We start from the raw sequence: 121896 nt of genomic DNA, 5'->3' as shown, positions 1-121896 counted from the left end.
TTAGGTTTAGAGATATGCTATCTTTCTCATTATGTTGAGCTTTTTTCTAATCATTGAATCATTTGATTACTACACATTTTCACTTTATTTCATCTCACATGTCAGAAACTGACTCAATTTATGCCTATTAAATTACCAAGTTCAACTAGCAAATACAACCTTAAAATTTATGTAAATTGATTTCATTGCACAGAAAATGATTAATATGTTTCAAAAGAACCCGATCAATCAGTTTTTGTAGTACAAGACTTTCCCCACACCACTTAGATTAGACTTTTTTTTTTGTTGAACAAATTTAGATTAGACCTTAGAAAAATCTATTTATATTTTCAGTAGCAAACATTTATTTATTTTAATTTCTTTTCCTGTCAATATCTAATGAATTGTCTTTCAATGGAAAATAATAAAAAGTAAAAGATAGAGAAAGAGACAATAATCATGTGAGTAATGAGAAATTGTGAATTTATTAGGACATCTAACTCCCTTCTTTCTCTCTACAACTGTTCCCTGCCTAGTGAGGGGGTGAGTAGTCCAAAAGCAACTTGGAAACTACCAACTTTCTCTCTCCAGACTAATCAAACATGTTACATCTCTTGTATTATAATTCACTAGATGAGAAGTAAGTAATAGGATCATATAATTAATTGATATGACTCACAAAGACCATGCACCAACTCACTCAACAAAAATAAAGAAAATAAACAAGGGTGAGTTGTAACCTCCTAATCTTCTACCATTTCACTTTTCACTACACACTTCGATAGTAATCAATAGTAACACATCAAGAATGACACTCGAAATTTAGCGGAAACAACATTTAAGTTATCAGATTATCTAGATTTACCAGATCGATAGTGCTTAGATGTAACAAGCTCAACTTATGAGTAGAAATTTCTACAAAAAGAAAAAGACAACTTGTAACTGGAAAAATTGTCACATCACATGTTGTATTTCATTATAAAGGTATTTGGTTTTACTTACAATCAAAGGAAAAACAATTTGAAATTTTGTAAAAGTTAATTAGTACAACATAAGATTTGTTGGATCAGTTTGGGTAAGTTTAACATTACCTAAAAGAAAGTTTTGCAAACTTTTTTCTTTTATGTTTGATGATTCTCAAAATACCTTTTGATGGTGCCTTAATCTTAAAGACAAATTGTCTCTCTTCCTTTTTTTTTTTCTTTTCTCTTTGGCTTGCCAAACAATCAAACCTAAACTATTCTCATACTTTTTCTCCTTTACATTGTTAACATTGGTTGTAACATGGCAGGCTCCTCTTTTTTCTTTTCTTTTTTTGGTCTTAAAGCAAGATTTTTGAGATAACATTATCTACTTCACAAATTAGCTAAAGAGTTTCTCAAGAGGCTCATCTCTCTTGAGTAAATCCGTCTCAAAAGAAAGAAGTGCAAATTTGATTCCAAAGTAGCTCTTAGAGCCCTTAAGAGACTTGAACGAATGCATAAACTCTTGACCTGTAATGATTTTGTTAGACTTTTACGCGCCACGGAGGAAGAGATCTTGAAAGGGCGAGATAATATCATTTAGGATCTGCTTTAACCTATCTACCATGATTTTTGTTATGATCTTATAGGTGGTATGCAGGAGATTAATGGGACGAAAATTATTTCATTAAATGAAGGTTAAACACAATATACCCCCTCTTAGGAACAACTAAATGGACGAATATAACTGTATCAGACACAAGTACCAAATTGTGGTAAGAACACATAAATAAACAAAATTCAGGATACATTGTCAAACAATGACACTAATATGACAAAGGGTGAATTTTCCATTTCACAATTGTCCTTGATCAGTGCTTCGTGAATTTCTTCAGAACTTCAAAGTAATCAGGGAAAGTCTTACGGGTGCAGCCTGGATCTTTAATGGTGACGGGAACATCTGCACAAGCAGCAAGAGAGAATGCCATTGCCATTCTGTGATCATCGTATGTGTCGATTGCTGTTACGTTTAATCTTTCTGGTGGAGTTATAACACAGTAATCTGGTCCTTCCACTACCGTTGCACCAAGCTACGAAAATACAACATGACGAAGAAGAAACCTCATGAAGTGATGAAGACTAATAAAAAAGCATAAAAACACCTATAAGGAAGCATAAAATGACGTTCAGTTGGTAATGGGAAACTAACCTTCCTTAGTTCAGTGCATATTGCGATCATCCTTTCAGTCTCCTTCACTCTCCAACTTGCCACTGAGAAACGAGATTAATCGGTAAGGATCTACGGGAATGGTATAAAAACCAACATTATGAAATCTGACTCAAGTCAATTCAGATCTCGAGTCAGATTTGAATCTCAATTTGAAAAGATACTGAACACCAGTGCAGTCTGCAAAGGCCTATTATCTACACTTCTAAGTAAATGTCAAAAATCTTAATCGCCAGAAACATATCTTACCATCTCTTATGGTAGTCGGGCCATCGGCAAAAAGCGCAACTACAGCAAGAGTCATGGCAACATCAGGCATTTTGTTCATGTTGACATCAACTGCACGCAAGTGTTTCCTTCTGGAGGGATCTCTAGGTGGACCAGTGACGGTAACACTATTTTCAGTCCAAGTAACTTTTGCTCCCATTTTTTCGAGAACCTCTGCAAACTTCACATCTCCCTAAAGTAGGAGGAAGAGAAAAAGAAAATAGTGAGAAGGCTGCTTCACAGGGAAAGAAAGTAGATGAACGCGGGTACCGATATCAGATGCATACAAAGCACAATTAGTACCTGCAAACTGCTAGTTCCACAGCCTTCGACTGTGATGGTACCACCAGTGACAGCTGCACCTGCCAGAAAGTAACTAGCACTTGATGCATCTCCTTCAACATAGGCCTTTCCTGGAGATCTGTTGCATATTTTTGGATTTCATCACTTCAAACTAACTATGGATGCACAAAAGGTTGCAATGCTTTCATAAGACCAAACTTACTTGTACTTTTGACCTCCTTTGACCAAAAATCTATCCCAGCTATCATTGTGTTCTACACTCACTCCAAAGCGTTCCATTAGTTTCAAAGTCATTTCAACATAAGGGACAGAAATCAATTTATCAATAATCTCAATCTCCACGTCTCCTAGCGCCAAAGGAGCTGCCATCAGCAAGGCAGTCAAGTATTGACTACTAATAGATCCAGAGAGTTTCACCTGTAAATGGAAGCACGGAAAACTTAGCAACCGATGGTATCGATAAATTTATATTAATGCAAAGTTTGAACTTCAAGGCTATACAGTATGAGTAACCAATGAGCACAAAGAAACCATTAGAAAAACTAAAATCATCTCAACATAATCAAGATATAAAAAGCAACCTAGATGTAAAATGAGAACAGTAGTAGATGGGAACCAAACTATCTCTTAGTGAAGTAAAAGCTTTAATTATTCACATTACAAGAAATAAACGAATCTTCGAAAGGAATAGATTATGGGAACCAAAAGCAAAATCACTACATTAAAGATTCTAATGAAAAGTTCAGAGGAAGTACTCAGGCAAACCACTAGTGTTTGAAAAGTTAATCCGGCATGGTGGTGATCGAATGGTGCGAGAAATGGTGGTCATGGGATGGTTCTTCTAATGATGGTTGTAATGAGGCAATTGTGGTCGTTACGTGGGCCCATTCAACTCAGATATGTGTTTAGTACAAATTTTCAAACATAATAATGTTTACATCTTTTCAAACTGGCACGTCGGTCACATACAAATTATGCAATGGGGTAAGAGATACGAAATTGAGACCATCTTATTTTGTGGCTTACTTTGTAAGAGATAAAAATTAGTGAACATAAACCTCACCTTTCCTCCAGGGAGCCCTCCATTTGCATTTATGCGAACAGGAGGACAATTAGTGCCTAGAAAACAGTCAGCATCTGCACCAAGTTGTTTTAGACCAACAACCAAGTCCATAATTGGTCTCTCTCTCATTCTCGGGACTCCATCAAGTACGTAACTGTATTAATCAATTGTCAGAGATCCATCAGCCTCAAACTTGATCAAAAGAATTCATATTTGATATTATTGTAGTTTGTAAAAAATTTCATCTCTCTTCCTCCTTACCCGCCCACACCGACCTGAGAAAGGGTAGGGCTGTACATTGAGAAATGAAAACCTCACTACTCAATCCGCAGCTGGAAGTTTACATTCGGTAAAAGTGTAGTCAATCACATTCTTTTGAATAATGGTCGAAAGACTGACATACCCCTTTTCTCCTCCAAAAACTTAACAACTATCTCTGTTTACATGTTATAAAGTATATAGATAGAAACCTGGCATTTCCACCAGCAACTGTAACTGCAGCAGTCAATGGACGCATTGCTGTCCCAGCATTTCCCAAGAAAAGCTGAACTTCATCTTTTGACTCTTTCGCAACAGGAAACTGTCCACTACAACCTTCTACAGTAGCTCGTTTATTTTCTTTGTCTTCTTCTACTCGTAAACCAAGTACCTCCAAGGCACGAAGCATATAATGAATATCCTCACTGTCTAACAAGTTATCCACCACAGTTGTTCCCTAACAAAAAAAATAGGAAAACAGAACCTAAGGTCTATGAGAACTCAAACAGAGATAGAGTTGTGCAAATTCAGAGCTACAACTATAATAAAATGTCGATTATAACTAGAGTAATAAATTATGCACAGTATGAGAATTTCGTAAAAAGATAAAGCGGTAGAACCAAGAGAAAATATGATCATATACAAGGCTACTACATAGATTCAAAAGTTACTACTTGAAATTCGGTGATCCTAATTCCTACATATTGATTAGTTTGAACTAAAAATTTAAGTGGAATGTTCACATTATGTATGATAGTTTGATTTTTGACAAGAAATATTTACACACGGGTCTATTTAACGTAGAAAAGTAAGACCCATGTGTCGTGGTACTCGCTTGTGGGAATAAACCATAATAAGTAAAACGGTTCCGTAATTGACATAATCGAATGTCGGCAAAACAAAACGATGATAAACTAATATCAAATTCATAACCCAACAAAACTCGCCAAGAAAATACATTTCGTATAAATGTAACTCAAAGATAACCGGACTCTAACTTCCCCAACACGCGTGATATGTAGAATCTTTAACAAGCTTCTAAGAGAAATAACATAAAGAAGCCCACAAAAAATCTTCCATCTTTTATGTATCAAAGTAATTATTTAACACGAAAACTATAACAACATAGAAAAGAATGAACATAAATCCCAATCTGAATTGATAGACCGAATTGATTACCCTAACTAAGTGAATTATAATAAACATAAATCCCAATCTGATCACAAAATGATTAAAAGAATTAAAATTTTAAATTATGTAAAATTCACAAACATAAAAACAATCAAATAAAGTAACTCAAATTCGAATCAAACTCTTTTGATCTACTCAACTCATTCATTCGCACAATTTTAAATCCAGATCAAAACCCGGATCAAATAAAAGATTTCAAATTGATTAAAAAGTGAAACTTTAGAGAGAGAGAATTAACCTCTGATAGAGCAGCAAGAAGTAAGATCCGATTCGACAAAGATTTCGAACCAGGGAGCTTAACAGTACCAGAGATTTCATTAATTGGTTGTAACAAGATCTCGGGTACACTTGAAGACTTCTCTTTCGTGGCAACAGAAGCTGAAATTCTAAGAACAGGAGAAACCCTAACTGGAAAACCTGAATCTCCAAGGACTCTTTCATATTTCAAACCACAAAAACCCACATTCTTTTTCAATTCAGATCCTAACCAAACAGAAGAAAAAGCTTTGGGTTTCTGGGTTTTAGGTAAATCGGTACAGAAATTGGTGCTACTATGGAAACCCTTACAGATGTTGCTAACTTGCGCCATTTCTGTTAATTTCTTCTCTTTAGATAGAGAGAGAGAAAAGATGATGAGAGAGAAATGGGGTTTTTGATGATTTTTGTTTTGGAGTTCTTCTTCTTCTTCAATTTCAAAGATTTGAAAGTTTACCTACCAACAACTCCCACTGAAAAGGAGTGTTAGAAAGAGGGGATGCGCACGTTAACCAGAGAGCAGCCTTTGTTGTTTGTCTGGTTGCTCTGTCTCACCTACCCCATGGATCTCGTGGGAACCCGTTTGCCCGGGAAACTACGGGTTTCCGCTTATTCCACTGTACTACCAAAGAAGCCTAGGCCTCATTTGTGTACACACGTGGCTTATATTGTGAGCTTTTCTATAAGCCCATAAATAAAAACGCTTTTTAAAAATCTGTCTGAATCGTTTGGTACGTTACATAAAAAGTGTTTTTATATCTTAAAATGCTAGGTATGACGTTTGGTAAAAAAATGTAATCTTCGTATTGTAGTTATCAAACAATATGCTTATATCATTATATTAATAAAAAAAATTATAAACATTAAATACTAAAATATAATAATAGAATTTTTTTAATTTTCATAAACGCATAAAGATCAAAATTTGAACCTAATGCGGTGGTGATAGTGCTCAATGGTGGTGGACGTGTTATGGTGGTGCTCAATGATGGCAGAGTTATGGTAGTGATGGTGGTTGTAGAATGGAGGGGGTGTTGGCGGTTAGGGGGTAAAGTTGCAACGACGGTAGTGAAATGGGGTTGGTGGAGGTGGTATAGTGTGATGGTGGAGTGGTCGATTTGTGGCGATGGAGGTGAAGTGGTTGTGGTAGTGGTGGAGTTGCACCGAAGGTGAAGCTACGTCGGAGGTTGTGGAGTTGCGGGGGAAATGGTGAAGCGTTCGGTGATGGTGGTAGAGTGGTGACGAAGGTGGCGGAGTGGTTGTAAAAAAATTTGATGGTTGTAGAATAGTTGTGATGGTGGTGGAGTTGCGGCGAAAGTGGTGGAGTGGTGGTGATGGAGTTGCGCCGGAGGTGGTATGGAAGTGGTGGAATGGTGGCATAGGTGGTGGGGTGATTGTCAGAGGTGGTGGAGTGATTGTGGTGGCAGAGGTGGTGGAGTGATTGTGGTGGCAGAGGTGGTGGAGTGGTTGTGATGGTGGTGGATGTTTATTGATGGTGACAAAAAAAATTATTATTTTATTTTCATAGCTAGCTTTTAATAAGCAGCTATAAAAAAGCCACAAAATCGTGGCTTCTGCTTTTTAGAGAAAATGGGCTTTTCTAGCTTAAAATAAGCGACAACTTTTTTGAACCAAACGCGTAAAGTTTTCAATAAGCGCTTAAAATATGCTAAAAGCTGGCTTTTAGCTTTTTTTTAGCGGAACCAAACGAGGCCCTAATGTCGCAAACAATTAGGTTGACCCGGCATAATTTTCAAAACGCACCGGCCGGAGTAGAGAACTTGAAATTCTAATAACCAATCTTCGGGAGCAGTCGTGACCTTCAAGTCATTATGGCCTTGACAATAGGTGACACGATACCTTATAGTGTCCCAACATACGAGCTAATGCGCTCATGCTTTCCCATACGAAGGTTCCTTAAGTCATAGACTCTCGCTAATCATAAAGGATACCAACCACTATGCCAAGCACATTAAGTCACATCATGGAATCTTGTCATCCAGTCATAAACTTCTGGCTTATACGCATCTCGGCTACCATCCGGACATTGTGCATAGGAACATCCTATATTGTATAAGTTATCTTAGGTCTGAGTCTGACCCCTTGAAGGTGCCCGAAAGTCTACTCTCTTAATTTGTTAATTTGTGAGTGCCTGATATTTGGAGGAGGGAGGGGTGGGAATTTTAAGTGCACTCACCATCTTCGTTATACATATATACACTCCATCAAAGATTTTCGTTAGTCAATTAAAGGAGCGCCTTTAGCCGAAGGAGACCCCTTAAGAAACTGATCTGCTGTGCCCAAATGGTGTTGCCTATAGAATAATGTTTGGAAGTAAGAATTGCTAAATGTTACCAAGGCAGCAAATTTGAGGTGTCTTCCAAGTTAAACTAGAAGATTCATATACTGCTCCAAAATATAGTTTGGAAATTCTAATAGAATCATCTACAAGCACTAAACTAGAAGATTCATATACTATCTCACTATTCACTTATCACATAAAGATATGGGTATGAATTTCAACATTTTCTAGAGTATTCAAAGTTTAAGCTTAGAAGTCAAATAGGGAGCATTTGACTTTTATGTTATTCACAAATATATTAAAATATGGAATTTAGATTTTTTTTTTTTTTTTTGTTGAAACAATATGGAATTTAGATGCCAAAAAGATATTCTAGATACTTGTTTTTAAAATGGGTCCCTATCACCATAACCATCACTAAAGTAGTAACCATTCTAATTGAAGGTTTTATAACAAGATGACAATGTGGATAAAAGCCACCAAAAAAAATAACTTAAGCCATCCTCTATATAGATAGCCATTTATGGGTCCCACTAATCTTTAACTTGAATGGCTTTAGGCCTTTGGGTGACCTAACCAGGTAACCTCAAATATGCACAGATATCTTTAACCTTACCCTAACTGAATGGCTTCAATTCATCACTACTACCAAATCCTACCCATCCCTTGTAAATATCATCAACTATCTCTATTATCCGAATCTTCTTCTTAGAGGATAAACTGAAAAATCCCTTTGGGAACATAAGATATTTGTGTCATTTGAACATCATTCAAAGTTCAAACTAAACAGAGAGGAAAGACCAAAAGGGGGGAACTTTACTAGCTAGTATGAATAATTTAATGATTCGTTTATCGATCATTGATAGATTTGAGAACATATACTGATACCCATTATCCCACTCATACTTATAACAAACAATAACGACTAATCGGAAAAAAAAAAAAAAAGAGTAGCAATTCATCTATGAAGAACCATATATATTGGTAGACATGATTGAAATAGAATTAGTTCTCTGGTTCTTTATTCAAATTTGAAGATACAAGGTCTGCTATTCATGAAACAAAATATTATTACTTTTACTTATAATTCAAAGAGTCTGTTGTTTACTCAAACACTTTCTTAAGACAGGTCTCTTTTCTGATTTCAAGCAGGAACCCAATTTCCAAATGACAAATACGCGGAAAATGAGAAAGAAATTAAACAAATCCAATACTAAAGAAGCCTAAGAAACTGATTTAGCCGCTTCGATAACAGCTTCTGCTGTAATGCCGTATTCCTTGTATATCTTTCCTGCAGGTGCACTTGCTCCAAATCGGTCAATTCCGATTGCCTTTCCTTTGCTTCCTACGATCTTACCCCACCCGAAAGTTGAAGCTGCTTCAATACTAACCCTAGCAGTGACTGAAGCTGGAAGAACGCTCTCCTTGTATTCATCAGATTGGTCTTCAAACAATTCCCAAGAAACGAATGAGACGACTCGAACTGCTTTTCCTTCCTTCCTGAGTTCATCGGCAGCTTTGGCGGCTATTTCTAATTCTGACCCAGTACCAATCAAGATAACATCTGGTTTGTTACCAGAGGAGTTGTCTGATATGGTGTATCCTCCTTTCTCTACTCCTTCAATAGAAGTTCCGGGAAGATTTGGAAGCTTTTGACGAGAAAGGGCAAGAATTGAGGGTCTCTTCCTGTTAACAACAGCAACCTTGTACGCACCGGCTGTCTCATTTCCATCAGCAGGTCGGAACATTAGAATGTTGGGCATGGCTCTAAAACTTGCTAAATGCTCAATGGGCTGATGGGTTGGGCCATCTTCTCCAAGCCCGATTGAGTCGTGGGTCATCACGTAAATAACTCCGGCTTCTGATAAAGCTGAGATTCTCATAGCACCTCTCATGTAATCAGTGAAAACAAAGAAGGTTGCACAGTATGGAACAAATCCAGGGCTGTGGAGAGCAATTCCATTACAGATAGCACCCATTCCGTGTTCTCTGACACCAAATCTAACGTTTCTCTCTTCTGGGGTGTTCTTCTGGAAGTCTCCAAACATTTTCATCAAGGTCATGTTCGATGAAGCAAGATCTGCACTTCCACCGATAAGACCAGGGATCACCTTGGCAAGAGCATTTAGGCATGTTTGAGATAGGTTTCTGGTGGCATCAGCTGGGATCTCAGGGGTGTAAGTCTGGAAATTTGAAAAGTAAATCATCATTATATCACTGATTTCACCATTTTATTAATCATAGAAAACATAAACACGAATATTCACGATCAACTAGACTAAGCAGATCGCCACTTACTGGAAGAGCCTTCTCCCAGCCAGCGGGGAATTCACCAGTAATGATAGACTTCAATTCTGCAGCTTCTTCTGCGTATTTCTTTTCATACTCTGCAAACTTGGTGTTCCATTCGGCCTCAAGGGCTGCACCTTCTGCATCATGACGGCTCCAGTGCCTGCATACACATTCAGATATTTTGAAAATGGATCCTGAAGAAGTAAACCTTTATGAGATATTCTTTATACTAAGTCGCTTACTTCTTCACATCTTCTGGAACGTGGAATGGCTCAAATGACCAATCGAGGTTCTTCCTAGTGGCATCAACTTCTTTAGCACCCAATGCACTTCCGTGTACACTGTATGAGTTCGCCTTGTTTGGGGACCCAAAACCAATGGTAGTTGTCACCTGAAAAGACACAACAATTCATTAAAAACTATCATTAAGTGTAAAGTAAACACTATAATGACTCAAATATCTTATAATTCTCGGATTGTATATTTAAGGAAAACTATACCTTGATCAAAGTGGGTTTGTCTGTAACGGCCTTAGCTTCCTTAATGGCATCACGGATTTCATCATACCCGGTGTTACCATTTTTAACCCAAATAACGTGCCACCCAAGAGCTTCAAAACGAGTATCGACATTCTCAGTGAAAGCAATCTCTGTGTCACCATCAATAGAGATGTGGTTGTCATCGTAGAAAGCAATCAGTTTTCCAAGACCCCAATGTCCAGCAAGAGAACAAGCTTCATTTGAAATGCCCTCCATTTGACATCCATCCCCGACGATACAATATCTAGATACATCCCAATTTAATAAGTAAAACCCAAATTTTGTTGTAATAATCAAGCAAAAAAGAGAAAGTAAAAGCTAAAAAGAGGTGATTACGTGTAATGGTCGACAATCTCGCTATCGGGCTTGTTGAAACGGGCAGCCAAGTGCTTTTCCGCAAGGGCCAATCCAACAGCATTAGCAATTCCCTGTCCAAGAGGGCCTAAAAATAAATTGAATCAAAAGTAGTTCTAAGCTCCGTCTCCGCTAATCCAAGATAACAAACAAACAAACAAGAATATAACAAATAGGATCAATAGGAGTTGAAGAACAGAAACAAACCAGTAGTGACTTCAACACCAGGGGTTTCGAAGTTCTCGGGGTGACCTGGAATTCTGCTTCCCCATTGACGGAAAGTCTTCAAATCTTCTTCCTAGAAGTTCAATTTGGAGCAAGTAGATGTTCAATACCAAGAGAATAATAACATAAAGAAAACCTAACATATGGCACATAGCTATACATTTTTGTTTCCTTTTTAGCTGATTTTCTCATCTCTTCTTCTCTTATGTGTATATGATAAAATGAAAACAAACATAATTCATCAAACTTTTAGCATAAACCCACATTCAAAATTAGCAGAAATTTACAAATTACAATCATCTAATAAGAACAGTTCTTGCCCAAGAAATTGAACATCAAGTGTGTTCTAAAACTCCAAAATGAAATTATTTACTCACCGTTACACTGTCATAGCCAGCAAGATGAAGCAAAGCGTATTGCAACATACAACCATGACCAGCAGAAAGAACAAACCTATCACGGTTAAACCAGTAAGGGTTTTTAGGGTTATATCTCATAATTTCATCATACAAGATATGACCCATTGGAGCACAACCCATTGGCAAACCAGGGTGACCTGAATTAGCTTTTTCAACAGCATCAATAGCTAAAAAACGAATTGTATTAACAGATTTATCAACCAAAGCTGTATCAGTCTTTTCCAAAGTCTCAATAGCTGACGAACGAATTGAAGAACGAGAAGAAGAGGTAAGACGATGATTTCGAGTGGAAATAATTTTAGATGAAAATGGGGTTTTGATGTTTCGGCCACCAGATAGTGTGCTGAGACTGAATCCTGGAAGGGATAGACGATCAGAGTGAGAAGTGGAGCCATGGTGGTGGGTAATTTTACGGGCAACTAGGGCTTGTGAAACAGTTAGAGATGAAGAAGCTGCCATGGTTGGTTGGTGGTGGTGGTGGTGGTGTTTTAGAGAGAGAGAGAGAGAGAGAGAGAGAGAGAGAGAGAAAGACTACACTCTCTTTCGTCAAGCTTATTTTGGGTTGTTAAGAGGAGCTAGACGAGAGAGAGAGAGAGAGAGTGAAGCAGAGCCAATCAAGTAAATCCTTTTATCTTTGACGTTACCAACGAAGAGTAGGAGAGAGAGAGTTGCTGAAGAAGCATAGCCAACCAACAAAAATCCTTTTATCTTTGCGGTTGGTTACTCGTGTGATTTCTAGAGAGAGAAGAGTTCCAAAATCAAACCATTTCTTTTAAAATGAAAAAAATCGGTCTTGGTAGTTAATTAACACGATAGGGTGGTAAGAGGAGATGATATGCCTATAATTTGAATAATTAAAGAATGATTTGTCACTAGATTGTACTGGTCAAAAGTTAGAAATTTGGTAGAAGTAAAATGGCTATGTAGATAAAGTAAATGTACAAGAAATAGGATGGTTTTGACCCTTTTTTTATTGGATTTTTAAGGTCTAAAATATCTTAGTGGTAGCTATATATCTTATTCCATTTATGATGTATTTTCATATTATATATTCATAATTTTTATAATAACTTACGTAAAAAAGTTGTAGTGGTGTATTCTGATTATCTATTTATCTTAATTTTGACAAAGGATTCCAAAGGTCTTTACATGAAATCAATAGAAATTTTCTTTCGTCTTGACTTTTTGACTTTTAAGCCAATCTCTAGTGGCTCACTTCGGACCTATTATGAGCTAACATAGAGATGGTCCTCATTAAACTCTTTCAAATTCATCGAGATAAAACTTGCTTCTCGGATATGTTCCATTCTAAATCCTTGTTTGCCTTTTGATCGGGACGGGTTATGTTTATAGTTGAGAGGTTTAGCCTCTTTACAGAAATCCTTCAGGATGCATGAATACACGTCTTCTTCCAAATTTCTTTTAAGGAAGACGAATTTGACATTCATTTGTCGAATCTCAAATTTTCCAAAAAAGTGGTAGGAAGACCAACTAGAATTAATCGAATCATGTCTAACAATGTTCGACTTCTCCTTTCGGGCACACCATTCATTTGAGGTGTTCCAGGTTGAGTGAGTTGGCAACACAACTCCACAACTTCTTAAATAGTAATCAAATTCTTGATTCAAATACTGACCACCTCGACCAGATCGGATGACTTTTATTTTCTTGTTAAACTGATTATCTACTTCATTCTTGAATTGTTTGAATATTTCAAATGATTCTGACTTATGCTTCATAGGATACATGTACCCCTCAAATGTCTTTACTTGGTTATTGAGTTTATGCAACTCCCAAATTTTTATCATTGGTCATCATGAATAGCGGAGAATTGAAAATCTTACATCAATGTGAAAAATAAAAGAACAAGAAACTAAAAACAACATGAAAAAAACTAGATTTTTTTTTCCAGAGTATGGACCTAACCTACCAGTCTGCTAAACCCAAAAATATCTTTTTGGGTTCTTGGTCTATTTGTTTTGGCTTGGGAAATTCTATCTTCACCATTGATTAACCCATGGGAAAAGAATGTTTATAAAATATTTAATAGGCACCCTTGCCTCAATTTTGGGTGAGGTGCTTTTAGCTTCGGGAGGAGAGATGGTAAAAACGGGTCCCCATGGTACTTCCCTAACAAAAAAGAAGGCCAAATAAATGCGCTAGGGCCTAAATGTGGATTGGGCTCTTTAAACTTGGTGTGTCCATATAACTTTCATTTTTGGTAAAAGTTACACAATTGTCATCTACTTTAAGAAGCAACCTCTTCTCTCTTATCTTGAGGCTTTAAGGTCATCTTTGATTCACATGATTTCTAGTAATCGCAATACATATTTTCATTGTTTGGTTGATCAAGGAAGAATTGTTAAAGATGAATTTTGTTTGTATTTATTTGGTTAAAGATACTGGGAGGAAAAGAATTGCAAACTCCCTCAAGCACTATATAAATATTACAATGATGGTTGATTAATGATAGCACTGATATTTACCATGATTATGTTAGTAATAATTACCAATAACAATGATTATCTCAACCAATAACAGTATATTTAGCTGTAAAATTAAGAATAATCATCATTAATATTGACAAATTATTGCAAGTGGAAAGAGAACTAGTCTTGCTAAGGGAACTTTTGTAGGCACCACTTGGACCATAATTTGTAAGTCTAACCTCTAAGTTAACCATTTATGTGGTGCACGTAGATCTTCATATTTTCTCTAAAGAAATAAAAGTAATCAAAAAAGAGGCGAACACTAAACCTGAAAAGCGATTAAGATCCAGTAGGGACTCAACTAACAAAAGAACAATCAAAATTGATAGTTTTAAAAAGAGATTCCGTTAGTATTTTTGGACAGGCAGAAAATTATTTTGGTTTTCATATTTTGAGAAGGACAATATTTACTATTTTTATAATTAATTTCTGAACTCTTAAACATTAGTTATAGTAACCCCATTTTGAAATAATCTAAAATTCTTAAAAGTCAACAAAATGTTGGACCTTAAACTTATTTGAAGTTATAAATGGATGAAAAACTCATTAAGACTCAACAAGGACCTTTAACCCATGAATCAAAAATTTGTTATGACTCTAATGTTATATTCCAAGTTCTAATCCATTTGCAAATTCATAAAATAGAAAAGTTACAAAACAAATTCAAAAAACTAACAAAGTAGGTGAGAGTATATGAATGATATCATGAAATGGACTGTTCTGGTCCAAAGGCCTTTCCGATGGGTCACTCAATACCAACACAGAGTTTGTCTTCTGTTTTTTTTTTACTGTCATTAGTACTACCCAATACTGCATACTTTACTCACCAGTAACTGGCGTGCATAAATAATGTTCCTCCTTCCTACCTCCTTTCAACTGTTTATTAGGATGTGGTTTTGACCAATGTTTAGAGAGAGAGAGAGAGAGAGAGATGGTTCTTTCCCTTGGCCCATATTTTGGCTAATTGGCTAAATGTGATTAATTAGAATAACAATCTTGTTGGCTAATTGGCTAATCGGATTTCTAGTGTTGTACCCTATTCGTATTTTCCTTTGATTGTGTATATTTGGGTTGAGCCCAAGAGCTCGCCCATTCAGGCTACGACTCTTTGTCTCGCTCGCATGACTCCTCCTTTTCGACTTGGTTCCCTGCTTACTCTGAAAATCTCAGCCTGACCATTAGGGAAGGAGTAAACCCTACCTACATCCAAATCGATTCGGAGCCCTAGTCCACACCAATAGAGAGGGGTTGTGTTGAGTGTCTTTATCATAGGAATTGCCTTTGATGAGAAAATTTGAGAAGGGTCCCACAAGTTACCCTTAAAGGGGATTAACCTTAAATAGTCACGCGAGGTTTGTCTAAATTTACTATCAATCTTCACTTTTAATGGGCCCACAACACTTTCAAACAGAGTCCTCTCCATATCCAGCTGTTCCGATTGATACTTACCTCCCTAGCTATACAGTAGTAGTAGTAGTAATCCCTCACTCCCATATCTTCTACTGTATATCTTTCTCTCTCCTTTCTCTCTCCTTTCTCTCTCTTGTGTTGGATATTGATGTTATCATTATAATAGATTATTATTATTACTAGCTCCGCAATTTACTCCACCATTACGCTCACCACCACACGCCCCTCTTTACCTCTCCAACAGTCCAATTCCACTCTACCTTCTTTCTACGCTCCTCTTTCACTCTCGCTTGTGAAATGGAGTAACTACTAATGCATCAAAGATGACTTCAACTAACTATACACATTTTATTCTCTCATATCGAGTAAAATGAAACCCAAACAAACCCTGGGTTTAGTTTTGTTTGTCCCTTTTATGACAAACTCCTAGTTGTTCAACACTTATTTTTTTGTCGTTGTTTTGGACATCCGAAATAGTCTTCACGATATGAAGACTTAATCAATCAAGATGAATTTAGGTGATATCTTTAATTTTAATTCGAAATTTTAGTTGATTGAGTTATTTCCCCCTAATTTTCATCTTCACTCCACCTCACTCATCGTAATTTCCGGCCATAACTGCCATTTTCGATCATCACTAGCTACAAATTTATGTTTCTCTCTCGATCTTATTTCATCTTCTCCTTTCTCTTTTTCTTCTTCAGAGATACAGAACTATAACCAGAAATTTAAACCTTAAACGTGCAACTACAATTCCAATGCCTCTTTTGTATTCAAACTACCCATTTCTATCAAAACTGGCTTCACTCGCTTATATTTCTCCTAACTTAAATTCATCTTCCCCATATTTCTCTCCTTATCTTCACTTCCTCGATTCTTCTAACCTCATGGATTTTCTTGCACAGGTAGGGAAGAGAGATATAGGAGAAGAAGAACAAAATGGTGGTGAGTGGTGATCGGATGGTGGCCAGAAGTTGTGGCGGTGGAGTTGAGGTGAATATGAAGGTTATGTGCAAAACTTAATCGACGAAATATTTGGATTGGAAAATAAATATGTCCTATAAGTCAATCTTGATTGACCAAGTCTTTATGACATTTAGATTGTTTTGGATGCCCCAAAGTCGCGACCTTTTTTTTTGTACCTCTTAAATATTACTTTTTCTCAACTTTATCTTTATTTTCTTAAACTTTTTGCTCTATTCCTCTCTCACCAATCCAATATGTTATTCTTCATTCTCTTTCTCTATTCCAGGTAACCTCTTGAACTTCTGTAACCGGAAGAAAATGGAACAAAAATGTCAAATATGTTGTCCTTTTCTCCTCACTCTCTCTCTTCTAATTTCCAAAGCCCGAAGAAGGAGACTTCCCCCCTTCTCAGAATAGCTCTTGAGGACTTCAACTAGTGAGGTCCTTAAGTGCAGGGGATAAAAATAAAAAAGAAGCCAAAAACAATAGAAATCGAGAAGAGGGAAATTAGAAACAAACAATAGATATTTTAATTAATTGCAAAGGTGAACACCGGTAAATTTTAGAACACTCTTTGTTCAATATAACTGATTTTGTTCGATTGATTGGTACAAGAAATGTAAAAGATTTAGTTATTTTAATATGCAAAATTCTATATAAATTAACGAAGCTTCGGTAAAAATTAACTAATTTACCTATTTCAAGTTTTATTTTAAAGGAAACTGGCATTAAAACAATAATATAACCAGTAGACGACTTAATTTTATTTCAAATTTTCAAATTTTGATTTCGTGTAAACATATTTATAAACTACAAGCTTTAAATGTTCGAGCCCAAGCCAAACGAACTGAATTTAGATGATCTGAAAGTCAAACGTTGTTATTCCGTTTGGATTTTGCTAAGTAATGGGCTAAAAAGACGTGTTAGACAATATGAAGGTTTAAAATAGTGATTTGGCCACATTTGAGAATCGAAAGAGAATTAACCCAAAAACCAAAAATACATCTCAGCAGATTTCCCGCTCTCTACTAAAGTCTAGTGAGACAAAAAGCGTTTCAGTTTCTGAAATCCCCAGTGGCCCCCACTGACAGCTAGATTTTATCTACCTGTTTTCCATTACACCGGAAATCAATGGCTCTGCTCCTTCTCCTGCAAGATATTAACTTAATCAAACCCACACCATATCATTCTCTCCCTCCTCTTTTCCCGTATATATAAAGGCCAACTCTCTACTTCACTCTTCAAATTTCAAACTCAAACACAGAACCCTCTCTGTGTTTTAGCGAGAGAAAGATAAGAGAGGAGAGAGAAAGTGTAGAGAGAGAGAAGTCTTCCGGAAACATGAGCGGTGTCTACGTTGGCCGGTTTCCGGCAGCGGCTTTACCTGTTACAGTGTTTCTCGTCCTCACCATTTTCTCTACCCTCCTCTTAATCCAACCAGTCATTTCTTCATCTCCATGGCCACACGATTCTCATCACAAAAAAATCAACGGCTCAAATGATCTCAACTTCGGTAGTTCAAAAAAATTTGAAGGTTCATCTGAGTTTGTTCACCTTCGTTATCATATGGGACCAGTACTCACTTCAAGTATAACAGTTCATCCAATCTGGTACGGCACGTGGCAAAAATCACAAAAAAAAATCATCAGAGAATTTCTAAACTCAATCTCAGCCGTTGATTCAAAACATCCTTCAGTTTCAAGTTGGTGGAAAACTGTACAACTCTACACAGATCAAACCGGCGCTAACATTTCACGATCAGTTCACGTGGGTGAAGAAAAAAACGACCGATTCTACTCACACGGTAAATCGTTAACTCGGCTTTCAATTCAGTCAGTGATAAAAAGCGCCGTTACGTCCACTACGCGTCCTCTTCCTGTAAACCCTAAAAGTGGAGTCTACTTACTCCTCACATCAGATGATGTACACGTGCAAGATTTCTGTAACCAAGTATGTGGATTTCATTATTTTACATTTCCTTCAATAGTTGGGTATACGTTACCCTACGCTTGGGTGGGTAACTCAGCTAAACAATGCCCAGGTTATTGTGCGTACCCATTTGCGGTACCGAATTACATACCGAATATAAAACCGATGAAATCACCAAATGATGACGTGGGAGTAGATGGTATGATAAGTGTGATTGGACATGAGATTGCTGAGCTGGCAACAAATCCATTAGTCAACGCTTGGTATGCTGGTCCTGATCCTAGTTTTCCAACGGAAATAGCTGATCTTTGTGAGGGTATTTATGGAACTGGTGGTGGTGGGTCCTATACTGGTCAAATGTTGAAGGGTAAAGATGGTGCCACGTATAATATGAATGGAATCAGACGGAGGTTCTTGGTTCAATGGGTTTGGAACCCTAGTGTAAGTTATTGTTCTGGTCCTAATGCACTGGATCAGTAAAATTAGAAAATTGTTGTTTATTTTTACTTTTTTTTCTTTTAATGGTTTAATCTTTAAACCTGGTTTTTTTTGTTCAGTGATACTTACTACATAGTTGTATTGTTCTATGATTTTTGATGAATGAATAGATCTTTTGTTGGTCACTTGATATTTTTCAGCTAATATTTTTTTTTAGGGAACCCATCATTGATATACAATTTGGGTTTGGAAGGGTTGGAGATTTTAACCCAAGGAAGTTCAAATTTCAAATGTGGGTGTGAGAATTAGGTTCCAAATTTTAGTCCTTTTGACTGCTTGTAGGAGAGTGTTTTGCTTGATTATGCAACCAAAAAATGTGTCTAATTTGCCCTAGGCAGGTGGTACTTATAAAGTTGGACATATAGTTTTTTTTTTAAGATTGTTCAGCGTGTCTCGTACCCTTGACCTCTAACGTGGAAGACTATACCTCTTACCACTCCAATCAAGAATTGTTGGCAGTTGGACATATAAGTTGGTTTGTCCTAGATTTGCCCACTCTTTATTGCATAAGTGTGGAACAAGCACAAAATGATAGTGCCCTAATCACCAATCACAAAAGTGTTTGTAGTATTTGGTGACATAAACATAATTTTTTGTCTTAATCGATACAGAGCTCTCTTGAGTCTTAAATTCTCGGGTTTAATATATACATTATGTTTAAAACCTTTTGACAAACTATAAATGTTGCTAAGAGTTAATATTTCGAAGTTTCTTTAGTTACCAACCAATTGCAACAAAAATAAAACCAATAATCTTTTGATTTAGTATTGGAAAAATTGGATCCTTGTTGCCTCAATAGAAACAATCTGGCCTCCTCAAATGTGACTACTTATTTGTTAGTGATTTATGATGTTTGACAATTAATTGAAAATTCAAGTTCCAAACAACAAATTCTTCATCACAAAAAGGGCAAACTAATTTGGCCCTAGATTTTTGACCAATTGAAAATTTTGGTCTTTATATTTGTCTGGCGTTCTAATTCAGATTTTAAGAGTATCATTCCGTTAATCAATCCTTAACAGTCAATACATTCGTTTCTTTTTCTTTATTCTTCTTTTAAAATGACGTCCACACTGTAATAAAAAAGAAAATTAGAAGAAGCCAGAAAAGATTTTCTTTTTTTCCAGATGAAGGTTACTAGCGAAGAGAAATAACAGAAACGGGAACCTTTTGAAAGGAATTGGTACGATGGAAAAAATATTCACACTTAATTTTGCTTTCTCATTAATTTGTCTCTTTATTAATCAACAATTTGAAAATACTCCAAATTTAATGTATAAAAGTACAACCACTACCACCACCATCCAAACCTTCTAAAAAGTGAGCCTTTGGTAATGGGGATAGAAGAAATTGGAGAGGACTTTGGTCGGTAGTTGGCCGGTGAGACAATACAAAACTACAAAATTTTTAAATACCTTCCCCACTCTGCCAAGGTGTCCCACTAGGCATAAACAACCAATTTTAAGGTGCCCTACACTTGGGGCTGTTGAAAATCTAGTGAGAGATAGAGACGACATTTTTGAAAATTGATAAAGGACATAACTCCTTGAATAAGGAGAATTACATAATCAAGAAAAAATGTTTTATAATCTCCATATTTTCAAAGGACATGAGTTATATGGGTCCTACTATTATTGACAACCCATACTTATTATGATCTTTCTTTGTGGAGAAGACTCTATGAGCCTTCGAATCAATCCAAGAATTGATATCAAAAGAAGATAGGTAAAGAGACGAATCAACTATCATTCTCTCGAGTTGACTCAGAGGTCTTTGATTTTTTGAACTTGAATTTTGTTTGACGTATAAATATAGGGCCGGTAATTATAAGGCCCAAAATGGGGAAGTTAAAAAGAATCAGGCCCAATACTAAATAATAATGAGGAAAAAACCTAGTAGGTAAAAATACAATTTTACCCTCCAAAATGAAATTTTCCGCCCAAATCAGCGTTCTGAACATTTCTGAACAATTCTTGGTTTGCTCTCGACAATTTTGTAAATTTCTGAACAAATCTTAGTTTGTCTCAACAATTTGTAAATTTTTGAACAAATTCGTTTTTGCTTATACATTGTTTTGCCAAAATATTTCGCATTTTTTTCTTTTGCATTTTACATAGACAAACAAACACAAACATTTTGGCTACAACATTTTTCGATTTGTCTTGTGAAAAAATAAATGGTTTTCGCATTTTCTGTTTTGCTTTCGACATAAATATAAAGACTAAAGCATTTTTTATTTGTCCTTTACGAAAATTAAAATGTTATGCATATTATCCTTTGTATTTAACAAATCCGTTAACGAACAAATAATATTTTGACTAATACATTATATATGTTGTTAAGAACATAATTATATATGACGCCAACATTTTATAATAAGTCGGGACATTATTATAGATATTGTCAACATTTTATAACAACACAATGATATATGTTGTCAACGTATAAGGGTAAAAATGGAATTATGAAAAAAATATGTTGCCTTGTTAGCAACATAATTACATATGTTGTGAACATTTTGAAAAATGTTAAAAAAATTGGTTTTTTTGACATTATTATTTTTGAGTAGGTTTTTTTCTTATTAGGGTCTAGATTTTTGGGTTTTTCACTCATTTTTTCTATAAATATATGCAATTCCATCTCTAAGTGAAACCACTCGTTCGATGTCATCTATTTGAAAGTGCGTCTAAAAGCAGTAACAATCCCAAACCATTTGTTTAGACTTTAGAAGTTGTCTCTGAGACCTTTTACCCCCGACTTATTTGGGGCTAAAATATTGAACTAGAACCCTACCAATATAAAGACTTAATTATAGTTTTTTTTTATTGCAAGAAATGATAGTTTTTCATCCATTAAAACAAAGCAAAAGCATAAATCATAATTAAAAGTCGATTTATTGTTTATATTTTTCTTCTTTATTTTACACTTTTGCACTTTTTTTGACTTGGTATGGTTTGAAACTTGGTGAACACTTCGCCGTGTTCTTGGGTTATTATTTTTTAGTTGTAGAGCACTTTGGGGTGCATTAGCGGCGAGTAAAACCATGTTTTATGGGCTAAATATGTATTATTAATTGCTTGGATCAGATTCTTTCCACAATAGCCACGCTTACAATATTGATTTCTAAAAGCAAAAAAGAAACTATTTTAAGATAAAAAAGCATCTCTCTTTTTTCCATCCTTCAAGAAGCAATGCTTTTCCCTCTGCTCATAAACCAAAGACCTTATTTCTATACTTCGAATCTCTTGGAAATTTCGAAAAAAAGAAGAGGCAACCCCTAGACTTATACCCAAGCTCTTAAAATTTCAATACTTGGTTTTCATGCCTTTCCATCTCTTCTCATACATAGGAAAAATTACAATAGTCTTTAAGTCAATTGTTGCACAGAGAAGATGTAAAATTACAAGATTGAAGGAAAGAAATGAAGAATGGTTTTCAGAGGAAAATAAAGACTTTCGGTATTACAAATTTCTAAGCCGAAGGTGGGTTTCAGTTTCGCCTCTTTTCTTGAAAAGTTGATCATGCGACTAAGTTCCCTCGAAAAAAAATTAGAACACATAAAATTACGATCTTAGAAAAAATGTCAAGCAAACACAACATACAAGGCTTAAAATCAAAGAATAGATAAAAATTCTCATGCATATAATGTCTTGTTTCATTAAAAGGTAAAATAAAATGGGGACCTTGTGTCTTCTTAAAAAACAAAGAGAAAAGAACAAAATTAACAACTAAAGCTGAGATCACTGAACTGAGTAAAGAGAGAAATACCTTTTACTTTCTGGAATCTGGATAAAGTTGTAGAAATATGGATCCCTGCAACATATTTGAAAGTTAAAGCTAATCATTCACTGCCAATTGATATCGATATGAAACAACAGATTAAGAAAGTTTGATGTTCCCCTCTGCGAGCCTCTTACTAGTCTTGTTTTTCTCAGAATCTGAAATCTAACTCAAGAGTCGAGATACGATTTGATGTGAGTGGGATTTCATAATATTTATTTTTCATCTGGCTTGTGCATCACACTCATCTGAATGACTGTCTCGGTCTAACTTAGGTTCCATTTGGGTCGAACACAAAAGAAGCCTACATAAAGATCCCAGTGGTGCCAACAACCCTTGGTTGGAGTGGTAAGAGGTACGAGGTCAAGGGTTCGCGGCACGCTAACAAGTGACAAATTCAAGAAAAAAGAAATATCTCACTGGTTGAGATAACCTAAAGTGACTATTGGGTCCACTGACAAAAACAAGTTGGACTCAGATGCCTTAGATTCAGACAACAGAAAAACAAAGCACAAGCCTAAGTAGTTGAGTTAATTGCTCTGTTTTGAGTAACAGCTTTGACCTCTACAACATTGTCACGTATATTATAATAAAGTTGTGGTCGTCAAACGACTTCATATAGATCCCTAAAACATGACATTAAAGTATCAAACTCAATCTCTGAGCTTGTATGTCAGTTGAGACTCTTTATGTTTTCACAACGAGTTCCTATAATCCACTAATTGGATCGACACATATCATGAAACATAGCATAAAATCTTATACATACCATGATAAAATGAATACAAGGTGAAAGAATAGGTTACACCAATGAATATAAACTTCACTCACCAATCTTCCAATATAAATTAGATTTCGGTAGAACTGGTAGCCTGTTGTTGTTGATGTTGAATCGAAGCTTGGATGATGGAAGTAAGGGATGGATGCATACGCGCTTTCCTCATGGAACGTGCTTCACTTCTTCCTTCTGCATATTCTTCCCCCAATGGCCATCTTGGACGTAAATCGAACTGCAAAAAACCTATTATATTCACCTCATCTTGTAATTCTTTTGAAAATTTTGTTAGATTTATCAACATTTCTACTAAATGATGAAATCAACAAATTTGACACAATCAGAAACATCCATTCATCACAATCTCATATTCGTATTATAAGTGAGTTCTGATAAAATAGAATCTGCAAAATCTAATAGTAAGGAAAAGCAAATTCATTTATCAAAAGGTCCGTAAGGGAAGTAGCAAATACACACCACAGCATCTTCTGGTTCATCAGCAGGTGGTGGTGGATCAAATCTTCCCTTACGGAAGTGCTCGATCCCAGTCCAAGCGACCATAACACCTGTAAAGGAGACTAACAAAAATTAAATATACAATACAATAACATAAATAAAATGATCGATCGGGAAAAGCTCAACATGGAAACTAAATGAAAGCTGTTCCATATAATGAATCAAACAAATGTGATACTGAATCTGAAAGATTGATTGTGAATATAAAAAGTCTATGATAGATATATAGCTGGGGTCAAAACACTTGAGAAAAAGTATACTATCGGGTTTCAGAATTATGAAGAATATAGGCCATGTTCCCAATTCTCCATGCAGGAAAAGTATGTATACAAGTTGCAAGTGGTAAATATTATTTGGATTGTGCGCAAAAGCTCAACCAAAAACTCAACAATGATAACAAAATTGCGTATACTAAAATATTTCGTAAACTATAGACACTTCATATATAAAACAGAAAACATGGTAAATATTTGTGTAAAATATTTAAAATTGCAAATAATACGACATCTCACTTATAATCTCTGACTTCTATTGCAGCTTGTGAAATACTGGTTGCTTAATAGAATGCAGAAGAAAAGGTAAATCTTATTTGTTAACAAAAAATATTCATCTATTTGACAGAAATAAAAGAAAGAAAAAGCTACAATACCATTGTCTGTACAAAGCTTGGGAGGGGGACAAACAAGTTGTAAGCCTTTCTGCTTCACAACCTGATCAAGGCGACTCCTCACATATTGATTTGATGCCACTCCTCCTGAAACTACCTGCATATGTGGAATCAAATATATGATTAACTTACAATTTTGACCTAGAAAGAGGCAAAACTGGGAAAGAACTGGTTTATATTAATGAAGAGGAGAACAGTAAACTTGTGCAGGTTTCATGGAAACATGAGACCCCAGTTCCAACATATGTTGCTTAAAATTACCATTGAAGCTCAAGTAGTTTAAGAATCAATCAGATGTTATCAAATGATAGTGTTCAAATAACTTAGGAGTTTATAAGTACATACCCACCGATAGTGGATATCAAATAGTATAAGGATCTAAATTACCAAAAATTTAATGGAGGGTTCAAGCTTCAACGCCCATTCAATTGCTCGCTCACACCTTTCCTCTAGATGTAAAACTGCAACTCGCTGCACAAGACAAACACCAAGGAAAAAGGGTAGCCAAGTTAGTTCAATCAAGAGATTAAATGTAAGCGTTTATAATAGAGTTAGAACCTAGGCTAAAATCAAAACTTTATCTTAAACCTGGAAAGAAGCAGCAATATCTGCTCTCGCCCTTCTGTCTTCGCTAGTAGTTGATGAGATTGAAGTTTCCGGGTTGCTGCACACAGCCTATAGACACATTAATAGTTGGGAAACTATATACACGAAAAAAGGAACATGATAGCTATTTGTGCAGATAAGCATTCAAAATAGTTTAAAGAAAGCTAGCTACAGAAGGACTCTGATGGAATTCTGCTTTAGAGCTTCTGTAAGAATATCTATTTTCGAGATCATGACATCTTCGAGCCACCAAATTAGAAGGATGTGCAATATAAATTTTCTTTAGTGATTTCACTGGATTACCAACAGAAAAGGGCTTTGGCTTACCCACTTGTTGATCTATCATCAAAATATCAATCTGTGGTCATTGGCTCATATAGTTATTGTTATTTGCTATTTTTGTAAAAATTAGTAACGAGAATAACATGAATACGACCCTCACAGGAAGAGATAAAAGAGGAGATCAATCTTCGGTTGACCTTTTAAATGAAGCAGTTACCTACATGTTCTGGGACGCAATTGCCAACCGTACTTGAGTCTTCAATCCAGCATATGAGAAATTGCAGTCTTTATGTTGTTTCATTGGTACCTAAGGAAGTAAGGAACAACAACAATTTTGAGTTCCGCAAGAGAAGACAAAAACTTCATATTTCTTGTGAACTATTTAAAATTTACCGAATTTAAATTCAAAGAGAACTTACTCTAAGTCTTATTGAATCTGGATTGCCTTCTCGAGCGAGCTCCTCCAGAGCTGGACCACCTCTTCTCATATCAAGGCCAAGCCATCTTGCCGTCTTGTCATATGCTTCACCAATTGCATCATCTATTGTGGTTCCAAGCTGTACGTATTGGCCAAGATCACGTGCAAGAACAAGGAGATTATGTCCCCCTGAAAGATTGAAATGCATATTAAGAACTTTATAATATATTGCTACGGCTAGGTCCTTTTGATGCAAGAGAAATAAAGAATCAAGACATTCACACTGATGTTTGTTGAGTATTTGAACTTCAAATATGTATTCTTTTTTTAAAAGATAACTTCAAATATGTAGTGAACTAGTGTTTATGAGAATAATTTCTACAAAGATGGAGCAAACATTCACAGACAAAAACAATTTAAGATCGTCGCCAATATGAACCGTTCAAAGCCATGTTCTAAAGATCTGGTTATGTTCGGGAGCATGAACTGATGTTACTGCCCTTTTAACAAAAACTAAATCTGAACTTGACTTGGCCTACAGAAGGACGAAAGGCGTACAATGATGTACCACTTGAACAATTATAACTGTGTCACTTGAGTTATCCAGAAAACGTACGTCAAAGTTGGACACAATATGCTAGTCCAAATGCAAGTTACTCGCCAAAGTAAACGTACACACACATTACCTTACACGTTTCCTCCAAATCAATGCCATAAATAATACTAGGCTGAGTTCAACCTAAGAAGTACAACTGTGAAACTCAAATTCCTTACCTGAAATAAGAAGGGTTAAGAATGGAAACTGCAACTCCTTCTCAGATACCCTGAAAGAAAGAGGTCATAATCCTTCATAAACAATTTATTTAACCATCCCACTCCATTGCAATTAAAGAAACTTCAAACTAAGTCTCCTTTTGGTATCTAGGAGTTCACCGAAGTTGTATCACAAACAAATTTGTAGTTACTTACGTGAACTTATGTATTCAACAAGGTAGGGTGTGAAGATTTATATGAATGTTATCTTAATACTTTGTAAATTTCATGTCCCACTTATCCCTCTGTGGTGTTTACTTAGGTTATATCTAACATAAACTCATTGATAGAGAGTACAAGAAAAAATGTAGGAATTCTAGCCCTACCCACATTCTTGGCTTATTATAAATAATATATATATTATATAACAAATAGGGAACACCACCAATATGTTAAAATAAATAAAAATATATGCCTTGATCGCCTAAGAGGGCCTCTTTGTTAGCGAACTAGCCCCTAGGGACCCAGTTTACATCCTGACACCTAGGGCACACATGCGACGCCTTTGACAACACATTGTACAAAACCCTTTGAAATGTACAAGATATAAATAAAGTAGAAGGTCTGAACTACTAGACACCTGGCAACTAGAGCATGAGCTTCCATGTGATGAACACCAACTATAGGCAAACTGAATCTCCCTGCAATTCTTCGAGCTTTCTGCACACCCACTAACAGAATAGTCAACAACCAAAAATTAATTAGAAACTGTTAACCTAGATTGCTTCAGGAGAAGAAAAGATGAATTTTATGTTTTTAAGGAAATGCAGTAATCTTTAGACTGCAGTTCAGCAATACGACTACTCCAGCAGTTCAAATGTTTATTTAGACACGAAAATGTAACACGAAGGCAGTGAATTAACCATATTACCACGTAAGCAAAGGCTTAAACCAGGACCTATGGTGACAGCAACTGCAGAAAGATCTTTCTCGGACAAATTTGCTTCATCAAGTGCTTGTTGGACTACCTGGTAAGAAGAACAGGTAATAGCCGTATTCAGTTCCAAAATACAAAACAAATGCAAATAAAAAATTGAATGCCCTTCATCTTCTTATCCATGACTAACCTGGTCAATTACTTGTGAATGTGCTTCCTCAGCCATTTTAGGAGCAACACCTCCATACCGTGCAAGTAAATCTGCCTTGATGATGGGAAAGATAACAAAGTCAATTCTCATGAAACCGAGACTAGCGAAAGAGGAATGACATGGCATAAATAAAACTTCGAAACTTTTAAGCTGAACAGGAGTACAACAGTACACCCATACCAGTAGTAGTGAAATGAATCATAAAACAACCAAATAGCATTCCTTTTTCTGGCCAGAGGTCTATGCGAACTCAAAAACGTTGTACTTTTCTGTGTAGTCAGTTATCAGGTCAAGGTTAGGCCTTAAAGAATACTCCTAGTTGTATCAACAGATCTCTCATCAACTAATCTTGATTGTGAAGCTAACATGTACTGACCTTACTATCTTTACTATTAAGATGAGACTCTCTATTGGCTTAGAATACACTGACACCTTGTCGTTAAGTTGCTAGGAGTCCAACATTGTGTGCAACACAAAACATATGGGACTTGTTAGAATTAGAAGTTACAACAACTGCTTCTGCTATGTGAAATCACCCATCCTTATTTTCTCCCATGTCAGATACAAATGACCGTGTCTCAAATAATTGTCAAATACTCAGATACTGGCAATTACTTCAATGGATGTCAGGTAAGATTTTGAACGAAAATCCTACCCGGACTTGCATAGAATCATAGCAAGTCCATAATTTTAATTTCATGTTAATGGCATCTATTAAGGTTGTCGGGTCTGAGACCTCATACAGGTTAGATTAAAAAAAAAATCCCCTACAGAATCCATGTTAAGCTTCTTGGCTTCTTAAGCTTCTTTCTCTTATTTCCAAATACACTTTTATGAACATATGTATGTTGAAAAGGCAAAGAAAGACGATGCCAGTTCATGAAACTTATTGACACATTTTACCAAATTGCTCTATGGTATTAACTCCGCGTTTTCATTTCACAGTAACCTATTACTAGGAAAGGAACAAACAATATCATTTTCCTAAAAACATATCATTAAGAATGACACAAAACTTTGACTAAATTCTCAATACTAAAGGGGAGTTTTAGTCAAATGGAGTGGAATGTAGAGCTCATTCAATCTCAGGAAGACAAGTTATGATTCCTCACCTAAACATGAACTCAAATAAATTTTTATTGGTGTCCCAAACCAAGTAAATCACTAAAGCAAACTAGACTGAATTTGAAACCCTAAAACTCAAATTAAAACTCAAAACACAATGGTGATTCTATTACACCCCTAATCACCAAATACTTCTACAAAGTTGTCATCTTTATCATAGAAACCAATCCAAAATATGACAAATTAAACCATACCCATGACTGTAAACACATAAATAGAAATACCTGAGAGGAAATAACTTGGCTAAGAATTTCTCCATTACTTCGAACCTAAAAAAACATCAAACCAAATAAAAACCAGCAGAAGAAATTTCAACAACCCACATAGACAATGAAACTAGAAATTACAATAGCAGCGGCCGTGTCATCACAACTCGTCTCAATTCCAAGAACAACCAAGTCGTCAGTAGTTGATGAAATTCTGGTATGGGTTTTTGGGGAAACTAAATTTGAGGTAGTAGAAACAGTAGTTGTGATGGAATTAAATGGGAGATTCACAAAAGATAGAGTTGGTAGTTGCTTCAAATGGGTTCCAAGTGTTCTTAGAGTGTTGGGTAATGGTGGTTTTGGGAATAGATTAAAGCGCGAAAGTGTTGAAGAGAGAGAAATTGTAAAACTCACCATTTTTCTCTCCTCACACTGCTAAGGGAACAACAGTTAAGACAGGATTGGCGAGTGTCGCATGACTCCCAATCCCAAACCAGGTAGTGTTGCTTATCGGGCCCGGGATTAATTTGGGCCCGGCCCATATGATAGACGGGGCCTGTGTCATATCCCGGTCCTAGGTACTTAGGAGTTAGGATCCGTTTGATTTTGAATCCAGCTAGCCAGTCTGGCCCGCCTGGCAATGAGCCTAGGTTGGGGCAAAGAGCGGGTTATATCTCGGTCCTAGGCTGGCTAGATTTCGAACCCGGCGGGCCAGTGCGGCGTCGCCTGACATTGAGTCTAGGTTAGACCCGCTCGTCTCAAAAAAATTTGCAGCCATTTATAACCATTTATAACAAGTCTGATCATTTATACGTTCTAAACGTATTCATGTCACTTAGTTTTTCATAGACAATAATATATGCACTCGTTAGTAGTTATATTTCTTTGTGTTTCTTGGACCCACCTGATAAACACCACTATAAGTATTTAATGTCTATTTTGTTTTTTTTTTTCTCTTCCTATAACAAAATATAACAATGTTTCTAGAGGAAGAATGTCTGAGAAGCTCTAAGATTAGGGCACAAATAGGAATAAACCTCACCCATAAAAATTAACGTAAAAAAACCTCATTTTTTAACACTTTTTAGACGGTTGACAACACATATAATTAAGTTGTTAACAAAACAGTCCTATTTTGCCAACAACCATTGGTTGGAGTGGTAAGAGAAAGTATAATCTTCCACCTAGAGATCAAGGGTCCGAGGCACACGCTTAACAATTCAACAAAGAAAAAAACAGTCCTATTTATTTATAACTTCTTTTTTATACTTCTATGTTGACAACATATATAAATATGTTGTTATAAACTGTTGACAACATATATAATTGTGTTGTTATAAATTGTTGACAACATATACAATAATGTCATGACTTGTTATAAAATGTTGACGACATATATAACTAACTCCTTTGACTTGTTAAAAAATATTTACGACATATATAATTATGTTCTTAACAACATATATGATGCATTAGGCAAAATATTATTTTTTCGTTACTGGAGTTGTCAAATAAAAAGGATAATGTGATAACATTTTAACTTTTGCAAAACATAAATTAAAAAATGCATTAGTCTAAATGTTTACGTCAAAAGCATAACAAATATTGAGGAAACTATTTCTGTTTTCACAAGATAAATTGCAAAATGTTTTAGCCAAAATATTAGTGCTAGTCAGAGTGTTTGTCAGATGAAAAGAAAGAAAATGCAAAACATTTTTGCAAACACAATTTTGGAGCAAAGACAAATTTGTTCAGAAATTTACAAAATTGTTGAGAGCAAACTAAGATTTATTCAGAAATTTTAAAAAATATTTTTCACTTTTAATTGGGGCGGGAAATTTCATTTCGGGGGAAATTGTACTTCACGAAATGGGTTCTTTTTACAATGTTATTCAGGTTGTTTAATTTCTTATTATCTCTCAAACTTTGAGTTTTACAATTATCCTCTCGTCTCTAAATCTAGACCTAAATTACTAATTTAGAATAGAGGAAAAAGTAGGAGTTTACTATATATAAAAATAGTTTTTGTATAAACTTAGAAAAAAAATTGTTGAAAATAATTTAACAAATTAAAAACAATTAACTAAAAACATGTATCTAAAACATCAAATATGGGTTTCATCATCAACCCTAAATGAAGAATTAAAAACCCATTAATACAAGAATCGTGCTCATAATTTGAATAATCTAATTACAAATAATAAAGTGAAATAAAAGAGAAACGAGGAAAAACTAACAAATTCGATGAAGATTCCGTCCTCGGATCGCAATTATTTCTTCTTTCAAAATCTGCTTCAAAATATGTCCAAGAACCTCTCAAGGATGATACCCAAATTCCCAATTAATAGCCCACCAATACCTTCAAGCTCTTCCCCTGTGATGTCCGATGCCCCCAAGACTCGAATAGTACAATGTGCTATTTGATTTTATAAGCTTTTGTACCTGGTCAAATTTACAAAATCGTTGAGAGTAAACTGAGATTTGTTCATAAATTTTCAAAAATCCACAGTGATTGGGGCGGGAAATTTCATTTCGGGGGTAGAATTGTACTTCACGAAAGTCTAATTTCCTATTATCTCTCAAATTTTGAGTTTTACAACTATCCTCCCGTCTCTAAATCTTTCCCTCAATTACTAATTTAGAATAGAAGAAAAAGTGGGAGTTTACTATATATAAAAATAGTTTTGTATAAACTTAGAAAAAAAAATTGTTGAAAACAATTTAACAAATTAAAAACAATTTAACAATTAAAAGCACTTCAAACATTAAAACACAACCAAGAAATCTAATTAACTAAAAACATGTATCTAAAATATCAAATATGAGTTTCATCGTCAACCCTAAATGGAGAATTAAAACCCCATTAATACAAGAATCATGCTCAGTTTGAATAATCAAATTACAAATAATAAAGTGAAATAAAAGATAAACGAGGAAAAAATGACAAATTCGATGATCTCAAATCTTCTTTCAAAATTTGCTTCAAATATGTCCAAGAATCTCTCGAGGATGATACCCAAATTCCCCCTTTGATGCCCAGTGCCCCCCAAGACTCGAATAGTCCAATGTGGTATTTGATTTTATAAGCTTTTGTAGCCCATCAAATTCCCAATTCTTCTTTCAAAATTTGCTTCAAAATATGCCCAAGAATATCTCAAGGATGATACCCATATTCCCAGTTAATAGCCCACCAATATCTTCAATCTCTCCCCCTTTGATGCCCGGTGCCCCCAAGACTCCATTAGTCTAATGTGCTATTTGATTTTGTAAGCTTTTGTAGCCGGTCAAATTTACAAAGTTGTTTGCATGCATCCCTTATTAGTTTTACGAAACTTTCCCTTCCTTGACCAACAATATTTAGTTGGAGTAGCAAGTAGTTTAGTCTTCTACTCTAGAGGTCAAAAGTTCGAGGCACCCTTACAATTCGAAAAAAAACTTTCACTTTTTGATTTACTACAAAAATAAGGGTATAAGGGTTCATTCTGTTTTAGTTTTCAATTAGTGACCAACTCGCTATTTTTTTTTTTTTTTTTTTTTGGGAATCAAACTTCATTTATAGGCCAAAAGGCTAATGAAAATTACATCATGAAGTTGAAAAATCAAAGACACAGCAAAAAAAGGACAAACAAGACAAGTTATGTCCACATGAGGTGCCTTTAGAGCTGCCTGATCTAACTGGTGGTCTACTTCTGGTGTAGTCACCACTAACCATCTGTGGGTAGTGTTATAACCGTTGCTTCTTCCACGTTCTTCTCTTCTCGCCGTCAACCGTCGGCGTCCAGATCCCCAATCTGCGCCTCTTCTACTTCAGCCGGAGGGATGAACTTTGAATTCTGACTGATATCGGTACATCGGTAGAGAGAGTTGTAAGTTGTTGGAGAAACTCCCAATGGTTTTCCATGATCAAACATTCGATCCTGACTAAAAAGAAAACAAACAAAAGGTCCTAAAGACCAACAAAACAGGCCTCAAAGACCAACAAAGAAACATAACAATTATTTAGAATCAAAGAAAGGCATCCGGAGAAGGGAAATCATGAACCACCACCACCATCACCACTTAGTCGCATGTTGCTTTGAGTAAAGACGACCATTTCAATTTCTATTTGAAGCCGATCGATAAACCACTGTCTTCATTGCTTTGAGTAAACTCGCTGTTTTGACCTCCATATATGTATGGCAGTTTGATTTGACCTCCAAAACACCAACTTTTTTTTTCATCCAAATCAACCCAAAACATCCTTCATCAAAAAAAAAAAAAAAAACCCAAAACATTAAAGTGAAGTAGTGAACCCAACATATCATAAAGAAGTCCTTTAAAAAATTAGGTAACTGTTCATCTGAAAAAAAAATATTAGGTAACTCCCACGTGTTTTTTTTTTTTTTTTTTTGTTGAACTAACTCCCACGTGATTTAGTAATGGAAACCAATCAATGGCTCTCACATTTCAACAAAAAAAAAAAAAAATCAATGGCTCTCACCTTTCAACAAAAAAAAAAATTAATGGCTCTCACCAATTTCAGAGTTTGTGATCATGACGTCAGCTAGCTTGTTGTGGTGCTTTTAGTATTAAGCCCCTACATATCGTCCTACTACAAAACACCCCTCCAACCAACTTTAGTTTCAACTTATCTTCTTGGATAGCACATGGCTTTCCCTTTTTTTTTTGGCCAGCGCTTTGGGGAAAGCTGAATAGTTTCCGGGGTGTGAAATTTTAAAGGGAATATGTAGAATTTTAGAAATTTTCCGGGGAAATAAATTTGAAGGGGAAATAAAAAAAAACACTCCACCTCACCTCACTCTCTCTCCACCTCACCTCTGTCTTCTCCGATTAGGTCGCCGACCGGAAAATTTTTCGGCTGGCGACATGAAAAAAAAAAAATTCACTCTCTCTCTAGAAACTCCGGCGAACGAAGGGGTTTCCCTTCGCCGGAGTTTCTAGAGAGAGAGAGTGAATTATTTTTTTTCCATGGTCGCCGGCCGGAAAATTTTCCGGCCGGCGACCTAATCGGAGAAGATAAAGAGGTGAGGTGGAGAGAGAGTGAGGTGAGGTGGAGAGAGAGTGAGGTGAGGTGGAGAGAGAGAGAGCTGAGGTGGAGAAGTATTTTGCTTTCCCCCTAAACAAAATTGTCAAACAAAATTGACCAATTTTTGACCAAGTCTTCACACCCCGGAAACTATTTAGCTTTCCCCAAAGCGCTGGCCTTTTTTTTTTATGAAGACATGGCTTTCCCTTACTATTTACTCTTTCACATTTCGAGTTATTCCTAAAAAAAGATTTAACTTAATTAACTTCATCAAACTTTAGCGACTAACACACATAAATTAATGGCAACTAATTAAGTTCTAACGAAGTCATCACCAAGTCCAAGAGTTTGCTTGTTTGGCCGAACCTGGATTCTGTGTATTTGGAAAGTATTTGGCTTTAAGGAGTCTAGCCCATATTGCGCCAGACTCATATTTTAGACGTCCGGCTAATTTACTTAAGAGAGCTTGATTGTCAAGGTGAGGAATTTTCATGTCTAGCTTACCTTGTTGTTTGGGTCGACATACAGTGACAAGATTTTAGTGTAGATTCTTTTTGTTTTTCTCCACCAAAAAGACCTCTGAGAAGCCTCGATGCTTCTGCATACGCCTTTAGGGATAACAAAACATTGCATCTGATATTGAGGAACAACCTCACAATTACCGGACAATTACATTACGACGACTTTAGAGAAGATTATTATCTGTTTGTTAAGTTTGACATTAATTTGATCGATAAAAAACAGATAAATTTACATAGTGTTCATCCCAAACATATGAACCAAACAACAACTAAGTAAAAAAAAAGGGTTATTTCTCAAATAGCCCCCAACTTTATGACCGATTTCCTGCCCAACCCCTTACTTTGTCAAAAACACCCAGATGCCCCCCTTTTCAGTTAACGTTATAACACTGGTAACTAGTCATCACCTTCTCTCCTCCATAACGATGAGGTGGCAGAGAGAGGTGATGAGATGGAGGAGAGAAGGTGATGATTAATTAACGGTGTTATAACGGTAACTGAAAAAGTCGCCCATCTGGATATTTTTGATAAAATAGGAAGCTAGGCAGGAAACCGGTCACAAAGTTGGGAATTATTTGAAAAAAAAAAGAGATATTTAGATGAAGTGCCAAAAGACAAATAAAACCTCCTCCCACTCCTCCCACATTGTGGGATGTGCAAAGATTCCAACTTATGATGGTGTAACAAAGTTGTCCAAGATTCCAAGCAACTCAAACTTCAAACAACAGCTGGATCATCGAGCGGTCCACAATGAACTAATAACACATCAACATGGAGATAATGGAAAAGGCCCCTTTATTTATAGTACTCAACTTCACTCATTCACTCGTTCATAATTTCTCTCTCACTCTCCTCCTTGATTAGGTCAATTATCAACTATGGAAACTACATCACTTGGTCACTGTTGTTTCCTTCTATTATCTTCTCTCCTTTTGTTAATCTTCATAAACTCATGGTTTCCATTAAACAAACCAGATTTCCTTCTTGATTGTTCAAAATACTCATCATGGTGTACTTCTAAGAACAGAATTCAATCAAAATCCGGGTTTCTATTCGAAACTACCCATAACCCGAAACCCGCCATTGATCACTTAAATAAGATCCCAAACCATCCATTAGACCCACTTACCATACAAGAAATCAACCAAGTTCAATCTATTATCTCTGTTTACCCACAATTTAATTCATCTTTACCTTCAATTCACACTTTATCGCTCCACGAACCCGATAAAATGGTGGTTATGAATTGGGAAAAAGGTGATACTCTTCCTCCTAGGAAGGCTTTTGTTATTGCATTTTTGAACGATCAATCTCATATACTTATAGTAGATTTGGGTTTGGATCAAGTTGTTAGTCACCGGGTCGACCCGTTTTCAGGATATCCGATATTGTCAGCTGAAGATTTTGCTTTAGCTCCTAGCATACCACTAAAAAACAAAGAATTCGTCCAAATTATCGCCTCTAGAGGCGTAAAAATGGCAGATTTGGCTTGTATTGCACTATCAACTGGTTGGTATGGGCCTAATGAAGAAGGGAAAAGGCTTATTAAAGTCCAATGTTTTTCAAAACAGGGCACGGCAAATTTCTACATGAGACCCATCGAGGGTTTAACTGTTACAGTCGATATCGATAAGAAAGAAGTGGTGAAAATATCAAACACAGGTGAAAATATCCCCGTCCCTAAAGCGACAAACACCGACTATCGGTACTTGGCTCAGAATAAGCCATTAAACATGAAACCAATCAATCCAATATCCATGGAACAACCACTTGGGCCTAGTTTTAGTGTAGAAGATGGGCACATGGTTAAGTGGGCTAATTGGGAGTTCCATGTAAGACCTGACCCACGAGCCGGTCTCATTGTTTCTCAAGCTAAGGTCCTTGACCCGGATACGGGTAAGCTTAGGACTGTCATGTACAAAGGGTTCCCATCGGAGCTTTTTGTACCGTATATGGACCCAACAGACAGTTGGTATTTTAAGACGTATTTGGATGCTGGTGAATACGGTATGGGTTTAACCGCAATGTCGTTAGTTCCACTTAATGACTGCCCTCGTAATGCATACTACATGGATGGTGTTTTTGCATCTCCTGATGGAAAACCCTATGTTAGATCCAATATGATTTGTATTTTTGAACGTTATGCTGGTGAGATTGCATGGCGACACTCAGAGATGTCAGACTCAGACGAAGCAAAGGTATAATTTGAAATTCCAGGGAATTCCAGGGAGCAACACTACTGCAAAAGTTTTTTCACATAAATACATATATAACTATTTTACATAAATATTATTTTCTTTTGGTAGAGAATATTTATTTCTTATTCTATTTTTCAGTGTTTTGAAGGGAAAAAAAAAGTCATTTTCCGGCCGGCGACCTAATCGGAGAAGATAAAGAGGTGAGGTGGAGAGAGAGTGAGGTGAGGTGGAGAGAGAGTGAGGTGAGGTGGAGAGAGAGAGAGCTGAGGTGGAGAAGTATTTTGCTTTCCCCCTAAACAAAATTGTCAAACAAAATTGACCAATTTTTGACCAAGTCTTCACACCCCGGAAACTATTTAGCTTTCCCCAAAGCGCTGGCCTTTTTTTTTTATGAAGACATGGCTTTCCCTTACTATTTACTCTTTCACATTTCGAGTTATTCCTAAAAAAAGATTTAACTTAATTAACTTCATCAAACTTTAGCGACTAACACACATAAATTAATGGCAACTAATTAAGTTCTAACGAAGTCATCACCAAGTCCAAGAGTTTGCTTGTTTGGCCGAACCTGGATTCTGTGTATTTGGAAAGTATTTGGCTTTAAGGAGTCTAGCCCATATTGCGCCAGACTCATATTTTAGACGTCCGGCTAATTTACTTAAGAGAGCTTGATTGTCAAGGTGAGGAATTTTCATGTCTAGCTTACCTTGTTGTTTGGGTCGACATACAGTGACAAGATTTTAGTGTAGATTCTTTTTGTTTTTCTCCACCAAAAAGACCTCTGAGAAGCCTCGATGCTTCTGCATACGCCTTTAGGGATAACAAAACATTGCATCTGATATTGAGGAACAACCTCACAATTACCGGACAATTACATTACGACGACTTTAGAGAAGATTATTATCTGTTTGTTAAGTTTGACATTAATTTGATCGATAAAAAACAGATAAATTTACATAGTGTTCATCCCAAACATATGAACCAAACAACAACTAAGTAAAAAAAAAGGGTTATTTCTCAAATAGCCCCCAACTTTATGACCGATTTCCTGCCCAACCCCTTACTTTGTCAAAAACACCCAGATGCCCCCCTTTTCAGTTAACGTTATAACACTGGTAACTAGTCATCACCTTCTCTCCTCCATAACGATGAGGTGGCAGAGAGAGGTGATGAGATGGAGGAGAGAAGGTGATGATTAATTAACGGTGTTATAACGGTAACTGAAAAAGTCGCCCATCTGGATATTTTTGATAAAATAGGAAGCTAGGCAGGAAACCGGTCACAAAGTTGGGAATTATTTGAAAAAAAAAAGAGATATTTAGATGAAGTGCCAAAAGACAAATAAAACCTCCTCCCACTCCTCCCACATTGTGGGATGTGCAAAGATTCCAACTTATGATGGTGTAACAAAGTTGTCCAAGATTCCAAGCAACTCAAACTTCAAACAACAGCTGGATCATCGAGCGGTCCACAATGAACTAATAACACATCAACATGGAGATAATGGAAAAGGCCCCTTTATTTATAGTACTCAACTTCACTCATTCACTCGTTCATAATTTCTCTCTCACTCTCCTCCTTGATTAGGTCAATTATCAACTATGGAAACTACATCACTTGGTCACTGTTGTTTCCTTCTATTATCTTCTCTCCTTTTGTTAATCTTCATAAACTCATGGTTTCCATTAAACAAACCAGATTTCCTTCTTGATTGTTCAAAATACTCATCATGGTGTACTTCTAAGAACAGAATTCAATCAAAATCCGGGTTTCTATTCGAAACTACCCATAACCCGAAACCCGCCATTGATCACTTAAATAAGATCCCAAACCATCCATTAGACCCACTTACCATACAAGAAATCAACCAAGTTCAATCTATTATCTCTGTTTACCCACAATTTAATTCATCTTTACCTTCAATTCACACTTTATCGCTCCACGAACCCGATAAAATGGTGGTTATGAATTGGGAAAAAGGTGATACTCTTCCTCCTAGGAAGGCTTTTGTTATTGCATTTTTGAACGATCAATCTCATATACTTATAGTAGATTTGGGTTTGGATCAAGTTGTTAGTCACCGGGTCGACCCGTTTTCAGGATATCCGATATTGTCAGCTGAAGATTTTGCTTTAGCTCCTAGCATACCACTAAAAAACAAAGAATTCGTCCAAATTATCGCCTCTAGAGGCGTAAAAATGGCAGATTTGGCTTGTATTGCACTATCAACTGGTTGGTATGGGCCTAATGAAGAAGGGAAAAGGCTTATTAAAGTCCAATGTTTTTCAAAACAGGGCACGGCAAATTTCTACATGAGACCCATCGAGGGTTTAACTGTTACAGTCGATATCGATAAGAAAGAAGTGGTGAAAATATCAAACACAGGTGAAAATATCCCCGTCCCTAAAGCGACAAACACCGACTATCGGTACTTGGCTCAGAATAAGCCATTAAACATGAAACCAATCAATCCAATATCCATGGAACAACCACTTGGGCCTAGTTTTAGTGTAGAAGATGGGCACATGGTTAAGTGGGCTAATTGGGAGTTCCATGTAAGACCTGACCCACGAGCCGGTCTCATTGTTTCTCAAGCTAAGGTCCTTGACCCGGATACGGGTAAGCTTAGGACTGTCATGTACAAAGGGTTCCCATCGGAGCTTTTTGTACCGTATATGGACCCAACAGACAGTTGGTATTTTAAGACGTATTTGGATGCTGGTGAATACGGTATGGGTTTAACCGCAATGTCGTTAGTTCCACTTAATGACTGCCCTCGTAATGCATACTACATGGATGGTGTTTTTGCATCTCCTGATGGAAAACCCTATGTTAGATCCAATATGATTTGTATTTTTGAACGTTATGCTGGTGAGATTGCATGGCGACACTCAGAGATGTCAGACTCAGACGAAGCAAAGGTATAATTTGAAATTCCAGGGAATTCCAGGGAGCAACACTACTGCAAAAGTTTTTTCACATAAATACATATATAACTATTTTACATAAATATTATTTTCTTTTGGTAGAGAATATTTATTTCTTATTCTATTTTTCAGTGTTTTGAAGGGAAAAAAAAAGTCATTTTTACGCTATGTCTTTTGATTCTTGTTATTTTGAATAATAACTTTAAATTTTGTCGTTTATATATTTATTTCATAAAACTTAATTAAATACTGAGTGCTTATTCTTTAAATTTGACAAACAGATACGAGAAGCCAGATCAAAGGTTACTCTAGTGGTTAGGAGTGCTTCATCAGTGGGTAATTATGATTATATCATAGATTGGGAGTTTCAAAATGATGGTCTCATTCGCGTAAAGGTTGTTTACTCCTTACCTTTTTTTTTTTTTTTTTTTTTGAAATAAGGTGTTTACTCCATACTTATTACCTCTATTTAGTTAACTTTATTTACTAATTTAATGTAAAGAAGAAAAGATAATTAAAAAACCTAAAATTTGTGGGATAATAGCAAACCAATCTCAATCTAGAATAGTAATTGAGAAGAAGTCATTAGTAAAAGTATAACTTTACTCTCGCAATAAAATTTGCGGCCGAGTTCTTTCATACTACAATTCCTGCCTAAATTAACGTGAAAATCATTTTTGAAAATTTCTGAACAAATCTTAGTTAGCTCTCAATAATTTATAAATTTTTGAACAAATTCGTTTTGCTCAAAAAAAATGTTTTGCATTTGACAAACACATTAACTGACAGTAACATATTTCAATTTGTCTTGTGAAGAAAAAAATAGTTTCCGCATTTTTTGTTTTGCTTTCGATACATTTAGACTAATGCCCTTTTTAATTTGTCTTTTGCAAAAATTAAAATGTTACGATGGTCAAAAATATTTCGGTTAATGCATAATATATATATATATATATATATATATATATATATGTTGATAACAACATAATTATATGAGCTGTTCCGTTTTGACCCCTAATTTGTGACCAACTTACCATTTTTGGCCCCCATAAGTGTCAAACAGTTTGATTGGCCTCAAAGACAAAAAAGATTTCAACTTTTTCGAACTACCCTTGGGGGCAAAATGGAATTAATTCCGAATTTTTAACAACATAAACACCACCTCATCTCTCCTCTCTTTCTCTCATCGACTTCATCTCTCTCCACCTCATCGTCTTCACCGGCGAAGGTCGCCGACGACTTTCAAACATAATTTTTTTTTCTCTCTTCTTCCTCTCATTTCTCTCTCTTCTCATTCTCTCTATTTTTTGGCTAGTGAAGGGAAAGGGAGAGGAGGAGAGAGAAAAAATGCATTTTATTTTTTTATGTTTGAATGTCGCCAACTTGAAAATTAGTCGGTCGACAACCTTCGCGAGTAAAGACGATGAGATGGCGAGAGAGATGAAGTGGAGGAGAGAGGTGATGAAATGGAAGAGATACGGAGAGATGAGGTGACGTTTATGTTTTTTAAAAGTTTTGGAATCAATTCCAATTTGCCCCCTAGGGTAGTTCCATAATAAGTTTGTATTTTTTTTTGTCATTGGGAGCCAAATCGAACTGTGAGACACTCACGGGGTCTAGAACAGTGACTTGGTCACAAATTGGGGGGCATCACGGAATTAACCCTAATTACATATGTCGTCAACATTTTATAACAAATCAAGACATAATTATATATGTTGTCAACAGTTTATAACAAAACAACAAAATAGAAGGGTATAAAGGGGATTAAGGAAAAACAATATTGGTTCGAGATGGGAAAAACAACACAAAGCTCCGTATTTGCGCTTGATCTGAAGTAACTTTGAAAAGTGGGGGTTTTCTAGAAAAAAAGAAGACCATGGTGGGGGGTTTTCCCATTCGGATCTATTTTTGGACTATCCATTAGAAAATCTCGAAACTAAAGGGGTAAAAAAGAAAGAGAGACAAGGCCATTCATTATGATTTGATTGGTAGAACTACACGACCTACTATTACTAATGAGAGAGAAGTGGACTTGTGAAACTTATCTTTTTTTTTTTTTTTGTTGAACTGGACTTGTGAAACTTATCAGCTAAGAGAAAATGTATTTTTTCCCCTTGCACAAATTGTATATGGACGAAATTTTGTAAGTTTGATGATCATTTAATGACTCCCTAATTGTCTCTTCATTTCCCTAAAACATCCCTTTCATTTCCTTTTCCATCACAACAAACACTCGCTCGTCACTACCACTACTACCACCATCTCTCTCTCTCCGGCATAGGCATCAACTCTCAACATTCTTAGTATTCCTATTAAACTTGTAATAGTTGTTTCTAGACTGATGAAGTACAAGTCTATTTTAACTAAAAATGATATTAAATCCTTTTTTTTACCATCGGGAAGGTTTCTATTTTGAGAAATTGTAAGATATAGTTAAGGTCTCTCTAGTGGAGAAACATACATGTCAGTATGTCACCGCTCAATCAAAATAAACTTCATAGTTTGTACCTTTTTTGTTGAAATTTCAGAGTTTGTACTTGTTTTAATAAAATAATTGAAGCTAATAAATTCTCCTACATTTTTGTTCAATTTTTTTTAACAGGTAGGATTGAGTGGAATGTTAATGGTCAAAGGAACTTCGTTTCAAAATCTTGATCAAGTACCAGAACAAGAAGAAGATAAAATGTCCGGCACATTAGTATCTGAGAACTTGATCGGGGTCATACACGATCATTTCGTGACGTTTTATCTTGATATGGATATTGATGAACCCGACAATACGTTTATTAAAGTGCATTTAGTTAAGGAAGAAACTTCCCCTGGTGAATCGCCTCGAAGAAGTTACTTAAAAGCAAAAAGACACGTTGTGAAGTCGGAGAAAGATGCACAAATTAAGCTCAAACTCTATGATCCATACGAATTTCATATCGTTAACCCGAACAAGAAGTCTAAAGTGGGAAACCCAACGGGCTATAAAATTGTACCAACTGGGACTGCAGCTAGCTTGCTCGATCACGATGACCCTCCACAACGTAGAGGCGCTTTTACTAATAACCAGGTATGTTTTATTCGAAATTCCCTACTTTATGCAATAGTTATGACACAATGCATCATTTAGACCCAGTGTCACATCTATTTCTAAAATATCTTTGGCCTTTTCAAACATCACTAATTAATTTTGTTAGTTTTAGACTTCATTGTTTTCAAAAGTGTGAGAATTATTGCTTACACAAAAGGTATTTGCATTTATATGGTGGAAATATATCTTAAGTGTGGCCACAACTGCCATGAATAGATTGATAAGGGCAAGCACGATGAAAAAACATCTTTATGTAACTATCAAAATTAAAACCCATCAATGACTTACTGTAATTTTTAAACGATGTAAATAAATAAGATAACTTCTTCCTCGTAAAAACACCTTTTAATATTGCGACGATAGATATGGGTGACACCTTACAACAGGAGCGAAGAATGGGCCGGTGGGCTTCTTGTCTACCAGGGCAAAGGGGAAGATACACTTGCTATTTGGTCTGAAAGGTAAAAGTTCTCAACTCTAAACTCGTTTAAGTTTATTACTATGACTTAATTGATTTGTAATACCGGTCTAATATTTCTCGGTTAATTATGAAAATATCAGGGACAGATCGATCGAAAACAAAGACATAGTAGTGTGGTACACACTAGGGTTTCATCACATACCATGTCAAGAGGATTTTCCAATCATGCCGACAGTGTCATCAAGCTTCGACCTAAAGCCTGTAAATTTTTTCAACAACAATCCCATTCTTCATGCGCCCCCCATTGTTGAGAAGGACCTTCCTACTTGTACAACCACTACTGCTTCTGCTTGACCATTGATATCCTTGTACTGCCACTATCACTTGGAGGAGTCTCAATCAATGCTTTTATTATAATTTGTATCTTTTTCAACAAACAGTTGAAAATATGTTGTCAAGGAAAAACCACTTGCAACAAACAAAAAAAAGGGCAAACCACATCAACTTCTAAGTCTTTCATAAAAAAAAAAAAACTTCTAAGTCCACATTCTCAAAAGAAGCATTCTTATGTAATATATTGTCAATGTTTCTATTGTTGTAGTTTATATGTCGAAATGTACAGTTTATATGCGCTTTCGCCTGAAATAAAAAGAAGTTAATTTTGTAAAACGGGAGTGCTACATGTACAAAGTCTTTGACAAAATTCTTGACTTAATGACTCATTTTCACTAAAAGACAAAAGTTGATCAAAATTTTTCAAAGTTTGACTTTGATCGGGACCGTTCACTTTGCATTTTGTCAAGAATCTTGTCAAAGATGATCACTTCATCAGATATAATATTTCCATATGGTTGTAAACCACTTGGCGGGTACAATGATATAACAAAAATGGAGAAGACGATATTTTCCGTGGGTAATTTTTTCTCATAATTTTATTTATTGTTTACTTTAAGTTAAAATTCATTGCTAATAATCAAGATGGAACAAATTATATTTTTTTTATAAGGCTATTGTAAGTTTGGTGTCATGGTATGTATCCATGAAATGAGTTGGATTGGTATTATTCTAGATACGACAAAATAATTCTATTAAATCACAATGGTTAAATTCTATCGGCTCCTTGTGTGTTGGAAATATTCATTGTTGATATTGATATACAGCTTTTCCGTTCAACCAAAAAAGAAATATATAAACTTGCAGGACATGATTAGTACTAGAAAAAAATACCGATCAATTGAGCCTTGATGTTGGGCAGTTGGTATGGTCTTCGACAGTTCAGCCTTTTGTTTTCTCTCCCTCGAAGTACTTCAAAACTCCATAAACAACTGTTCCAGCCACGAAAAAGAAGACAGTTGGAGTGAAGACTGGGTACAAGTACTTAACCAAGAATTTATCCCACTCCTCCGGCAAGAATCCTGCAACATTACACATTATCATATGAAAATTTTATTATTTGAACATGATCAATGGCAGGATAATAGGATTTAACAATCAAAAGGTCTTCCGGAAGACAAAGAAGACCTTTTCCCACTGTCCTCAAGTTCATTTCGTAAAATATACATGCGTATCTGTGTATATAACTTAGGTTATCATATAACACATTATCTATGCCTTCCGGGTGGGCTTAGTGTCTAGATTGGTCAAGTTCAGAAGCCTAGGTTATAATATATCAAGTAGGTGCATGTATGTCCATGCCTATTTTTGTAGGAAATCAACCAATTTTGATTCATAATCCATGAGTAATCTCAATGTTAAATCTAAACCTTCTTGGTGTCAAATACAACAAACAATTTATGTATATTATATAACACTTAATTCATTTAACTACGAAAGTATAAAAAGAGATAACAATGGCGCATTGAAGGTGAATGTTTTGAGTTCCTCTAAGCAACTTCATGCTTCTTACATTACGGCATCACGCCATCACTCAACAGTCAACAACGAAGATGGTACAAAAGATATCATCTTGATTCTTGCATGCTTCTTTCGCAACAAATCGAATCTTAGATTCTTCTTCATATTTGATAATTATATAAAGACAGACTCTTGGTCGTAGACCATGCTAATCGAATGGTAATCCTTTGTGCCCTTTGATTGCAGATAGCAACTTACTATATAATCTTATCTATACGATACATAACACCACAGTTAAAGCGACACTACGTTTACATCTTCTCATGCATAGCCCCGTTAGACCCAACTCCTAAAGAAGGAAATCTCGTCTATTTCTAAAGTTTCCACAATGGCTGTCTGCATTTTTATAGGGCCTTAAGAACTTGAACCCCCAAATGAGAAAGATACTCAATTTGATTTCCAACTTCCCTTGAACCATCTGAGATGTCTTCAAGGAAGTTCCATGACAATATGCTGACTTATGAACATGTTATATATGTGAGAATAGTCCCACATGGGAGAAGTGTGATCTAATAACCAAAATGTAATTGGTTTTGAGTTGGATAACCACAAACTTAACAATATATAGCACTTTGTAATGCTAAGTTTGATAATAAGTAATGGTTAGGATTCCCTTTTCTCAATTTATGGATACCTTCAAATTACACCATAAAACCACAAAGTCTAGCCAAGTGAAATGATCAAGTTTTCTCTTCCTTCATCTGTCTTTAATACTCTAAACTAATGAGTATGTGTTAATACTCTAAACTAATATGTGTTAATGCTCTAAAATAATCTGTCTACTCACAATAAAAAAAAAAATTCAGATTAACATTCTGAACCTCATTGATGATTTCTCACTCAAATAATAATAACTTGGCAAAATTGAAGAAAAGGGATTTCAAGAAATTACCTGATGCAGAGAGAGCAAGACCCTCAATAATAATGACAGCCCCAAGTCCAAACCAGGTGAGAAGAAAAGCACTTTCAACACTCCCCTGTTCTTGTGTTTGGGTTTCTTTCTTATTTGAACTGAGACTAGGTTTCTGTAGAGGTGATCTACGAATTACTGATGCCCTTTCTCTACCTTTCTGTTTCTTCTTTTTATCTTTTGTTTCAACTGAAGATGATGATGAAGAAGAAGAAGAAGATGGACCAAACCCAACACCTGTTTTGTTGGTGGTGTTCTGAGGTGGTGTTAGAACTGTAGAAGTATCTCCATTTGTGGGTTTTGGGTCTTGTGATGAAGAATCAATTGCTCTTAAAGTGAATCTTGATTTTGTGGGGAAGATGAAGGTAGAAGTTGGTAGAAGATGATAAGAGGGTAATGATCGTTTCAGATGAAAAGAAGATTGGAAAGATAGAGCCATTTTTATCAGTTTAACAAGTGATTGGTTGGCACTGCCAGTGTCTCCTCTCTCTCTCTATTAGACTTCGGGTTGGGAGTGGTTTAAGTTGGGTCGGTTCTAGCGGATTTGGTCCATACAATTGGACCTAGTCCATAAAAGTGAGCCTATCAGCCTATGAGTGTAACAAGGCGCATGCAATTGGATCTGAGCCATAAAAGTGAGCCTATCAGTGTAACAAGGCCCGTGTAATTGGATCTGGGTCCATAAGATTTTTTTTTTTTTTGCATTAGGGTCCATAAGATTAGGTTTGCTTTATATCTCCGATTGGACGAAGTGGAGGACATGGTCCGTAAAAGTGAATTTGTCACTGTTGCATTTTTTTTTTGAGAAATCGACTACGACATACGTTAGTCGTTCCAAGGGCAACAACCATGAATTCTACCTGCCGTGGGAATCGAACCTAGGACCTCAAGGGTTTTGGAGTTTATGTCAACACTTTGAACCACTTGGACAACCAAGTGTAGACCTGTTGTATTGTCTTTCAATCTTAGCTTCCAAACCAAGAAATACAAGAAGTGTTGAGAAACATTAAAGGTACCAAAAAGATACATAGGGATGATCAATATCCAACTAATATCTACATTTTCATTCTAACAAAGTTTTAACTATCTTTCAACAAAAAAACAAAGTTTTAACTACCAAACCATTTTTATTCTAATGACTTCAAAATGATATCACTTATTGTAAGAAATCGAATAAGAACTAATCTTCTTCCATATAGAGAGTCGGTAAGGAAACCCTTGGAGTAGCAAGGGCTAAAAGAGGTGTTGCCTTCTTCAAAACAATTCCAAACTTCTCCTTAAGATTGAGCTTTTCCCCTTCGGGTACTTGCCACTCAAACAAATGCAACAATGTTGCTAATTCATACATTACCATCCTCTCTGCCATTGCAATTCCTGCACATATTCTCCGACCGGACCCAAATGGGAAATAGTTGAAGTCGTTCCCACTAAAATCCCCACGGCCATCTAAAAATCTTTCTGGGTCGAACTCTAATGGCTCGACCCATATAGAAGGATCCCTATGAATAGCCCACATGTTAACAAAAACCCTAGCACCTTTAGGGACCATATAACCACCTATGGCACAAGATATACTAGGACAGTGAGGAACCATGAGTGGGAGGGCCGGGTGCAAACGTAACACCTCTTTCATCACAGCCATCAAGTAAGGAAGGTGAGGGATGTGAGATTCTTGTACATTTTTATCTTTACCAACAACTCTGTCTAATTCTTCTTGGGCTTTTTGCATTGTTTCTGGCTTGTTCATCATATGTGCAATGGCCCATTCAATTGTATTCGACGTTGTTTCGGTGCCACCGACCACCATGTTCTGTCAAGCACAATTAAAATCACTAATTAGTTGAATCATTCATAGATTGACAGTAGACTCTTTAGGTGAAATTTTTCAGAAGTTACGTAGGCGCCTCCCGTAAGAGTTTAAGGTGCCTCCTTCCTTTACAAAATCTCCCTCAAATTTGCCTTGATAGAGACGCCTTTAACACCTATAGAGGCGTCTTTTAGAACTTCCCCATTTGTGTTCCCACATACATAGGCAAGACCTTTACTTGAGTGTACGATATGGGACTAAACCTACTTCAATGCAACTACATTTGTACATGTTCACTATATTCGAAATTTTACACTAAGACTTACAATGAGCAAGGCCTTGAGGTGTTCCATGGTGAAAGGCATCTTGAGATCTCCTCCTTTCTCCTTCAACTTCAACAAAAACTCTAGAAAATCCTTACTATTAGTACTACTACTATTGTTCTCATTCTCATTCTTAATCACTTCCATCGTCAATCTTTTCTCAATAATTAACTCAAAATTTTTATCAAACTTCAAAAACAATCTTTTCATCTTCTTTTCAATCCCTTGTAAATCAAACCAACCCAAACCCGGAAAAAAGTCTGAAACATTAGGTGTAGCTAAGAGTATAGTAATTTCCGAAATAATTTGTCGAAAATCTCCACCTAGAGTAATAGCTCTATCATTACCTTTCATATTTCCACCCCACATCATACTTGTAATAACATTAAGTATCGTTAAGAACATATGCTCACCAACATCAATAGGTAAACCATTTTTACTATATATTTCTCTAACTGTTTTTTTAACTTCTCTTTGACGCAGCGAATAAAATGAATCTAGAGTACTTTTACTAAGCATTTCGCTTACACAAATTCGCCTCAACATTCGCCATAACGGACCGTGTGGGGCCGAAACAATGTCTGCACCCCCATAAGTAGCAAGCTGTCCTGCAATAGGAACATCCCTATTGGCAAAGATTGTATCATAGTCTTTGAGTACTTCTTTAGCTAAACTCGGTGAACTAATAACCACACCCCATTTAGTACCAAGTTTAAGCTTAAAAATCGGTCCGTAAATTTGTGATAACTCGGCAAAGTAAGTATGAAGTTCTTGTTGAAGAAATGGAAGGTTTCCGAGTATCGGAACACCTTGTGGACCGGGTGGTAGAGGGACATTCAATTGGTTCTTGTTCTTTAATGAATTTCTATAGACAATGAACCACAAAAACCATAAGAATAGAATGAATGAGGACAGGATAAGTGAAAGAATTTTGTGGGTTTGGTCCATTGATGACCATATTTCATGAAGAGGTAAGGTTTTATGTAAACAGACAGATAAGAATGACATTTTGGAAACCATGAGATAGAAAGAAAGAAATAAAGATTGCAGTTTCATGTTTCATCTGAATGTCTAATTGTCTATATATATATATATATATGTTTGACAAATAGGGTGGTTAGTTGAAGGAAACTTTGAGATTTTAAAACATAAAAGTTGATATTTATCTCTTGTCCTTTTTTTTGTTGAAAAGAGATATTTTTTGGTCGGCATACCCAAACTTACCATCATCCTAATTAACAACATTTGAATTAGTTGATCAATGGATTCCTCTAATAAGCGGGCGATGAGAGGATAAGTTTGTTCGAACAAGGTGAGAAAACAGATAATATTACATGTAACAATATAAGTTTATAAGTCTGTCTCTTTAAGACGATTCGTGGCTCTACCGTTTTAGAGTCTTGGTGAAAGACCTCGGTGGCGAAGTTATTATCTAATGCTATAATTACACAAATGAAATGAAATGAAATTTTACCGTCAGTAGTCTAAGAATTGGGCAAATTGATTTAATTACTGCTTCTATTATACATGAAAGATATAATGGAATGTCAACTTAAAAGAATAGCATAAAGGGCGGCAGATCCAAATAAGCAACTAATAGATAATGGGGAATGGGGATCTTATAAGATGACTATAAGATAGCATCTTTTTATGATTTTTATCCTCATCTATTGAAAATATTTTCTCCTCAAAAGTTGAGTGCTTTCTATCGAAAAGCAGATGACATCTTTGACGTCTGCTTTTAGGTTCTGATTCTACAATTATTACGATAGCGTCCACATATGTGGTATAAAACATGTCACGATTGCACTCGTTTGACCACCTCTTTATTTTATTTCTTATCTTGTCATTTCTAAACTATGATTTAAGTGTCATATTTCGGCAGAGACAAAGTAGAAATGGACACTTATGCTATCCCTATAGTAGTAGTTGAAGTTAGATTTTGCTTTTAAGAAATAAGAAATAATGTAATGTTAGTAAAGTACTAAAGTAATGAGTTATAAGTCAAAAGGTTAAAAAAAAATTAGTCGGTGACGTGATTTACTAGTATTGAGATATGGTGGAGGTGATGGTTGTGCTTATGGTATAGTGGTGGTGCCTGAGAGTCGAGTTACAGTGGTGGTAGAGATGGAGGAGTAGTGCTGGTGGTGTGGAAGTTGGAGGTATGGTTTGTAATGCTTTTGACGGATCTGCCTCTCTTAGTATATGTAAATAAAATGTTCTTTTTATATCTAAACCGTATCATAGTATACAAATTACATAATAGAAATTAATACATATCATACATGTATCATTAGGAGAAGCACTTAAGCATAGAGTGTCGGATCGGATAATCTTGGTGTTGGAACTGCAAGAAGGGGAGTTGCTTTCTTTAAGACAATCCCAAACTTCTCTTTCAAATCGAGGCTTGCTCCATTGGGTAATTTCCAATCGAACAAATGCAACAATGTAGCTAATTCATACATTACCATCCTCTCTGCCATGGATATTCCTGCACATATTCTTCTGCCCGAGCCGAATGGGAAATAATTGAAGTCATTGCCACTAAAATCCCCTTGACTTTTTGAGAATCTATCAGGGTTGAAGTTCAATGGGTTGGCCCAAATCGAAGGATCTCTATGAATTGCCCATACATTAACAAAAATCCGAGCTCCTTTAGGGACTAAGTAACCACCTATTGTGCAAGACTCACTTGGACAATGAGGAACCAGGAGAGGAAGTGCAGGATGCAAACGCAGCACCTCTTTCATCACACTTTGTAAGTAGTGAAGCTGAGGTAGGTGGGATTCTTCGACACTGTTTTCTTTTCCTACAACTCTATCAACTTCTTCTTGGGCTTTTCTCATTGTCTCTGGTTTGTTCATCAACTCTGCTATGGCCCATTCAACTGTATTTGACGTCGTGTCAGTTCCACCAACTACCATGTCCTGTTCATTAGATAAAAGTTATTCTAATAAACTCTCTTTTAATTTACCGAATAGTTTGAGAATGAAATTAGGGCCCAAATTCTGAGCCCTTTAAGGTCAACAAAAGCCCACTGAGCACTCGACTCAAAAGCTAGCTCAAGAACTAAGACGATTGCCCGAAGTTTTTATTCTAAATTTTTATACCATTATAACCCTATTTGGTATTATTCCTCGACAACTCCCGTCACATAAATAACAGTATTTTGTCTAGACCCATATGAGATATTTCTCAACTCCAAAGCTAGCTCAAGAATTAAGAAGCGCGAAGCTCTTGATAAATACGAATAAGCATTAAGTAATTTTTGAAGTACATTATGAAAGAAAGAAAGAACAGTACTTACCATGAGCAAGGCCTTGAGGTGTTCCATGGTGAAAGGTGTCTTAGAATCTCCTCCTTTTTCTTGAAGCTGCAACATAATCTGTAAAAAATCTTTGATACCTTCACCACTACCATCACTCTCTTGATTTTTCTTCATGTTCAACCTTTGGTCTATAATAGTGTTGAAGATTCGATCAAACCGTAGAAATAGTTTAGTCATATTCTTTTGAATATTTTGTAGATCAAATGGAGCTAAGATTGGAAAAAAGTCTGAAACATTTGGTGCACCCAAAAGTTGAGTCATCTCAGAAACAACTTGCCTAAACTCTGAACCAAGACTAGTCATTTGATCACCCTTCAAAGTACCACCCCACATCATACTTGTTATAACATTAAGTACTGTTAAGAACATTTCCTCACCAACATCTATTGGAGATTCAATCTTGCTGTATACATTTCTCACCATTCTTCTTACCTTTTCACAAAATTACAACAATTAAAAACAATGGTAACTTATTGGAAGATATATATAGGCACACAACTTCTTACGGCACCCACGCACCATCATACTTGACTTGGTCCATCAACTTGGACTAAGTCAATTGTAACCCAACCCAAGCTTTTGGGACGTCGTAAGCGGAGGTAAATATTAGGGCCCTATATAATGCGTGTTAGGAACAAATAAATAAATAAAATAATTAATAGTGCTTAAGGGAGGATTTGAATCCTAAAACTGTCATTTAATAACCTAAATATGAGGATCAAATATGTTACTTGGTCTCGAGCGAGGGCCAAACAAGAATTAGCCCTAAAAAGATAGTACCTCTCTGTGGCGGAGTGAATAAACAGCGTCCAAAGAATTTCTACTTAACATCTCACGTACACATAGTTTCCTTAACATCCTCCATTCAGCTCCATATGGTAACCAAGAAATATCAACGCCGCCATACGTGGCTATCCTACCGGCCATCGGGACGTCGCGATTGGCAAAAGTGGTGTCATAATCTTTTAACACTTGTTTAACCAAGCTAGGTGAACTCACAACTATTCCAACCTTATTGCCCAGTTGAAGCTTTAAAATGGGTCCAAATTTCTGACTCAAGTCAGAGAAATATACATGAAGTTGTGGATCAAGAAATGGAAGGTTACCCACTAGAGGAAGACCTCGTGGACCAGGTGGTAACCTTTGATTTGATGATTTGAGGAAGTTGAACCATCCATAATACAAGAAAAGAGTGAAACATATTAGGGTTATTAGAGTCAAAATGGTGGGTTGTTGTTGTTTTAGGTTTTCAGACCACCATGAGTAGAAGAGATCAGACATTTCAATTCTGAGGTGTGGATAGAAGAGATGAATGAAGTGATTATGGCAATTTTAGTGTGTATATATAGGGATAACTCTTGGTGGAGCCTCATTTGTTAGTTTTATATGGATGTTATTGATACACAATTGATGGGGGCAACCTAACTCCTAGGGCATCCCAAATTGATTGATTGAAACCTTTTGTGGTTTTATGTTTGATGGTTCAGATTTCATTTATCCCTTATCATGAAATTTATGTACCAAATTTATTTGGAAGGTAAGGACTAAGGAAAATTGCTTATGCAAAAAATTATTAAGTTCATTTGGGAAGGGATGATTCTCCTTGTGATACGAAAGTTTTGGCGAAGGTATCACTCTTGTTAAGTTTGTGGCCATCAAAACCAATCAGAGAGAACGAAAGAAAGGAGTTGAAGTTGCTTCTGTTCACCAGAGATATAGAGAGAAAGAAGAGAGAGGGAAGAAAGAAGGGAAAAAAGATTAAATTAAATTTGAAGGCTGAAATTTGGCGGGCAAACGATCTTTATTATAGAAGATGATGAGGCGGCGATAGAGATGAAGTGGAGGAGAGAAGTGATGAAATGGAAGAGAAACAGATAAATGAGGTAGTCAATTTTTTTGATTGGTGGTAACCAAATCGAACCGCCAAACAGTTATTGGAGCTCAAACAGCGAGTTGGTCACAAGTTTGAGACGAAAACAGAATTAACCGGAAACATTATACTGATAGTAAAAGATAAAGTTTTCTATTTTCTGAAAAGAATAAAAAATATTACTCTTAATTATTTAACAATACCTCAGTGTGGCGGAGGGAATAAACAGCATCCAAGGAATTGCTACTTAGCATCTCACGGACACACAGTTTCCTTAACATCCTCCATTCAGCTCCATATGGTGACCAAACAATATCAGCGCCACCGTACGTGGCGGTCCTGCCGGCCGCCGGAACATCACGATTGGCAAAAGTGGTGTCATAATCTTTCAACACTTGTTTAACCAAGCTAGGTGAACTCACTACGATTCCAACCTTACTGCCGAGTTGAAGTCTAAAAATAGGACCAAATTTCTGACTCAAATCAGTGAAATATGTATGAAGTTCAAGATCAAGAAATGGAAGATTACCCACCAAAGGAAGACCACGTGGACCAGGTGGTAACCTTGGATTTGATGATTTGAAGAAGATGAACCATTCATAATACAAGAAGAGAGAGAAAAATACTAAGCTTATGATTGTGAAAGTGGTGGGTTGTTGGTGGTTCAGAAGAGTTTCAGACCACCACCATGAGAAGAGGAAATCAGAGATTTTCATTTTTGGGGAAGGGAGATAGATGGAACTAATGAAGTGTAAATGGCAATTTTGAGGTAAATAGAGAGATAAGTTGATTCACTGGATCAGACACGCCAAAAATTTTCTGCCGCCCTACCACTAAAAGTTTTAATTGGTCAAGTGGTCTAAGGATCTTTATTAGGTATAGTGCTCATCCGAAAGGTACTGTTATAGTGATCATCCAAATTCATGACATATATATGATTTTTTTATTTTTTTTAACATGGTCGTCTTTAAGAGTCATTTCGTTCAAAGTGATATAGATACAACTTAAATTGATACATGAATTGAATAAGTCCGATTAATACAATCATCAAAGACATTGTGAACCGAAAAACTATATAGAGATCCTTGAAGTCATTCTAGAGCATGGGAGACAACATAATTGAAAAGGTAGACCTCCTCCACCACCACTTCCACCACTACAATCTCTTCACCATTTCTTTCACAATCAAACATCTTCTTCACCATTAACCATCCTCTTCATTTCCTACTTTATCAACCACTACCATCTTCACCTCCTTCATTCATCTCATTTCCTCTCCTTTTTTTTGTTTTCTACTATAACCTAGGTTGACGACGAAGGAATTTTCATCACAATACTTAGGGTTTGAAAACCCAAGTCTTGGTAGCCACATAGTAAGGTTTTAAAACCCTAAGTTTGTGACTTCTCATAGTTTATCATTTAAGATTATCCTTCGAATTTCATGGGCCCATTTTGTATAAGGTGACTTCTCACATTTTACTATGTACAAGCATAATTGATCCAAGCTCGGCATAAATGGAAGTTTGGATCTAAGTTTTTCTTTTATATTCCAAACTCAATCTCATCCATTTCTAAGCAAGGTTCAAACCATATATTTTCGATCCAAACTAGGAGGATGGGCATACCTGGCTCAATTGAAATGCCTGGCAAGATTATATGCTTATACCTGCTGTCTTCCTCAGGGTTCCAATGTAAATGGATGTAAGACTACAACAGATTAGCTTCGTGCACAATGGGGAATATATAGCAACATGAACAACAGTTGGATCAGATGATGATATTGCATTCTAGTATAGCAATTTAAAAGGTCCAACAAATTCGACTGACCTAACATGAAATAACGTAACAATTCGAGCAAGTTCGGGTTGATCTAACAAAACACAAGCTAACCATCCCAGCAAGATCAGTTGATCTAACATGACTTAAGTGTTCCATTCAGCAAGAAATTCTCAAAACTGGATTTTGTGAAGTTGTCGCTCCTATGGTCGTTAGGGCAAAAAGCAGGAGAACAAGAATCTAAAATTAGTAGGTCGGAATGGAGAAGAAGGGGGCATACCCATTACATAGTTATATATTATGTTGAAACACCAAAATTTACCATGCCCACTTAATTCGTGCTAAACTGCTAAATATATCAGAGAAGTGAATAGACGAAAAATATAGTAGAGCCTTTTAAAGCACTAAAGCAGTTAAAGCCATCCGGGTGTTTCTATTATGAGCCCAACAAGCAGCACGAATTATCTATAAACGCTGAAAGGATATGCACAAAATATCCGTAGCTATACCAAGTAGGGTATAAGAGCTGAAATTCATTACGAAAGTTAAGAATAAGATGGAAGAAGAAAACATACCTGTTAATTAGATTAAGGATAGAAATACACTTAATGCCAAAAGGTCAGGAAACCTGAATGTGCTGCTACAGTAGAAACAGTGCTAAATTTAAAATGAGTTACATAAACAAAAAACTACCACTAATATGAATAAGCACGAAAATGAAATATTACCATATTGAGAACAAACCCAAGAAACTAGCTACAAATGAAATTATGCAGTAACTCAGTAAGAACAACTGAAGATATAGGTAGAGGTTGTATACTCAGTTTCCTATTCATGCACCTCTGAGCCTCAAGTTTGTATTACCTTTCTTGATGTTTGACCTTGATATCAGGATGAAATTTGACTTCCAGAAACTGAAACATTGACCACAATGAATATTGAAGAAACACAAAGTTAATTAAGTTAACAAGGAAGACAAATTAAATAACTAAAAAAGAAATTAACAGGAAGAAAGACAGTACCAGAAGGATTTACGACTGCTCGGAATTCGGATGAAGGATTCATGATGATTGGGAAACGCGAATCCTTTGGGAATTGAAATACGAGGAGACTTCATTCCTTTGGATTTTCTTTGGTCTATTTAGCAACTAATAAGGAAATCTAGGAATCAGATGGAAGTAATGTTTTGAGTCAGAATAACCCAAATTCCATCAAGTATCAAGGGTGGTGGTAACCAAAATAAGGCTTTTGTAGGAATTTGTGATCCCTCAAAAACCAAATTCAAGGATTTCAAATAACCAAACAGATGAGAAAAATATTCCATCAAATCCTAACAACCCACATTTTCCTACCTGTTTTCCTTCATATGAACAACCCATAATCTTATTTCTACTTCCTAAATCAAAAGCAAAACAAAACTACCTTCTTTACTACATGCTGAGAGAAGTCAGTGAAATGGCCTAACAAGGAGAAGTTTGGGTTCATTAAAACAAGCTAACTAACCTATTGTTGAAAGTACTCTATGAAAGACCTCAATAACATAAGAGAAATTGTAGTGCAGACTGCAGAATGAAGTCATGAACTGAAGAGCAATGAGAAGTTCACATCAGTAGGAAAATCTAAAATCACATGGTTTTGACATTAATTAAGAATGACACTCAAAGTACAACATTTTTACAATCTCATGGAATTTTCGCACGATAAGTTTTAATTTGTATGTTTACTTATTCATAAGTTGAAGGACTACCTCTACAATCAAATGATAAATTTTCTAACCATGAATCATCTACGAGAAGAGGTGAAGATTCTAGCTCGGTTGGCCATTCAGAACTAACATCTATTTCATCATAAATAATGGGTTTACATTTCCCATCCCTATTTTGAGTAATAGCTTGTAATCGGAGATTGCTGTGCACAAAAACTAAGTCATTGAACTTTTCTTGCTCCATTCTGTTTCTTTTTGTCGTATATATATTCTCGAAAGTGCTCCAGTTCCATTTACACCAGTAAGAACTGCAAGGCTGAGTAAGTATTCGAAGTGCAGCTCGCTGCAGCGTAGGAACTTCATAACCATATCCTGCCCACCAATCACCTATGTATGGGATTCAAAATTAGACAAGTAAAACTCCATACTAAGGATATTAATTAGATTAAGAAAGAAGTATGCAAATCCGGAATAGATTTTAGACCAAAGGTTTGTTTCAAATTACAAATTTATAGTTATTCTGAGTATTCAGAATCTGACTTTGGTAGGTACAGGAATAAAACAATTTTGTTTTCTTCTTATCTATATTACTCATTTAGTGTCTGTGGACTATCTGTTTCGAGTAACCAAAACATTTTATTCAAACAAGAAGTTTAAAACTTGGATAAGAAACCACCCACATAGATGGATTATCTGATGTACACAACGTTGATGGTTTAATCATCAATTTGGTAGGAAAATCCAATGACCAAACAGCAAGAACGAAAATTTCTTGTGATTCTCTCGCTTAGTTTACCATTATTTTGCAAGATGAAAGCCAAAAAAGAACTATGAAGATAATAACAGTAAAATAAAAAAACCATTCACAGATAATGAGACTAACCTGGGGAATTGAGCGTCCTTCCCATGACTGCAAACTCACTGCCAAAAGCTCCTTTGGCATTTATATACATAGGATGCTCTTTCGTGAATTCAATCTTATCTTTATCCTCAATCAGCATCTTCATCATGGCTTCTTGAAAACCATTTCTCATCTTCAAATCAATCTTAAAACTGGAACCATGGAAGATAGAAGGATTAAGGAATGCTGCAGCTGCATGAAGTGGTGAGTGAAGCTGCAAATTCCATCTTCTGTCAATTATATCCCAAATTGGTTTGTATTTTCCTTCAATCCCGTTATAATATGCTTTAATCTGAAGTTTTGCCCGTTCAATTCCCTCGTATACATATCCCATGGCAGGCATATCCCCATCTACAATTCTCAAAACTTTAACAAGTGGCTCTGTTATACTTACAGCTTCATGTGCCATACTCCAAAATTTCTCTAAATACAACAATGACTTTATAGCTTGAGCTTCTGTTTTTCTGCTATGCACAGACGATAACCAGTCTGTATGTGAAAACATATGCTTTAGATTGTCCTCTTGAATCACCAGGGTTCGAAGTGACAATAAATGTGTAACAAATCTTGTGATTCTTGGTCTGATTAGTTCTTTTCCTCCAGTAAATTTCCTCATCATGTTTAGAATCCATGCATGACTATATATGTATCTTGTGATAGTCATTGCTTCCTTCAATACCTCACCCACCCATTCTTGTTTACAAATATCCTCCAGCATTTTATCGATGCAATTTGAAGCACAGGGAGACCAAAATAATGAAGTGTATTTGGACATGAGAAGTCTACCAGCAAGAACCCAACTAGGACCACTATCTGTTACTACTTGAACAACATTTTCCAGGCCAACTTCCAAAACAACCGATTCGAGTAGCTCACACAAGTAATGAGCATCATCAGAACTGGATGAAATATCGACTGATTTAAGAAACAACGTCCCTTTCGGACATGCAACGGAAAACACTACAAGTGATCTACTCCTTCCATCTGACCAGCAATCTGCCAAGATTGTACAACCAGTTTCTCTCCACTCGTCCCTAAATTTCGTATAGTTATCATTTATTTCACCTTTAACCTTTTCCAAGAGATTGGTTCTTAACTTATCATAACTTGGGGGTTTATAGCCTATACCACACTCAGCTACAGCTTCCACCATTTCCTGATAATATATGGATTTAGAAGCACTAAACGGAATAGAATTATGAAAGAAAAATAAAGCCATCTTTTTATCAGCGTCTTCATGCTTTTGATTTTCACCATCATCTTGCGGTTGTGCACTTAATGAAGGGTGTGGAAATAACAAAGACGGACACGTACTACCATGTTGCCCGCTAGATGCAGGATTCGGATGAAAATCTTCACTTCCGGAGGAGCTATCTTGAGGACCATTATTGGTTAATCGCTCTACTTTGGCTCTCTTAGGAGTCTTTTGTTTCTTCGGTGCACTTAATACGTTTTGTATTAAGTCCCTTACTTGATTGGGGACCTGAGTACAGGGAACTATATCTTTATTCTTGATTTGGGCCAGATGAAACTTCATCCGATAAACACCTCCACTGAATTCTCTTTGGCAATAATTACACCTAACTTTCTGTCGGGTTGCATCAACCAAAACACAGTGCTCCCAACAGGCATCTCTTCCTCTGACCATTATCCTGCAATAAATATGGAAAAGGTATTGTGATCTGTATTTTGCCGTAACCCTTAGCAAAGAACTTTCGAGAAATAACTACAGAGTAAAAACCTTAGACCTATGTGCTTTACTTATATTGGCTCACTTCTCGAAGTCAAAACTTCGAAATACTGAAGGTTGCTAAAAGAAAAACTAGCAAATTGATACTCCAAAATTGAACAATGAAGTACAGATTATTGCTGCAGATTGCTTGCAATCCTAATTCCGTAGTTAGTTTGTGATGTAAACTTGTCGGGATATCATATATTTCTTTTGAAGAAAACTAAGAAGGGGAATCTCTTTCCCTAAAGAATGATGTGACTTCATTTATCTACATATTGAAGACTGTGTTTTCAACTGTCAGTCCTTGCCTATGTTTATAATTGAAAAGAAGCTACTACCCTAGCCACTAACAAAACAAAAAATTGACAAACTAGTTCATCAAATAGTAACTTTCTACAACAGTTCTATCAGAAGAAGAGACTACCTCAACACAGTACATAACATTCACTCGTGCAAACATTCACTTCACATAGTACATAACATAACTGTACTAGGAAAAGAACGATTATAAACAAGATACTGTTGAATCCTTCAGATCGGAAAGTACTCAAGAATCCTTCTTATATATTCTTGAAAAAGAACTAGGCCGCCTTTAAATTCTCTTAATTCTTAAACCACAGTGCAACATCAGTTAAGAGATTGGAATACCTCATGCATACAAGAATCTCATGGATAATTATTGTACCTATAAAAATATTTATGTCAAGTGGAGTCCTAATTTCTTTATTTGGAACTCAATAGGAAATCAGACACAGTTTTTCAAATTTATTTGTCATAAAGATGAAATCGGAAACAAGATATATATCTATACAGGGTTCAGTGGCCCATTTATATATCTACTTCTTAGCCAAAGAAAACATTTATCTGTATTCCTTCACAAACGAGAGACAGTATTTATTTTTTAGACTAGTTTATTAACAATTGATTCTACAATTCTACTAAATGACCTATTTGTAATAGGTAAAGCAAAACTTTCAATTGGTAATACTATTTTTGTGATGCACGTTGAAGGAGGGAAAAACTTTATCTTCAGAGACGGAAGAAGCTCTTTGGACACAATAACAGAAACCATTACACTGTAACCTTTCAAAACGACTCTTTCGTTGGAAGAGAGAAAGGAATGGGCCAAATGTTGTCTTTTAATCATTTTGTCGTAGATTTGGAGGCTAAGTTAGTAGCCACATTATAAACTTTTCCCTTCCATTGTCCTCGGAAGTCCTGACACCTTGTGGGAGGCTTCCTTTCTTTGCATGGTTTAATATTAATTCAAATTCTCAAAAACAAATGGTGATAGTAGTTTAATACTAACAAAATAGAGAATTCGGGATTATATTTTGATGTGCATTTCAAGTCTTTGATCTGCACGAAATTTACATTAAATAAAAAACTGAATACTTTTCGCATATGCAAACTCAGTTATAGTACATAATCCGAGTGCATTCAGTTTTCTCTAGAACTGCTAAAAATCCAAAGACTTAACCGCTCAAAAGTTGCAAGCCTTGCGACAAAAACTTCCCCTAAGGATCACAATGTTAATACAAAAGATAGAAATGTGAACGTGTCAAGCCCCTAAAGTATGCTATAATGAGAAATAGATGAAAGCATACTATATTTCCCAAATATGTAAGTCGTAATGCCATTGCAACTACGAGACATGCAATAACGGTTGCTTTTTTGCTTACCCATTTAATCTTGAGGTCTGTAGATACCCCCACAAGATGAATTAATGAAATCGAATTAACAATTACCAACTAAACGCTCGGCGAGTCGGCCTCTCTATCCATTTAGAAAACAATGATCGCCAACTTTATGTCCATGATAACCATAATGTCCATGGTTGGTACTTGGTAGGCATAATCGCCCCCCACCCTGTTTCTTTTTTGAATGTAATTTTCAACTTTGATGCCAGATGACTCAAAACTCGAGTTCTGTTATACAATCTGACATATTAAGATAGCATTTCCTAAATACAGATTTTCAAGTTTCTACTCAGTTATCAAGTCCAATGATTTTATCTAATCATCTCTTAATTTTGTTTTACTTCTTATATTACACACTTTTGACTTGTTAATCACAATGCTTATAAACTAAAGCTCTAATATATTTGGTAAGTGAACAAATTATGATAATTCAAGCTGATATAGAGTAATATATTTGGTAACTAAACTAGCTGAAGATTATTAATGTTTGACCCCCAAAAAAAGGAAAGATCTAATTCTTCTTTAAATGAAAGAAAAGAGCAAAACAAGCTGAAACAGATCAAACCATGTACTAAAGAGAAAATCCAAGCTGTGTTATGAACGGATTGTAAAACCCTAGAGACTGAAAGTATGAATGTTGAAATTGAAATGGAAGGATGAGGTAAGAAGTAACCTGGTTTCAAAGAGGGATCCGATGTGTTTGTTTAGGTTTAGCAAAGGTAGCTGAAACCAGTAGAGAGAAGTGATCGGAAGCTGTCCGAATCGGTGGGAGGAAGACGAGAAGAACGAGGAAATGAAAACCACGGCGATAAATTGGAGTGATCGCGAGGCAGAGACCGAGGAGTTGGCGTAGAATTTCGTCCTTCGTTTCTCACGTGCGTGCGAGTGAGAAACAAACTAACTGCGCTCTGTTTGGAATAGAGTAGCTTTATTAGGGTCATGTTTTGGAAAAATAAAAAAATTCAGGGGAATAAATTATCAATGGGCGGAAAACTAAAAATATTCCCCCAAACACACCCTCTAACACACACCCTCTAACACACCCTCTATTTTGTGTCATCAGTATATTAGCCGGCCTTCGAAACTCGTCGGAATCTTATCTTTTCTCTCTCTCTCTTCTCCCTCTCTTCTCTTTCTCCCTTCGCTCGAACTCGTCTGGTTTGAAGTAACTAGACTCGTCTGCAGGGGCGCGGGTAAAGGGATGCAACCGCACCAGACCCCTTTACCCAAAGGGGGATCCTTTTACCCATGAGTCAATAGTTGTTTTTCTTTTTTGGGATTGAAAACCCATCAGGTATTAGTTTAAATGGTAATAAGCTGGTCGAAGAGAGGTGAAAGAAGTTGAGCGAATTGACGCGCATAACGAGGATAATAAGTTTAGTGTACCTCCCCTTCACCTTCCCTCTAACTTTACTTATCTCTCTAGATTTGTTATCAGGTAACGAAGTAGAACCTATAACACTTCAATTACAAACACCAGTTTATATCAGTTTTCATTCATTTTCTTTCCCAGAAACAAGCAATAAAACTTTGCTTTACAAAAAAAATAGCTACAAGTCTATAACACATCTGATACTGGTGGTAAGTCTACTCACATGTCTAATTATTTATTTATTAGATCTTTCATGAAAAATGAATTATTAGATAGTAACATTAGTCCAATGTGAAAAGAAAACCAACTATATTATCTTTCTTAAAAAAAAAATCATGGAAAGTTTCTTCCTTTCTTATTCAATAATGTTGGAAAAGTCAATTGAAAGCTTATGTGTAAGAATAGTTGTTTGAGTACGTAAAGTGGGATCCGTACTATCTCGAAAATTTGTTACATCATTTTCTAAAACATATTTTATTTAGATAACGAGTCGTGAAGTTTGAGGGTCTCGGACAGTAGTTGTAATATATGTCATAGAAGTATTGGACACAATGGCCAATGTTGTCATTGTATAGTTAACTTGATATGTCTTATGTTAGTAATTAAGTGATTTTTTTTATATGATGGTGTTTTGTCAAAATAATATATTCGTACAATCATTTTCCTTATGAAAATAAAAGAAGTACAAAGTTAATATGGTTAGTTTGATCGTTCAAAATTTTTAAAATTTGTATTTAAATAATTTTGAATTTGTTTTCCATAAAGATATGAAAAAAATACTTTATCCTTCAAAAAATAGTGTAAAAGGGTCTCAAATTTTTTTTCGCATCAAGCCTCCGGATTTTCGGCCATACCAGTGCTCGTCTGGTTCGAAGAACAAACCAGATCTCGTCTTGTCTGGTTTAGTCTGGAAACTAGAGCTCCGTACGAAGGGGCTCATCCCCTTCGTCGAAGATATAGAGAGGAGAAAAAAAGAAAGATGTGAAAGGACGAAGTGTTGTCGGAGATGGTGGAGGTGTTGCCGGAATTTGTGGTGGAGGTCATCGGAGTTGCTAGTGGCAGTGGAAAAGGAAGAAGAATGAAAAAGAACTTGAAAAATATAAGTGTTTGCGTGATTGGGGGAAACAAAAAGTTTTAAATTTTTTTTGTTTCCACCCAAAACTTTGCACTCTGGAAAAAATCTTTATTTCCCCGTAACACCGACCTTCTATTAGGCACCACCATTTTGAGTAGGTCCGCCAAATGGGAGAAGAATTCAGATCAAGATTTTAAAAAGAAATTGTGGGTTTTGTAACAAAACTTTTTCTTCTTCCTCATCTCCCACCATCATCTCCAGCACAATCTTCGCCCACCACCACCATTTCTATATTCTCTTACTCTTTTACCTCTCTTCTTTTTCTCATCTCTCACGATTAATTTTTTTTTTCTCTCTTTGATAAATCTTTTTCTCTCTCTCTTAAACATTAACTTCCTCGTTCTCTCTCTCATTGATGAATCTTTTTTTCTCTCTCTCTCTCTAAAACGTTAACTTCCTCATTCTCTCAATCCTCCTCACTATTACCTTTGAAAGGGAAGGTTCCCTTTGCTAGATTTTCTTTTATCTCAAACAGAAGAAAAAGGTTTCAACCAAGGGTTTCGTCTGAAAACAGAAACCCTCAGTATATATTTTGCGTGGTCAGCTTATACGAGACTGGGTACATGAATATCGTGGTCGGCCGACCACGAGATATAAAGTACACATCTCGTGTCCAGTCGGCCACGAGATACCTGGGGGAGGTAGCCTGTCAACACACCATGAAACCATCGATCAAGGATTTTAGGGATTCAGACAAACCCTCCACGAGGGTCCTGAAACCCTTCCCCTTCATTTAAGACAAAGACGATTTCGACGAAGGAATTTGTCAAGAGTCGAATTCTTATTCATGTGAAAATCAAACATCAAACTAAAATAATATTATTTCCTGGGAATCACATCTCATTCTCGCGCGCCAAACTTGACCAAAATCCCTAACCCCATATCATATCTCTAGTTCATTATGATGAGAGTTAAGGGTATAATAGGAAAGTAAAATAATTATTTAACGGATAGAACGTCAAAAGGGAACAAACTTGCAATCAGAGAAAATGGGGGACTAATATGGAAGCTGGTCATCAGTTAACAAAATCAGAAGGGCAACTGCGCGAGAATGGAGCCCTAGGAAAAGAGGTTTCAGCGTTTCATGCCAATCCAACTTCGATAATCGGGGCTTAAGCTCAACGATTGATCTCCCGCGAAATCCTCATTTCTGTAAGTCAACCTACTCTCTTTCTCGCTCTAGATTTTGTAGTTTCATGTAATCTTGTTGTTAGATTGTTCTTTAATTTGTTCATTTACTCGGATAATCATAAAGCTTATGTGAAATACTTTCCCCTTGCCTGATCGATCCACTTTCCGGTCGTTTATCTTGGAAATCGAATTTTTGTGAAATATCTTCAATTTTATTTTCTTTCTTTATGTCTCTTGAATGAACGATGTTGCTTTATTCATGATCATGAATTTGAATCTTCACTCGTTGTTACCTTTCTATTTGATTTTAGGAATCAGATTTGGTATATGAAACTGTCCATAACAACAATAGTCAATTACATACAAATTATATTCGCTTATAGATCAAGACTTGTACCAGTAATAAGGATTCAGAGCTGATGGATATTGTTAAGGTGTATTTCCTATGCTATTATGTGACTGGGAGATAGTAATCAAGCTAAAATACCTAGAAATTTCATTTTTTTAATTTTTAAAAGGTTAGAAGAAGCTCTAAAAGGAATTTGAGTTGATGTCTGTGTTTATACAGTTTCTTACTAATTCATAGAAGGCTTTGAGTTTGGATATGGTTGAATGGAAGAGCAGTCTGCATTAGAACTTGTACATTTGGTATTTGATAATGTCCCATACGATGAGTATCTTTCCTTACTTCCTGAGTAGGTTGAATTAGTGAAAGAAGATCTCTTAGGGTGAGACCGTGTCTGTCCGTGTGAAAGAATGAGGTAATCTTTGGGAAATCAACCAAAGTTGAGAATCAAGCAGTATAGGAACAAGTAACTGATCAGTATATACGTACACATAAAGAGAGAAGGATACATCAGAGAAGTAGAGAAAAAGAAATAAAAAAGAGATAGAGATCGAAATAGAGGGAGGGAAGAGATAGAAGTAGAGAGACACCGTCATAGAAGTAGAGAAAAAGTATAACAAGAGGGAGAAATAAATCGGATGATGGAGTGAGGCTGGTGAACAGATAATATCAACAAGGGGTTTGAAGAAACATCTCTCTCTCTCTCTCTCTCTCTCTCTCACACACACACACACACTCACAGATACATACACGAAAAGTGGATTGCCTAGTCAGCTTACTCGTTGATACATGAGTTGGTCTTCAGACAAGTTAATCGCCACAACGCCACTCCAGTCCAGGTAGTTCCCAACAGCTTAGGTTGAGAAACACATTTCCTTTGTTCATGAGAATGTGGTTGTACTGATCTCCACTTCTCCTGTACCGCTACATCTCCATGACTTCAATCTTTGATGTGCACTGGATGATAGATGCTAGGAAAAAAAAAGAGCATCAAGAAATGAACCCAAATGTAGGCAAAAACGGTCATATAAGATTCTGGTATTTCGTATAGCACATTTTGATAAACATCCAATGGTTGTAATCCACTGATCATAATAAATTGGCCATGTTAGTTAATTTCCAAAGCCCAAGCATTGAGTTACTGAGATTAGGGGCCGGGATTTTTTTGTCAAATGGTTTTCTGAATGATCTGGCTTTTATATATGCTTTGGCATATGAATGATATATAATATATAATTGATAATTCTGGTGAGAATGTGAACTGTGTTTAACTTCATTTTCAGATTAGATTAAAGTTTAATGCTTGGACCCACTTAGGTATGCAGTACAACTTACTAAGGACCAAAATAGGATCGCTCCGGTACGTGGTACCGGTACCGGTACGCGGAACGCTACCATGTGAGTATCGGGTACGCTAGGGGTATACTTCTCCGGTACGCCATTTTCGAGTTCAGTACGTTTTGGACTATTTTTCATAGACAATAAATACTCTCTATGATGCATTTATAATAGATACACCTACTCTTAGACATCATTTCTCCATCAAACTTACAATCTAACAAGCCAATTAAAAAAGTTCTTGTGGTTTAACTACCCAATTAGTCGAATTTATAGTTTTCTACAAAGATTTTAGGTTAATTAAGACTAAAAATTCAGATACACTAATTGTGGGGTACTGGATCGCGAACCCACTCGAAAAGGGTACGAAATTCGGGTACGGTGAATCGGGTACGCGGTACGTAGGGTAGAGGAGAGTATCTGGTAACCTCGGACCAAATCTTCACCTGTATAAGTTAGAGACTTGTATTCATCCTTGGATCATGGTCCTCTAATATTCTGGTGCTGTTGATTTTACTAATTTTTGAACAATTTGAGTTGATATTGAAGAAGGAAGGATTTACAATCCCCTAAAGCTTAAGACTCTAGGGTGGATGCAGATTAAGCCTGCAGGATAAAAGTAAAGTAGTTACAGTGTTGCAATTAGAGCTTCACATTAAACAATTAAATCCAAAGGATTTGAATCTAGCCCATTTATCTCTTCGGTTCGTTCTACTTTTTATTTTTTACATGTGTTATAGATAAATACACAATGATAAGACACTTCATACGAGTTATTTTTATCATTATATGCTGCATATATAGTATTAAGTTGTGGGTTCTGAACAATCTCTGATGATGGATTCCAGCACATGAGCCTAAAGTTTAAGTCGTATATGTTATGTTAGTCTTATCTTGTGGTTATATTTCAGAAACTTTTCTCCTTTTGAAACATTTAACCTGCACATTGAAGAAATATTGTAGGTAGCATTCTGGTCATTTTCTATGACCGTGTATTCACGTCTATACTTCGTAAATGTATGAATTGATTGAGAGGATTCAAGTTCTCATTCAATAATATTAAATGGATTTATACTCGATTCAGATGCAAATAGTTCTAATCGAAATATTTCTATCGCCTTAGTTCTGTTTCATTATGCGTACGGAAAGTATATATCGTTTTGGCTCTAAAACCAACCTAGGTAGGCAAATTGATTATAAGGTCTAACTTATTTAGTCTAGAAACTTAATTGTTGTTTGGGTTTTTGTTCCACATTTTACCACCTGAATAAAGCATCCCACACCCCTATTTCATGCCTCTAAGAGGAAATGTGGAAGACGTAAATGGCATACATCATCAAGAAATATCCGTACCTACAGATATTAAGTTTTCACTTAGGAGGAAACGTCGTGCTTCGGCTGTTTGTGCCCGAGTCATCAACAATTCTGATGAGTATAAAGCTTAAATTAGCTTCATCTTTGCTTTTCCAGTTCTCTTTAAGTTATATGCATAACTGAAAACGTTATATTCTCAGACTTCGTTTTTTTTATTAATGATCTTTGATCTTGTGGCATTTGTTCTCTGATATTTGCGGGACAGTAGTTCTTCATTGATATTGAATATTGAGCATCAGAAAGTAATGTTAACTTGTAATATTGCATTGTCAATGTTTTAATCAGGTTGAAGGAGATCAAAATCACAGTAGACAATCATGGGTGAATCATATACAATTCAGATTAGCCCAAACCTCATTACTCAGCTTACTAACAACGGAGACAAATCGAAGAAGAAAACTAGGAAACCTAAGCCAAAGATCCCACAAGAGAAACCGAAGAAGCCAACTTCTGACAATTTCGAGGCAAACAAGGGTGCAAAAGTAGGTGCAGGATGGCCAATTCAACCTCCAATATTCATGCCAATTCAACCATCGCCACCCCAAGTTGCAAATGCAGAGTTGGAAGCCATTAAATCTGTTCTGAATGAGAGTGAAAAAGTTGTAGAGAGGTTGCAAAAACAAGAGGAAAATATGCTGCAGGAAGTAACAGTAAGAGCCAAAGAACTCCATGATAAAGAATTCAAGCTTCCATACCAGAAACCAATTCCATGTTTGAGTGAGAAACAATCTTGCCTGGATTGTTACAAAGAAAATGCCAAGAACCCTCTGAAATGTGGCTCGGTAGTTCGAAGATTTGCAGAGTGTGCTCGTATTGTTCGGCAGCAGGCGCACTCTTCAGCTAGTTGAGATAAAATTGATTTTCAGAACATAAACTCAGGCTGGAATTATAAGCATTTGCTTCGGTTACTGGTACGAGTAATCTTTACTGAGATTTTTGTCAATAAATCAACTGTACTGTTTCTCTGTCTACTTTTAATTCATGACATATACTGGTTTTGTATTTTGAAATGGATTTGGGGAATTTTAGATCATTCCAAATGTTAATTGACTGATTTACTTGAAACTTGTCATCTCATGAAGGTTGATTGATAGAGGCCAAATTGTTTTCTCGATCATGTTTTCTTAACTCTGAATTTTAGAGGTGTATCATACAATTAGATCTTGCTTGCTTTGGTTTGTTTCTCATTATTCATTCAGAGTTGTGGTATGATAGTTATGTATTTATGTCATCCTTTAACATGCATATTCATGATCGTTTTCTTAAAAGAAAATGATAGTGGACAAAATTTTTTTGACACTAGATCATCTAACTTGATCTTGGACACTTCATAGAGACACTTTCCCAAAATTCCGAAGGAGGGGAGGCAAAAGTGAGATTCTACTTCTAATTTCTGTGCTAACAAGAACAATGTCAATAGGACATTAGTAATTGAGATATATCACAGTTGCAAGTTAAGAAAGAAATGTCAATTTTCTACAAATATATCATAGGAGTGCCTATACATGCTCCCAAAAATTACTTTTGGCCCGCTTCCCCGTTCACGCCCCACGGAATAGGGCAGTTGGGGCGGTATTGGGCTTGAACAACATGGACTTAGACCAGTCCAAATGCTTCAAACTGTTCAGTCTGAGACTCACAAGAAGTGTCGAGAGTAAAGGTGGGTCTGAGTAAGGAATAGTAAACCGCTAGCCACACTTGCACTCTACTACACAATATAATTAAATTCTCTTTTATAATATACATAAATAAGTTGTGATCAATCTATTCAACACAGAAGTCTATATCGATTAAATGTTACGAAAATGTAGTCAAAATATGTCTCTCCTTTCTATCACTTTTGAATTAAGTTGTTCAAGTATTAAAAGATTAAGAATAAGACAGACAGTGGCACACCACTAATTCTTCATCGTGAGATTATTATACACCCACGAAGTCATGGAGGACTTGTCAAAACACCCGGATCAATTTTTCTATTTATTATTGTAGTTGTGTAGGTAGTTATTTTAATTCTTCAAAATTTCAAAACCGAGTGAGAAGGTTCTCATTTTATTTTTTAAATTTTTAAATTAAGGAAGTTATGCTTTTAAATTCACTAAATCATATAAACTACTTGTTTCAACCAAAAAAAATAAAAATATAAACTACTATTTCCTACAAGAATTAGAAAGCAAAAATCTCTAGCCATGGGCCATGGGCCATGGGCCATGGGCCATGGGTGTACTTAGGGCTAAATGTCGTTTGGTAGATTGATCACATTGGCAGGGATGAAGAATAACTGTCTACATGTAATAAAATTTTTTTTGTTGCAAATGATGGTCCCCTTTAACAAATTCTAGTTTTGTTGACCAACTGTCGTATAGCGCGGGGGCTAGACCGAGGTCCTGCTCCCGCTCCCGTTCCTTCTTGTGCTCTGTGTCTGAGACATCTCGCGAGTCTCGAGATCTTGGAGAGGACGACGCGTTAGTGTCGTCTCTCGCAGAGGACGCGGGATGCACGACATCAGCTGATTCGCTCCGTACGAGGGGCTAATACGTGGGACTTGTTTAGTTGCCTTCGCAGAAGGTATCCGACACAGGACCGTACATTGGCCTGGCACTCCATGGTGCCACGTGGCAATCTATAGTGTTGAAGCTGGATGAAGTATTCACCCGGCCACCTACTCAACATCTTGACACGGTTTTCTCCTTATCAACAAAAGTTGCCGTTGATCTTCCCTAACTTTTAACCGTCGATGCTCGATTTTCCCGCGAAAACTTATATCCCCCCTCTCTCTCTCCTCTCTCTCCTCTCTCTTCTCTCTCTCTCTATTACTCAACAGACACTCTGACCAACGCCATGAAGAAGAACTGATAATACCCACCACCTCCATTATCAATGTCCAACAATTTACCTTCATCATCATCATCTAATGATCCAAGCAAAGATCATAACAATTCCAACGACCTAGATTCATCTGAACCAGCAGTTCCACCTGATAAGAAAGACCCATCTTCCATTGCCAAATCTAAGCTCAGGAAAATCCCTCCTATTCCAATTCGTCGAAGCAACAATCATATTAAAGATGAAAACCCTAATCGAATTTCAGAAGAAGTTGGTGATTATGATGAATCTACTAGTTCTTCCCCAATTCTTGCATCTTCTCTTGGACTCAATCATATTCGTACTAGATCTGATTCTCCTTCTCCTATACCTTCTCGATTTTCAACCGCGGCTTCTGTTTCTTCTCTCATTGATAAGAAGGATAAAGATGGAGTTGATATTAAAGCTAAATGGACGCTTTCTCGTGAATCAGGTACCAAACCCTAATCAAAATTTCAGATTTTTTCACCTAAATGTAGATATTAATTGTGGGTTTTCATTAATTCATTGGATTGTTAAAAGTCAATTTTGATTTGTTGCTGAAAGGAAGATTCAATTTCTTGTAGTGAAGAAGAGTCAATGGACTCAATCCAAATCATTAAGAGTTCCATTTGTTCTATCTCCAGGATTACAGGTAATCATTTAATCCTGAGTTAGGGTTTTTTGAGCTGAGAAAAAAGGAGAAAAATAAATAAATGGTATTTTGTAGCTAAAGAAATTGTTTGGTTTGTTTTACTATATTAGGGTTTGGACACAGCCAAGGAAATTCAGTCACCAAGATTTCAGGCAATACTTAGGGTTACTAGTGGACGTAGGAAGAGAACTCCTGCTGATGTTAAGAGCTTCTCTCATGAACTAAACTCGAAAGGTGTCCGTCCATTTCCGTTTTGGAAATCTCGTGCATTAGCTCATCCTGAGGTATATGAATTTGAAGTTTTCTTCGTCTTCTCGTTCAACCTATTTCATAGCTTAACTTTGTTCAAAGCTTTATTAGTTTCAATTTCGACATTGTAGGAGATAATGGCCATTATTAGGACAAAGTTCGACAGATTAAAGGAAGAGGTTAATTCAGACTTAGGTATTTTGGCTGGTGATTTAGTTGGCATACTAGAGAAGAATACAGATGCAAGTCCAGAATGGAGAGAGACACTAGAAGATTTGTTGGTTATAGCAAGGCAATGTGCTATGATGTCACCCACTGAGTTCTGGACGAAATGCGAAGCCATAGTTCAGAACTTAGATGATCGACGACAAGAACTGCCGATGGGAATCCTTAAACAAGCTCATACCCGAATTCTATTTATCCTCACAAGATGTACCCGTTTGCTGCAATTCCAGAAGGAAAGCCTTTTTGAAGATGCTCATATACTTGGGCTTCATCAGCTTAGTGATCTAGGAGTTTATTCCGAACAAATTTTTGGAGGTGGGCGTCAAGGGCCGAAAAGCTCAGTCAGTGGGAAGGAATCTACTGAGAAACACGGGAAGAAGGCTCACGGGCTAGAAAATCAAAACCAAGAACACGATCCTGATGATCCCGTGGATAGTGGTACTGCAAAAAGTGTTGATTCTTGCAGGGACCGAATTTCCTCTTGGAAAAAACTTCCGTCTGCAGCTGAGAAGAACCAACGGAAAGGCAATGATGAGATTGGTACCCCCTGCCAGGGAAACTTGGACTCTTTGCATCATTTAGATAGAACTGAAGTTAGCGTCGATGGGAATGATGTGAATACCCCAGAGTGCCTCAATGAAAGTGCAGATGTTTCTTCTAATGTGAAGAAGGTAACTTGGGGTACCTGGGGTGATCAAGAACATGTGATCTATGAGAATTCAATGATTTGTAGGATATGTGAGGTTGAGATACCAACAGTTCATGTTGAACTTCACTCTAGAATCTGCACAATTGCTGATAGATGTGATTTGAAAGGATTAACAGTAAATGAGCGACTCGAAAGAGTTGCTGAAACTCTTGAAAAGATCTTGGAGACCTGCACACCGAAAAGCTCAGATGCACCAGAAGGAAGTCCCGAGGTTGCTAAAGAATCCAACTCTATCACCACTGAAGAGGTTGATGGTTTGACAAAAAGGCACAGTAATGGGTGCTCTGAACACATGGTGGAATGTGTTCAAGAAACTAATAACACTTATGTTGTGGATGAGATGAAAGGTTCAACTGTAATATCATGTAAAACACGATCTACTTTGATTTCTGATCAGGGTATCGCACCATCACCTGCAAGCATGACCCCACGATCTCCACTATTGACACCAAGGACTAGTCAAATTGAATTGTTATTGAGCGGAAGAAGATTGATTTCAGAACATGAAAACTTTCATCAGGTACATTTTTCATGCAACACCTTCTGTAATGATAGATACGACATAATTTCCCAAAAACACCGTTGGCTCTGAATACCAATTTGATGTCGAAGCAAATTGGTAATCACATGAAGTTTCGTTCTAAGTTACTAAAGTTCTTATGTCTGATAACCATTTCCTACTAAAAATGTGTGGCACCACACACTAGACGAACAACCGCCTATGAGATGCCCTATTGTCGTTACTCTTATTGAAAGCAAGTACCTTTTCAACTTCAAATGAACATCTCATGTTCTTGTCTATAAAACTAATAGCATTACTATATACTAAAGATTCCATTTCCATTTGAGTGGCAGATACACAAGCTATTGGATATTGCTCGTTGTGTTGCTAGCGTGAACACCTCTGATTACAGCACGTTGGAGTATTTGGTTCTTCGCTTAGAAGACTTAAAATATGCTATCCAGGATAGGAAGGTTGATGCCCTCATTGTCGAAACATTTGGAAGACGGATAGAAAATCTATTGCAGTGAGTTCTATTCTTAATGCAAATATGTTTCTCAGTTACTCCTTGAGCTACAACAACTTAAGCTTGTTGTGAGATTCTTTGTGAAAATTTTAGGGAAAACTTTCCGTATTAACTCCTAATATTTATTCTGGTCATTTGCTGGGCATTCCTGTTAGCCATGTTTTTATGTTGGTTTGTCTTTCAATGTCTTGTTTAGTAGCTTCAATCATTTCCCCCCTCCATCCCGTCTAAAATCTGTCCCATACTCTCAACAGGGAAAAATATGTACATCTTTGCGGGGAGATAGATGATGAAAAAGTAGACTCATCTTGTGCTTTAGTTGATGAAGATAGTTCAGTTGACGATGAAACTATCCGTGGTAGTGTCCGAGCAAGCCCTTTGAATGCAAATGGAAAGGATAGGACTTCTATAGAAGATTTTGAAATAATAAAACCAATCAGTCGTGGTGCATTTGGTCGAGTTTTCCTAGCAAGGAAAAGAGCAACTGGTGACCTATTCGCCATAAAGGTATTAATATATATATATACATATATTTTAGCATGTAGATTATCCAGCTTGAAATTAGTTAAGTTCGATACTATATACGATTCTAGGATTATTTGACTAACATATCATGACCATGAAACTTTATAGGTTCTGAAAAAGGCTGATATGATTCGTAAAAATGCTGTTGAGAGCATTTTGGCTGAGCGTAATATTCTAATATCAGTTCGCAATCCCTTTGTGGTGAGCAAGCCCGTTATTTTTATCCCTTTATGATTTAAGTATATTTCTTCTCTAATGTTTATTCTAATCCTATTATGAACAGGTCAAATTTTTCTACTCCTTCACATGCAGGGAAAATCTCTATTTAGTCATGGAGTACTTGAATGGTGGAGATCTTTACTCATTATTGAGAAACTTAGGTTGTTTGGAAGAAGATATGGCCCGAGTATATATAGCAGAGCTCGTAAGGATGTGTTATTTTTACCAAGCCGATTTTAGTAGTTTTCTCGTGCACGTGCATGTATTAAATGTATTTTTTTAGGTGAAACATGTTTCTTGTTTTAACTTCTTCCAGGTTCTTGCATTGGAGTATTTGCACTCCATGAATGTGATTCATAGAGACCTAAAGCCAGACAACTTATTGATTGCTCATGATGGTCATATCAAGGTCAATATCTTGCAGATCTGTTTGAATTGTTTATACCTGTGGGTCTACTTGTTGATGCACATATAAGCTCGTATATTATTCCATCTTAGGACTATGATTTAAGATAAGGAGTGGTGAAGCTGATCATCTTGGTGTGTGAAGGATAGTACATTAAACAAAATCATCGACTCATTTGACCTACACATTTTGATTATACTTGATAACTTGTGATCTTTTTTCATGTACCAAATTGAAAACTTTTGATTCATAACTTCATAATGCAACACACCATTTGACTATAGATTATAGATTTAAGAAATAAATCAACTTATTTCGGTATTCATCATGCATTTTTCAAGAAAAATGCAAATCTTACTTACTAGACGTCTTTGAGGCAAACAATAAATAAATTACACTTTTATGTGTTAAGCCTACCATAACACGGAGGTGGAAGGCTAAATACCCCGTTTAGCCCTCATCTCGTAGGGCTCAGATGGAGATTATCCAAGGGATGATATGTTTTGAGAACAATCTCCTTCAAGGAAGATCTTCCTCCTACAATGCCACCTTGCTCTAAGATTTCTATGCTCATCAAAAGTTGGTTAATATTAACATTAAATGCATTGCTCGGAGATTAAGACTTCCAACAGATTTTAGAGGGGTCAGAAATCTTCAAACAATGCAAGTTACGAGGATGACCTAGGGAAGAGATGTATCTCGAATATTAGGGTTATTCTCATTTTGGTTCATGGAGGAGAGGAGAAGCAACCGTGATCTGAATTGGGTGAAGTATTCCAGTATAAATGGTCGCATGTGGTTGAACCGTTACAATAGATGATCTTGGTACTTCATGGTTATGGTTGAATGCTGAATAGTCAACCCCTTATTCCCATTCTGTTATCACGTCTAATGTATAATTGTCATGTCATCAACTATATTACTATAGGCGTAAGTTATGTTGCTAGGTATCTGTAAGCAACAGTGACGAATATCACCCTTTCGGATATTAAACACTTAAGTGCTACTGAAAGTACTCGTTCCTTGAATTAAGCTCTTCTTTAAAGGTGTTTTAAGTAAAATCTCTAATTTTTCGTATCTCTTCAACACAGCTCTAGACGTATATACTATTTATTCACAAGTCCTAAATCCTAATCCCTTCTGTTACAGTTGACAGATTTTGGGCTCTCAAAGGTGGGTCTTATAAATAGCACCGATGATCTTTCTGGTCCAGCAAACACTGCTCCTCTAGGAGATGATGAACCAAAAAATCCAGGACAACAAACAATTAAAAGAGAACAACGTCAGAAGCAATCAGCTGTTGGTACACCTGATTACTTAGCACCTGAGATACTTCTAGGAATGGGTCACGGTTCGTTAATTTTATCCGTTCATTCGCATTTGTTTGATCGACAGTCCCTTTTATTTTTCTATTGAATGTTCCTTGCATTTTGTTCTTGTAGGGACTACTGCAGATTGGTGGTCTGTGGGTGTAATTCTTTTTGAGCTGCTTGTGGGTATTCCACCATTTAATGCAGAGACCCCACAGGTAGACTTTACAGAAGCATTACATATGTATACGTCAGTTTTCTCTCATCGATGTTGTATCAGCAGCTGAGAGCGTTAAACCCGTAGAATAAAAATCAAAGTGACTTGATATTTATGAAAATGAATGTGGATTAGAGCATGATTTCTTCAATATCAGATATTTTCGTTATTTAATAGTATGGATTCATATCGATTACTGATAGATTTTTTCTTCTTGACAGCAAATTTTCGACAACATAATGAACAGAGATATACCCTGGCCTAATGTACCAGAGGAAATTAGCCCTGAAGCATATGACTTGATTGACCAGTAAGATTTATGACTACTCTATATATTGACTCAGATCGATCATACTTACGATGGTACATCTTTCTTCTCCAGGCTGCTGATTGAAAATCCAGTTCAAAGACTTGGAGCAACTGGAGCTAGAGAGGTAAGATCTCAAAGGTCCAATTTTGCAGATTTATTCCCATTTTTTGCACAGATAAAACTTAGAAATATGACAAAATATGACCCTTATGGTAGGTCAAGCGACATGCTTTCTTCAAGAACATCAACTGGGACACTCTCGCAAGACAAAAGGTGTTTGTTTGAACTCAGTTACTGTACAAAATTAAGTTGTCTATGATTTACAAAGGAAATATAACCGTGGGAAAGGAGTACCAGATTATGAGGGAAGGGAAGTGAAGAAGACAAGGTTTCCGGTACTCGCTCTACCTATCTTGGCCAGAAATACACGCCAATATTTCTCTTTGCACTGGGTACCCATGAAAACATGTGGAAATTGTGTGAATCTGTGCAACCCGTGCAGACTACTTGCTGTGCTTACATACTGTGTGTCTAACTTGTACAACCTCAAACATGGAGCTTAAAATACCAAAAAAAAAAAAAAAAAAAAAATCGATGGATCATTTTTGACAAAAGAAAATTTGCTTAGGGAGTTTTGGTTATTTTCCCCTTATTAAAGAAGTTTGCGAATCACATTAAGTAATTGACCTTAGCTGAAACCGACCCATTAACACCTAAAGATTTTGACAATGTTGTGCTATTGTTTGTTTTCAGGCTGCTTTTATTCCAGCAACAGAGTGTGCATATGATACGAGTTATTTCACAAGCCGTTACATATGGAGCTCAACTGATGAACACCTCAGTGTAGCAGCTAGTGATTTTGATGATATGACTGATTGCAGTATGTCCTGTAGCAGCGGCTCCTACAGCAACCAACATGATGAAGATGTAATTTCACAGTTTCATATTTATGACATACAAATTTGATCTTTCTCTTAATTTTCGAACTAATCATTGGATTGTTTGTAACAGCGCGATGAATGTGGTAATCTGGCAGACTTTGGAGGACCCAATCTTCAAGTCAAGTACTCCTTTAGCAATTTTTCTTTTAAGGTGAAAATATCTATTTTCAACTGTTTTTTCTGTAGTATGTGGATACCTAGCCCATGTAAACCTGTCGATGTTGTCCTTGATTAGCTGCCACCGCGTAACTCAGGGTTTTATTCCTGATACGAGCCATCACAGGCCCGCTTGTAAGGGTTTGACATCCCAAGGTACTGACGCTTTACCTGCAGTCCGGGTTTTGGGTACTCGCCTAAATGATTAGGGACGAAGCATGAGATCCCTCACATGCCACTTACTTGAGTTGGGGTCCCTCGTCCCTTAACACTGGTACAACCACCTCTATGCTAGTTAGGAGCAGCCTACTAGTGGTCCCCCCTAGAAAAATATAATATACGTTTTATTTTTAGGTCCTACACTAATTAGCCCGGGTTAATCTATCCATAAGATGAGCCTATATGAATAGCTTCCATCTATAGAAATTCCTCCTTCTTGTTTAAACTTTAAACCCATAAACAATGCTTACAGAAATCTTATATAATTCTTGTTATTGTGATCAGAACTTATCTCAGCTTGCTTCGATCAATTACGACTTTGTAGTAAAGAGTAGCCAGGAATCACCAGAAGCTTCCAAACACATGATCCCATGATTACGTACCGGATTGCTGATTCTCCTTATCAATCAACTTGATTTCTGCGTAACATTCAGTCAGCCCCATGAGCTTAATATTTGCTCACCGTCAGCGGAAATGAGTGGCTCTGATTGTGCTATGTTAGCGAGACCAAAGCTCGACTAGATAATCCTGGAGGCGAAGTCTGATAGCTCTCATTGTAATTCAATTGAAGAGTGATAAAGCTGGCCAAAGTAACAGATTCTTTTGCCTAGTTCTTTTATTATTTTGCAGAGAAGAAACAACTTTATCGGAAGTTCTCATTTTTAGCCACATTACCTGTATATATAAATGCTTTCTACACCACAAAGAAAAAAAACCGTTAACTGCTGGTCTTCTGTTTATAGCTTTTCATTACCCATGTGTTTACGAGCAAGTTCACTGCAGAAATTTCATGACATAGTACACTCTGTAATATGCAAGTTCTGCACCTCAAATTTTTGTTTCAAAATGGAGTGTGGCGGTCTCCGGGTTTCTGTAGCATAACAATATGCAGCATAATAATATCTTTTAGTGAACTAATGGTGGAAGGCCAAAACATCTATCTTTTCTATTCTTGCATTATTTTGGCAAATCTGGCCAATAATTTAGTTAATCAGGGGTATCTGAAGAGAAGGTTTAAACATCGAAATAGAATGATAAGGGTTGATAAAAGAATACTTAGGCTGGAGAAAGATGTATGCTAATCGGGCTGAGTACCCTCACAAAAGGTCAAAAAAATATTCGAACAAAAATTGATGACTTGTTTATTGCCAGATCATTCTGTTGTTTTCGAATATTATATTATATATTTATATATATAAAGACAGAGTTCCCTAGCCACCCAAACCACTAATATATTTATTCTAGATCTTAAAACATAAGATAAATCACCAAAATCCTACTTTGGTAACATTTATAAGACTGAAAACACATTGAGGAATGATTCTTCTGACTTCAGCTCCCGCATATCAGAGGCAGTGCCGTTGAAGAATAATGGTTGCAACAATGGAAAATGTAAGCTCATTTTGATATCTTTGCAGCCAATTCTCTTACCAACTTAGCAGCAACCATGGCAGTCATTCCATCTACAGTATCTCGTTGCGGATTGAACTCCACAACATCTGCACCTACGATATCACCTTGAATATTGTGCAGAATATTGAGAGCGTCCCGGAAAGAAAGTCCTCCTGGCTCTATGTGAGAAACTCCAGGTGCAAATGCAGGATCCAAACAATCAACATCTACCGATATGTATACACCTTTTACCCCTTCTCCTAGTTTCTGTCCAAAAATATGAGAAAAATAAGAACATTGGAGTATACTCATATCTTAATGTTGTTTCATTGATTAACCTTATCTATATAAACATTATCTCCAGTAATATTTGTTTTTTTCTAAGTCAGATTTGAAACGACTCGAGGTCTAAAGTGACTCGAGCCAAATTTCAGAATGTTTGTTATTTTAACTCGCGATGTCTGACTCATCTGAATCGTTTATTTGCACTGATTTGCGTAGGAAGACCTGCCAGACCTGGTTTATAAGGTGCTCGAACAACGAATAAGTATTCTCGAGGTAACTTTCCATAATTCATAAAGAAAAAGAAACGAACAAATGGTTTTCTTAACCAATCTTTGCAAAATATATTGGACGCTGAAAATTTTAGAGTGAGAAAAGATACCAAGTTCTCCAAGAATTCACGATCCCTCGAAAATGTTCGCATTTCATATTGCTCTACACCAAATCTTTTCCCTTGTTCACGGCCTTCACTATTTATTGATCTGATACCAACCTAAAGTTCCACAAGAATACCATTAATTACAAAAAGGAAAGGAAGTAGAAAGGCAAGTAAAACACGGCAACAATATGCATAGCATGCGACGAAACATCAGATAAAACGACGCTAGGCTCGCGAATCGAGACAAACAAGTGGGAAACTAGGACAAGCAAAACCTCGTTAACTTTTTGAGTGAAAAATTAGCCAGTTGTAGTTTTGTACTTGCAGAAACTATCGAGACAGTGAACTAGAAAAAGGGTTTATAAACAAAATATTACTTGCAGAAGGCGACGTGCATAACCACCCTCCATAATTCGAGCGAAAGAAGAAGCATGTGAATATTTGTTGCCTTCAAAAGCATCATAGATATCAGGATGAGCATCTAAATGAAGAATATCGACAGGTCCGCCAAGCTTCTCAGATATGGCTCTTACTACAGGATATGATATTGAATGGTCACCACCTAAAACTAATGGCCGTAACGGGTCCTGCAGAAGCAATTAAACATGTCAAAATTCAACTGCACATAAAAGGAAATAAGTGTTATCACTTGATAAAATTTTTCAAATCCCATACCCACTTACAGGCTCAACTAGTTATTGATCAATAAGAGTCCCAAACATCAAAAGTGCGTCGATATTTTTATATAATGTTATTGGATCAACTATCCATTATGAAGTACTTGGCAAAGTTGACTTACTTCTTCCATCACCAATTTGACAGAATCACTAACGATCTTCATCAATCTATCATCATCTACACCACAATCTCGGATCTCTTGAACGGGCAAGTCTCCGACATCACTAAGCACCCTTGGGTCAGTTAATTCTTTACCTGTTGAACCCAAAAGATTATGATCTTCTAGAGGAACACAAAAATAATAATAACATGAATAGAGAAAAGAAAAACATATCAATGTCATTATGTCAGACAGAAAAGATTGCAACAAGTTTGATGAAGAATTCAAGTTCTACCTTGACATTAGTAACATGCTACTAGAAGAGAAAACGATATACTTTGAGGTGGTGTTTCTTTTTTCTGATTCTTTGAATTTGACTTGTTTGACTCATTTGGATTGGATGGACTTAAAATTGACACAAATTAGCCTTCAGAATAGTCGGACATCTCCAACGAAAACAAACAATCTGAAATCTGACTCGACTCAACCCAGACCGCGACCCAGATTTTAGATGAAACTTACAGAAAAACAAACATACTTAAGACAGAATAACAAAACTTAACTAAGCTAATAGAAAACTGTAACATCGACATAAACTACAACTTTCTCAAGTGAGAGGATTACCTTCTTCAGTGGAGGAATTTGTGCTGCCACACCAGATAGCTTCCCTTATACGAGGAGGAGCGAAGGCAGGTCCTTGAAGGAAAGATGAATTATGCCCTAGAGGAACACCAAGAAGTGAAGCACATGCTACAGCTCCTCCTATGGCCCGCACAAGCTCTCCCTGAAGAAAACAAATATCAATTTCTAAATCATTTCTATCAAAACCCAAACACGAGAAGCATTTACCGAGACCGGTCAACACAACTACATACTCTATCATGGTAAATATTTATAAATGATAAACCGATAAACTCACCAAAAACAGTAACCTGCTTTTCTTAGTAGTTACTTATATGGAATCATAAGGTAAACAACGAAGTTTGCAAGCACGAAGAAATTCGAAACCTTCAATAACATGAAACAAAGAATTATATCTCATCATAAAGAGATTATAGCATACCTTAAGCTTTGCCCTCTCTCTAATAAGAGTAAGAGAAGCATCTATAACACGATTTTGCCCGTTTTCAATCAACGCCGGAGGAACATTAGCAGCAGCATTTAGTTTTTGCCAATAATGGATACCCCTCCTCCCTAGTTTCCACATACCTGTGAGATAAAATGACTTAAACCCATCACTATCTTCTTCGATAAAAATATAAATCTACAAGAATTATAAACAGAGGACAACATTCTTATGTTATTTTTTTTCCTCGTTGTCTGAATCTGAATCTTCTGGATCAAACTTACCCAAAATCAACCCAAATCAACATTCTGAAGTCTGACTAATCAATTTAGACCTAGAGTCAGATTTCAAATCTGACTTAAAAAAACAAACACAACCTACCTAAGGTATAAGTATGATTAACAAAATTGAGACCATAATAGCACTTTAGCAGAAAACAATTTTGGTTAAAACTAATGAGAATTCTAGGTTTTGGGTTCTATTTAGATTCACTTTCCATTCTTGGAAAAACAAAAAGAATTTTCCAAATTGATGACAAAATCAGGCCTTACCCGCCCCAGTCTCTCTTATTTCTAGCAACAAGTAGAGAAAATCAGTCTTTTGTTATTGTTGTTAGAACACCATAAAAAAGGTGATATACATATTTAAAAATCTCAAATTGAAATCATAAACGTTATAGTATTATCACATGTGAGATTTGAGTAGAATGGAAGAGAGATTGAAAATTCATACCTGGGAAAAGAAGATGAGAAAGAGATTTGAGTAGAAAGGAAGAGAGATTGAAAATTCATACCTGGGAAAAGAAGATGAGAAAGAGAGTGAGAGAGATTGATGATGAATGAAAACCCCTTAGTTTGGTGATACCTTCAAAGATAGAGATGACAAGAATGCTTTTTGGACGGAATTTGCTTTTACTATATGATCCTATTATATATACATGAAGAGAGAGTGAGAGAATACCTATACTGGATATTATTATTTAGCTTATTTCCCAAATAGTTCCCAACTTTGTGACCAGCTTCCTGTCTGTCCCCCTACAACACCGTTAACCAGTCATTACCTCTCTCTCTTCCATCTCATCACCTCTCTGGCACCTCATCTTCTCGCCACCTCATCGTCTTCACAGGCGAAGGTCACCGTCCGACTCATTTTCCGGCCGACAACCTTCAAACAAACTTTTTTTTCTCTCTCTCTAAAAAAAATACAGAGTAATAATTTTTTTATTTTCTCTCCGTCCTTTTACTTTTATTTTCACTAAAAACAATAATTTTTTTATTTTTATCTTCAGAGAAAATTTTTGGGGTTTGAAGGTCGTTGGCAGGAAAATTTGTCGGCCGGCGACCTTCGCCGGTAAAGACGATGAGGTGGCAGAGAGAGGTGCTGACTGATTAACGGTGTTATAACGGTAACTCAAAAAGGGGACCATCTGGATATTTTTTAATAAAGTAGGGAGCTAGACAGGAATCTAGTCACAAAGTAGGGGGCTATTTGAGAAATAATCTTATTATTTATTATTATTTATTGATAAAGAATGAATGTATTATTTTTTTTTTGTTGAACCGAAAGAATGAATGTTATTAGAGAATCCAAATAGATGGCTGTTATTATCCTCACATGTTTTATATATGTTTTTTGTCATCGACTCGAAGTGTAGTTGCTTTGTTCCGTCCCAAGGGGTGGACCATGATAAAGTGAGTGCAACGCTAAACGGTTCGAAGGGGTGGACCAAGATAAAGAGAGAATCAAGGCTAAACAATCCTCACATGTTTTCTATGTTTTTTGACTTGAACTGGAAGCTTAAATGCACCCAAAATCAAGGCTAAGCGATGGGGTAGGCCACCATAAAGAGAGAATCCAAATGCATGGATATTATTATCCTCACATGTTTTCTATGTTTTTGAAAATAGGCTCTAAGCGTAGTTACATTCAACAACAACGCTAAACCGCCCGAAGAGGCCGACCACATACAGAAAGCCAACTTGTTTGTCTAGGTCTGTGTTCGACATGTAGTAGTCGGTCTCACTTTTTGGTCATTTAACGTTTCTACGTCCAATATCGTATGAATACATCATGAATAAATACGTAAATTGAATAAGTCTGTCTTCTAACTACCAAAGAAAAATGGGCAAAATCGGGGGTAGCCGCATCCTGGCACTCCCTGGATCCGCCCCTGATGAACATATGAATGTTTCGTGGCCGGTCAACATTGACACAGGTAGCGGGTATGAACCCAATAAAACTCTCTCTGTAGCATACTGGACCCCTTTAGGCCAACCATGTAGACTGCTAAATGTCAATATATTGAGTTTCACATGATGCAAAACACAGAGGAACTCACAACATTGATTGGCTACTTTTATTTTCTCTGACGGCACACTTATCAACACTTCTGTTTGGCAGACGATATTATTGTTAGGCATAGTTTAGCTTGTGACGAAAAAGCCTCTGATGTACTTCCCCTACTTGACATTCTTACACTAGTAACTCTGTGTAAACAAACCCCACGACGGGGCTGCTAAAATCACCGGCAAAAATACTATTAGCGGGAGATTCTATGAGTTACGGACTGAATCAGTCTGCTGTCTTGAGATAAATTACGGACTATCAAGTCCGCGACTCAAGATTGGATATCATGAGTTGCTTTGCTAATTGACGGAATGGACGGGAGAGTCTGTTAAGTTAAACAATCTTACGCACTTATGCGTCGGTACGTGTAACATATGTCTAGGACTATTGAGTCCGTAACACGGTGGCACTTCTTGGACTTGGTAGTCTGTTACTTATAGACCATGCTCGGTCCCTCCTTACGGGCAGGACAGTTCGTTGGCTTTACCTCCCCACAGACTATAGTTCGAGCCCTTATGTTTCTTTCGGATTGGTTGGTATGAAACTCTATATACTTGCAAGTCTTATACTGTTACCTTCTTTTTCTAACAGGTTTTCACCCATGACGGAATGTATTCCTCCTAATACGAGTGAAAAGGCTTGCAAGCTACACCGGTGAATGGAGGAGAACCCGATGGCAAGCGAAGAACCTCATTTGGCTTCACCCTCATTTGACCTTCCTAATACAATAAAGAGGAATCGCAAGTGCGAGGTTAGGAAGAAATTCATACGAAGTCCTTTGGGCAGTAGGACCCCAACGCTAACACAAACAGAAGAACTCGGAACATTTTCAATTGGGAATGAGTCAAACCTTTATTCCTTGAGGCATATCTGATCGTAGTTTGTTGACATATTTAAAAGAATATGTTGATTTCAGAATATGGAACAACTTGATAAGCTAAGTTATGAAGTTCAGTACACATAAGAGGGGTTAATTCACTTGGAAGTGTCAGATTTGACATTAACACGTGAAATTCTACTTGAGACAAAAGCTAAGCTGCCCCTTCCAGAGTATCCTCATTCATCTCAAGTAGATCTCGTCGTAGATAAATTGACATAAGACAACTGCGAAGAAAACAAGGGAGACCCAAAAATCATGATGTGTTTTTTCTTTCTTGTCATTTGGATGTTGGAACTCGTATATTTCCTGTTCTTTGGATGTTTAAACATGTTTTGATGATGTTATCAGCACAGACGATGACGACAATGTAATTCATTCTCTTTGGCGACGTCTCACGAAACTATTCTCTCTTAAGAATCTTAGACGTCTTTAATGTTTTTTGGGACTTGAAGTCTCTCGATCTCCGAAAGGCATTTTTCTTTGTCAAAGAAATATATCTTACTCATTCTTCGGGATTCTAACGGTCCTCGAAGTGCAGCCCTGTATACGATTCGACGTCCTTCCGTCATCTAATTGGAGGACTTCTCAGTGTGTCGGTTACACACCCCAATATCTCATTTTCAATAAATTCTCTCACCTAGTTCATACGACATCCTCGTTCCACGCATATGGATGTTGCCCCCTAAAGAGTTCAATGAAGTGGCATATTTCTATCCCAGTTAAATTCTCGATTGTTCTCCATTGTTCATGATTGCAAGACTAGTAATTTCACAATTACCTGGTAGGTGTACAATTTCACAGCAGAAACCTCGGCCTCTCGAAGTTTCCTACTGTAAAGTTCCTGGATAATAGTGGAAAACAGGACACTGACAGGAGTTTGAACTATTCGGCTCAGAAGAAATCGGCACAAGTGAAATAAGGAATGTCCCGAGCCACCTCGAAGAAGCCTTTGGCAGTAGCTCCCATAGCATGAACAACAAGGTCGGGGAAGCATTCCCAAACAAAGTCAGCAAGCTTTTCCACCAGACGATAATCTTCTAGGAGAATTGGACCTGCAAGTAGAAGTGGATTAAACAAAACTCGAAATATCAAAACTTATTTTGAACAACGAGCATTATGTGCAACAAACGGTTAAAAAGCTCCTCGGGAAGGAAATTTATCAGCTGAATCATCATCTGGTATGTAGCTCAAATTATCTGCCCACCAAATATAACTTGCCCGAAATCACCATGTCCCTCTTGAAAATATAGCAAAACCCAAAAGAATGTTTAGATGCTGCATAACTGACAACCCCTTCGTGTCATACTTCAAAGAGGGAACAAAAAGTGAAGGAAAAGGAATACCCTTGCATCAAATCTAACGAAAAGTGCAGAATTGACCTCCAAAGTACTTATAATTGAATATAAAGTTAAAGTGCACAACTCAAGCAATTCTATACAAGGGTAACTAAACAGGGTAAAATATATGTGCAAATCAATCCATAATAACCAGCTCCTCATGGAGATCTTTGTTCTTATAGACATGTTCCACAATGACGTAGTCTGAGTATGAAATTGGTAAAAGCGCAGTAGAAGGCGAAGAAAGACTGTCCAGATGATGATAGGTTAATCCACAGTCAAGTCCTTGTCTCCGGTATTGTCTCAATGTCTCTCGTCAGTAAGGACTTGCCATCATAAAACATATCTACATATATGCGAACATAGTTTTATAGTAATAGTCGGCCTTTAAACCCATTTTAGGTCATTCTGTAAGGACTTGACATCATGCCTCTCAATTATAATGGTAATGAGCCAAGGCGCATCAGACCTGTTTTCCTTTTGGTATACATCTACTACCCACTGATCTACTGGCATCACAACTAAGTCATCTCATTGCTTATAGCCGACCCTTGAGGTAACCAGTGGTATCATTAATATCGTGGAAAGGGAAGGAATTAACTATATTATATTATCAACTAGAAAGCAGTAAAAACACAAATAAAGGAAGCACATAAGCAACCACTATTCTTACTGATGTTTTATGGGATGAAGGAAAGACCTAAGGAAAAAACTCCTATTGACACTAACTTCGCTTCTCAAACAAGAAATCCTACAATTTTAGTTCAAAAAGGACCAACAATTAAACTAAAAACTTAAGACAGCAAGGGCAACATTAAACAACTAAATAACAGAAAATAAATACGTAGCCTAAAATGGTTGCTCGAGACTCGATCCTATCAGAAGCTCATTTTTGGCGCTAGCGCATAGGGCCTTCATGTTCTGTGAACTCAGCCACTACTCTTCTCTTGTGTGACAGTTTTCTCCTTAACACTCTTATTCTCCTTCGCCAGCTTCAAATTCTTCTTGTTTGTCTCTACAGGTGATGTAGAAAATTTCAGACTTTTCTCATCACATACCATCTCCAACTTGGGTATCACTTTTGAATGACGTACCACCTTCGTCCGAGGTTCCGCCTCTGGCTGACGTACCACCTTCGTCTGAGATTCCGCCTCTGGCTGACGTACCGTCTTCGCCTGAGGTTCCGCCTCTGGCTGACGTACCACCTTTGATCGAGATGGCGATTCCAGCTGAGATACCATCTCCAATTTAGGCCCCACATCCAATTGAGGTGTCAATTCTGGCTGAGGACCCACCAATTGAGGTACCATTTTCGGTTGATGAAGCACTTCAGACTTAGGTACCAATGCCTCATCTGTCTCAGGTGCTAGTTTCAGAGAAGACGACTCCCCTCTCTCGGGTACCACTTTTGGTTGAGGTGACAATTCTTGTAGCAATGAAGACTCTGGCTGAGATGCCTCCTGAGAATAACGTACCACCTTTGATTGACGAGGCTCTTCCAATTGAGACGCCATCCTCATTTGTTGTTGATCCTGGAGCCAAAAGAAAGGTTTGGGTGGATCCAACCAAAAATTAATCTCGCTCAGATCATCATCAGATAAGTATGAAGCCATTAAGTGTCTAGGTGTGAGAGAGACGGGTAACAAGATGAAGAAAAGGAAGATGGCTACAGAGAGGAGGAAAGAAAGAGGTTTAGACTCTAGAGTAGAATGAAAAGAAGAAATGGAGTTGGGCTATTTATAATGCTTCTACATAGCGTGAGCGTTCTCTGTTACAAGAAGCTCCAAGAACAAGAAATCAATACATAATCTAAGTGTGGTCTTATTAGTCCATCCCACAGATTAAGTGGATCTTTAGGATTTATGCAATTACAACAATTTCCTTTATCTTAGTTGTCAAAAATAAATTTAAAATTTTGAAAGTAATCAATGTACCTAACAATATTTTGTTACTAATATCTCCTTTGTCAAAAGATTCTTGTGTAACGGTCCTCTGCCCAGTTTGAAAGATTAGCATGTATGCGACTGCATAGCTTCCACGTGTAAGACAAAATCAGAATCATAAATTGAATTTTAACTTCTACTACCAAACACAATATACTATAAGGAGCAACTAAACTAAGATAGGGCATTTATAACAATGCTAAGAAATCATATATACGGTATGGATATATTATGAGTCTTGAACAACCTTATCGTGTTAAAGCAAGAAAAGCAATAATATCTAGTTCTGGACCCTGGTTAAGTCATTATCAGTTTGAGGTACTAATATTTTCAAGAAACCAAGTGATGAGAAAAGATATATAAGCAGTAAAAGTTCAAGAGCTCTCATGCAGCAATAAGCCACTTTCCGAAAGATATAAACATAAAAGAAAAAAGATTCTAAAAAGAAGCATTTCCTAGCAAATATATCCTACAAGAAATAATAGAGCCGACTTTATATGATTATGTAATACCTTTTCCGGCACAGTTTTCCTACGCGATCTGCAAAGGTTTTGCTATGACGGACCATTTAGACCGCCTATACTTCACAATTCTAGCATCCTCCTGTTGAAAATATGAACAGCCAAGGTATCTAGATTCAAATCCCGCTAAGCAGAAACTGTTATCAAATCCACAAGCGAAGTTAGCAGCCTACCTCCTAGGTCCATGGTCCCTTGGTAAGGTATGGATAGAGAACCTTCTGCCATATATGTAGATAATGCATTTCCAACCTATTTTAGGGAAGATTTCAGCTGCATTAATAGAAATCAACCATAAGACTGCCCTATACAAACGAAACTATCAATTGGAGTAAGATTCTACAATATGCAGCAGAGATTCAAGGTTGTCACTCAAGACATATTACTTGATGAACTAATGATCTAATGAACCCTTATAGAATAAAGCACTAAAATGATCTAGTTCATCATGGTTTCGGGTCCAAGAGTGTAATTAGTAAAGAAAATCGTTTCTTACCTAAATCATTGTGCCGACAAAGATTTCTTATATTTCAAGGATTCTTTATTTCATATAGCAACTATTTTTTTTTTTCTGAAGGTGCATCTCTGAGGTTCGCAATACTTATGTTAGACGAATCCAAATTAGAGATCGAGGCTAAACCTCTTTTAGCGGTAAATTAGATGTGAAGACCCCACATATGATAGTAGAAGAGTGCCCACAAGGATCAACATTAGAAATCATTAACGTCCTCCAGGAAGCTCCAAGCCACGTTCCTTACATCTAGAAACAGATTCAAGATCCTCCAAGCAAGGTGAAAATACCGAAACAAGTGATTTGTAAACCCCCTCCGCAACCATCCAAAAGTGCTACTATTTGGCATGTTCCTTCCTCTCCTTAAATTATCTACGAAAACATCTTTTCTCGCGACACCAACTAGATGAACATATTCAGTTTCAAATTCGCCTCTTTCAACCCATTTTTAAGGCATTAACAATGTATTTCTCCCCTTTCCTTCCTATCTATCATAACATGACTTCACCGATAACCTTGATCATTGTCTATGTTCCAAATCCTCTTATCCTCCTTAGATGGAGAATGTCCCTCCATATAATTAAAAGATGCTGCCATATTGTCCACCTGCCAATCATTCAGATTTCTCCCGAAGCCCAGTGCCCAAGTACAGCACTCAAGACTAGATGCTTCCTCTTTCCTAGAAAGAGAATATAACAGGGAATCAACTCTTTAAGAGACCTTTCTGAGCAGTATAAATCTCTCAGAATTTTATTCTCCTTCCATCCCCTACTTCAAGAGATCCAAGGCCTTAAAACCTATCTATCTGATTATACATTCTTCTCCATATTGTGCACTCGTAAGGAACTAAAGACTTCTTCTGTTCCTATGCTATTATGAGAAGTAATTTACCCCTTCAGGAAGAAACTCGGCCTTCCACAATGAAAATTTCAGATTCAAATCGCCACCACTGCATCCCATAAAGCCTATGATCTGTATGCACCTCACTCAGGAAGCCCCACGTAACTAGTTGGTAAGGACCCCACACCGCATCCAAACATCCTCAGCCACAATCCATATTTTCGACTGACGCTATTTGAGTTATACTGCTCTTCTTATAATCCCCCTTCAAACCAAACGCCTGAAACCACAATCTCTTGTTCCTCAAACTCAACGAAGAGAAAGAGTGTATCACCAGCAAATTGAAAATGGATAACGGACGTCCCCATCTGCTTAACCTAAAACCGATCCAAATACTTCCATCTTTTATACCAAACAACCTAATATCTCCCCAACCAATACATATAAGTGGCGGAAAAGAATTGCCTTGATAGAGTACTCGCGGACTACAAAACCTTTTGGAAGGTGATGCAATAATAGAAATTCATTGATATTGTACTCTCCAAGCTATCTTAGTCAAACCTGATCTCAAACTTCGGTTCATCCTCGACACGTATGAAGGAGTAAGGATGGGAAGGAAAAATGTGCCATTTATTGTGACTAGAAGCAGTGTTCTACATACTTGAATTTCTCAATTCAGAAAATTTTTAATTGCTCCTGTATGTTTATTTTCTTCAAGAGAGTGCATTTGTTCTTGGGTTTTATCCTATCTGTTTGCCCTCCTGTAACAGGGGGTTTTTGAGCAGAAGCTTACCTGTTTCTTTTCTTAACATGGAAGAAGTATTGGGGGAGTCTGACCGGCATTCTTCAATAGATGTTGGGTTTTCCCCACTCAAAATGAAACCTTTTCAAGAAACCAAAGTGAAATAACTGGTAGCTGAAATTTAAAAATTTGAACTAGGTAGAAACTTAACTATTTCTTAAAGAACAAACAAAATGACTCTTCATTGAGTTCTCTGTCTTGGATGGCTGGATATAACAAACTCTAAGTGTGGACGTACACGGTAAGCATGCACCACAACGAAGACCTGTGAGGTGTTCATCGGAAAACTTTACCAAAATCAATATTCCAGCGATGTTACTTGGAGTACCTCAGCTGAACAAGGGGGAAACTTTATTCATAAATAAAAACTTAGAACGACGGAAACTTCAAGCCTGAACTTTCATGCACTGAACCTTCCCATGCCTATTTTCTCTTTTTTTCAGTAACCATTTGCTTTATATACTATTTACTGCCTCATGTTCCAAGTCTTCTACTTATCCAGAAAAATGCTATAGATAATGTGTCGTAAATTAGAAGACTCGCACGTCTACACGTAACAGATGATAATCTACTCCTAGTTTATACTTTGTGAGTTGGTGTCAAACCACTGCTTAAATTCACCTCTTAATACCTTAGAGCATCACCATCACATAAACAACTTCAAAAGTAACTATCAGCACTTCGATTATCCTGCTCCATTTGTTCCCATGTAATATTCAGAGGTAGTTCCTGAAATGATTAAAAGCATTAAAGAGTACCTAGAGAACATTGTGTTTCCTACGGTCCTACCCATTGAGGAAAGTTTCAGGCTGCATTGACAAAGAGCAACCACAAGGTAACCTCAGTGTCCTATACAGAATCAAACAAACTGTTAACTGCATTCAAATTGTACCACTGATTGGCGAGATATAAGGTTGTGAATGCTAAAGTTGCCATACCAAACCTGTTGTAATTGAAAAATGTTTTGTTTCCACCATCCTGAATATATAAATATGTGATTCTTCTTGCATCGTGAACTTCGAAATTCGAATCAACTCTGCAGCAATAAGCACTATAAAACCAAGACTGCAACTAGGATTTCATGTTAGTGGGGCTGACGTAAAGATGGAACGTTAAGGATTAAAATTAATTTATCTCTAGAGCTAGTGCCGCCCTTCACATAACTTAGGCCTTATGCTTATCCAAGCAAAGAGGTCGTGACACCGGGTTGATCACCACGTTAATTCCGCCCATCAGAAAACACTATCTGCTTTTCAATTAAAAAACGCATTGACAACAACAATGTACCAATGGCAATTCGAACACCAACCCCGACAGCAAAATTCAAACATATATAGATGTAGTGACGAAATTGATAGCATCACAAGTTCACAACTCGCTAATATAGCCCAACCTATCTTCTTCCATCTTTTTCCGTTTAATAGTTGAACAACATTTTTAGTATTTCCTTGTTGTTTCCCATGGTCCAGTTCGAGTTTCTACTCTCTCTCAGTTTTTACTCCATTAAAACCGAATTTCTGTTTGTAGTCGAAACAAAATATCTCTTCTCAGTTATTGCAGAGATATAGACAACGTTTTTGCCTAACTATAAATGTTCTTTCGGACATAACCGAGATTGATGGAAAGTGGGGGTAATAATAAATTATCTCTCATTAAGACATTTTACACCGAGTAACAGTACCAACAATTGGGTGTATGCCTCCCAGATTCAACGACTTCCTTTCAAGAATGTGATGGTACTCCAGAGTTTTTAAAGGGGACGAACCTTCGTAAGCAATATGAACTCTTTGACTTTTTTTTACTCCTGACTTGATTTTTAAATAATGTCTTACTTTTGACTTGGTTTCGACATAACTCCTGACTTTTGACTTGGTTTCGAGATAAATCTTGGCTTCAGTTTTTTCCTTTAAGCACAACCGGATGCTCCAGGTTCTAAATTCAGAAGAGAATGAGAGATTAATGGAATCCTTGTACATTCCCACTGAGGTGCAATTCTAAACACACTAAAATGCTTCTTTCTTACATTCTAGACAAACTAGAATGTTTCTGAAATCAGAGTTTTACTCCAGACACACTTGGAATTACTGAATTCAGAAGAGAAGAAGATTATGATTTGTAATCAATTTTGGAGTTGATTTAGGTTCTTTATTTAGGGATTTGAATAAATATTGTTAGGTTTGTGGCCATCTAACTCAAAACTAATTGACAATGAGTGGAGAGGACCTAGACATGATATTCTTGATTGCTAGGTTACCTTTCTCTCATGTGAGACTACTCTCACAAATACAAACCCATCTTTTGGGTTTGTAGGGACACATCTCTTGAAAAAGTGTGACATTTCAGTTGCTTTCAATGGGTCTTGGTCGGTTGCGATGTGGGGCGTGGGGTCGCAGCTCAGAAGCGCAAAGGGAACATGATCCCTTAGATATGTCCCAAATTCACCCAACAAAAAAGGCCCAATGATCATTAAATGAAGATCAGACGTGGAAAGCCATCTTAACCGTTTTCCTTTTTTTGCTCCCGGGTGGTGCGATTTAGAAATCCATACCAGAACAACCTATTTTGGTGGTAATTGTTTTCTTCTAGAGAGAGAAAATCGTGGTTCCTCGTTTCCTCCGGCGACGGGTTATCCCTTCATTGGAATCTCTTTTCCTTTCCTTCTACAAGTTTGTTGTTTCGTTTCTTACCATATTTTAACATCTATAACCATCACAGTAGAGAGTTTTGAAGTATTGACGCAAATGGTATGAGAAGAAGATCAGATTCACCAATATCGACATTTCATCATCCGACCGACCATTATCAAATTGTCATTGAGGGAGGAGGAAGTGGGTAAAGGTGGTGGATTCTTGAAGAGATCTCGTCCATTTCATGAAGAATGATGTTTCGTCCATTGATGAAGATTGACGATTTGGTAGTTCTTCATTTATCAAGACCTCCATTTCTCTACTTGTTTTATTTTATACCTATGTCGACCTTTAGGGTCTTTTTATTCTCAATCTCGAGGATCTTTTCATTTGTCGACCTTTAGGGTCTTTTCTTTTGAGTTTGTGTCTTGTTAATTTTTTTCCCTTCGTGAGGCACTTTATATTCGAAGGTTCTGAGTAGAACTTTACTTATGTAACTCTCATGTAGTTCTCAGAGGAATTAGAACTATCTTACCATGTAATGTTGTGGATCGATTTCACTATGAATGTAATTGTGGTTTTAATCAAAAAAAAAAAAAAAAGATCAGACGTGATCCCACCTTGTGCCCGGCGCGGGTGGAACGTGGGTGGTTGATCCTCACAGATCCAACGCTCATGGTTGCGTCTCATCAAGATCCCCAAGGATGCAGCGTGCACCCGTTAGATCTTGCCATGTGGCGTTGGCAGAACGCGAGCCGGCCTATTTGAACGTGCTTTTTTTTGCCCAAATGACCACCAAATTCCCGTTTCCTTATTGCCATTTAGTCGCTTACTTAACCATCATTCATCGAAACTTCAGACTTAGATTATCTTATTCATCCATAATCGGATTGATGCGATTATTTTGGCTACATTTGATTCAAAAGATTCAGTCAGATTCAGAGGAGTCTAAAGCAAACTGATTTTTTTCAGACAATGAGAAAAAAAAAACACATCCATCTAGAAATCTATTTGCTAACTAAATATACATCCAACAAAACCCCCAAAAATAAAAATTGTACAAATCTCTAAAACCCTACTAACAACCAAATGTATCCTGACCTAATCGTTTGAAGAAAAGAAAATCCTGAGAATCAGATGAAAATGCAAGGAGAAGTGTAAAGGATTAAAACACAAAAATATCTAATTTTGATCGTGAACCCCCTAAAAAACACCACTTTAACTATAAACGGAGCTCACTAATATTGAAATTGACAGCGAAATCATATTAGCAGAATCAAAACTGAAAAGTAAAAAAATTAATTCATGAAATTAAACTACAACTGTGAATAATACCTCTTCCTGTAGTTGCCGAGACAGCTTTTTAGAGAGTGAGAGAGATGAGAAACATTGCTCTCTCATCTTTACCATGACACCCGTGCACATCTTACATAATGGCATGCTGGAGAACAAATTGTTTAGATAGAAAGTGTTTGAAAATAAGGGTATAGTTATTCTAATTTGGCAGATTAAATTATGAGTGTTACATCGAAATATTGGTAATTGGTTAGGTTTACCAAAGTCTCTCAACAAAAAAAAAAGGTTTACGGAAGTCAGGTTTACGGAAGTCAAAAAGTCAACAAATTAACGGAGATATACATAGGTTGACTCGTATCCAAGTCATTAGGGAGGCGGATCCGATAAAGCCCTGTCAAATAAGCTCTGACATGGGAGATCGGTGTGAATTTCCTAAACGCCTTGATCCCTACTGTGACTCAAGAATTAACTTGGTCATCCTTGGTAAGAACTCTCTTTGGATCTTAGAACAACAAGGGAGGTATGTGAAAGTCAGCTCGCCACCTTAATCTCCTTCTTGCCTCGAGGCACATCAATGTGCATCCGAACCTAGATTTACCCAACTTAAACCTTTACCTGATCTGAGGTCTGGAGTAGAGAAGGTAACCTTATAAGCCCAGTCTGCCCGAACTCTAACAAAGGCCTGAACATGGATGTGTGACGTGGAAGGCATGCACACGCCAAAAACCTACTTTCTAAGCACGAATACGCACTATTATAATCCTAACGACCATCAACACGTGACTCTCATTTAAGGTGACGCATTACCACCGCATCATCTCATCCGATCATCACAACTATTCACCAAACCTATATAAGCATATCAGATTCGTCATAATCAAGAATGAGAGGTTCCCCTTCTAAACTCAGACTTTGAATTCATTTCCTTTAACTGCAAAAACACCCTACTGACTTGACCATCAGAGTGGTTCTGAATTTTTTGCAAGCTCTGATTCATCAAATCACAAAAAGAAAGTTCATCATTTGTTCGTTGATTCTTTATCATCTGAGTGATACCCTAAAACCACTTTTAGACATCATCAATTTGGCCAACAAAGGAGAGTTTGACTCCAACAAATCTTTAACATTCGAGACCTCAAATCTCATTTTTAATTTTTATTTTTCACTAAATTCACCACTTACGTTCAGTTCATCCTGAATCCATTAAGCCTGCCCCCAAAGACCTAACATCTGATATCGCTTGTTTAGTGGCAAAAAAGAGGCAAGATGCTGGAACCATACTTGCGTTGAAACTCCAACAATTAAATTTACAAGAAAATCTGGGTAATCGCCAAAAGGAAGAAGAAAAGGGTTCGACATCCCCTTTCGTTACCTTTATTGATCAAGATTTGCCCAAAGAACTTGTAGTTTGCGACACCTTTAATATAGAAGCGACAGTAATGAACCAGAGAGTCCAACAGATATTGGTCGATAGTGGGAGCTCGGTGGAGATTATAACCAAATCATGTCTGGAATGATTACTGATCGATGAGAGATCTTTGAAGCCACACACACGATCTTGTTAAGTCACGATTATATGATAATCGGAGATATGATAAAGTCACGATTATATAAGAATCAGAATATAAACATAAATGAAAAACACAATGTTTAACGTGGTTCGGTCGGATACTCAAGACCTACATCCACGGAGAAATACTTTCATTATTAAAAATCATCATACAATTGTATGTGGGGTTGATTGGTTACATAACTCAATAACTCGATGATTTTGATTCCCTGCAACCCTCTCCTATTTATAAAGAGATTAGGGTTCAGAGTTTCCTAGTTTCTACTAACTAAACTAGGAAATAATATAAAACTTATCTAATAATAATATTAGATATATTACAGAGATATTCCAAACATATGAAAGTAAATATTGTGGATCTTCACATATCTTCAAATATCTCGAAATAGTCTTGATCGTCGGATCTCTTCATCTTGATCCGTTTCTTATATCACGTGTTTACGCACGTATCTCAATACCCTCCCGCAAGTCGGAACACGAAACTTTGAAGTGTCTGACTTGATGAAAAGAGTGAAATAATCACATCCAAAAAATTGCTTCTTACTTGAATCAACTATGTTAGACGAATACGGGATCGAAAAAGGTGTTTTTCAGCTTCAAGAAGAGAAATAGCTTGGACGCGTTATGCTTGGTAGACGGGAAATAAAGGAGTAAAGCGTCGCACAAAGATTTGATGTTTGTCGAATTTAGGTGAAGCTTTGATTGGTTTTTAAATATCTTGTCCAATAAATAAGATGTTGCACACTGCCTCCGTTGAATAAGATCATCACCACCATTAATGTACCAAGTTTGAAATCCAATAACACCCTTCCTTTTTCTTTCCTAAGTTCATTTCAATAACCTTTTATCATAATTTCAAGAAAGTTATGAAACAATAGGTAAATTTTTTGATAGTAACAAGAATAACTTGGGAATTTGATAGTAACAAGAATAACTTGGGAATTGAAAAAAAATCGTCAAAGTAATTGAACGATTATTACATCTCAACGAACAATAAAGATGTCGAAAATTTTTTGCGGAAGCTTGAATTAAGATTGATTAACCTCGAAAAAATTACGATGAAACGAGATTGATAACCAGCTCATGATACCATGTTAAATCACGATTATATGATAATCGGAGATATGATAAAGTCACGATTATATAGGAATCGGAATATAAACATAAATGAAAGACACAATGTTTAACGTGGTTCGGTCGGATACTCAAGACCTACATCCACGGAAAATACTTTCATTATTAAAAATCATCATACAATTGTATGTGGGGTTGATCGGTTACATAACTCAATAACTCGATGATTTTGATTCCCTGCAACCCTCTCCTATTTATAGAGAGATTCGGGTTCAGGGTTTCCTAGTTTCTACTAACTAAACTAGAAAATAATATAAAACTTATCTAATAATAATATTAGATATATTACAGAGATATTCCAAACATATGAAAGTAAATATTGTGGATCTTCACATATCTTCAAATATCTCGAAATAGTCTTGATCGTCGGATCTCTTCATCTTGATCCGTTTCTTATATCACGTGTTTACGCACGTATCTCAGTAGATCTCTATCCGGACTTGAAATCTTCAAATCAGGGTCGAAAGTGTAATAGAGCTACCCATCTGATTAAGAAAAATGAGTTCCAAAGGGAGATCGTGCTCGAAGTTGCGGTGACAGATCTACCTCCGAGATACATCACCATATTTGGAAGGCGATTCCCTCGAACCTAAACATCGTGTTTCCCATACACACTCAACAGTGAAATACTCAATACTTGGGACTAAATTAACATGAACAGTTAGCCGTGACAAGAGATAACTCCGTAAAATAGAGTGAATCAATGAGAAGAATGTATGATGGTGACCATAACTGAACTTGGGGTAGAAGACTACATAACGAGAGATGTAGAGTTTTCAGAGATCAATGTGGTCAAGGAACCAAATTTGAACTTAGAAGCTAGAGGAGCCGAGCTAGAACAAAGTTGTGATGCACAACTCAAAGAAAAAGCGGATGACCATAACATTGCGGTCCTAAAGGATCAATCACTAAATACGATGGTTGAGCCTGACGTAACAACAAACCTGACTATACCAATTAAGATCAGAAATTTGACTTGAGAGGTCACTCATATTGGGAGTACCCTAGCCGAGGAAGAGAAACATGAGCTGACTGAATTCTTAGAAGAAACCGGCATGTATTTGCCTTAGGTATATATAGACCAGGTACTAGGTATAGATGCCTCGATCATTTCTTATCGACTAAATTTAAATGCAGAACACAAAGCCGTCTAACCGGAGAAGAGAAATTTGCTCCCGGAAAACAAGAGATATAAGATTTTGGCCATTAGAGGTAAGATTTTATCATTAGTTCATTATTAATGTCATGTTCAGCAAGAGAGATAGAATCGAGAAAGAAATCGAGTATATTATCAGCTGCTTCCACAATTGTAGTTCTTTAGGGTAGCCAATACGTGGACAACTGTTTTTTTTATATGGACAACTATTTTCAGGCCCGTGCGAGTCAATTATGCTTGACTTAGTTGACTTTGATTTAATAAGGGGACAACTCCATAAAGTCTTAAATACTAACAGTTACTAACTTATGGACCATTAACAAAATAATAGTTCAAAATTGAAAACCTAAGTTGTCTTCTTCTTTATCATCTTCTTCATCATCATCTTCTTCTTCCTTCTTCTTAGTCTTCTTCTTATTCTTTTACTGCTACTGAAAGTAAACTATAGTTTCTACCACTTCCTTTTGTTTTTTATCAAACCCTAGATGAATGAAGAAGATAAAACTCATCAATCTCCAGTTCCCTTGTTTTTTAGTAAACTATAGTTTCTACCACTTCTCTTTGTTTTTTAGTGAACTATAGTTTCTACTACTTCCCTTTGTTTTTTTATCAAATCCTAGATGGGTTCTAATCAAACCCTTCATTGATGAGGTAAAACTCTAACTCTTTTAATTTTATTTTGTATTTTCATTTGGGTGGTATGAAAGAATACAACACGATTTCAAGGCAAAAATTCGAAGTGAAGAAGAAATTCCCAGAATTTCGTGGGAAATCCATGAAAATATGCTAGATTTTCGTGGCAAGTCTCCTTCTGTCATGCCAAATTTTCGTAGGAAATCTACGAAATTGGCTAAGTCAGATTTTTTTTTTTTTTTTTACAAAAAGTCAGAAGTTAAGATCTCTCGTGTTTTGTCGATTTTCCACGAAGCACAAGCAACTCTACTTGTTTGTAAAAAAAATCTAGGATTTTGAAAATTTTGATTTCTAGGTTTTAAAAGTTTAACGGGTTTTAGGGTTTTTAGATCTGATATTTCTGGTTAGGAATATCCTTTAACAATTCCCTTCCCTTTGTTTGATGTCATAATCTTCTCCAAAAATATTCTCTCTCTAGAATTTTGGATTGATGATGAAGATGAAGTAGTAGAAGAAGACCAAACTTACTTAGGGTTTATGGAGAAAAAAGAGAGGTGTTAAAATAATACATCTAATTCTAAGAGGACTTAGGTGAAAATAATAGAGAGTTGTCCCCTTAGAAACTGGTGTCCATATAAAAAATATTAATTATTTTCGTTGTCCCCTTCTTTAGAACAATAACAATTAGAATTCCACTTTCCGTTTGACGAATTTGTTTGTCCATTTATAGTATTACAAAGAAAATCTTTGGAAGACTCTTTTGATACATAGTTTCACAAAATTTTGTTTCTCTCTCGATCGAAATGATCATATTCTTTTTTGGGGTTTTCTTCCCCTCTTTCTTTTTTAGAGTTCTCTTTCGCTCTTTCTTTTTTGGGGTTTTCTTTCTTTCTCCAAGGATCTCGTATTTTTCATAACATATTATGAACTATATCATACTTCCTAAATGGTTGTTCATAATTATTTTTCTCATGTGTCATACAGAAAAGGCAGAGGGGGTCAAAAAGGTGATTTCTGCCAATTGGACCTTCGATTGGTTTATTCCCGAGCCAGGGTGTGTTGGGTTATGGTGTCTCCTAGTGTTGTATGCAGAATCTCAGACATGAGTCCGCTTTCTAATGTGTAAACACTAGTATCCCTAAGATCTCATGCATAAGCTAATAATTAACTAAGAGTTAGAGATTACCTTAATCGCTAGTTTTCTCTCGAACCTTTCCAATCGAATGTGAAGACCAAGAACTCCAATTGTTGCTCCTCTACTCAAGACACCCGAATGATCAATTTGATCTCCCACCTTGTTGCTAGCTAGAACACCAATGGTGGTTTGATTGAAGAACTACTTCTTCTCTATGACTAGATAGATAAAGTAACGAAGCTCCTTGAGAAATTTCCGCACCTTATTCAACTCCTTAAGAGACATTATATAGAACCCTAAGTTAGAATATAATGCTAATTAGGTTTCCTAAAAGTCTCTTTTGAATAAGATTTAGGAAATACTCAAAAATAGAAACTAGTTTCTATTTCCTCAATTCCCTAACTTGTGGCCAACCAAACCATGCCCAACTGGGAAGATCTGGTCGGCCCCATTAGGGGAACACGCCCAGGCTTGGCCGTCTCCTTTTGGCCCCAAATCGCTCCTTTTGGTGCCCGGCTTAATTATCCTTCTTTTGGGCCTTTTGTATTATATTTGCCTAAACTTCTTTTAGGCCTATAAGACATATTTAAGGGACTCTCCATGATTATATGTCTCATCCCTCTAGTCATATCATCTGATCAAATAGACATTCTTTTGTGTAACCCGATGTAGGAACCGGTCGAAGTTAGCCGCGAATTACTTGGAATTCGACGATCGTAGTTGGTTTTCAGCTAAACACTACGACCCCTAAATCGTCTGGACTTGATGATCTTCTTCATCAATTGTCCTATCCGACAAATTGCTCGCTTTGTATCTTTGGTCGAAGGACATCTCCTTCAGGATGACACGTCAATTTTCTGGTCATTGGGTGGATTTATAACTACAATATGAAATTACTTTTTTTTTACCAAGTGACAATCCTAGCTTTTGAAGATATAAAAGCACTTTTTGATATAAAATCACTTTTAATAAAGGCGTACCAAACGACTCAGATGAATTTTTGAAGAGTGCATTATTTATGGGCTAATAGAAAAGTTCACAAAATATAAGCTATATATGTACCCAAACGAGGGCTATGTCCTGTTAATTATGTAAATATTTTTAGAAAATTTGGTCAAAACTTCCTAAAAAAATTTAAGCTATATATGTACCCAAACGAAAAGTTCACAATATAAGCTATATATGTACCCAAACGAGGGCTATGTCCTGTTAATTATGTAAATATTTTCAGAAAATTTGGTCAAAACTTCCTAAAAAATTTGGGACAGCTTTGCAAGGCTTTGCGACAGCTTTGCAACGCCTTGCAGCCGCTTTACAACAACTTTGGAGCGCCTTGCAACAACTTTGCAACACCTTACAACAACTTTTCAACACCTTTAGAAAAAATATTAGATTTTAAACCAAGTAAAATACAAATATTTGGATTTTTAATTAAAATAGTTGCAAATTTGGTATTAGACCCGATTTCCTGAATATTTACACCTCTTAGTCAATTTTATATATAGTAAAATTAAAAGTGAAAATAATTAATTATCGGTAATAAGGGATTATTTATTTTGATGATTTTTTGAAAAAGAAAAATTAGACTATATTACAAAAACGTTTGTAAAATAGAAAAAATCCGCTTAGTTTTCAGAATAGAAATAAAGCTTTGTTTTTTTCCTTTTCAATTAGTAAAACATACCATTTTATTACACATAATTTATTGTGAGGTTATTTTTTCCAAACTGTTTTTATATTCGGTCTAATTTGCTTTTAACCTAATTCCTTGAGGTTATTTTTCGATTGGCTGCTAAAGTATGACCAACTTCCCGTGCGGCTCCTTATGTTTGGATAAGACAAATGCTAAACGAAGCTTCATAATTGCTTCATAAAGCTATTTGCTAGACACAACCATTTATTTTTTATTAAATCGCTAAACAACATCGAAGATCGATTTATAGGTTTTATCTAGCAAATAATTTTTTGAATCTTAGATTGCTAAATACAACTATGTTTTAACTTCCCAAAATTATTTGCTAGAAACAATTTTTTCTTTTATTAAATTATTAAACAAAAATAAAATTGGTTGTGTTAGTGTTATCTAATATTTTTAAAAAAACACTTAAACGTGTTATAGGTTTTAAAAAATATACATTATTTTTATGTAGTATGATTTTATGTAGTATGATTTTACGAAGTATACATTATTAAGGTTTAAAATAAGCTTAAAAATATACATAGTGATTTTATGTAGTATGATTTTGTGAATATCCCATGAGATTTTTTTTTTGTGAAAATATATCTGTTGGATTTTTTTTTTTGAACAATATCCGGTGGACTTGATAAACCAAAATTCTAATCCATAAACACGGTTTGATTTAATGAAATATACGCTATTGAGGTTTAAACTAAGCTTGACTAAGTCATAGTAGTAAAGGTTATTTGCGGGCATCATAACCATATGATACCAGAGTCATTGATAGGGCATTCTTACCCAGGCCGACTGAAAGATAATGAGAAAGAATTGGTAAATCGAATAAATTTGGTTAACTTTTTAGTTTAATGTTCGAATAAATTTTACTGTTAATATTTGGTTAACTTTTTTGTTTAATGTTCGAATAGATTTTATTTATGAATAATTAGTAATGGTAATAGAAATTTGAATTTTGAGAAAAAATTCGATTCGATTATATTTGATTTTTTTTTTTCTTTTAGTGTTGGGTTTAGCAACTTAAGACAAAACTCAATTAATTCTATTTAGTTATTTGTGTAATAATCTTTTTAGAGTTGTGTATAGAATGGAGGAGAGATTCGGTTATACTTGATTTTTGGTGTTGGTTAGCAATTTAAGACACAATTTTTGTTAGTTTTATTTAGTTATTTTTGTCTAATAGTTGTCCTTAGCAAAACTGAAGTTGCATATAGTAGCATCCTTGGATAAATGTCGAGAATATTCATTTTTGTGCTTTTTGGCGCCTTAACTAAAAAATCAAACATATAAGTTTTGAAATTACCCTCATTTGTTTTTTCATCTTTATTTCTGCTTTTTATCCTCATGTATCTCTCTTTTGTATTTTTAGTCCTTCCTCTTCCTTCTTCATCTCATCCATTTAACACCATTAAACTCTTTAAAGAAACACATTTTTTAACTGTCTTTTACTACTAAAGAAACTTAAGTTATTATCTTCTATCAGTCTCTCCCTCTCTTGGAGTACCTCGATTTATGGAGGCCCTCAACACAATAAATTTTAAGAAATCAAAATATATATATATATTTTTCATGAAAAAGCCCCTCTGTTCCTCGCGAAAAGACCAAATATAGGCTTATTCGTGAAGACCATGTCCATATTCGTCGTGACCAAACCTAGATCTGAGTATGGCCATGAGAAACAGAAAAAAAAAAAATTCTTGTGGAGAAGAGAGATAAATCTAAGAAAAGATAAAAAAAAGTGAGAATTACTAAATTTCAATTTGAAAAAACTTTTTGAGGACACCCATTAATGAAGGTCTTCTCATAGAGAGAGAGAAAAGGAAGTAGATGAAGATGAAAAGTTAAAAGAGAAAAATATAAGAGACTAAAACGAAAAAATAAAGAGGAAAATTACGATGGGGTAGATCGGAAAGTTTGTATTTTCCTTTTTGGTTAATTAATCAAAAAACACAAAAAGGATTAATCACGACACTTATGCAAACTTATGGGTCACATGGAGAGCTGGTCACAATTTAGGAGCAAATCGGAAAATAATCGGTATTTTTTTTTTTGCCAACTTTATATACATGTAACTCTTTCAATACAAATCAGAGTTGGTGAAATTTATTTATCAAAAATTAATTTTTATTATCATCTTTTAAATAGTAGTTTGCAAACTACTATCTTGCAAAAGCTCAATCATTTACAAACAAATGTTTTGCATATATTTATGTTCGCAAACGTTAGTTTGCGAAAGTTCTCATTTTTGCAAAACAACTGTTTCAAAAGAAAAAAACAATAAAAGAATAAAATTAATGTGGATTTTGTTCTAAGATCATGAAGGATCATTCCTAAATATATGAAGCTCATTTACATCCGACATATAACGAAAGTTTTAATAGTATTGAGAGTTGAAAAATAAAACAAAAGAATTACTAGCATAAAAGGATAATTTTGTTTCTGCACACATTTTGAAATGGTAATAGTTTTTTTCTTCTGATTTTCTTGATATATTGACTCTTTATTATACTACTTTTGAAAAAATTTAATGAAAATCATTATTCCAGTTTCACCAACCCTAACAAGCTCTCTATATCGTTAAATATCCCACACAAGCAGGGTTGCTCTCCATTGTCTTCTCTCTTTCTCAATCTCTAACAAGTTAAGTTTTACCATGCCGAAGGCAAAGGTGAAACTCGAACGAATAAAAAATAATAGTGTAAGGAGAGCCACTTTCAAGAGACGAACGAAAGGGTTGATTAAGAAAGTGGAAGAATTGAGCATCCTTTGTGATATACCAATTTGTGCAGTTGTTTATGGAGAGAATGATGGTTTCAAACCACCGCAAATCTGGCCACCTTCACGACCGGAGGTACTAGATATGCTCATAAACTTCAACAACTTACCGCAAACTGAAAAATTTATGAAGAATAGGATAAATCAAGAAACTCTCGCTCGAAGTAGGATTAAAACGGTACATAAGCGGCTGAGAAAGCGACAAAGAGAAAACAGAAAGAAGTAGACGAGTCTGCTGATGGAAAGCTTATATTATCATGGTAAGAGTTTACAAGATGTGAATAGTTCTGATGATTTGGATTCTCTTAAATCTATGATTGAGGAGAAAGAGAAGGAAATCCAAAGCCAAATTGATTTGCTCTCAAAGAATCAGAATGTTGTTGATTCTGTTGCTACTAATAGTACTACTACTATTCTAAGTAGTACTCCTAATGATGCAAATTTAAGTGTTAAGATGATAGACTATATTAATGATATTAGGGATCGTCGAAATTTTAATGCAATTGATGTTAATTACAATGATTATTATAATAATGTTGTTGGTTGTATTCGGAGCTACAATAGGGTTCGCCCTCCTCCGATGCAGCTGCAACAACCAGCAAATATGGGGACTACTCAGAATGTGTTTAACAACCCTATGTTACCTGATCTTACTCCTCCTCGCCATGTTGACGGCCATATATTAGGATTGGGTGAACAATTTTCATCAGTAGTACAACAATCTCCTAATACTGGTTCTTTCATGGGGATTACAAGTACCAATGGTACAGGAAATGAGATTTTTCAGCAGAGTGATCAGGTTGGTTATTTTAATAATTATTCAGTTGGTGGTCATCCTCAAATGCAGCAAAACATGGGTCTTTCTGATCAAGCACAGATGTGGCCGGAAACCATGGGGGCTAGTTTACCGGCGGAGACGTTTAACAATTTTGGTGATACCATGAGTAACCCTCTTCCTTATGTTTCTTCTCCAACTCCTTTTTATCATGTTGATAATGATATAGTAGGATCTCAAAATACTGGTTTAGGGTTTGGAGAGCATGAGAATGTTTCGTATGAGCAGTTGCAGCAGATTATAATGGAGTATGGATCGCAACCATCGTATTCTGTCATTGATGAGAATACAAACATAACTAATTTTGGTTTTGGAGATGATAGGAATGTTAATTATCAAAACAATAATCTCTCTCAGATGCCAATGCAGATGTTTCATGGAGGAGAATCACCACATTATGGGCTTGAGAATAACAACAATATTGATAACATCGGTTTAGGAGATGATGGTATGAATGTTCCTGCTGCAAATCAGATGCAAATTCCTCAACAAGATGGAAACTCATCTCATATTCACTCATTTGATGAGTGGATATAGTTTTTTCTTCATTCAGTAATTTGCTTGTCGGGAAAAGTAATTTTCAGTTTATTTACTTTGTTTCGTGGGACTCAATTTCACCACTCATTCAAACGATTGAGATTCAGTGTGCAAAAGTTGATGTCGAGCGTGACTCTGTTTCGTTTTGAAATTAGGTTTTGCTTTAGTATGTTGTGTTGAGTTTGGGTGTATGTCCATCTAGTTTTATAAACTAGAGTTTTAATTTCCATTTGTCTTGTGGGTGATGTCGAGCGTGACTCTGTTTCGTTTTGAAATTAGGTTTTGTTTTAGTATGTTATGTTGAATTTGGATTATGTCCATCTAGTTTTATGAACTAGAGTTTTTTAAATTCTGTTTGTCTTGTGATCGATGTCGGGTTATCTTAGTTCTATTTCATTAAAAAAACTAAATAAAAATATTTTGTTTTCTGTTAATTTATACATTTATATCTCGAATAAGATGTTGAAGAACACCTCAAGTCTAAGGAACTTTCTAAACTCACCACTTCTTTTTTATTATCTTCAAGATTTCATTGGGACAAACTAGGCTCAAGAGTTTTGAGGCCTGGTAGCTTAGGGCTTTCCAGTGTCTTCCTTGTATCAAGTTTTGAATAACCTAGAACAGAACACCTCTCTTGCTACCAATCATAAATTCACCTGAAATAGGTTGGTACCCACAAAGGTATTTTTCCCTGTTTCTTTACTTCTCTGTCTTTCTATGGTCCTCTGTTTTTTGTGCAACCTTCTTGGTTGCATTAATTGTCTTTTCTTTCCTTTGTGCAACTTTTTCTTACGAATGAATTGAACTTCACCCAAACAAAAAGAACGCGTCACTTTAAAGACAGAGTAATATGAGCTTGGTCCATAGTGGTGTGGTTGTCAATTTTCACTTGGAATCATTTATACGATAATGCAAAAACCTACAGAAAAATTGTATGTAAAATGATAAACAATGTATGATGCAGGCGCATCTAAGACGACCCCACAAGGCCACACGACCATGGCCTAGTCGGCCAAAGATTAGCAGTTTAGTAAGAGTCCGAATTTAAGTATGATTCATAATGAATCTAGGTTTAGGAAGTTTCATTATTTCAGTATCTCTATTATTTAGGAAAGTTCAGTTTGTGTCTATCTAGGAAAGTTTAGTAATCTATAAAAGGAGGTTCAGTCTTTGTTTATGATTCAGATTGAAGAGAAAAACCCCTTGAAGTTTAATAAAGTTTAGTTTATTTACAGTTATTTACCGTTCTTCGTTTATTTATATTGTTATTCTTTTAATTCCGCTGCGTCTACATCAAGTGGTATTCAGAGCCATCAAAATTCTGGATTTTTTTTTAGTGAAGGTTAATTCTTATATATCAATGGATTCTTCGTCATATAGTGATGAAAGTTTTTTTGAAGAAAGGTCGAATTGCGAGGAAGATGATTTATCTTACCAAGTTAATTATTTCAATGATCGACAAGAAGATAACTTCTCCTACTGTGAGGCAGAAAATTTCGATGAGTCGAATATGGATGATTGTGAATACGAATGTGATTATTCAAAACATAACTATGAAGACAAAATTCAAATTGAAGAAAATCATCATAACCAAAAGAAGAATTCGACATATCCGTACGATTGGGAACCCGGAGATGAACCTAGTAAGTCATATTTTCGTCTGTCCCCTCCACCTTCCTACTATTCTATTGAGCAACCAAGTCAAAACCATTCTTTTACAAATACCTTGCCGACAACACCACCAACGTATTCTTCTCCACCATATCCACCGACACCACCGTATTCTCTCCTCATTATTTGACACCAAGCCGTAACCTTCCATCTTCGCTAAACCCTAGTCCACTATACCACCCATATAAAAACCGTAGCAATGTATGTTATAACCCGGATTCTAGATGCACCTCTAGTTTTCACATACCCAATACTCATATCCCAACTACAAGCACCGTCCCAACTCCATTCCTACCCCAACACCAATTGTTTGTTGACCCATTCCCAACCTTAGGGATTGAAACACCAAAACCACAATATTCCTATCTCTTACACCAAACGACCCTTCCGCAAGATTATAATGAGGAATTTTCAGCAACAGGAAGTTGGTTATTAAGTCCTACAAAGAACGGTGGTGGGCCAACTATTCACAACTCTGGAAATACTAATGGTAGTAATAGCCTTATAAAAGAGAAAGGTACTTCTTTTATTGAAGGTCCACCACCACCAGTGAATTTTTTGGGTGCTACTGGTGGAAGTAAGGATGCTGATGATGATATGGAAGTACGACGCCAGCTTGGAGAAGCGGGTTTGTTGGACGAAGCATCTTTAAAGAAGAATGACCGTGAAGGCCTAATTGAGAGGGTTTCAAAACTCGAAAAGGGGCTTTTTGAATACCAAGACAATATGGGGATTCTCTTGCGTGAGAAGGAGTGGACCTCAACTTGTGAAGAACTTAGTCAAGCCTTATCAGAAGCCCAAGAGATAATAAAACGAGAACAGACTAGGCAGTCTATTGTGTTCTCTGAATTTGAGAAGCGTGAAGAAAATTTGAGAAAGGCTTTGGGTGTTGAGAAGCAATGTGTTGCTGATCTTGAAAATACGTTGCATGAGTTGCGTGCTGAATCTGCTGAAATCAAATATACATCTGATACGAAGATGACCGAAGCCCATACTTTAGTTGCTAGCCTTGAACATAAATCTTTGGAAGTAAAAGCGAAGAGGCATGCTGCTGATGCCAAGCTTGCTAAAGCGACTCGGAAGAGTTCAGAGATAGAGAGGAAATTAAAAGAGGTGGAGGCTCGTGAGGGTGCACTTCCCCTTTTGGTCCCAAATCACCCCTTTTGGTGCCCGACTCAATTACCCTTCTTTTGGGCCTTTTGTACTATATTTGCCTAAACATCTTTTAGGCCTATAAGACATATTTAGGGGACTCTCCATGATTATATGTCTCATCCCTCTAGTCATATCATCCGATCAAATAAACATTCTTTTGTGTAACCCGATGTAGGATCCGGTCGAAGTTAGCCGCAAATTACTTAGTAATTCGACGATCGTAGTCGGTTTCTAGCTAAACACTACGACCCCTAAATCGTTTGGACTTGATGATCTTCTTCATCAATTGTCCTATCCGAAAAATTGCTCGCATTGTATCTTTGGTCGAAGGACATCTCCTTCAGGATGACCCGTCAATTTTCTGGTCATGGGGTGGATTTATAACTACAATATGAATTTTTTTTTTTTTTACCAAGTGACAATCCTAGCTTTTGAAGATATAAAATCGCTTTTAGATATAAAAGCACTTTTAATAAAGGTATACCGAACGAATCAGATGAATTTTTGAAGAGTGCATTATTTATGGGCTAATAGAAAAGTTCACAATATAAGCTACATGTGTACCCAAACGAGGGCTATGTCCTGTTAATTATGTAAATATTTATGGAAAATTTGGTCAAAACTTCCTAAAAAATTTGGGACAGCTTTGCAAGGCTTTGCGACAGCTTTGCAACGCCTTGCGACCGCTTTACAACAACTTTGGAGCGCCGTGCAACATCTTACAACAGCTTTGCAACGCCTTGCAACACCTTACAACAACTTTTCAACACCTTTACAAAAAATATTAGATTTTAAACCAAGTAAAATACTAATATCTAGATTTTTAATTAAAAAAGTTGCAAATTTGGTATTAGACCTGATTTCCTGAATATTTTTCACCTCTTAATCAATTTTATATATAGTAAAATTAAAAGTGAAAATAATTAATTATCAGTATTAAGGGATTACTTATTGTGATGATTTTTTGAAAAAGAATAATAAGATTATATGACAAAAACTTTTGTAAAATAGAAAAAACCCGCTTAGTTTTCAGAATAGAAATAAAGCATTGTTTTTTCCTTTTCAATTAGTAAAACATATCATTTTATTACACATAATTTATTTTGAGGTTATTTTTTCCTAAACTGTTTTTATATTCGTTCTAATTTGCTTTTTAACCTAATTCTTTTAGGTTATTTTTCGATTGGCTACTAAAGTATGACCAACTTCCGGTGCGGCTCCTTACGTTTGCATAAATGTGGAGATTATTCATTTTTGTGCTTTTTTGTGCCTTAACTAAAAAGTCAAACATATAAGTTTTGAAATTACCCTCATTTGTTTTTTCATCTTTATTTCTGCTTTTTATCCTCATGTATCTCTCTTTTTTACTTTTAGTCCTTCGTCTTCCTTCTTCATCTCATCCATTTAACACCATTAAACTCTTTAAAGAAATACATTTTTTAACTGTCTTTTACTTCTACATAAACTTAAGTTGTTATCTTCTATCAGTCTCACCCTCTGTCTATCAGCCTCTCCCTCTCTTGGAATACCTCGATTTATGGAGGCCCTCAACACAATAAATTTTAAGAAATAAAAAAATATATATTTTTCATGAAAATGCCCCACTGTTCGTCGCGAAAAGACCAAATATGGGCTTATTCGTGAAGAACATGTCCATATTCGTCATGAACAAACCTAGATTTGAGTATGGCCATGAGAAACAGAAAAATAAAAAATTTCTTTTGTGGAGAAGAGAGAGAAATCTAAGAAAAGATAAAGAAAGTGAGTATTACTAAATTTCAATTTGAAATTTTTTTTTGAGGACGCCCATTAATGAAGGTCTTCTCATAGAGAGAGAGAAAAGGAAGATGAAAAGTTAAAAGAGAAAAATATAAGGGACTAAAACAAAAAAAATAAAGAGGAAAAAACGAAAGGGTAGATCGGAAAGTTTGTATTTTCCTTTTTGGTTAATTAATCAAAAAACACAAAAAAGACTCATCACGACATTTATGCAAACTTATGGGTCACATGGGAAGCTGGTCACACTTTAGGAGTAAATCGGAAAATAATCCGTATTTTTTTTTTGCCAACTTTATATACATGTAACTCTTTCAATACAAATCAGAGTTGGTGAAATTTATTTATCAAAAATTAAATTTTATTATTATCTTTCAAATAGGATCAAATTTTTTTTTTGTAATTGACTATTTGCAGGTTTCTAGTTTGCAAACTACTATCTTGCAAAAGCTCAATCATTTACAAACAAATGTTTTGCATATATTTATGTTCGCAAACGTTAGTTTGCGAAAGTTCTCATTTTTGCAAAACAACTGTTTCAAAAGAAAAAAAAACAATAAAAGAATAAAATTAATGTGGATTTTGTTCTAAGATCATGAAAGATCATTCCTAAATATATGAAGCTCATTTACATCCGACATATAACGAAAGTTTTAATAAAACAAAAGAATTACTAGCATAAAAGGATAATTTTGTTTCTGCACACATTTTGAAATGGTAATAGTTTTTTTCTTCTGATTTTCTTGATATATTGACTCTTTATTATACTACTTCTTTTGAAAAAATTTAATGAAAATCATTATTCCAGTTTCACCAACCCTAACAAGCTCTCTATATCTTTATATATCCCACACAAGCAGGGTTGCTCTCCATTGTCTTCTCTCTTTCTCAATCTCTAACAAGTTAAGTTTTACCATGCCGAAGGCAAAGGTGAAACTCGAACGAATAAAAAATAATAGTGTAAGGAGAGCCACTTTCAAGAGACGAACGAAAGGGTTGATTAAGAAAGTGGAAGAATTGAGCATCCTTTGTGATATACCAATTTGTGCAGTTGTTTATGGAGAGAATGATGGTTTCAAACCACCGCAAATCTGGCCACCTTCACGACCGGAGGTACTAGATATGCTCATAAACTTCAACAACTTACCGCAAACTGAAAAATTTATGAAGAATAGGATAAATCAAGAAACTCTTGCTCGAAGTAGGATTAAAACGGTACAAAAGCGGCTGAGAAAGCGACAAAGAGAAAACAGAAAGAAGGAGACGAGTCTGCTGATGGAAAGCTTATATTATCATGGTAAGAGTTTACAAGATGTGAATAGTTCTGATGATTTGGATTCTCTTAAATCTATGATTGAGGAGAAAGAGAAGGAAATCCAAAGCCAAATTGATTTGCTCTCAAATAATCAGAATGTTGTTGATTCTGTTGCTACTAATAGTACTACTACTATTCTAAGTGATACAAATTTAAGTGTTCAGATGATGGACTATATTAATGATATTAGGGATCGTCGAAATTTTAATGCCATTGATGTTAATTACAATGATTATTATAATAATGTTGTTGGTTGTATTCGGAGCTACAATAGGGTTCGCCCTCCTCCGATGCAGCTGCAACAACCAGCAAATATGGAGACTACTCAGAATGTGTTTAACAACCCTATGTTACCTGATCTTACTCCTCCTCGCCATGTCGACCGCCAAATATTAGGATTGGGTGAACAGAGAGTTAACCCTACTAATCAGATGCAGATGGTGCAGCAGAGAGGTGGACAATTTTCATCAGTAGTACAACAATCTCCTAATACTGGTTCTATCATGGGGATTACAAATACCAATGGTACAGGAAATGAGATTTTTCAGCAGAGTGATCAGGTTGGTTATTTTAATAATTATTCAGTTGGTGGTCATCCTCAAATGCAGCAAAACATGGGTCTTTCTGATCAAGCACAGATGTGGCCGGAAACCATGGGGGCTAGTTTACCGGCGGAGACGTTTAACAATTTTGGTGATACCATGAGTAACCCTCTTCCTTATGTTTCTTCTCCAACTCCTTTTTATCATGTTGATAATGATATAGTAGGATCTCAAAATACTGGTTTAGGGTTTGGAGAGCATGAGAATGTTTCGTATGAGCAGTTGCAGCAGATTATAATGGAGTATGGATCGCAACCATCGTATTCTGCCTTTGATGAGAATACAAACATAACTAATCTTGGTTTTGGAGATGATATGAATGTTAATTATCAAAACAATAATCTTTCTCAGATGCCAATGCAGATGTTTCATGGAGGAGAATCGCCACATTATGGGCTTGAGAATAACAACAATATTGATAACATCGGTTCCGGAGATGATGGTATGAATGTTCCTGCTGCAAATCAGATGCAAATTCCTCAACAAGAAGGAAACTCATCTCATATTCACTCATTTGATGAGTGGATATAGTTTTTTCTTCGTTCAGTAATCTGCTCGTCGGGAAAAGTAATTTTCAGTTGGTTTCGTGGGACTCAATTTCACCACTCATTCAAACGATTGAGATTCGGTGTGCAAAAGTTGATGTCGAGCGTGACTCTGCTTGGTTTTGAATTAGGTTTTGTTTTAGTATGTTGTGTTGAGTTTGGATTATGTCCATCTAGTTTTATAAACTAGAGTTTTAATTTCCATTTGTCTTGTGGTCGATGTCGAGCGTGACTCTGTTTCGTTTTGAAATTAGGTTTTGTTTTAGTATGTTATGTTGAATTTGGATTATGTCCATCTAGTTTTATGAACTAGAGTTTTTTAATTTCTGTTTGTCTTGTTATCGATGTGGGGTTATCTTAGTTCTATTTCATTAAGAAAAAACTAAATAAAAATATTTTTTTTTCTGTTAATTTATACATTTATATCTCGAATAAGATGTTGAAGAACACCTCAAGTCTAAGGAACTTTCTAAACTCACCACTTCTTTTTTATTATCTTCAAGATTTCACTGGGACAAACTAGGCTCAAGAGTTTTCAAGCCTGGTAGCTTAGGGCTTTCCAGTGTCTTCCTTGTATCAAGCTTTGAATAACCTAAAACAGAACACCTCTCCTGCTACCAATCATAAATTCACCTGAAATAGGTTAGTACCCACAAAGGTATTTTTCCCTGTTTCTTTACTTCTCTGTTTTTCTATGATCCTCTGTTTTTTGTGCAACCTTCTTGGTTGCATTAATTGTCATTTCTTTCCTGTGTGTAACTTTTTCTTTTATGAATGAATTGAACTTCACCCAAACAAAAAGAAAAGAGATGTGTCGCTTTAAGAGACAGATAGATTAATATGAGCTTGGTCCATAGTGGTGTGGCTGTCAAATTTCAATTGGAATCATTTCTACGATAAGGCAAAAACCTACAGTATGTAAAATGATAAACAATGTCGAAATGAATTTACTATTAAATCAAAATTTTCTTGACATGGACTTCAAGAGTCATTATATCCAATTAAAACATAGATACGCCAAGTTTCAATATATGTTGAATTACGCATTTGTAAGAATAAAAAAATCTTAGTAAAAACGAAGGAGAGTTTTAAAAATTTATCCAGCTTTGTGGCAATTTGGCTTCTTTCTTCTTTTTCTTTGCTCAAAAAATTGAAGAATGGTGGGAATCTTATGCCTATACTAGTTTTCCTTTTCAATTAGTAAAACATACCATTTTATTACACATAATTTATTGTGAGGTTATTTTTTCCAAACTGTTTTTATATTCGGTCTAATTTGCTTTTAACCTAATTCTTTTAGGTTATTTTTCGATTGGCTGCTAAAGTATGACCAACTTCCCGTGCGGCTCCTTATGTTTGGATAAATGTCGAGATTATTCATTTTTGTGCTTTTTGGTGCCTTAACTAAAAAGTCAAACATATAAGTTTTGAAATTACCCTCATTTGTTTTTTCATCTTTATTTCTTCTTTTTATCCTCATGTATCTCTCTTTTTTACTTTTAGTCCTTCGTCTTCCTTCTTCGTCTCATGCATTTAACACCATTAAACTCTTTAAAGAAATACATTTTTTAACTGTCTTTTACTTCTAAAGAAACTTAAGTTATTATCTTCTATCAGTCTCTACCTCTGTCTATCAGCCTCTCCCTCTCTTGGAGTACCTCGATTTATGGAGGCCCTCAACACAATAGATTTTAAGAAAAAAAAAAAAAAAAAAAATTTCATGAAAAAGCCCCTTTGTTCCTCGCGAAAAGACCAAATATAGGCTTATTCGTGAAGAACATGTCCATATTCGTCGTGAACAAACCTAGATCTGAGTATGGCCATGAGAAACTGAAAAAAAAAAAATTCTTGTGGAGAAGAGAGATAAATCTAAGAAAATATAAAAAAAATGAGTATTACTAAATTTCAATTTGAAAAAACTTTTTGAGGACACCCATTAATGAAGGTCTTCTCATAGAGAGAGAAAAGGAAGTAGATGAAGATAAAAAGTTAAAAGAGAAAAATATAAGGGACTAAAACAAAAAAATAAAGAGGAAAAAAACGAGGGGGTAGATCGGAAAGTTTGTATTTTCCTTTTTGGTTAATTAATCATAAAACACAAAAAGGATTCATCACGACATTTATGCAAACTTATGGGTCACATGGGAAGCTAGTCACACTTTAGGAGCAAATCGGAAAATAATCCGTATTTTTTTGCCAACTTTATATACATGTAACTCTTTCAATACAAATCAGAGTTGGTGAAATTTATTTATCAAAAATTAAGTTTTATTATTATCTTTCAAATAGGATCAAATTTTTTTTTGTAATTGACTATTTGCAGGTTTCTAGTTTGCAAACTACTATCTTGCAAAAGCTCAATCATTTACAAACAAATGTTTTGCATATATTTATGTTCGCAAACGTTAGTTTGCGAAAGTTCTCATTTTTGCAAAACAACTGTTTCAAAAGAAAAAAATAACAATAAAAGAATAAAATTAATGTGGATTTTGTTCTAAGATCATGAAGGATCATTCCTAAATATATGAAGCTCATTTACATCCGACATATAACGAAAGTTTTAATAATATTGAGAGTTGAAAAATAAAACAAAAGAATTACTAGCATAAAAGGATAATTTTGTTTCTGCACACATTTTGAAATGGTAATAGTTTTTTTCTTCTGATTTTCTTGATATATTGACTCTTTATTATACTACCTCTTTTGAAAAAATTTAATGAAAATCATTATTCCAGTTTCACCAACCCTAACAAGCTCTCTATATCTTTAAATATCCCACACAAGCAGGGTTGCTCTCCATTGTCTTCTCTCTTTCTCAATCTCTAACTAGTTAAGTTTTACCATGCCGAAGGCAAAGGTGAAACTCGAACGAATAAAAAATAATAGTGTAAGGAGAGCCACTTTCAAGAGACGAACGAAAGGGTTGATGAAGAAAGTGGAAGAATTGAGCATCCTTTGTGATATACCAATTTGTGCAGTTGTTTATGGAGAGAATGATGGTTTCAAACCACCGCAAATCTGGCCACCTTCACGACCGGAGGTACTAAATATGCTCATAAACTTCAACAACTTACCGCAAACTGAAAAATTTATGAAGAATAGGATAAATCAAGAAACTCTTGCTCGAAGTAGGATTAAAACGGTACAAAAGCGGCTGAGAAAGCGACAAAGAGAAAACAGAAAGAAGGAGACGAGTCTGCTGATGGAAAGCTTATATTATCATGGTAAGAGTTTACAAGATGTGAATAGTTCTGATGATTTGGATTCTCTTAAATCTATGATTGAGGAGAAAGAGAAGGAAATCCAAAGCCAAATTGATTTGCTCTCAAAGAATCAGAATGTTGTTGATTCTGTTGCTACTAATAGTACTACTACTATTCTAAGTAGTACTCCTAATGATACAAATTTAAGTGTTCAGATGATGGACTATATTAATGATATTAGGGATCGTCGAAATTTTAATGCAATTGATGTTAATTACAATGATTATTATAATAATGTTGGTCGTATTCGGAGCTACAATAGGGTTCGCCCTCCTCCGATGCAGCTGCAACAACCAGCAAATATAGAGACTACTCAGAATGTGTTTAACAACCTTATGTTACCTGATCTCACTCCTCCTCGCCATGTCGACGGTCGAATAATAGGATTTGGTGAACAGAGAGTTAACCCTACTAATCAGATGCAGATGGTGCAGCAGGGAGGTGGACAATTTTCATCAGTAGTACAACAATCTCCTAATATTGGTTCTTTCATGGGGATTACAAGTACCAATGGTACAGGAAATGAGATTTTTCAGCAGAGTGATCAGGTTGGTTATTTTAATAATTATTCTGCTGGTAGTCATCCTCAAATGCAGCAAAACATGGGTCTTTCTCATCAAGCACAGATGTGGCCGGAAACCATGGGGACTACTTTACCGGCGGAGACGTTTAACAATTTTGGTGATACCATGAGTAACCCTCTTCCTTATGTTTCTCCTCTAACTCCTTTTTATCATGTTGATATGATATAGTAGGATCTCAAAATACTGGTTTAGGGTTTGGAGAGCATGAGAATGTTTCGTATGAGCAGTTGCAGCAGATTATAATGGAGTATGGATCGCAACCATCGTATTCTGCCATTGATCAGAATACAAACATAACTAATCTTGGTTTTGGAGATGATATGAATGTTAATTATCAAAACAATAATCTCTCTCAGATGCCAATGCAGATGTTTCATGGAGGAGAATCACCACATTATGGGCTTGAGAATAACAACAATATTGATAACATCGGTTTAGGAGATGATGGTATGAATGTTCCTGCTGCAAATCAGATGCAAATTCTTCAACAAGAAGGAAACTCATCTCATATTCACTCATTTGATGAGTGGATATAGTTTTTTCTTCATTCGGTAATTTGCTTGTCGGGAAAAGTAATTTTCAGTTTTTTTACTTTGTTTCGTGGGACTCAATTTCACCACTCATTCAAACGATTGAGATTCGGTGTACAAAAGTTGATGTCGAGCGTGACTCTGTTTCGTTTTGAAATTAGGTTTTGCTTTAGTATGTTGTGTTGAGTTTGGATTATGTCCATCTAGTTTTATAAACTAGAGTTTTAATTTCCATTTGTCTTGTGGTCGATGTCGAGCGTGACTCTGTTTCGTTTTGAAATTAGGTTTTGTTTTAGTATGTTATGTTGAATTTGGATTATGTCCATCTAGTTTTATGAACTAGAGTTTTTTAATTTCTGTTTGTCTTGTGATCGATGTCGGGTTATCTTAGTTCTATTTCATTAAAAAATCTAAATACAAATATTTTGTTTTCTGTTAATTTATACATTTATATTTCGAATAAGATGTTGAAGAACACCTCAAGTCTAAGGAACTTTCTAAACTCACCACTTCTTTTTTATTATCTTCAAGATTTCATTGGGACAAACTAGGCTCAAGAGTTTTGAAGCCTGGTAGCTTAGGGCTTTCCAGTGTCTTCCTTGTATCAAGTTTTGAATAACCTAGAACAGAACACCTCTCTTGCTACCAATCAGAAATTCACCTGAAATAGGTTGGTACCCACTAAGGTATTTTTCCCTGTTTCTTGACTTCTCTGTCTTTCTATGGTCCTCTGTTTTTTGTGCAAGCTTCTTGGTTGCATTAATTGTCTTTTCTTTCCTTTGTGCAACTTTTTCTTTTACGAATGAATCGAACTTCACCCAAACAAAAAGAACGCGTCACTTTAAGAGACAGAGTAATATGAGCTTGGTCCATAGTGGTGTGGTTGTCAATTTTCACTTGGAATCATTTATACGATAATGCAAAAACCTACAGAAAAATTGTATGTAAAATGATAAACAATGTATGATGCAGGCGTATCTAAGACAACCCCACAAGGCCACACGACCATGGCCTAGTCGGCCAAAGATTAGCAGTTTAGTAAGAGTCCTAATTTAAGTATGATTCACAATGAATCTAGGTATAGGAAGTTTCATTATTTTAGTATCTCTTTTATTTAGGAAAGTCCAGTTTGTGTCTATCTAGGAAAGTTTAGTAATCTATAAAAGGAGGTCCAGTCTTTGTTTATGATTCAGATTGAAGAGAAAACCCCTTGAAGTTTAATAAAGTTTAGTTTATTTACAGTTATTTACCGTTCTTCGTTTATTTATATTGTTCTTCTTTTAATTCCGCTGCGTTTTACATCAAGTAGTATTCAGAGCCATCAAAATTCTGGATTTTTTTTTTAGTGAAGGTTAATTCTTATATATCAATGGATTCTTCGTCATATAGTGATGAAAGTTTTTTTGAAGAAAGGTCGAATTGCGAGGAAGATGATTTATCTTACCAAGTTGATTATTTCAATGATCGACAAGAAGATAACTTCTCCTACTATGAGGCAGAAAATTTCGATGAGTCGAATATGGATGATTGTGAATACGAATGTGATTATTCAAAACATAGCTATGAAGACAAAATTCAAATTGAAGAAAATCATCATAACCAAAAGAAGAATTCGACATATACGTACGATTGGGAACCCGAAGATGAACCTAGTAAGTCATATTTTCGTCTGTCCCCTCCACCTTCCTACTATTCTATTGAGCAACCAAGTCAAAACCATTCTTTTACAAATACCTTGCCGACAAAACCACCAACTTATTCTTCTCCACCATATCCACCGACACCACCGTATTCTCCTCATTATTTGACACCAAGCCGTAACCTTCCATCTTCGCTAAACCCTAGTCCACTATACCACCCATATAAAAACCGTAGCAATGTATGTTATAACCCGGATTCTAGAGGCACCTCTAGTTTTCACATACCCAATATTCATATCCCAACTACAAGCACCGTCCCAACTCCATTCCTACCCCAACACCAACCGTTTGTTGACCCATTCCCAACCTTAGGGATTGAAACACCAAAACCACAATATTCCTATCTCTTACACCAAACGACCCTTCCGCAAGATTATAATGAGGAAATTTCAGCAACAGGAAGTTGGTTATTAACTCCTACAAAGAACGGTGGTGGGCCAACTATTCACAACCCTAGAAATACTAATGGTAGAGAAAGGTACTTCTTTTATTGAAGGTCCTCCACCACCAGTGAATTTTTTGGGTGCTACTGGTGGAAGTAAGGATGCTGATGATGATATGGAACTACGACGCCAGCTTGGGGAAGCGGGTTTGTTGGACGAAGCATCTTTAAAGAAGAATGACCGTGAAGGCCTAATTGAGAGGGTTTCGAAACTAGAAAAAGAGCTTTTTGAATACCAAGACAATATGGGGCTTCTCTTGCGTGAGAAGGAGTGGACCTCAACTTGTGAAGAACTTAGTCAAGCCTTATCAGAAGCCCAAGAGATAATCAAACGAGAACAGACTAGGCAGTCCATTGTGTTCTCTGAATTTGAGAAGCGTGAAGAAAATTTGAGGAAGGCTTTGGGTGTTGAGAAGCAATATGTTGCTGATCTTGAAAATACGTTGCATGAGTTGCGTGCTGAATCTGCTGAAATCAAATATACATCTGATACGAAGATGACCGAAGCCCATACTTTAGTTCCTAGCCTTGAACATAAATCTTTGGAAGTAGAAGCGAAGAGGCATGCTGCTGATGCCAAGCTTTCTGAAGCGACTCGGAAGAGTTCAGAGATAGAGAGGAAATTAAAAGAGGTGGAGGCTCGTGAGGGTGCACTTCACCTTTTGGTCCCAAATCACCCCTTTTGGTGCCCGACTCAATTACCCTTCTTTTGGGTCTTTTGTACTATATTTGCCTCAACATCTTTTAGGCCTATAAGACATATTTATGGGACTCTCCATGATTATATGTCTCATCCCTCTAGTCATATCATCCGATCAAATAAACATTCTTTTGTGTAACCCGATGTAGGATCCGGTCGAAGTTAGCCACAAATTACTTAATAATTCGACGATCGTAGTCGGTTTCTAGCTAAACACTACGACCCCTAAATCGTTTGGACTTGATGATCTTCTTCATTAATTGTCCTATCCGACAAATTGCTCGCATTGTATCTTTGGTCGAAGGACATCTCCTTCAGGATGACCCGTCAATTTTCTGGTCATAGGGTGGATTTATAACTACAATATGAAATTACTTTTTTTTTACCAAGTGACAATCCTAGCTTTTGAAGATATAAAATCGCTTTTAGATATAAAAGCACTTTTAATAAAGGTGTACCGAACGAATCAAATGAATTTTTGAAGAGTGCATTATTTATGGGCTAATAGAAAAGTTCACAATATAAGCTACATGTGTACCCAAACGAGGGCTATGTCCTGTTAATTATGTAAATATTTTTGGAAAATTTGGTCAAAACTTCCTAAAAAATTTGGGACAGCTTTGCAACGCCTTGCGACCGCTTTACAACAATTTTGGAGCGCCTTGCAACATCTTACAACAGCTTTGCAACGCCTTGCAACACCTTACAACAACTTTTCAACACCTTTACAAAAAATATTAGATTTTAAACCAAGTAAAATACTAATATTTGGGTTTTTAATTAAAAAAATTGCAAATTTGGTATTAGACTCGATTTCCTGAATATTTTTTACCTCTTAGTCAATTTTATATATAGTAAAATTAAAAGTGAATATAATTAATTATCGGTATTAAGGGATTACTTATTGTGATGATTTTTGAAAAAGAATAATAAGATTATGTGACAAAAACGTTTGTAAAATAGAAAAAACCCGCTTAGTTTTCAGAATAGAAATAAAGCGTTGTTTTTTCCTTTTCAATTAGTAAAACATACCATTTTATTACACATAATTTATTGTGAGGTTATTTTTTTCCAACTGTTTTTATATTCGGTCTAA

General features: G+C 36.1%; 12 protein-coding genes, 2 long non-coding RNA genes and 1 pseudogene across 24 annotated transcripts; 5 read left to right on the top strand and 10 right to left on the bottom strand.

Moving 5' to 3' along the window:
* Positions 1-1612: 1612 nt before the first annotated feature.
* On the bottom strand, positions 1613-6143 carry LOC147552530 (RNA 3'-terminal phosphate cyclase/enolpyruvate transferase, alpha/beta). Its single transcript, XM_086665350.1, has 8 exons — positions 5490-6143; positions 4273-4517; positions 3803-3956; positions 2942-3156; positions 2740-2857; positions 2419-2629; positions 2152-2213; positions 1613-2032 (listed from the first exon to the last, which is right to left on the bottom strand). Exons 1-8 carry the CDS (start codon positions 5838-5840, stop codon positions 1814-1816), a joined length of 1575 nt encoding a protein of 524 aa, XP_086521476.1. The 5' UTR covers positions 5841-6143; the 3' UTR covers positions 1613-1813.
* A 2659-nt stretch (positions 6144-8802) lies between these two features.
* LOC147552529 (transketolase, chloroplastic-like) lies at positions 8803-12146 on the bottom strand. Its single transcript, XM_086665349.1, has 7 exons — positions 11596-12146; positions 11201-11291; positions 10976-11081; positions 10601-10883; positions 10343-10491; positions 10107-10260; positions 8803-9991 (listed from the first exon to the last, which is right to left on the bottom strand). Exons 1-7 carry the CDS (start codon positions 12094-12096, stop codon positions 9032-9034), a joined length of 2244 nt encoding a protein of 747 aa, XP_086521475.1. The 5' UTR covers positions 12097-12146; the 3' UTR covers positions 8803-9031.
* A 5605-nt stretch (positions 12147-17751) lies between these two features.
* On the top strand, positions 17752-19054 carry LOC147552528 (protein EXORDIUM-like 3 pseudogene; annotated as a pseudogene). The gene has a single exon (XR_015238513.1). The product of XR_015238513.1 is annotated as a protein EXORDIUM-like 3 pseudogene (transcript).
* Positions 19055-22212: 3158 nt separating this feature from the next.
* Positions 22213-29691, bottom strand: GCP1 (glycoprotease 1). 2 transcript variants are annotated; one of them, XM_086666712.1, is made up of 15 exons: positions 29347-29691; positions 29224-29268; positions 27854-27928; positions 27658-27754; positions 27367-27457; positions 26748-26797; positions 25975-26162; positions 25777-25862; positions 25256-25331; positions 25055-25138; positions 24650-24764; positions 23962-24050; positions 23541-23719; positions 22698-22742; positions 22213-22456 (listed from the first exon to the last, which is right to left on the bottom strand). In XM_086666712.1, the coding sequence occupies exons 1-13, from the start codon at positions 29620-29622 to the stop codon at positions 23558-23560; spliced, it is 1434 nt and encodes a 477-aa protein (XP_086522838.1). In that variant the 5' UTR covers positions 29623-29691; the 3' UTR covers positions 22213-22456; positions 22698-22742; positions 23541-23557. The 2 variants fall into 2 exon arrangements, with proteins under 2 accessions (XP_086522838.1, XP_086522837.1); XM_086666711.1 differs by having other exon boundaries at positions 22213-22465; positions 29347-29689.
* Positions 29692-35575: 5884 nt separating this feature from the next.
* On the top strand, positions 35576-37148 carry LOC147552526 (amine oxidase [copper-containing] gamma 1-like). Its single transcript, XM_086665347.1, has 2 exons — positions 35576-36950; positions 37089-37148. The coding sequence occupies exons 1-2, from the start codon at positions 35631-35633 to the stop codon at positions 37131-37133; spliced, it is 1365 nt and encodes a 454-aa protein (XP_086521473.1). The 5' UTR covers positions 35576-35630; the 3' UTR covers positions 37134-37148.
* A 1216-nt stretch (positions 37149-38364) lies between these two features.
* On the top strand, positions 38365-44049 carry LOC147552525 (amine oxidase [copper-containing] gamma 2-like). Its single transcript, XM_086665346.1, has 5 exons — positions 38365-39871; positions 40159-40272; positions 42483-42938; positions 43323-43420; positions 43521-44049. Exons 1-5 carry the CDS (start codon positions 38552-38554, stop codon positions 43732-43734), a joined length of 2202 nt encoding a protein of 733 aa, XP_086521472.1. The 5' UTR covers positions 38365-38551; the 3' UTR covers positions 43735-44049.
* A 401-nt stretch (positions 44050-44450) lies between these two features.
* Positions 44451-46769, bottom strand: LPA2 (low psii accumulation2). Its single transcript, XM_086665348.1, has 2 exons — positions 46187-46769; positions 44451-44795 (listed from the first exon to the last, which is right to left on the bottom strand). Exons 1-2 carry the CDS (start codon positions 46641-46643, stop codon positions 44656-44658), a joined length of 597 nt encoding a protein of 198 aa, XP_086521474.1. The 5' UTR covers positions 46644-46769; the 3' UTR covers positions 44451-44655.
* A 422-nt stretch (positions 46770-47191) lies between these two features.
* LOC147552523 (flavonoid 3'-monooxygenase CYP75B137-like) lies at positions 47192-49393 on the bottom strand. 2 transcript variants are annotated; one of them, XM_086669526.1, is made up of 3 exons: positions 49218-49346; positions 48338-49186; positions 47309-48014 (listed from the first exon to the last, which is right to left on the bottom strand). In XM_086669526.1, exons 1-3 carry the CDS (start codon positions 49290-49292, stop codon positions 47385-47387), a joined length of 1554 nt encoding a protein of 517 aa, XP_086525652.1. In that variant the 5' UTR covers positions 49293-49346; the 3' UTR covers positions 47309-47384. The 2 variants fall into 2 exon arrangements, with proteins under 2 accessions (XP_086525651.1, XP_086525652.1); XM_086669525.1 differs by having other exon boundaries at positions 47192-48014; positions 48338-49393.
* A 1147-nt stretch (positions 49394-50540) lies between these two features.
* On the bottom strand, positions 50541-55456 carry LOC147552522 (geraniol 8-hydroxylase-like). 2 transcript variants are annotated; one of them, XM_086665344.1, is made up of 3 exons: positions 53736-55456; positions 51642-52094; positions 50541-51261 (listed from the first exon to the last, which is right to left on the bottom strand). In XM_086665344.1, the coding sequence occupies exons 1-3, from the start codon at positions 54246-54248 to the stop codon at positions 50641-50643; spliced, it is 1587 nt and encodes a 528-aa protein (XP_086521470.1). In that variant the 5' UTR covers positions 54249-55456; the 3' UTR covers positions 50541-50640. The 2 variants fall into 2 exon arrangements, with proteins under 2 accessions (XP_086521470.1, XP_086521471.1); XM_086665345.1 differs by having other exon boundaries at positions 52443-54367.
* Positions 55457-56918: 1462 nt separating this feature from the next.
* LOC147552521 (uncharacterized) lies at positions 56919-62260 on the bottom strand. Its single transcript, XM_086665343.1, has 3 exons — positions 62020-62260; positions 57897-59566; positions 56919-57400 (listed from the first exon to the last, which is right to left on the bottom strand). Exons 2-3 carry the CDS (start codon positions 59560-59562, stop codon positions 57033-57035), a joined length of 2034 nt encoding a protein of 677 aa, XP_086521469.1. The 5' UTR covers positions 59563-59566; positions 62020-62260; the 3' UTR covers positions 56919-57032.
* Positions 62261-64871: 2611 nt separating this feature from the next.
* On the top strand, positions 64872-69107 carry LOC147552520 (copper ion binding protein). The gene is made up of 2 exons (XM_086664797.1): positions 64872-65005; positions 68328-69107. The coding sequence occupies exon 2, from the start codon at positions 68360-68362 to the stop codon at positions 68888-68890; it is 531 nt and encodes a 176-aa protein (XP_086520923.1). The 5' UTR covers positions 64872-65005; positions 68328-68359; the 3' UTR covers positions 68891-69107.
* Positions 65046-69229, bottom strand: LOC147552519 (uncharacterized). Its single transcript, XR_015236561.1, has 2 exons — positions 67097-69229; positions 65046-66664 (listed from the first exon to the last, which is right to left on the bottom strand). It is a non-coding gene; the product is annotated as an uncharacterized LOC147552519 (long non-coding RNA).
* Positions 69230-70089: 860 nt separating this feature from the next.
* Positions 70090-78779, top strand: LOC147552518 (putative serine/threonine protein kinase IRE). Its single transcript, XM_086664794.1, has 17 exons — positions 70090-71337; positions 71471-71538; positions 71649-71822; positions 71919-73241; positions 73577-73749; positions 74004-74256; positions 74383-74475; positions 74558-74698; positions 74810-74902; positions 76049-76250; positions 76342-76427; positions 76648-76736; positions 76809-76860; positions 76953-77009; positions 77490-77663; positions 77748-77828; positions 78338-78779. The coding sequence occupies exons 1-17, from the start codon at positions 70920-70922 to the stop codon at positions 78425-78427; spliced, it is 3567 nt and encodes a 1188-aa protein (XP_086520920.1). The 5' UTR covers positions 70090-70919; the 3' UTR covers positions 78428-78779.
* A 409-nt stretch (positions 78780-79188) lies between these two features.
* On the bottom strand, positions 79189-83071 carry LOC147552517 (arginase 1, mitochondrial). Of its 2 annotated transcripts, XM_086664796.1 has the most exons (8): positions 82772-82834; positions 82682-82706; positions 81947-82092; positions 81508-81667; positions 80905-81038; positions 80483-80692; positions 80109-80219; positions 79189-79711 (listed from the first exon to the last, which is right to left on the bottom strand). In XM_086664796.1, the coding sequence occupies exons 3-8, from the start codon at positions 82088-82090 to the stop codon at positions 79451-79453; spliced, it is 1020 nt and encodes a 339-aa protein (XP_086520922.1). In that variant the 5' UTR covers positions 82091-82092; positions 82682-82706; positions 82772-82834; the 3' UTR covers positions 79189-79450. The 2 variants fall into 2 exon arrangements, with proteins under 2 accessions (XP_086520922.1, XP_086520921.1); XM_086664795.1 differs by lacking the exon at positions 82682-82706 and having other exon boundaries at positions 82743-83071.
* Positions 83072-85121: 2050 nt separating this feature from the next.
* LOC147552516 (uncharacterized) lies at positions 85122-95239 on the bottom strand. Of its 6 annotated transcripts, XR_015236557.1 has the most exons (8): positions 94374-94524; positions 92065-92162; positions 89470-91855; positions 89150-89225; positions 88968-89058; positions 88447-88544; positions 85954-88044; positions 85122-85857 (listed from the first exon to the last, which is right to left on the bottom strand). It is a non-coding gene; the product is annotated as an uncharacterized LOC147552516 (long non-coding RNA). The 6 variants fall into 6 exon arrangements; XR_015236555.1 differs by lacking the exon at positions 92065-92162 and having other exon boundaries at positions 94374-94581; XR_015236558.1 differs by lacking the exon at positions 92065-92162 and having other exon boundaries at positions 89150-89246; positions 94374-94533.
* Between the last annotated feature and the right edge of the window lie 26657 nt (positions 95240-121896).

The sequence above is a fragment of the Eschscholzia californica genome, unplaced genomic scaffold, assembly GCF_041429995.1.
Source record: "Eschscholzia californica isolate CP2 unplaced genomic scaffold, dmEscCali1.0.p SCAF_3, whole genome shotgun sequence".
Taxonomy (NCBI): domain Eukaryota; kingdom Viridiplantae; phylum Streptophyta; class Magnoliopsida; order Ranunculales; family Papaveraceae; genus Eschscholzia; species Eschscholzia californica.
Note: the sequence above shows the minus strand (reverse complement) of the source record. Positions and strands in the feature narration are given on the sequence as shown.

Bases quoted from the DNA above. Each gene is read 5' to 3' on its own strand.
- LOC147552530 (XM_086665350.1), bottom strand. From the start codon at position 5,840: ATGGCGCAAGTTAGCAACATCTGTAAGGGTTTCCATAGTAGCACCAAT. The intron at 3,157-3,802 runs GTGAGGTTTATG...TTCCATTTACAG, and splicing joins GAGGGCTCCCTGGAGGAAAG to GTGAAACTCTCTGGATCTAT. The intron at 2,033-2,151 runs GTTAGTTTCCCA...GTATTTTCGTAG, and splicing joins TATGCACTGAACTAAGGAAG to CTTGGTGCAACGGTAGTGGA.
- LOC147552529 (XM_086665349.1), bottom strand. From the start codon at position 12,096: ATGGCAGCTTCTTCATCTCTAACTGTTTCACAAGCCCTAGTTGCCCGT. The intron at 11,082-11,200 runs GTTTGTTTCTGT...ATTTATTTTTAG, and splicing joins TGGTGTTGAAGTCACTACTG to GCCCTCTTGGACAGGGAATT. The intron at 10,261-10,342 runs GTAAGCGACTTA...ATGTGTATGCAG, and splicing joins GTTCCAGAAGATGTGAAGAA to GCACTGGAGCCGTCATGATG.
- GCP1 (XM_086666712.1), bottom strand. From the start codon at position 29,622: ATGGTGAGTTTTACAATTTCTCTCTCTTCAACACTTTCGCGCTTTAAT. The intron at 27,755-27,853 runs GTTAGTCATGGA...TCTTCTTACCAG, and splicing joins ATTCACAAGTAATTGACCAG to GTAGTCCAACAAGCACTTGA. The intron at 25,332-25,776 runs GTAGGTAACTGC...GGCTGTGTGCAG, and splicing joins GCAATTGCGTCCCAGAACAT to CAACCCGGAAACTTCAATCT.
- LOC147552526 (XM_086665347.1), top strand. From the start codon at position 35,631: ATGGAAACTACATCACTTGGTCACTGTTGTTTCCTTCTATTATCTTCT. The intron at 36,951-37,088 runs GTATAATTTGAA...TCTATTTTTCAG, and splicing joins CAGACTCAGACGAAGCAAAG to TGTTTTGAAGGGAAAAAAAA.
- LOC147552525 (XM_086665346.1), top strand. From the start codon at position 38,552: ATGGAAACTACATCACTTGGTCACTGTTGTTTCCTTCTATTATCTTCT. The intron at 39,872-40,158 runs GTATAATTTGAA...TTTGACAAACAG, and splicing joins CAGACTCAGACGAAGCAAAG to ATACGAGAAGCCAGATCAAA. The intron at 43,421-43,520 runs GTAAAAGTTCTC...TGAAAATATCAG, and splicing joins CTTGCTATTTGGTCTGAAAG to GGACAGATCGATCGAAAACA.
- LPA2 (XM_086665348.1), bottom strand. From the start codon at position 46,643: ATGGCTCTATCTTTCCAATCTTCTTTTCATCTGAAACGATCATTACCC. The intron at 44,796-46,186 runs GTAATTTCTTGA...GTAATGTTGCAG, and splicing joins TCTTGCTCTCTCTGCATCAG to GATTCTTGCCGGAGGAGTGG.
- LOC147552523 (XM_086669525.1), bottom strand. From the start codon at position 49,390: ATGAAACTGCAATCTTTATTTCTTTCTTTCTATCTCATGGTTTCCAAA. The intron at 48,015-48,337 runs GTAAGTCTTAGT...TGTGCTTGACAG, and splicing joins ACCTCAAGGCCTTGCTCATT to AACATGGTGGTCGGTGGCAC.
- LOC147552522 (XM_086665344.1), bottom strand. From the start codon at position 54,248: ATGAAAATCTCTGATTTCCTCTTCTCATGGTGGTGGTCTGAAACTCTT. The intron at 52,095-53,735 runs GTATTGTTAAAT...TTTTGTGAAAAG, and splicing joins ATTCCCTCCGCCACACTGAG to GTAAGAAGAATGGTGAGAAA. The intron at 51,262-51,641 runs GTAAGTACTGTT...TCTAATGAACAG, and splicing joins ACCTCAAGGCCTTGCTCATG to GACATGGTAGTTGGTGGAAC.
- LOC147552521 (XM_086665343.1), bottom strand. From the start codon at position 59,562: ATGGTCAGAGGAAGAGATGCCTGTTGGGAGCACTGTGTTTTGGTTGAT. The intron at 57,401-57,896 runs GTTAGTCTCATT...TCCCATACATAG, and splicing joins AAGGACGCTCAATTCCCCAG to GTGATTGGTGGGCAGGATAT.
- LOC147552520 (XM_086664797.1), top strand. From the start codon at position 68,360: ATGGGTGAATCATATACAATTCAGATTAGCCCAAACCTCATTACTCAG.
- LOC147552518 (XM_086664794.1), top strand. From the start codon at position 70,920: ATGTCCAACAATTTACCTTCATCATCATCATCTAATGATCCAAGCAAA. The intron at 73,750-74,003 runs GTGAGTTCTATT...TACTCTCAACAG, and splicing joins CGGATAGAAAATCTATTGCA to GGAAAAATATGTACATCTTT. The intron at 76,737-76,808 runs GTAAGATTTATG...TTTCTTCTCCAG, and splicing joins GCATATGACTTGATTGACCA to GCTGCTGATTGAAAATCCAG.
- LOC147552517 (XM_086664795.1), bottom strand. From the start codon at position 82,090: ATGTGGAAACTAGGGAGGAGGGGTATCCATTATTGGCAAAAACTAAAT. The intron at 81,668-81,946 runs GTATGCTATAAT...TGTTTTCTTCAG, and splicing joins GAGAGAGGGCAAAGCTTAAG to GGAGAGCTTGTGCGGGCCAT. The intron at 80,220-80,482 runs GTAATATTTTGT...GTGGAACTTTAG, and splicing joins ATGCACGTCGCCTTCTGCAA to GTTGGTATCAGATCAATAAA.